Genomic DNA, 144,179 nt, shown 5'->3' on the forward strand with positions numbered 1-144,179 from the left:
CCTCATCTCGTTAGCCTCTTTCAGCTGTCATGGAGTTGGACTGAATGCATCCCTTTAAATTCCGCCCCATAATGCATTACTGGGCGGCTTATACTTCTTCCTGGAGTGTGTGTGCATGCTGATCTTGTTTTCCAGTCTGCTACAAAGTTAAGTGCTGAACATTTATCTGTTATTTTCTGTTTGCTGGATCCCAGGTGACCCTGACTCCCTCCGTGTCTGGTGTAGGGAGCCGGTGGTCGTGTCCCCTCACTATTGTAGGGTGTTCAGGGGTTATATAGTCGAGGTACGTGGATATGCAACCTTCCACCTTTCGGATCTTTGCATAGGCTGAGCAGCCAGGGAAAGTCTCAGGTCTTGTGCAGGGGTCTCCCTTTTGGTTCCTTAGCTTTGGATCCACTCAGTCATATATGCATGTTGCTTTGTCTTGTTTCCTGTACACCGTCCGTGACAGGTTGCCCGTTGTCCCCCACTCTTTTCATTATCACTATGGAAACCCTATTACAAGCAGTAAGAGATAGTCCACTGATAAAGGGCCTGAAAACCAACCAAACAGAACATAAGTGTGCCGCCTTTGCGGATGACCTCCTACTCCTGATCACCAATCCCACCCAGGCATTTCCTCCACTAATGGAATTGTTTGAGTAATTCGGAACACTATCAAACTTTAAAATTAACTACTCTAAATCAGAAGCACCTAATATCACTGTCCCATCACCTCAAATCCAAAAACTGCGCACTTCCTATCCTTTTACATGGCAGCAGGAAAAAATCAAATATCTAGGAATTTTCCTAACCAACTCACCGTCAAATTTATATTCCATAAACTATTTACCTCTATTGAAAAAAATCAGAGACCAGTTAAACTCCTTAGCTCTTCCCTTTGTCTCATGGCTGGGCAGAAAAAACCTCCTACAAACCTATATTATGCCTAAACTCCTCTACCTCCTCCAAATAGTTCCTATCCACTTACCACATTCCTTTTCCGCTTCCACTTGCTCACTATTTACATCCTTCCTATGGAAAGGCAAAAAGTCACGTCTAGCATACGATAAACTGATCCAAGACCGCTCACAAGGAGGTATGGGCCATCAAGACTTACTACAGGGCGATCCAACAAAAAAGATGGTTGCAGTTATGCATCCCCCACTTCAGGATTTTAGGCTCAGATATAGAATTATTTATTCTAACCAACTGTCAATTAGCAGGCCTATGGGGCGTCAAAAAGCTTCACCCCCCAATAGAAGGATTGTCCAAAGGGATTTATTCTGTCTTCAATACCCTATCCAGCCACTCACACTTATTTTCTAAACCCCCAAGACTCATGCCTTCTACACTAAGTCCATTCCTAATTTAACCTAGTGTCACCAACCCTCCAGACTTCTGGAATCTATTCAATTATTTAAATATTGAGGAACTACTAGCTCATACAAAAACAACAACAGATATAAATACAATCTGTTCCCATCGCCTAAAACAGGCTAATTTTTTAGACCTGAAAGTCTTCAAAGATACATGTTCTAAACTACATGTCAAATATGCAACAGGGAAAGAGGCTACCTGGTTTGAGAAAATGGCACAAGGACAAATGACACTTAAACATGCAATCTCTACTATTTATAAGAATTTGCAATGCTCACTAAAAAAGAACAAACCTGCCTACATCACCCAATGGGAGGAGGATCTGGGAGTATCCTTTAGTGCAGCGGATATTGACCAAATACATCTGACATCTCATGGATTCTCTAGATGCGTAAAAATACAGGAGCATTCGTATAAAACAATGGTCAGATGGTATAATGATCCTAGCAAACTCCACAAAATGGGTTTATCAAAATCAAACGTATGCAGGCGTTGCTCTCAGGGAAAAAGCAAACTTGGCCCCATATTCTGGTCTTGCCCGTTAATTACCAATTTTTGGTCTCATATTGAAACAGAAATAAACCAAATATGTGACACCTCCCTCCAGCTTTCATCTGTCTCAGTGCTATTGTGGCTACCCTCTAAGGGATGGTCCCTTAAACCGTTTGATCTCGCTACATGGCTTATTCAAGCAGCCAGGTCTCTTATTCCGCTGCACTGGCTTGACCCAAATCCTCCTACCCTTACTCAATGGAAGATGAAAGTCGATCAACTATACCTTATGGAAGAACTTAGCAGCTGGGCCAGCCGATCTCATTCTAAGTTTTTGCGACTATGGAGCCCATGGAGGGACTATAGAAAGGCCTGTACATAATGTATGTTTCTAGGTCCTACGCGTATACCCATTTACACATATATATGTATGCATTTCACTAATAATTGAACCATAAGGGTAATCAATTACTCCGCTGCCACATATCTATTATTGCCCTATAGAAAGGCAAATATTCAGAAGCAATAGCCGTGATTTGAATGTGTATGTATTGTTATGTATTTCTAGACTAGATTTGACCATCGGTATTTTTGTATTGAAGTATACGTTACCCTTCATTAACCATACATTATACTTTACTGGTTTTTAAGAGCTGTCCTGGGAACAACCTGTGATATCTGTATCGTTAGGAGGATATTCAACCCCTCCAAAACATTATGTATGTCTATGTTATGACTGTTTTATCTCATCACAGAAGTCTAAGTTGATTGTAAAACTGGGCTCACTGATGAAGCTGTTCCCAGATCATACTGGGACATGTGAAAAAGTAGATGTTAACTTTGTCTATTTGCACGCCCCGAATATGTATACTTTGATGGGCCTTGGTTATCTATAACTGTTTTCAATATCTGTATCTATGTGAAAACGTACATATTACGTGACATTTTCAATTTTGAAAAATCAATAAAACAGATATTTGTTAAAAAAAATTAGACATTGGAAATCAAGGAGCACATAAACAATTTATGTACTGTATGTGATATCCTTAGTTATTGGGGTCTGTCCCAGGGTTAGCTTCTGTGACATCAGTGTTTGTCAAGTTTGCAACTGCGTCGCTGTCAGATAATCTGAATCCATAATTAATGGAAACATAAAAAAGGTTACAGTTGCAGGTACTACCCATTTTTAGGCTATGATGGAAATATTACTCAAATAACAGAAAATACAAAACATGCAGATTGATATATCCATTATTGTTGTAGAAATCACTATCTCTATTTGTCTACAAGCCACATGATATTTCAGCAAAATAAACAAATTGCAGAATGAGTAACTCAAACAAACATGTGAATATGACATGAAAGATAGACCTTGATTCATCCCGCTGTGTCAATATTGACCTGATGGGGCCTTAGTGAGACACAGCACATTGCCAAAAAATCCATTGTGAAAATATGAATATCCTGGTGGTCTAGTGGCAAAGAGATAAGGCTCCTCAGTGGTCCTGAGTAGAGTTGAGCGAACACCTGGATGTTCGGGTTCGAGAAGTTCGGCCGAACATCCCGGAAATGTTCGGGTTCGGGATCCGAACCCGATCCGAACTTCGTCCCGAACCCGAACCCCATTGAAGTCAATGGGGACCCGAACTTTTCGGCACTAAAAAGGCTGTAAAACAGCCCAGGAAAGAGCTAGAGGGCTGCAAAAGGCAGCAACATGTAGGTAAATCCCCTGCAAACAAATGTGGATAGGGAAATGAATTAAAATAAAAATTAAATAAATAAAAATTAACCAAAATCAATTGGAGAGAGGTTCCATAGCAGAGAATCTGGCTTCCCGTCACCCACCACTGGAACAGTCCATTCTCAGATATTTAGGCCCCGGCACCCAGGCAGAGGAGAGAGGTCCCGTAACAGAGAATCTGTCTTCATGTCAGCAGAGAATTAGTCTGCATGTCATAGCAGAGAATGAGGCTTCACGTCAGCCACCACTGCAACAGTCCATTGGCATATATTTAGGCCCAGCACCCAGGCAGAGGAGGGAGGTCCCGTAACAGAGAATCTGTCTTCATGTCAGCAGAGAATTAGTCTGCATGTCATAGCAGAGAATGAGGCTTCACGTCAGCCACCACTGCAACAGTCCATTGGCATATATTTAGGCCCAGCACACACACAGGCAGAGGAGAGAGGTCCCGTAACAGAGAATCTGGCTTCATGTCAGCAGAGAATCAGTCTGCATGTCATAGCAGAGAATGAGGCTTCACGTCAGCCACCACTGCAACAGTCCATTGGCATATATTTAGGCCCAGCACACACACAGGCAGAGGAGAGAGGTCCCGTAACAGAGAATCTGGCTTCATGTCAGCAGAGAATCAGTCTGCATGTCATAGCAGAGAATGAGGCTTCACGTCAGCCACCACTGCAACAGTCCATTGGCATATATTTAGGCCCAGCACACACACAGGCAGAGGAGAGAGGTCCCGTAACAGAGAATCTGGCTTCATGTCAGCAGAGAATCAGTCTGCATGTCATAGCAGAGAATGAGGCTTCACGTCAGCCACCACTGCAACAGTCCATTGGCATATATTTAGGCCCAGCACACACACAGGCAGAGGAGAGAGGTCCCGTAACAGATGATCTGGCTTCATGTCAGCAGAGAATCAGTCTGCATGTCATAGCAGAGAATGAGGCTTCACGTCACCCACCACTGCAACAGTCCATTGGCATATATTTAGGCCTAGCACACAGGCAGAGCAGAGAGGTCCCGTAACAGACAATCTGGCTTCATGACAGCAGAGAATCAGTCTGCATGTCATAGCAGAGAATGAGGCTTCACGTCACCCACCACTGCAACAGTCCATTGGCATATATTTAGGCCTAGCACACAGGCAGAGCAGAGAGGTCCCGTAACAGACGATCTGGCTTCATGTCAGCAGAGAATCAGTCTGCATGTCATAGCAGAGAATGAGGCTTCACGTCAGCCACCACTGCAACAGTCCATTGGCATATATTTAGGCCTAGCACACAGGCAGAGGAGAGAGGTCCCGTAACAGACAATCTGGCTTCATGTCAGCAGAGAATCAGTCTGCATGTCATAGCAGAGAATGAGGCTTCACGTCACCCACCACTGCAACAGTCCATTGGCATATATTTAGGCCTAGCACACAGGCAGAGCAGAGAGGTCCCGTAACAGACAATCTGGCTTCATGACAGCAGAGAATCAGTCTGCATGTCATAGCAGAGAATGAGGCTTCACGTCACCCACCACTGCAACAGTCCATTGGCATATATTTAGGCCTAGCACACAGGCAGAGCAGAGAGGTCCCGTAACAGACAATCTGGCTTCATGTCAGCAGAGAATCAGTCTGCATGTCATAGCAGAGAATGAGGCTTCACGTCACCCACCACTGCAACAGTCCATTGGCATATATTTAGGCCTAGCACACAGGCAGAGCAGAGAGGTCCCGTAACAGACGATCTGGCTTCATGTCAGCAGAGAATCAGTCTGCATGTCATAGCAGAGAATGAGGCTTCACGTCACCCACCACTGCAACAGTCCATTGGCATATATTTAGGCCTAGCACACAGGCAGAGCAGAGAGGTCCCGTAACAGACGATCTGGCTTCATGTCAGCAGAGAATCAGTCTGCATGTCATAGCAGAGAATGAGGCTTCACGTCACCCACCACTGCAACAGTCCATTGGCATATATTTAGGCCTAGCACACAGGCAGAGCAGAGAGGTCCCGTAACAGACGATCTGGCTTCATGTCAGCAGAGAATCAGTCTGCATGTCATAGCAGAGAATGAGGCTTCACGTCACCCACCACTGCAACAGTCCATTGGCATATATTTAGGCCTAGCACACAGGCAGAGCAGAGAGGTCCCGTAACAGACGATCTGGCTTCATGTCAGCAGAGAATCAGTCTGCATGTCATAGCAGAGAATGAGGCTTCACGTCACCCACCACTGCAACAGTCCATTGGCATATATTTAGGCCTAGCACACAGGCAGAGCAGAGAGGTCCCGTAACAGACGATCTGGCTTCATGTCAGCAGAGAATCAGTCTGCATGTCATAGCAGAGAATGAGGCTTCACGTCACCCACCACTGCAACAGTCCATTGGCATATATTTAGGCCTAGCACACAGGCAGAGCAGAGAGGTCCCGTAACAGACAATCTGGCTTCATGTCAGCAGAGAATCAGTCTGCATGTCATAGCAGAGAATCAGGCTTCACGTCAGCCACCACTGCAACAGTCCATTGTCATAAATTTAGGCCCAGCACCCAGGCAGAGGAGAGAGGTCCCGTAACAGACAATCTGGCTTCATGTCAGCAGAGAATTAGTCTGCATGTCATAGCAGAGAATCAGGCTTCATGTCAGCCACCACTGCAACAGTCCATTGGCATATATTTAGGCCTAGCACACAGGCAGAGGAGAGGTTCATTCAACTTTGGGTAGCCTCGCAATATAATGGTAAAATGAAAATAAAAATAGGATTGAATGAGGAAGTGCCCTGGAGTCCAATAATATATGGTTATGGGGAGGTAGTTAATGTCTAATCTGGACAAGGGACGGACAGGTCCTGTGGGATCCATGCCTGGTTCATTTTTATGAACGTCAGCTTGTCCACATTGGCTGTAGACAGGCGGCTGCGTTTGTCTGTAATGACGCCCCCTGCCGTGCTGAATACACGTTCAGACAAAACGCTGGCTGCCGGGCAGGCCAGCACCTCCAAGGCATAAAAGGCTAGCTCTGGCCACGTGGACAATTTAGAGACCCAGAAGTTGAATGGGGCCGAACCATCAGTCAGTACGTGGAGGGGTGTGCACACGTACTGTTCCACCATGTTAGTGAAATGTTGCCTCCTGCTAACACGTTGCGTATCAGGTGGTGGTGCAGTTAGCTGTGGCGTGTTGACAAAAGTTTTCCACATCTCTGCCATGCTAACCCTGCCCTCAGAGGAGCTGGCCGTGACACAGCTGCCTTGGCGACCTCTTGCTCCTCCTCTGCCTTGGCCTTGGGCTTCCACTTGTTCCCCTGTGACATTTGGGAATGCTCTCAGTAGCGCGTCTACCAACGTGCGCTTGTACTCGCGCATCTTCCTATCACGCTCCAGTGCAGGAAGTAAGGTGGGCACATTGTCTTTGTAGCGTGGATCCAGCAGGGTGGCAACCCAGTAGTCCGCACAGGTTAAAATGTGGGCAACTCTGCTGTCGTTGCGCAGGCACTGCAGCATGTAGTCGCTCATGTGTGCCAGGCTGCCCAGGGGTAAGGACAAGCTGTCCTCTGTGGGAGGCGTATCGTCATCGTCCTGCCTTTCCCCCCAGCCACGCACCAGTGATGGACCCGAGCTGCGTTGGGTGCCACCCCGCTGTGACCATGCTTCATCCTCATCCTCCTCCACCTCCTCCTCATCCTCGTCCTCCTCGTCCTCCAGTAGTGGGCCCTGGCTGGCCACATTTGTACCTGGCCTCTGCTGTTGCCAAAAACCTCCCTCTGAGTCACTTCGAAGAGACTGGCCTGAAAGTGCTAAAAATGACCCCTCTTCCTCCTCCTCCTCCTCCTCCTCCTGGGCCACCTCCTCTTCCATCATCGCCCTAAGTGTTTTCTCAAGGAGACATAGAAGTGGTATTGTAACGCTGATAACGGTGTCATCGCCACTGGCCATGTTGGTGGAGTACTCGAAACAGCGCAACAGGGCACACAGGTCTCGCATGGAGGCCCAGTCATTGGTGGTGAAGTGGTGCTGTTCTGTAGTGCGACTGACCCGTGCGTGCTGCAGCTGAAACTCCACTATGGCCTGCTGCTGCTCGCACAGTCTGTCCAGCATGTGCAAGGTGGAGTTCCACCTGGTGGGCACGTCGCATATGAGGCGGTGAGCGGGAAGGCCGAAGTTACGCTGTAGCGCAGACAGGCGAGCAGCAGCAGGATGTGAACGCCGGAAGCGCGAACAGACGGCCCGCACTTTATGCAGCAGCTCTGACATGTCGGGGTAGTTGTGAATGAACTTCTGCACCACCAAATTCAGCACATGCGCCAAGCAAGGGATGTGCGTCAAATTGGCTAGTCCCAGAGCTGCAACGAGATTTCGCCCATTATCACACACCACCAGGCCGGGCTTGAGGCTCACCGGCAGCAACCACTCGTCGGTCTGTTGTTCAATACCCCGCCACAACTCCTGTGCGGTGTGGGGCCTGTCCCCCAAACATATGAGTTTCAGAATGGCCTGCTGACGTTTACCCCGGGCTGTGCTGAAGTTGGTGGTGAAGGTGTGTGGCTGACTGGATGAGCAGGTGGAAGAAGAGGAGGAGGAAGCCGAGAAGGAGGAGGTGGCAACAGGAGGCAAAGAATGTTGCCCTGCGATCCTTGGCGGCGGAAGGACGTGCGCCAAACAGCTCTCCGCCTGGGGCCCAGCTGCCACTACATTTACCCAGTGTGCAGTTAGGGAGATATAGCGTCCCTGGCCGTGCTTACTGGTCCACGTATCTGTGGTTAGGTGGACCTTGCTACAGATGGCGTTGCGCAGTGCACACTTGATTTTATCGGATACTTGGTTGTGCAGGGAAGGCACGGCTCTCTTGGAGAAGTAGTGCCGGCTGGGAACAACATACTGTGGGACAGCAAGCGACATGAGCTGTTTGAAGCTGTCTGTGTCCACCAGCCTAAATGACAGCATTTCATAGGCCAGTAGTTTAGAAATGCTGGCATTCAGGGCCAGGGATCGAGGGTGGCTAGGTGGGAATTTACGCTTTCTATCAAATGTTTGTGAGATGGAGAGCTGAACGCTGGCGTGTGACATGGTTGAGACGCTTGGTGACGGAGGTGGTGGTGGTGGTGTTGGTGGTACATCCCCTGTTTGCTGGGCGGCAGGTGCCAACGTTCCTCCAGAGGCGGAGGAAGAGGCCGAGGCGGCAGCAGCAGAATAGGCCGAGGCGGCAGCAGCAGAAGAGGTAGCAGGGGGAGCCTGAGTGACTTCCTTGGTTTTAAGGTGTTTACTCCACTGCAGTTCATGCTTTGCATGCAGGTGCCTGGTCATGCAGGTTGTGCTCAGGTTCAGAACGTTAATGCCTCGCTTCAGGCTCTGATGGCACAGCGTGCAAACCACTCGGGTCTTGTCGTCAGCACATTGTTTGAAGAAGTGCCATGCCAGGGAACTCCTTGAAGCTGCCTTTGGGGTGCTCGGTCCCAGATGGCGGCGGTCAGTAGCAGGCGGAGTCTCTTGGCGGCGGGTGTTCTGCTTTTGCCCACTGCTCCCTCTTTTGCTACGCTGTTGGCTCGGTCTCACCACTGCCTCTTCCTCCGAACTGTGAAAGTCAGTGGCACGACCTTCATTCCATGTGGGGTCTAGGACCTCATCGTCCCCTGCATCGTCTTCCACCCAGTCTTGATCCCTGACCTCCTGTTCAGTCTGCACACTGCAGAAAGACGCAGCAGTTGGCACCTGTGTTTCGTCATCATCAGAGACATGCTGAGGTGGTATTCCCATGTCCTCATCATCAGGAAACATAAGTGGTTGTGCGTCAGTGCATTCTATGTCTTTCACCGCTGGGGAAGGGCTAGGTGGATGCCCTTGGGAAACCCTGCCAGCGGAGTCTTCAAACAGCATAAGAGACTGCTGCATAACTTGAGGCTGAGACAGTTTCCCTGGTATGCATGGGGGTGATGTGACAGACTGATGGGGTTGGTTTTCAGGCGCCATCTGTGCGCTTTCTGCAGAAGACTGGGTGGGAGATAATGTGAACGTGCTGGATCCACTGTCGGCCACCCAATTGACTAATGCCTGTACCTGCTCAGGCCTTACCATCCTTAGAACGGCATTGGGCCCCACCATATATCGCTGTAAATTCTGGCGGCTACTGGGACCTGAGGTAGTTGGTACACTAGGACGTGTGGATGTGGCAGAACGGCCACGTCCTCTCCCAGCACCAGAGGGTCCACTAACACCACCACGACCATGTCCACGTCCGCGTCCCTTACTAGATGTTTTTCTCATTGTTATGGTTCACCACAACAACAAATATATTATTTGGCCCAATGTATTGTATTCAAATTCAGCGGGATATAAATTTGAGGCCTAGTATTTAGGCGCTGGGTGACCGGTATGGATTTAGTGACAGAATTAGACTTGGAAATGCACAGAAGCGGGTGTGTGTGAAGTTATTCTGAATGACCCAATGTGCACCTTGAATATTATATACCCTTTTAGGGATAGATTTCAAATAGCTCTGATATAGCAGAAACCACTAAATTATGAAATTGTTAAATTGGGAATTGTATTTAAACCCAGAACAAAAAATGTGCTTTGACGGACACTAAATAACTTTCCCAGCCACAACAGGACAGCGTTAACGAGAGATTTAGCAGGATATAAATTTGAGGCCTAGTATTTAGGCGCTGGGTGACAGGTATGGGTTTAGTGACAGAATTAGACTTAGAAATACACAGTAGCGGGTGTGTGTGAAGTTATTCTGAATGACCCAATGTGCACCTTGAATATTATATACCCTTTTAGGGATAGATTTCAAATAGCTCTGATATAGCAGAAACCACTAAATTATGAAATTGCTAAATTGGGAATTGTATTTCAACCCAGAACAAAAAATGTGCTTTGACGGACACTAAATAACTTTCCCAGCCACAACAGGACAGCGTTAACGAGAGATTTAGCAGGATATAAATTTGAGGCCTAGTATTTAGGCGCTGGGTGACAGGTATGGGTTTAGTGACAGAATTAGACTTGGAAATACACAGTAGCGGGTGTGTGTGAAGTTATTCTGAATGACCCAATGTGCACCTTGAATATTATATACCCTTTTAGGGATAGATTTCAAATAGCTCTGATATAGCAGAAACCACTAAATTATGAAATTGCTAAATTGGGAATTGTATTTCAACCCAGAACAAAAAATGTGCTTTGACGGACACTAAATAACTTTCCCAGCCACAACAGGACAGCGTTAACGAGAGATTTAGCAGGATATAAATTTGAGGCCTAGTATTTAGGCGCTGGGTGACAGGTATGGGTTTAGTGACAGAATTAGACTTGGAAATACACAGTAGCGGGTGTGTGTGAAGTTATTCTGAATGACCCAATGTGCACCTTGAATATTATATACCCTTTTAGGGATAGATTTCAAATAGCTCTGATATAGCAGAAACCACTAAATTATGAAATTGTTAAATTGGGAATTGTATTTAAACCCAGAACAAAAAATGTGCTTTGACGGACACTAAATAACTTTCCCAGCCACAACAGGACAGCGTTAACGAGAGATTTAGCAGGATATAAATTTGAGGCCTAGTATTTAGGCGCTGGGTGACAGGTATGGGTTTAGTGACAGAATTAGACTTAGAAATACACAGTAGCGGGTGTGTGTGAAGTTATTCTGAATGACCCAATGTGCACCTTGAATATTATATACCCTTTTAGGGATAGATTTCAAATAGCTCTGATATAGCAGAAACCACTAAATTATGAAATTGCTAAATTGGGAATTGTATTTCAACCCAGAACAAGAAATGTGCTTGAACGGACACTAAATAACTCGCCCAGCTACAGCACTAAGGACAGATTTAGCTGGATATAAATTTGAGGCCTAGTATTTAGGCGCTGGGTGACAGGTATGGGTTTAGTGACAGAATTAGACTTGGAAATGCACAGTAGCGGGTGTGTGTGAAGTTATTCTGATTGTCCCTATGTGCACCTTCAATATGATCTACCCTTTTAGGGATAGATTTCAAATAGCTCTGATATAGCAGAAACCACTAAATTATGAAATTGCTAAATTGGGAATTGTATTTCAACCCAGAACAAGAAATGTGCTTGAACGGACACTAAATAACTCGCCCAGCTACAGCACTAAGGACAGATTTAGCTGGATATAAATTTGAGGCCTAGTATTTAGGCGCTGGGTGACAGGTATGGGTTTAGTGACAGAATTAGACTTGGAAATACACAGTAGCGGGTGTGTGTGAAGTTATTCTGAATGACCCAATGTGCACCTTGAATATTATATACCCTTTTAGGGATAGATTTCAAATAGCTCTGATATAGCAGAAACCACTAAATTATGAAATTGCTAAATTGGGAATTGTATTTCAACCCAGAACAAGAAATGTGCTTGAACGGACACTAAATAACTCGCCCAGCTACAGCACTAACGACAGATTTAGCTGGATATGAATTTGAGGCCTAGTATTTAGGCGCTGGGTGACAGGTATGGGTTTAGTGACAGAATTAGACTTGGAAATGCACAGTAGCGGGTGTGTGAAGTTATTCTGAATGTCCCTATGTGCACCTTCAATATGATCTACCCTTTTAGGGATAGATTTCAAATAGCTCTGATATAGCAGAAACCACTAAATTATGAAATTGCTAAATTGGGAATTGTATTTCAACCCAGAACAAGAAATGTGCTTGAACGGACACTAAATAACTCGCCCAGCTACAGCACTAACGACAGATTTAGCTGGATATGAATTTGAGGCCTAGTATTTAGGCGCTGGGTGACAGGTATGGGTTTAGTGACAGAATTAGACTTGGAAATGCACAGTAGCGGGTGTGTGAAGTTATTCTGAATGTCCCTATGTGCACCTTGAATATTATATACCCTTTTAGGGATAGATTTCAAATAGCTCTGATACAGCAGAAACCACTAAATTTTTAAATTGCTAAATTGGGAATTGTATTTCAACCCAGAACAAAAAATGTGCTTTGACGGACACTAAATAACTTTCCCAGCCACAACAGGACAGCGGTAACGAGAGATTTAGCGGGATATAAATTTGAGGCCTAGTATTTAGGCGCTGGGTGACCGGTATGGATTTAGTGACAGAATTAGACTGGGATATGGCCAAAAAATAACCACACTATTGCTGGTTAAATGCACTTGGTGATGGGCGCAGCTTGCCCCTGATGTAGTATATGGCCAAAAAATGAACAGACTATTGCTGGTTAAATGCACTTGGTGTCACAGCTTGACCAACCACACTACTGAGGGTTAAATGCACTTGGTGACGGGCGCAGCTTGCCCCTGATGTAGTATATGGCCAAAAAATGAACAGACTATTGCTGGTTAAATGCACTTGGTGACGGGCGCAGCTTGCCCCTGATTTAGTATATGGCCAAAAAATGAACAGACTATTGCTGGTTAAATGCACTTGGTGTGATAGCTTGACCAACCACACTACTGAGGGTTAAATGCACTTGGTGACGGGCGCAGCTTGCCCCTGATGTAGTATATGGCCAAAAAATAAACAGACTATTGCTGGTTAAATGCACTTGGTGTGACAGCTTCACCCTGATGTAGGCTTTAGCCAAAAAACAAACGCACCATTGAGGGTTAAATGCACTTGGTGACAGGCGCAGCTTGCCCCTGATGTAGTATATGGCCAAAAAATAAACAGACTATTGCTGGTTAAATGCACTTGGTGTGACAGCTTCACCCTGATGTAGGCTTTAGCCAAAAAACAACCACACCATTGAGGGTTAAATGCACTTGGTCGCAGCTTGTGCTGGCGCACCACAAGACACAAAATGGCCGCCGATCACCCCAGAAAAATGTGACTGACAAACGGTCTGGGCAGCCTAAAAACAGTGAGCAATTGAGGATCAGCAGCTCAATGATCCACAGCTGCAGATCGATCAGTTAATCAAGTCCTTTGGAGGAGTTAATCTGCCTAATCTCGCCCTACTGTCGCAGCCGCAACCTCTCCCTACGCTAATCAGAGCAGAGTGACGGGCGGCGCTATGTGACTCCAGCTTAAATAGAGGCTGGGTCACATGGTGCTCTGGCCAATCACAGCCATGCCAATAGTAGGCATGGCTGTGATGGCCTCTTGGGGCAAGTAGTATGACGCTTGTTGATTGGCTGCTTTGCAGCCTTTCAAAAAGCGCCAAGAAAGCGTCACAAAAGCGCGAAGAAAGCGACGAACACCGAACCCGAACCCGGACTTTTACGAAAATGTCCGGGTTCGGGTCCGTGTCACGGACACCCCAAAATTCGGTACGAACCCGAACTATACAGTTCGAGTTCGCTCATCCCTAGTCCTGAGGGCTTGATTTTTGCAGAAGGACAAGCTGCACTTTTAATGGCACCATTTATTATTGCATATGGTGTAGTGGGCATCTGGTAAAAAAAAAAATCCAAATTGGGGGGGGGATTGGAAAAAAATGCAATTCTGCCATAGTTTCATAGGGTTTCATTTTTTGGCATTCCGTGTGGTAAAACTGACCAGTTCCCTTCATTCTCAGGGTCAGTACAATTACAGTGATACCACATTTGTGTAGTTTTCTTTGCATTGCCATATTCTGACCCCCATATCTTTTTTATATTTACATCTACGGAGCTCTGTGAGGTCTTAATTTTTGTGGGGTGATCTGTAGTTTATATTGATACCATTCGGGTGTGTATGACTTTTTGATCACTTTTTATTTAATGTATTTTTTTGGTAAGTGAAGTGAGGTAAAAATGGTAAATCAGACATTTTTAATTTTTTTCAATATAAAAGCTAGTGTTGAGCGAATCGAAACATCCAAAGTGGAATTTGATCCGATGTTTAGGAAAAATTTGATTTACCACGAATCCGAATTTCCTTGTGCTTTATGGTAATAAATCATTTGTTTTCTAAGGCTCCTTTCACACCTGCGTTCAGGCCCTAATGCATTCTCAGTGGAGGCGTTCGGGTGTCCGCCTGGCCGTGCGGAGGCGAGCGGATCCGTTCCGACTTACAATGTAAGTCAATGGGGACGGATCCGCTTGAAGATGACACCATATGGCTCAATCTTCAAGCGGATCCGTCCCCCATTGACTTTCAATGTAAAGTCTGAACGGATCCGCTCAGGCTACCTTCAGACTTAGAAAATTTTTCTAAGTAATAATGCAGACGGATCCGTTCTGAACGGAGCCACCGTCTGCATTAATATGAGCGGATCTGTTCAGAACAGATCCGATCGAACGCAGGTGTGAAAGTAGCCTAAAATGGTAGCTCCACGTGTTATACAGTGAAAGTAAGAATCCTGGGAATGCAAGATCACCCATAAAGCTGGGCGGTCAACCAGTCCTCTGTTAGCCATCCCCCTGTGATGTCACAGTACTACAAAACCCTCATCCCGCGCAGTCTCTGCCATTTCTGTGAGCTGAGCATAGGGAGAGACATGGCAAGCTCTCAAGTGCTAAAGACAGTGTTGTGGAAAATTGTTTAAAAAAGAATATTGGAGAGGGAGATCGTAGGGAGAGTTTTTTTGAAACTGTAGGGAGACTGCAGGTTGAGTGTAATGGCCACGTGCATCTTTCATAGTTAATCTGTTATTTTACAGGTAGACTTACTGTGCCTCAGTATTAAAGGGCGGCATAATATATCGCTGCATGCATCTTGTTCAACTGCTGCCACATTTATAGTTAATCTATTACTTTATAGATAGACTTACTGTGCCTTAGTATTAAAGAGTAGTATTATATATCACTGCGTGCATCTTGTTCAGCTGCTACCGGGGAGGGGGGTATTAGCAGCCGCAGCAACAGGCTATACTGTAGCTGCCACTGTCATCCAGCGGTCGTATTGATGAGCGAACCTCATGGTAATAGAATCCATAAAGGAAAACCCAAACTCGAACTTCAAAACATAAAGTTCGCTCACCACTAGTTTTGACCAACAATCCAGCTGTACTGGAATGGTTGACTTGCTGTTCAACATCATCTCAAGTGACAACAGATACACACAGCCAGGAATCGGTGGATTTCTCTTACACCACGCTTAGTTGACATGGCCAATGAACTGCATCTATGCCCTCACCTGTCCTGAACCTGCCGCTTGCTTTTACTGCTCTTTCTGCTAGCCAAGTAATTATAGCCGCCGGCTATGCTCCGCTTTTCAGCGAGGAGGAGTTTTGTGAGGACAGTCAGCAGTTACAGGCCAGCACAAACTTGGATCAGAGGTCCACTGCGGACACTTCTAAGCATGCAACTACCGATGATGACAGTAAAGAGACAGGTGAGGGTGACATAAGCAACGACCAAACAGATGAAGATAATTATGTAGTCAATCGCACATGGGAGTCGGGAGAAGAGGGGGCAGGCATCATCATCATAAGTGGGTGAGGGTGGCAGCTTGGCCATGAGACAGCAGGGTGGAAGCATGTCCATGACTAGGTGGAAGCAGTGGGAGATCTGCAGCCAAACACAGGAGGGGTACACCGTCTGCTACTCAGGAGACTATCTGTAAAGAACAAACTTGCAGTGTACGGGTTCATAAAAGCAGCCGGCAGGCATCATGCAGTTGTGGAGGGAAAATGCCACACCAAGTCACTGGGGGAAATTATAATGGCGGTATGCAGGATGTGTGGGCAGAGGGTGAGGCGCGGCCAAGGTGCTAATGTTGGCACGACAGCCCTGCATCAACACATGGAGCGTCACTATAAAGTGGCATGGGAAAACCGTGCCACTCATTTAGTGTTACAGTCTAATGCAGCAACCGCTGCATCTCCCACCAGCCCGCACCCCCTCTCAAGCAGTCAGGACTCGACAACGTCAGCAGAAGGAAGCTGTCGTTCCTTCACATTGACTTAAATGTCGTCTATTGCTCCAGATGCTCCCCTCCTCCTACTCTTTGTCACTTGTTTTGACATCAAACGATCACCAAGGCAATTGCACAAAGACAACAGTATGCGAGCACTCATTCAATGGTGCAAAAGGTGAACGTGCACCTGATGGAGAGTCCCAAGCCGACATTACTTTTTTTAAAAAGCTGTACCAGCCATGCACATGCATGTTGAGCGGAAGGTGGGCCAGTCCTTGGACCACTTGGTGTCTGAGTTCATGCCAGTGCTAACGTATGGAGTTCTAACTATCATCAAGGACAATATACTGTATGTCATTCACAGCCCACTGGGTAAATGTCATTCCAGGCCAGGCACACCAGCAACTTGGCCAGGTGATGGGAATGCCGCCTCCATGTTGTAATCGTGGGATTTGTACACAAATGTCCTCCTCTGCCTCTTAATCCACCACCTTGTCCTTACCCTCCCCTCTAGGCACAATTCACAGTGGTCCTCCATCATATCACCCATTCAAAGCTAGGCACTGTCACTCGGTTCTACATCTTTTCAGCCTTGACAAACTGAGCTATACCAGGGAGGAACTGCTGGGTAGTGATGTCCCGAACTATTCGCCGGCGAATATTTCCCGGCGAACATAGCTTGTTCGCGTTCGCCGCTGTGGGCGAACATATGCGATGTCCAGCCCCTAATATATCATCATTGAGTAAACTTTGACCCTGTACCTCACAGTCAGCAGACACATTCCAGCCAATCAGCAGCAGACCCTTCCTCCCAGACCCTCCCACCTCCTGGACAGCATCCATTTTAGATTAATTCGGAAACTGCATTCACAGTGAGAGGAGGGAGAGTGTAGCTGCTGCTGATTCAATAGGGAAAGCGTTAGCTAGGGCATTGTTCTGTGTCCACAGACTCATCTGCTGTAAGGACAGCATCCAGACAGCACCCCAAAAAGCGCTTTTCAGGGCTGGTACATCAGTGTGCTTTATTTTTATTTATATATATATATATATATATATATATATATTGCAGTTGCCTGGCTGCCCGTGTGTTAGAGGCTGCAGGCTCAGCCATAGACAGCACTGTGTGCACAGTGCACACCATTCATACAGGGTGTGACAGAAAATACCTCGCAGATAAAAAAAAATTATATTATATTTTTTTGGACATAATGACATTTGCAAGCCCGTGTGTGTCAGGCCCACACATACTGTATACTGGCCACTGGCTAGTGGCTAGGCCTACACTCATACCGTTACAGGGTGTCATTCACTCAAATACCTTGCAGATAAAAAATAATCTATTTAAATTTTGTCTGTGATATAATCACATTTGCAAGCCCGTGTGTGTCAGGGCCACACATACTGTATACTGGCCACTGGCTAGTGGCTAGGGCTGCACTCATACCGTTACAGGGTGTCATTCACTCAAATACCTTGCAGATAAAAAAAATCTATTTGAAATTTTTCTGTGATATAACCACATTTGCAAGCCCGTGTGTGTCAGTGCCACACATACTGTATACTGGCCACTGGCTAGTGGCTAGGCCTGCACTCATACCGTTACAGGGTGTCATTCACTCAAATACCTTGCAGATAAAAAAAATCTATTTAAATTTTTTCTGTGATATAATCACATTTGCAAGCCCGTGTGTGTCAGGGCCACACATACTGTACTGTGCCCAGTGCCCAGTGCCCACCACTTATATAGGTTGGCTCAGTACCTTGCACGCATAGTACCACTTCACATAAAAAAATATAATTACCTGCTCTCAAGTTACCACTCTCCCACCCGCCGCCACCACCACCACTACCACCACAGCCACCACCACTACCACCACAGCCGCTTCACTTGATCCCTCAGAGGAGTTATTTACACATCAGTTGGATGAAATTAGTGTTGCGCAACCATTATTGCCAAGGGATGTAGATAACAGGGATATGTCTCAGTCAGGCAGCATTACACACATGGACATACAGTGTGATGATAATGATGTTGTACCCACTGCTGCTTCCATTGCTGAGGTGTCAGATACAAGTGAAGTGGTTGATGATGACGATGTGTCCGTGGATGCCACATGGGTGCCTGCTCGAAGAGAAGAAGAAGAGGGGAAAGTTCAGAAGGGAGACAGAGAGAAGGAGGAGACGAGTTAGAAGCAGGGGGTGTCATGGAACCATGAACCAGACGTACAACAAGAGATAAGTGGAAAATAAGAAGGTTTTATTGAAGAGCAAGCCGTAAGCAAAGTCCGAACGGATGGCTAAACCAAAGCCGGGTCTTGCGGAGACAGAGGTCAGGAACCAGAAGGGTAGTCAGACGAAGCCAGGAACAGGAACCAACGGGGTAGTCAGACGAAGCCGGAATCAGGAACCAACGGGGTAGTCAGACGAAGCCGGAATCAGGAACCAACGGGGTAGTCAGACGAGGCCAGGATCAGGAACCAGAAGCAGCAGCAGTCTTGGAAGCATGTGAACACAGGAGGACCAAGCAAGGAACTGAAGCCACAGACCTCCTATATATATGAGCTGGGCATCCAGCTCCTCCCAGTGGGAAGGAGGAGCCGCAGGGTGGGAGGCTACAAGAAAACCCAGAAACCAAGATGGCCGCCAGCACATGTCAAACGAAGGGAACAGCAAGGAGGTAAGACCATGACAGTACCTCCCCCTCAAGGGCCCCTCCTCCGCGGAGTAAGGAACGGTTTCTGAGGGAAGCGTGCGTGGAAGGCTCGGAGCAAGACAGGAGCATGGACATCTGCGGAGGGAACCCAGGAACGCTCCTCTGGACCATAACCACGCCAATGGACCAAAAACTGCACCCGGCCGCGGACCAGGCGTGAGTCCAGGATATTGCTCACCTCATACTCCTCACGATTGCCCACTTGGACCGGACGAGGCCGAGGAATCGAGGAAGTGAAACGATTACACACCAGTGGCTTCAACAGGGAGACATGAAACACGTTGGAGATCCGCATGCCAGGAGGAAGCGCAAGGGCATAGGCTACCGGGTTTACCCTGCGAAGCACTCGGAAGGGACCAACAAAGCGAGGTGCCAGCTTGGGAGTGGGCACTCGAAGGTTGAGGTTGCGGGTGGACAACCATACGCGGTCTCCGACCTGGTAGGAAGGAGCGGGCGCTCGTCTGCGATCAGCCTGGAGTTTCTGGCGCTGCGCAGAGACCTCAAGGGACCTCTGGATCTGTACCCAAGAAGCACGTAGGACGGAAAGGTGATCCTCCACAGCCGGAATATCCTGGGAAGAGAATACCTCCGGTAACACGGCAGGTTGGAACCCATAATTGGCCATGAAGGGAGACGTCCCAGAGGAAGAGTTCACCGCCGTGTTCCTGGCAAACTCAGCCCAGGGCAGGAGGTCAACCCAATTGTCTTGGTGATCGGAGACATAGCAACGAAGGAATTGCTCCAAGGCCTGATTGGATCGTTCTGCGGCCCCATTGGACTGAGGGTGGTAGGCCGAGGAGAAAGAGAGATGAATCCCCAACTGGGAGCAAAAGGCGCGCCAGAACCTGGACACAAACTGACTCCCCCGATCCGACACAATCTCCTTGGGCAAACCGTGCAACCGGAAGACCTCCCTGGCAAAAATCGAGGCCAACTCTTGTGCAGAGGGTAACTTCTTGAGAGGAACACAGTGGCACATTTTGGAAAACCGATCCACAATCATGAGAATGACCGTATGGCCTCGGGATGCAGGGAGGTCCACAATGAAATCCATCCCCAGGTGTGACCATGGACGCTCCCCGGTGGCTATGGGTTGCAAAAGGCCCAACGGAAGGTGCCGAGGGGACTTACTCTGGGCACAAACGGAGCATGCCGCTACATATGCGGCGATGTCGGAACGTAGAGAAGGCCACCAGAACAGACGTGAAACCGCCCAGGACAGCTGATTCTTTCCAGGGTGCCCCGCGGCCTTGGAGTTATGGTAGGTTCGCAACAACCGAGTGCGCAACTCCTCAGGCACAAAACATCTGCCGTTGGGTCTCCCAGAGGGAGCACCAGATTGAGCCGCCAAAATCTGCTCACCCAGAGGAGAAGTCAGGCTGGTGCGAATAGCGGCCAGGATCTGATTCGGGGGTATGACCGTAGTCGGAATCGACTCCTCCCCGGACAGCTCGGAGTACTGCCGTGATAAGGCATCCGCTCTGATGTTCTTGGAGCCGGGTAGGTAGGAGACCACGTAATTAAAACGTGACAAGAACAGAGCCCATCTGGCCTGACGTGGTGTCAATCTCTTGGCCTCAGAGAGGTAGGTCAGATTCTTGTGGTCCGTCAGGATGAGAACCGGAACCACCGAGCCCTCGAGCAAGTGCCTCCATTCTTTAAGGGCCTGCACGATGGCCAATAACTCCCTGTCACCAATCTGATAGTTGCACTCCGCGGAAGACAGTTTCCGGGAGTAAAACCCACAAGGAAGCAGAGGACCCTCTGGTGTTCTACGCTGAGACAGGAGGGCGCCTACTCCCGTCTCAGACGCGTCCACCTCGAGGACAAAAGGCAACCCAGGGTTGGGATGCGACAGAATCGGAGCCGACACAAAGGCGGACTTTAGAGCCTCAAAAGCTCGGATGGCCTCGAGCGGCCAGACCTGAGGATTACTGCCCTTCCTGGTCAGATCCGTGAGAGGCTTGGCTAGCATGGAAAAGTCCCTGATGAACTTCCGATAATAATTGGCGAAGCCCAAAAAGCGCTGCAGGGCACGAAGCCCACTGGGCTGGGGCCACTGTAAGACAGCCGAAACCTTCTCAGGATCCATGGAGAACCCCTCAGCGGAAATGATGTAACCTAAGAAGGTTACCTGGGATCGGTGAAATTCGCATTTCTCAAGCTTACCGAACAGCTTGTTCTCTCGTAAGCGTTGCAACACTCGTCTGACATCCAGAATGTGGGCCTCCATGGATGCAGAATATACCAAGATGTCATCCAAATAGACCACCACACACTGCTGCAACAGGTCACGGAAAACATCGTTGATGAATTCCTGGAAGACTGCGGGCGCATTGCACAACCCAAAGGGCATAACCAAGGATTCATAATGACCGGTCCTGGTGTTAAACGCGGTCTTCCACTCATCGCCCGCCTTGATCCTTACCAGGTTATATGCCGCCCTCAGGTCGAGTTTGGTAAAGACCGTGGCCCCTTTGAGGCGATCGAACAGCTCGGAAATCAAGGGTATCGGGTAAGCGTTCTTGATCGTGATGCGATTGAGACCCCTGTAATCGATGCAAGGCCTCAACTCGCCGCCCTTCTTTTTCACAAAGAAAAATCCAGCCCCTGCCGGGGACGAGGATTTGCGAATGTGTCCGCGTGAAAGCGCCTCCCTCACGTACTCCTCCATGGCCTCATTCTCCGCTACCGACAGTGGATAGACTTTGCCACGAGGAGGAACGGCACCGGATTGTAACTCTATGGCACAATCGTATGGGCGGTGCGGAGGTAGGGCAACCGCGCGCACCTTATCGAATACATCCCGGTACTCTTCGTATTCAGGAGGCAACAGAGAGTCCGAGGAAGTACACAGCAACTTGACAGGCCCATGGATGCAACTAGCCCCACACTGCGGTGACCACGAGAGGATCTCGACCGATCTCCAATCGAAAACCGTAAGCAAAGTCCGAACGGATGGCTAAACCAAAGCCGGGTCTTGCTGAGACAGAGGTCAGGAACCAGAAGGGTAGTCAGACGAAGCCAGGAACAGGAACCAACGGGGTAGTCAGACGAAGCCGGAATCAGGAACCAACGGGGTAGTCAGACGAAGCCGGAATCAGGAACCAACGGGGTAGTCAGACGAGGCCAGGATCAGGAACCAGAAGCAGCAGCAGTCTTGGAAGCATGTGAACACAGGAGGACCAAGCAAGGAACTGAAGCCACAGACCTCCTATATATATGAGCTGGGCATCCAGCTCCTCCCAGTGGGAAGGAGGAGCCGCAGGGTGGGAGGCTACAAGAAAACCCAGAAACCAAGATGGCCGCCAGCACATGTCAAACGAAGGGAACAGCAAGGAGGTAAGACCATGACAGGGGGAGGTCGTCGCAAGGAGCTAGTGGCACAGTCAGACAGCACGTATCAGCACCCGGGGTCAGCCAGACAGCACGCCAATCAACGCATGCTGTTGCCACTACCAGAATGCCGTCATTGCAAAGCTCAGCAGTGTGGCATTTTTTTTGTGTGTCTGCCTCTGATGCCATTTTCAACCTGTGCCAAAAGAAACTGAGTCGTGGGAAATCCAACACCCACCTAGGAACAACTGCTTTGCGAAGGCACATGATCTCACATCACAAACGCCAATGGGATCAACACATGAGTACAAGCAGCACACAAACTCAAAGCCACCATCCTCCTTCTGGTCTAGCATCTTCAGCCACGTCAACCACTGCTGTCCTCCTTGCCCCCTCTCAACCACTCGCCACTCCGCCTCTCACCTTCAGCAGTTCCATCTCAACTGCCCACAGTCAGGTGTCTGTAAAGGAAATGTTTGAGCGTAAGAAGCCAATGTCACAGAGTCACCCCCTTGCCCGGCGTCTGACAGCTGTCTTGACGGAACTCTTAGCCCGCCAGCTTTTACCATACCAGCTGGTGGAGTCTGAGGCCTTCAAAAAATTTGGGACACCACAGTGGAAGGTACCCGGACAATTTTTTTTTTTCAAAAAAGGCAATCCCAAACCTTTACTCAGTGATTGAAAAGGAAGTCATGGCATCTCTGGCATACAGTGTTGGGGCAAGGGTCCATCTGACCACTGATACCTGGTCTGCAAAGCACGGTCAGGGCAGGTATATCACCTACACTGCGCATTGGGTCAACCTGCTGATGGCTGCCAAGCATGGAATGCGTGGCTCTGCAGCGGAGTTGGTGACACCGCCACGACTTGCAGGCAGGCCTACTGCCACCTCCTCTACTCCTCCTACTCCATCCTCTTCCATAACCTCCTGGGCTGAGTCCTCTTCTGCTGCGGCGTCTGGCTGCACATCAACTGAATCCCCCCAGCTCCCCAGGGGGCTATTCCACATCCCGGATACGACAGTGTCAGACTGTCTTGGGGTTGACTTGCCTGAAAGCAGAGAGCCACACCGGACCAGCACTCCTGTCCGCCCTGAACGCACAGGTGGATTAGTGGCTGACCCCGCACCAACTGGAGATCAGCAAAGTGGTGTGTGACAATGGAAGCAATTTGTTGGCGGCATTGAATTTGGGCAGGTCGTCACATGTGCCGTGCATGGCACATGTGTTGAATCTCATCGTACAACGCTTTGTGTCTAAGTACCCAGGCTTACAGGATGTCCTCAAGCAGGCCAGGAAGGTGTGTGGCCATTTCAGGCGTTCCTACACGGCCATGGCGCACTTTTCAGACATTCAGCGCGGAAACAACATGCCAGTGAGGCGCTTGATTTGCGACAGCCTGACACTTTGGATTTCAACACTCCTAATGTTCGAACCGCCTGCCCCAACAAGAAAAAGCCGTCAACGAGTATTTGTATGACCGGGGTGCTAGGACAGCCTCTGCGGAGCTGGGAATTTTTTTGCCACGTTACTGGACACTCATGCGCAATACCTGTAGGCTCATGCGTCCTTTTGAGGAGGTGACAAACCTAGTCAGTCGCACCGAAGGCACCATCAGCGACCTCATCCCATTTGTTTTCTTCCTGGAGCGTGCCCTGCGAAGAGTGCTGGATCAGTCTATAGATGAGCGTGAAGAGGAAGAGGAAGAGTTGTGGTCACCATCACCACCAGAAACAGCCTTGTCATCATCGCTCGCCGGACCTGCGGCAACGCTGCAAGAGGAGTATGAGGAAGAGGAGTCAGAGGAGGAATGTGGCTTTGAGGAGGAGGAAGACCAACCACAGCAGACATCCCAGGGTGCTCGTTGTTGTCACCTATCTGGGACTCGTGGTGTTGTACATGGCTGGGGGGAAGAACAGACCGTCAATGACATCAGTGAGGAGGAGGAACAGGAAATGAGTAGCTCGGCATCCAACCTTGTGCAAATGGGGTCTTTCATGCTGTCATGTCTGTTGAGGGACCCTCGTATAAAAAGGATGAAGGAGAACGACCTGTACTGGGTGGCCACGCTACTAGACCCCTGGTATAAGCAGAAAGTGGCGGAAATATTACCAAATTACCGGAAGTCAGAAAGGATGCAGCAGTTCAAAACCAAACTAAAAAATATGCTTTACACAGCTTATAAGGGGGATGTCACAGCACAACGGGAATCTAACAGGGGAAGAGGGGAAAGTAATCCTCCTCCTACCACGACCACGGCGGCAAGGACAGGACGCTTTACAGATGTGTTGTTGATGGAGGACATGCAGAGCTTTTTCAGTCCTACACATCGCCACAGCCCTTTGGGATCCAGCCTTAGAGAACGACTCGACCAACAGGTAGCAGACTACCTCGCCTTAACTGCAGATATCGACACTCTGAGGAGCGATGAACCTCTTAACTACTGGGTGTGCAGGCTTGACCTGTGGCCTGAACTATCCCAGTTTGCGATAGAACTTCTGGCCTGCCCCGCTTCAAGTGTCCTGTCAGGAAGGACCTTCAGTGCAGCAGGAGGCATTGTCACTGACAAAAGAAGTCGCCTCGGTCAAAAAAGTGTTGATTACCTCACCTTCATTAAGATGAATGAGGCATGGATCCCGAAGAGACTGACAGTAGGGGATACGTTTCACTAACAAAAGGCCTGATGACATGCCTTGGCCTAAAAATGGTCCCCACGCTGCTGTATTTAATGTCTGCATACCGGATGACTTTCGTGAATTCTCCGCCACCAACTAGGGTTCAAGCCGCAATGTTTTAGTCACCTTTCTGCCTTGAAAACATCAATTTTTCCGGCCGCTGCTACAACAGCGGCTGCAACAATATCGTTATTTTTCAGGCATGTGTACATGCCTAATTTTTCTGGCCTCTGGTGCTGCACTGTGGCTGCAAAAACAAAACAAAAAAAAAGGCACATACATGTGTCAATTCCCCTTTTGTGATCGTTAGCTTGTTGTGGTGAAGGGGCTTGCGTATCACAATGAAGCGATCATCACCTCTATGAGTGTGTTGGCAATGTTGCCACATCCCAGATGATAAGGCCGTTGCTTCATTATGATCAGACCAAAAGCGATCGACTGGATGTTTTTTCATAGAAAAAAACTTAAATTTTAGTTTTATTTTTTTTAAGTTGTATGGGTGGGTTTTTAATACATAAAATAAAAAAATCATAATAAAGTCTCATAATAGTTTACTAGAAATAATGCAGACAATTTAAAAAACCCCCATCAATTCCAATACAAAGCAAGTACAAAGCTCAGAACTAAATTATTCCCGGATGTCGTAATGTTTCGTTAATTCGACAATGGTTAATCAATTCGACACACGTCCCTGGATAGGGGACATAACAGGGATTAAACTGATAGGAATAGTACTAGTTAAGACATCACTCATATAGGGTGTCACAGCACATTGCTCCGTGCATGCGCAGTGCCCCAACTTGGGAGTAAGAGGACCGACCAAGCTGCTTTTTCCATCTCCCGGTTCCTAAAATCAATTCAGTTTGGTGTATCAGAGTTTGGTCTGTCACTGTGAAGGCAGTCGAAGGTACCCGGCCTAAAAATTTTTTCACAAAAGGCAATCCCACGCTGATATGGGACGTAACAGGGATTAAACTGATGAGAATAGTACTACAGAAAATAGCAATTATATCGGGTGTGACAGTAAATTGCACGGTGCAGACGCAGTGACCATGGCGTGGATTCAAACAAAGAGGAGGGAGCCCTTTTTTTTTTTAAACATCTCCCCGTTCGAAAAATCTATTTAATAAATGGACCCCAGATTGTGGATGTCACGTAACAGGGATTAAACTGATGAGAATAGTACTACAGAAAATACCACTCATATCGGGTGTGACAATAAAATGGCACGGCGCAGACGTAGTGACCGTGGCGTGGATTCAAACAAAGCGGAGGAAGCCAGCGTTTTTTTAACCATCTCCCCATTCGAAAAATCTATTTACTAAATGGACCCCAGATTGGGCATGTCACGTAACAGGGAGTAAACTGATGAGAATAGTACTACAGAAAATACCACTCATATCGGGTGTGACAATAAAATGGCACGGCGTAGACGCAGTGACCGTGGCGTGGATTCAAACAAAGGGGAGGGAGCCAGCGTTTTTTTTAACCATCTCCCCGTTCGAAAAATCTATTCAATTCACCTTTCCGGGACCCTTGGTGTTGTACGTGGCTGGGTGGAAGAAGAAACCTTCAATGACATCAACGGTACATGGCTAGCTTGGTATCCAACCTTGTACAAATGGGGAGTTTGCGGTTCGGCAAATAGACTGTTTGCGGTTGTTTGCGGTGCATTAAAAGGGGAGTTTGGTCTGTCAATGTCTGTGAAGCGGGCGTAACCCTTACACTACCTGATCGATACAACATCATACCTGATCGTATACACACACTGGATGTTTTAAACCACGTTGTTCAAAAAAAAAAATTGGACTGTTAGGTGATTTATGCCCTTTATGGATTAAAATCCAACTCTGCGTCAACTATGTAATTTTCCATGGGAGTTTTGCCATGGATCCCCTTCTGGCTGTGTCTTCGCCAACTGGATATAGGAACAATGGTTAGCAATAAAAGGAAGAACATTTAGTCTGTGCTGCACCAGAGAGAGCTGACCTTCAATCTCATTGTCACCTGGTTCCTCAAGTCTTCCACTGAACTGCAAGAGCTGTTAAAAATGGCCAGGAAACTGTGCATGCACTTCAGTCGATCTTACCATGTAAAACATGCCCTCCTTGAGTTGCAAAGGCTAAACACTCCTCCCCAACATCGTCTGATATGCAACATTTCCACCCATTGGAACGCCACACTTAAGGCAGCAGATGGACAAGTCTATCCCCTGGTGCAACTTCCGTTAGCCAGTGGCAGCTGATGCGTGACATATGCAGTTATCCATAAGGCCTCTTTCACAAGATCAGTATTTGTTCAGTATTTGATCAGTATTTGTAAGCCAAAAGAAAAATACTGATCAAATACTGATGCAAAATGCTGACCAAATACTGACTGTGTGAAAAAGGCTATTATAGTCCTGATTTTAGACGTAAATGGCCAAAATGTTTTGGACTCACTCCTGGTTATGGCTTACAATTACTGATCAAATAGTGATGCAAAACACTGACCAAATACTGACCATGTGAAAGGGGCTTTATGGATGCTCAAAATAGAGTATTCATTTTTTTGGGGGGGTTTCTGTTTTTCTGATGGATCAGAAGGACGGAAAAATAAACAGTGATGTGAACACAACCTTACTGCCACTGCTGCTTTACCCCAATCCCCACTCTGTCATGGGGCCACTATTGTCACTGTCAGTGCTGCTGCCACCTCCCCACTCTGACATGGGGCCAGTACTTGAATCTTGGGGTACTGCGTGGTTAAGTCCACAGCGATAAATTAGACCTGATACTAATATTGACCTGTAATATTGACACACAGTAAATCTACAGCTAACAGAAGAGATTAAAAGCATGTGTTTGGACAGCCACATGTATTAAAAGAACATTTTTTTCTCCACTACTTTACAGGCGCTGACTCCATTCTTTATTTGTTCCACTAAGGAGCCATTCAGACACAGCTCCTGCAGGGGCGCGGACAGTTTTTTTGCTTTACTAAAGGGTGCTGTATGCTTTTCTTTTTGTTTAAAAGAAGGGATTAGCTATGAATTTTGGTGAACTGCACAATGATGTAGATGGTGATAAATTACACTTGTAATATTGACAGCACATTACCTACAGAATGGATTACGTATGAACGCGGGTGCACTAGAACGTAATGCACACGGCGATACACTCCCCCTGCAATCTCCCTGCACTCTCCCAGTCTCTCCAGCCTGCCGGATCCGTCCTGCCGCAAGTGTGAAGGAGCCCTTAGTTCCAAACCTTCACACTGAGATTGGGCCACCAAATGGGATGAATATGATTAGGCAGAGTGGTCTTTGGTATCTGATTTATTTTAAATTGGTGACTGGTGACTGAAATTAATTTAGAACTAATTTAGAATGAATCAAATTTTTGGGTTGAAATTCGGCCTTGCAATTCGGCCACAAAACCTTGCACATCTCTAGTTACAGCATTCTTAAACTTTTAACAACTTTTTAAACTTTTAAAAAATTTTTAAGTGCCCCTAAGTTCGCTTCCTCCATAGACAGCAATAGTTTAAAATTGCAGCCTATGGGAGAATCACAGTGTTTCTATGGAGCCCTTCCACGGGCAGGGCTTCATAGGAATATAGCTTTGGATCTTTTAGAGGGCCTGAGGCTGCCATAGCAACTGAACGGCACCCTCAATCATTGTGTGGGGCATCCATTCAGGCCCTGGGGCACAGTGATACTAGGAAATGTCTCTCAGATGCCATGGTTTCAAATGACCATGCCATCTGAGGGGTTAAATGTCCATGATTGGTATGATCACTAATCACAGACATTGCCTCCAGGTGTCTGCTGTGTAAAACAGCCGGCACCCGTTTGCTACGGCAATTGCTCCAGAGCAGGCTCCATCTTTGAAGACCTGACATGTGTGGAACATGTACAGGGCGTGTTTGGAAATGGTTAAATCTTATATACCATTCTCTGGCATAGAAAAGTCACCAATTTTGGTACAAGGCTTCTTTTGCACAGAAATTTCCCACTTTTCTACCTTTAAGGTCATTCTACATTTAAGGTTTCTAAAATGTGAATGGGGCATGGGTGCAGTGTGAGTGGAACCTACCTGGCCTGAAATTTAACAAAACCTGTGCCAGAAATTGGCATACATTACAACAGAAGTCTACAACAGATATTTTGCAGTATAGATATTATTTTCTTGTGCACCAGGCTCTTAATAATTTTGGGGGATCCTATCTGATTTTTTTTTGTTGCTTTTAATAGGTAAGAAATGTAATCCCTAATCCCCTCTCCCCCACCCCAGTATGTAAGAGATTACAGTAGAGTCCTGGAGGTTCTTGAATTGTTGCAATTTCTCTGTCCTACATGAAAAACATTTAACGATTGATGAACATACCAATAAGGTAAATTACTTCAAAAATGTTCCTCGAGTTCAAAGGCTTTAATATTTATGGGGAAAAAAACTACTTGTCCTAATAAAATCTAGTATTTGTACAAACTCATATTCTTCTGTTGCTACTGTTCTCATTGAAGAGAATTTATTCACCATGTGATTCAACAAATAACATGGAAGGTGTCCAGGACAACAATAGCATGAATTGGACTAATTATTCCCTAGTGGTGCATGAAAAATAAAATGTGATTGCATGTCATGCGTCATCTCTGCTATAAACGTGCACTATACCTTGCTGGTTGACCCCAATGCATGGCCTTGTGGATTCTAGACCTTTAAATTCCTTCTCTCTGGAGCTCTTTGATGGTGAAGTTGCTTCCTTGTCTGTAGGAGTCTCAGAGATAGAGGTTCTCTGAGCTTGGGCCTAGCTCTGAGGAGTTGCACATGTAGGTCTACACTGTAGCAGAGCTACAAAGTCTAGACTTCTTGGACTCTAACTAACCAGGAGGCGGACCCAGGTCCATCTCCTGGCCACCTAATACAGTGGGCAAAGTTGTTATGTCAGAACATTTAACTTAGCAATATAACATTGGAGTAGTTACCCCTTTATAGTAACTCTTACTGGGATACTGCACATCCACCCTTCAGTAATGTAATTCAAAAGTCACGGCCTCCTGTGCAAGCCGAAATGTCGCTGTGTGTTTTTCCAGCCTGAAATAAAAAATTACTATCAGAAGCAGACGTCCATTTTGACCTATACAGTAGTGACATTACATATGATATTTGTCATCCTACATGTCTGCTTATTGTGTTGTCAGGATTGATACAAAGAAACACAAGAAGGCAGATCACCTGAACACAAAATAAATCAGTTAGGGCTCTTTCACACTTGCGTTCTTTTCTTCCGGCATAGAGTTCCGTCGTCGGGGCTCTATGCCGGAAGAATCCTGATCAGTTTTATCCTAATGCATTCTGAATGGAGAGAAATCCGTTCAGGATGCATCAGGATGTCTTCAGTTCAGGACCGGAATGTTTTTTGGCCGGAGAAAATACCGCAGCATGCTGCTCTTTTTGCTCTGGACAAAAATCCTGAACACTTGCCGCAAGGCCAGATCCGGAATTAATGCCCATTGAAAGGCATTGATCCGGATCCGGTCTTAAGCTAAACGTCGTTTCGGCGCATTGCCGGATCCGACGTTTAGCTTTTTCTGAATGGTTACCATGGCTGCCGGGACGCTAAAGTCCTGGCAGCCATGGTAAAGTGTAGTGGGGAGCGGGGGAGCAGCATACTTACCGTCCGTGCGGCTCCCGGGGCGCTCCAGAGTGACGTCAGGGCGCCCCAAGCGCATGGATGACGTGATCGCATGGCACGTCATCCATGCGCATGGGGCGCTCTGACGTCACTCTGGAGCGCCCCGGGAGCCGCACGGACTGTAAGTATACTGCTCCCCCGCTCCCCACTACTACTATGGCAACCAGGACTTTAATAGCGTCCTGGCTGCCATAGTAACACTGATGCTTTCAGTTCACTTGCAGTTTTCCAGATCCGGCGTGTAATTCCGGCAAGTGGAGTACACGCCGGATCCGGACAACGCAAGTGTGAAAGAGGCCTAATCTTTTAAAGTCAGCCCCTGCACATATGTCTTATTGGGGAAAACCCTGGGTCTGGTAGTCTCTTCCATCTGTGGTTCCCCCCACCATAACAGTTGAGCATGGGGGGGTTTAGATAATTAGAGAAATTGGATTATTAACCAAATGAACCAAATATAGCTTTAGGGCTCATCCACACAAACATATTTTTCTTTCCGTGTCTGTTCTGTTTTTGTTTTTTTGTGGCCGTATGTAGAACCATTCACTTCAATGGGTCTGCAAAGAAAACGGAAATTACTCTGTGTGCATTCCATTCCTGTATATCCACATGGCCGTTCTGTAAAAAAGAACATCTCTTATTCTTGTTCATTTTGTGGATAAGGATAGGCATTGCTACAATGAATTAGAGAAAATAAACGGATGCAATACGGATGTCACACAGACGTCATCCGTATTTTTTCGGACTGCAAAATACAGACGGTCGTGTGCATGAGCCCTTAGGTTAGGTTTTAACTTTTTAGTCTATATCACTGTTGTAAACAGATCCTTTTTCAACAAGTAGATCAATCTAAAAAAGTCTAAGGACAGGTATGACGTGATGAGCACGTATGCATTAGTGCACAACTTCTGTTTGTTTGGAATGTCTATAATTCTTGTGCAACTGGTTCTCATTTCATAAACATGTGCAGACAGGAGGTAAAATATTTGTTACAAAGAGACCTATGGACATATGAAAACATGTTATGCCCATTTGCTTTGAAGTTAAGAAGCACATTTGGTCTGTAAAAAAAAAAAAAAGTTAACCTACAAAAAGACATAGTTTAGTTTAGCAGCAAGCTAAAAAGCACTTTAACAGAAACATGGAACGAATCTTAGGAAGTCAGTTTTGATGTATAGTGTGCATGTAGCCCCTTGATTATTGACTATTGTTTAAAGGGAGCCTGTCATCAACTATATGCTGACCTCACTGAGGGCAGCATAAAATAGTGACAGAAATGCTGATTTCAGCGATGTGTCACTCATGAGCTAAACGTAAGTGGTTGTTGAGAACCAGCATCATAATCATTGCAGCACAGGCCTTGAAAAGAGTCAAATCTACCTGAGAAGAGTCCTGGTTATTCATAATCTCCTGCACTCCCGCCAATCTGCTGATGATTGGCAGTTCTTTCCTAGAGAGAAAGGGAGAAAACTAGGTAGAAGACTGTCAGTCATCAGCAGGTGGGCAGGGGAGCAGGAAGTCATGAATAACCATGACTCTTCTCAGGTGGCCGTGACTCTTTTCCAGGCCTAGTCTGCTATGATTGTGATGTTGGTTCTCGGCAACCACTTACTTTTAACTTTTAAATGACAGACCGCTGAAATCAACTCGCCTGTCTCTACTTTATTCTGCCGTTAGTATGGGCACCATAAAGTTGACGACAGGTTCCCTTTAAATCTTATATTTTTTTATGTTAAAGTGGAACTAACCTTTCAACAAACCTTTTAATAATCCATATTACAATAAAAAATAATCAATGGTACAATATTAGAACATGATGAATAACACTATTTCTGGCCATTATATGACTAGTATTTGACATTTCTTTTAGCAGTTTTCTTATCTAATCTTTAATTTGCCATTCTCCTAGATCTGGTGGGTGGAGACTAACTCCCATCCACTGCACACAGAAAGTAGAGGAGAATCAGCCTCCTAACTTAGTTACTCATTAGCAGCCCCCGGGATCATGGAGAACATTGAAGAGTATTGACCTGCATGGATATGAATTTAGCTTGTATAGAAGCATCCGGCTCTCAGGTGGAAGGTCATATAACCCACTCAGCACAGATCTAGAATGTGTTCACACCCTTCAAACGGCCAAGGAAAAAGAGTTTGATCCAGCGGGTAAAATCTGCAAAGTCTTTATTTCTTCATATCAAAACAATAAAAACATCCCTCCTTTGAAGCAAATCTGACGCATTTCGATTAGTCATAGAATAAATTGTTACATGACATGATTGAAATATAAATAGAGAGTTGTTGCTAGGCATATAACTAATCTCAGCTGTGGAGTACTATAATTAACTCTAAATGGCCTCTGGTGTGCTGGCTACCTCCACAAAAACTCCCAAAATCACAAGACTCAAAATACACTGAAATCCATTCAAAAATGTGTCAAATAATATAGGATAATAAACAAATAGTTAAACAAAAAAACGAATAATGCAAAAATATATCACAACGATAATTCATTCTATTAGCACTTGGTCTGAGAGAGAAACTGCCGTTTCTCTTGCTGTGCCTGTCTGAGATTTTTATTGCTATCTTTCTGTGTGGTAGAGAAGGTCTCCCACCTCTCCTCCATACCAATGTCTTAATGTCCTGTGTGTAAATGCTACCAGTGCACTCATATACCACTGCACTCCTATACCTATGTCTCTGTATATTGAAATTCCCTTATTTCCCGTATTATAACCTTTAGTCCATAGATGAGTATTTCCCAACTATCCAAACATGACCATTTGAATATTTGAGAATGTGTACATTAAGTCACTTCAACTGACCTAGAGATGGATTTCACGGTGGAAAGGTCACAAGTCTTTTTAGGTCAACGTACCAACAGCTCCAGGTATGCTAAGGGTAAACACGTCCCCTTGCTGCAGTTTTAACATTGAGTGACCCAAATTTCACAATTGGTTACCAATAACTGATTAAAGGTTTTCTTAATTGATATGGTTGTACTGGGTATTGGCTCAACAATCGTGTTCACCTGGAGGGAATGAGGCCTCACCTTAGAGTCCCAGGCAAGCAGCACTCTCCTCATATAATGTAGACTAAACCTAGGCCTTCTCCTGCTTCTCCATGCAGCTATGCCTATTCACCCAAGCATACAATGTCTGTTCCATGGGACATACATGGTTTCAAAGGTAAGTGATGGCAGACCTTTGTGTGCTGGCATGTACAGACATAGCCACACAGAGGAGCAGGGAGAGCCTAGATCCAGGCCACATAGTGCATGAGGAGAGTGCTGCCTATGTATGTGACACTCACCCGGAAATCCAAGGTAGGACCCTTTACCCTTCCCTAAAGATAATCCAAGCCAGAAGCAAAGATAGTTAAAGGGGTATTCCCATCTGAGACAATGGGGGAATATCTCTAGGATATGTCCCCATTCCCTGATAGGTGCGGTTCCCACCTCTTGGACCTGCACCTATATTGAAAATGGTGCGAGAAGGTGGTGGCTGGAGGAACCTAGGTTTCCCTGGGTCCAGGCCACCACTAAGCACTCTCCCCAAAGTAGTAAATGGGAGTGCACCACACTTGTGCGACCATCGATCCCAATAATTTCTATGGGGCTGACGGAAATAGAAATAAATGTGCAGTGCGCCCTCCGCCACTTTCAGGGTTCCATTCTTGGTGTAGGTGCAGGTTCCAGAGGTGGGACCTGCACCTATCAGACAATGGGGCTTATACTAGTGATATGCCCTGTGAGGATTCGCTCTGGTAGACAGGACAAGCAGACGCAGTATAGAGGCAAAGACCAATTTGTTACTCGAAAACTTCAGTGTTTTAATCACACTTATGGCAACAAAACAGTCCATTTGCAGTTTTGGTGTTCGTTCACACCTAGACAGGTCATACAGCAAAAGAGTCACCTGTTATCCTAGGTGTTAGTTCACTCCCAATCGGCATTGCTCAGGACAGAGCAGACCTCCCAAACTCAGGCCTCCAGCCTAGCACATGGCTCAGATTGCCAGAGCTCCTCTGTCAGAGAGAGAGGTAATTACCACCAGCTGACACTGCTGGCTGGGTTTTATATACAGGCCAGTCAAGATCCGGCCTGGAACGTGGGGAGTAGTCACCCACCCAGCACTTTGACTCCTCCCAGTGAGAGCCGTCATGGATCAGCTATTACAGCTGCTGCTGACAAATGAACACTGTCATCTTACTCCACCGAGGCCAGGAACCTCGGTGACACATACCTTCCATTAACAACAAGTTGCCTGGCAGGTCGGGCAAGACTTACAGAATTCGCCCACCTCCCTAAACACACTGGGCCAGTAAAACCGTTGTAGTATCCGGTCCTTTGTTTTCTGCATTCCCAGATGACCCCCGAGAACATGTTGGTGGGCTAACTCTAACACGAGTTTGCGATACGCCTGGGGCACTACCAACTGTTCAACGAGTTCAACCCGCAGCTGGTTTACCCGATACAACATATCCTGATGAACCACAAAATGGGGGAACACTGACTCTGCCTCAGCTTGTTGTGGTTCACCATGTACTATTAATACATTTTCCCAGGCTCGGGATAGAGTTGGGTGACAATGTTGTGCAGTACCAAAATTATCCCCAGAGACATTGAGGTCTGCCAGCACAGGCCCCAGCGGCAAGTCCTCCACATCTCCCACCATTACACTCAGTGGGGTTGTCTCCCCTTCTTCCACCAAAGTGGCGGTCACCCCTACCGCTGGCCCTTCGGCCTCAGGTTCCCAGGGTTCTGGCCTCCCCCCGGAGCAAGGCCACTTTGCTGGGGTTACCTCTGTCTCATGGGTATCAGTCACTTTCGTAGCAGGCCACAGTGACGGGAAACCCGGGAAGTCTCTCCTGATTATAAGCTTGCAGTGTAAGTTTGTGGCAACTGCCACTTCGTGAGTCCACCTAACAGCCCCCGTGGTTAGAGACACCAGGGAAGTGGAATAGTCTTTTAAGTCCCCATGAATGCACATGACCCCGACTTTCCGGCCAGTATACTCAGCGGACCGTACCAGGGGAGCCCTTACTAGTGATACCAGACATATACTGTATAACAACTGACAGAAGCCATAGTTCATGTCCATGGGTTCCACCCGATGTGGACAGTCAGCTTGTACATGGCCAGGCTCCCGACACCGCCAGCAGACTATTGGAGCCGGGTCCACAGGGGGTACATCCAGGGTGGTTTGGTTGGCACAAGTCGCCGGGTCTGGGCTGGAGATTTACAGGATTTGACTGCCCCACTCTAAAAAGAACCCCCTGTAGATTCCGGTAGCCTCATAGCGTTCCACCAGGTCGACCATCTCAAGGGCATTACCTGGAGAGACCTGGCCGATCCATTGCGGGAGAGGGGGTGGCAAAGCCCTCCAGAACATATCAGCCAATATTCTGTCCAGCATAGCCACGGGACTCAGCATATCAGGCTGTAGCCACTTTTGCAAAAGGTGGAGTAAGTCATAATACCGGGGTCTCCGGGCTTAAACCTCCACTGATGTACCCACTGGGCCCGGAGCAACACATTCACCCCCAGTCTTGCCAAAATTTCACCCTTTGTGGTAGTCGGCCACTTGATTGTCCGGCAAGTCGCAATACACCCACTGGGAATCGGATGCCTGAAACGGAGCGACGACCTCAGCCCACTGGTCTCGGGGTAGCTTCTCCCTTGTGGCCATTTTCTCATACATCGCCATGTAGTTTCGATGTCTTCTGCGGGTGTCATCTTAGGAATCGCCGCACGGACTGCCTTCCGGGAATAGTGGATGCTCGGGGTTGTTCCTGCTGTCTGCGAAGCCATCACGTGTTGGCCATTCACGCCAGCCTCACTGCTCTTGCACGCATCCTCCACCAATTGTGGGGATTCACTCTGGTAGACAGGACAAGCGGACGCAGTATAGAGACCAGACCAGTTTGTTACTTCATAAACTTCAGTGTTTTATTCACACTTATGGCAACAAAACAGTACGACAGTCCATTTGCAGTTTTGGTGTTCGTTCACACCTAGACAGTTCATACAGCAAAAGAGTCACCTGTTATCCTAGGTGTTAGTTCACACCCGATCGTCATTGCTCATGACAGAGCAGACCTCCCAAACTCAGGTCTCTAGCTTAGCACACGGCTCTGATCCTAATCCAGCGATTGCCAGAGCTTCTCTGTCAGAGAGAGAGGTAATTACCACCTGCTGACACTGGGTTTTTAATATAGGCTAGTCAAGACCTGGCCTGGAACCTGAGGAGTAGTCATTACAGCTATACTAAATAGCAAGGTGTTAAACAGCAACTGCTGATGACACATGAAAACTGGCTCTTACTCCACCGAGGCCAGGAACCTCAGTGACACATACCTTCCATCAACGACGGTCCCTTGCGCCTTCCTACAGCCACCATTGTCTGAAATAGGAAAATCCCTTTAAGTAGATGTCTGTTGTGTGTGTGTTTTTTTGGTAAATGTCTGATCTGGGGGACTCTGGAAAGGAAGGGGAGCAGGATTGAAAATGAAGTTAGGAAGTCATTTAAAATTATTGCATGGGGGATCCATTTAAAAGAATTTAAAAATGTGGCATGAGGGTCCCTTTAAAATACGCGGCATGGAGCCCAGCATGCTCTAGTGATGCCCCTTGTATTGAGGTCACTATACTGACACAGAAAGACAACTCTGAATTTACACCTAAAACATATTTGATGTTTCGGTGAGAAAGAATTAATCATTTGCGCAGTAACATTAAGCAGAGGACTTCATTAGTACAGATCTTTCTCAAACTCACAAACAGAATTTCAAATTTAGTAATCGGTGTGGAAAGGGTTTGGTAGGGTAATGAACCCCTCCATGCACATTCCAAACTCGTGCAGGCATTAGTAATGTTCCCATTGCCATCACACCATTAGGGCCAAGCAGTTTTGCTGAACATCATTTAGTTTTTGTGCCCTGTTTAGAAGGAAGAAGGCTGGACCTACACCCTCTGAGGGAGACATGAGAGTGTAGCTCAGGCACCCAGAGAGTGAGGAGCTGCATGTTGCCTGTGCAATGTGAGGCCTACTCAAAAAGCCTCCATCCCTGAGGAAAAGTTACCATCCTCTGAGAGAGAAATAAGTACAGAATATAAAGACTGTGTGGAATCAAAGTGAAAGTTTGGTGACAGACAGTAAGTACAATTGCATGTTTATGGCAATAGACCTTACTGCTAGGTAAAAGGGAACATTGCTTTGGGCGCCCACCATGCTTTTATACCATGGATTAGCTAACCGTTGGAAGATCTACATCCTGCTGTGGGAATTGATGTACATATTGTGAATGTGCACCCCTTTGATCTACTTGGAAAGTTGTTTGGGGTTGATAGAAAAACTCAGGGGGAAATCTGCGTTGGAGTAATTTATGAAAGATTTATCAAATGTCTCATGTTACTTGATCAATCTGGCTAATCCTTAGACCTAACACTGTCTAGAGAAGTTACTCCAGTTTTCCTACTCCACCCTACTCCTGGAGTGAGATTGTAACTTTTTTTTTTACAATATATATATTTTTTTAAGTTTTAGTGATGGAGTAAAACTCAATAACATAGCTAACCATACCCACTTCTCCACCCACATTACAAAACTGGAATGCGTGATGTAAAAATTCACAAACTTTTTTTACTTAAATTTTGCGCAAGCGGGTGCAAAAGGTTGTAAAAGCCCTATTTTTGTTACTTTTTGATGTCAGAATTCTGGAGTGAGGGTATGATAAATCAGGGCCTCAGAGTCAGCCATCTCAAAGCCAGTTATCCCATGTTCAGACTTGGAAGTACTGTGTTTGTATCTTGGGGAGACTGAACTGAAACAATCATTGCCTTGTTATGAGCTGCCTAAACTACCTCAGTAAAAGCAGTGTTTGCTTTTAAAAAAAATAGGCACTGTCTCACCATTGTACAGTTTGTGAAAATAAAAATAGGGAGAATAGGGCGCCACATGTGCCGTTTCAGTTGGCGAATATCAGGTTAAAAAGGTAAGGAGGTGCTTACCGGATGGTGTTGTGAGAAGTCACAACAGCTGTAGATTACTCGGCCGGCTGGTTATTTTGTGTCCCAACCAGCAGGCGGTTGTCCTAGGCTGCAGCTATGGTCCTCTGTGTTTACTCCAAGGAAATCAGCAGGCTGAGTAGAAAATAGTTCAGGATCTTTGAAGGCGCTGCTGGGACAGATGAATGAAACATCAGGATCGATGTCAGTAATAAAGAATTATCTTTATTTGATAGTAGTCTGCGCATTTCAAGGGCTAAATTACAATGACAGGGGCGGCACTATCGCAGCTCCCTGTTATTGCACCCACTACTTACAAAAAAATGCACTTCGTGACGAAATAATTTTTTACGAATCGAATTTTTTTGTGAAATTCGGCGAATCAGCCGAATCGAACTTTTAAGAAATTTGCTCATCTCTAGCCGCAACATAACGTGTAAAAAGTGAAAAGGTCTGGAGACTTTTAGAAAGCACTTTACATAATGACCTCCTTTTCATCTTTTCAGCTGCAGATCCACCAATTCCCAGGCTTCTCTTCTGCCATCTAAGATGACCGCATCAGTTCTCAAACTACCTGGTGCATACTATGCATTTGCTAGCCCAAAACACTTCCTGCTTTCCTCCAATCCTCATCACTTGAGCAGTGATGACCAATCTAATAGCAGGACTGGACAACCAGGAAGTTTCTTGGACTACCGATGTACAGTGTGCATCAAGTAGTCTGAGAAGTGATGTGGCCATCTTGGGTGACAGAAGTGAAGCCCAGGAATCAATAGATATGTAGCAGAAAATTTGGAAAGGAGCTCACCACTTAAGTATTCTGTTTGTTTTCCCCAGTTAATGTGAATTAGCTTTTTTGAACTGAAGAGTCGTTTCAACTCTAAGAATTATTCTGTGTCTTCTAACCAGCATTACATGACATCATTTGTTCATTCAATACACAGGCCAGGTCTGCAGGAGTTGGAGCATTCTGGCAGATTGGTACTGTATTCTGGTTCATAGAGAAACATCTAATAGGGCACAGGTGAAAACTCAGACACTAGTGTGAATATTGTGTGAAATATTGTACCGTTAGATACACTGCCATATATAAAATAAATGGTATTTGCATATAGATTTACCCCAATATATATTTTTGTTAACATTATCTACGGACACAGAACACATGAACACAGGCATAATAGAAACTACTAGATAATACTATAATGGAAAACACAAATCCTCTCCATCGTAGTAAATGTAACAGCTCTTTATTTAATCTAATTATTGAATGTTGAGTTACAGTGCCTTGCAAAAGTATTCACCCCCCTTGACTTTTTATTTTATTTTGTTTCATTACAGCCTTAAGTTCAATGTTTTGTTAAAATGAATTCTATGTGATGGATCAGAACACAATAGTCTAAGTTGGTGAAGTGAAATGAGAAAAATATACAAATAAAACTATTGTTTAGAAATAGAAAACAGAAAATTGGCATGTGCGTTTGTATTCACCCCCTTTGTTAGGAAGCCCATAAAAAGCTCTGGTGCAACCTATTACCTTCAGAAGTCACATAATTAGTGAAATGATGTCCACCTGTGTGCAATCTACAGTAAGTGTCACACACTCTGTCATTAGATATACACACCTTTTTTTAAAAGCCCCAGAGGCTGTAACACCTAAGCAAGAGGCATCACTAACCAAACACTGCCATGAAGGCCAAGGAACTCTCCAAACAAGTAAGGGACAATGTTGTTGAGAAGTATAAGTCAGGGTTAGGTTATAAAAAAATATCCAAATCTTTGATGATCCCCAGGAGCACCATCAAATCTATCATAACCAAATGGAAAGAATATGGCACAACAGCAAACCTGCCAAGAGACGGCCACCCACCAAAACTCACGGACCGAGCAAGGAGGGATTAATCAGAGACCTAAGGTAACCCTGGAGGAGCTGCAGAGTTCCAAAGCAGAGACTGGAGTATCTGTACATAGGATGACACTAAGCCGTACGCTCAATAGAGTTGGGCTTTATGGTAGAGTGGCCAGAAGAAAGCCATTACTTTAAGCTAAAAACAAAAAGGCACATTGTGAGGTTGTGAAAAGGCATGTGGGAGACTCCCAAAATGTATGGAGGAAGGTGCTTTGGTCTGACGAGACTAAAATTTAACTTTTCAGCCATCAAAGAAAATGCTATGTCTGGCGCAAACCCAACACATCACATTACCCAAAGAACACCATCTCCATAGTGAAACATGGTGGTGGCAGCATCATGCTGTGGGGTTGTTTTTCAGCAGCCGGGACTGGGAAACTGGTCAGAGATGAGGGAAAGATGGATGGTGCTAAATACAGGGATATTCTTGATCAAAACCTGTACCACTCTGTGGGTGATCTGAGGCTAGGACGGAGGTTCACCTTCAACCAGGACAATGACCAATACAATTTGGTCATATGATCAGGTTCAGAGGAAATAAACAATTGTGTAATTCCTATATGTGCAAATATGCCATTATAACAATACCCACCTGAAACCACACCACTCCCCCATATAATTAGATTGCATACACAGATAACAACGGGATAACAAGATCGCATAAGGAGGGAGATAACACATATATACGCATAAATGCACAAAACCCAAATTACCTCCCTATGTTCTCTCCCCTATCATTCACCTACCCCACTGTGTGAGCACTCAAAAGACACAGAGCAAGTGTAATACAAGGTCTTAAACAGTCATCCCTCTCACTTGTGTCTAGTAGGCAATAAGGCAAGGTCCCTGCAATGCAGAGCTCCACAGTGAGGCGAGTCAATGATCAATGTAAACAAATCATATGCTAGTCATCATGGAGGAGCAACAAAGATCCAACAAATGAAGATACAGACCGCAGCACTGATGTGTCTCCGCCACTTCCCCAGCGCGCGTTTCGCCGCTCAGCTTCTTCTAGGGGGAGCCCCCGTTGTATCTGTGTATGCAGTCTAATTATATGGGGGAGTGGTGTGGTTTTAGGTGGATATTGTATTATGGCATATTTGCACACATAGGAATTACACAATTGTTTATTTCCTCTGTACCTACTCATATGACCGAATTGTATTTGTCCCACCACTTACTGTCACATTGGTATCCATTTTTACTTATCAATTGTATTATGTATTGTGTTTTTTAACATAAGTAATTAAAATAAAGATGTCTAATAATGAATAGTGGTGTGGTATTGTGGTGGTGTATTGGACTTGGGCCACACACTGATCGTGTTACTTTAATAGTTGGTGTACTACCAGGACAATGACCCCAAACACACTGCTAAAGCTACACTTGAGTGGTTTAACGGGAAACATGTAAATGTATTGGATTGGACTAGTCAAAGCCCAGATCTCAATCCAATATAAAATTTATGGTCCGACTTAAAGATTGCTGTTCACAAGTGCAAACCATCCAACTTGAAGGAGCTGGAGCAGTTTTGCAAGGAGGAATGGGCAAAAATCCCAGTGGTTAGATGTGGCATGCTCATAGAGACTTATCCAAAGCGACTTGGAGCTGTGATTGCTGTAAAAGGTGGCTCTACAAAGTATTTACTTTAGGGGGGGTGGTAGTTATGCACATTGACTTTTTCTGTTATTTTGTCCTATTTGCTGTTTGCTTCACAATAATAAAAAATAACCATCTTCAAAGTGTGGGCATGTTCTGTAAATTAAATGATGCAAATCCTCAAACAATCCATGCTAATTCTAGGTTGTGAATTACCAAAATATGAAAAAAGTCAAGGGGGTGAATACTTTTGCAAGTCACTGTATACTCTTTTATATTTATGACTATTAAAACGAACATCATTTTTTGCATAACATGGAGAGCCCAAAGTTTCCCAACAAGTTAATACATCACAAACAAACTTAGTGACTCTTATTTCTGAGCAAATTATTACATTGGTTGCTTCCCGGCTAATTGCATTTTATGTCCTTTATACTACATGAATTTTTCAATTGTGATTGTTGGCTGCTGCCAGTATGCCCCAGGACATTGTACTGAACATGAATGTAACATACTGTCAGATGTAATATATCATAAACAGAACCCAGCTCTCCTCCGTCATTGGCACAACTCGAACCACCTAGATACACGGTTGAGTGGAAACATAATGCCTACACCTCCCTTTTAAGCCAAAATTTTTCATTTTCCTTCAGTTAGAATGGCCATTGGGATCATAATAAAGGTCACATCAATCATGGCATGGGCTGCCTCATTCATTCATGCATCATGCAAGTGACACACAATTTTCCCAGCCACAACAAAGTCTATGAATAATGGTATAACACTGAATCTCTGTCTGAAAATGCTAATGAATAGTGATGAGCGGCATAGGCAATATTCAAATTCACAATATTTCGTGAATTTTTGACTGAATATTCGCCATAAATTCGCAAATTCGAGAATTCGTGATTTACAGCCATTGTTTACTTAATTGCGAAAATCGGCAATGTAATATATTTGCAATAAATTTGGGATAAATTTGCGATTAGAATATGCAACACTATTCGCCAATACGAATATATAGCACTATATTCGAAATAATAGCAAATTCTCAAAGTGGCAATTTTCGCGATAAAAATTTGCGTTTCGAATATTCTCGCTCAATACTACTAATGAATCACATTGCTATCTTCTCCGCTGCCATCCAGGCAGTCAGTCAGAAATTCAGGGGCATCGGTAGGATCTTAAAATATTTGGGGCCTAAGCGTATGTGTTAAATTGTTAATCCACCCCAGCCTCCAAGCCATATTTGGATGGACATTACATTCAGTGCTATCACACATACAGGAGAATGCAGCACTATATATCCATTAAAACCAATGTAGATGTTCTCTTTCCTCATTTTCTCAGGGCTTAGAAAACATATAACCACTTCCAGGGCCGGTGCAAGGATTTTTGCCAACACAAGCAAAGCTATATTTTGGTGCCCCCCCCCTTGCAGCTCACCTGGCCCTGGTCCCATATGCAGCAGCTGGCTTCTCCTCTGTGTGGTCCTGGTATCTTCTCTCTGCTTCAGACAATCGCTGGTTTGAGGACTCTATTTTTCGCCCTCTAAGACGCACTGGCCCATAATACGCACCTAGGTTTTAGAGGAGGATAATAAGAAAAAATATTTTTCATTACACCTCAGGTCAGACCAGCAATCAGACCCTCAATGTTATGTAGACCTCAGCTCACAGCCCCAATTAGACTCCCAATGTTAATCAGACCTCAGATCAGACCCCCAATGCCTCAGATCATTCCCCCATGTCAGTCATCAGCCCCCCATGTCAGCCATCATGCCCCCATGTCAGCCATTAGCCCCCATGTCAGCCATTAGCCCCCCATGTCAGCCATCATGCCCCTCATGTCAGCCATTAGCCAGCCCCCCATGTCAGCCATTAGCCCCCCATGTCAGCCATTAGCCCCCATCCATCAGCCCCCCATGTCATCCATCATGCTCTCATGTCAGTCATCAGCCCCCCATGTCACATTTCTCCCCCTCCATGTCAAAACACCCCCCTATGTCCCATCAGTCCTCCATGTCACATTTCTCCCCCTCTATGTTACATTTCTCCCCCCCATGTCACATTTCTCCCCCTCCATGGCACATCACTCCCTCTTTTTTACATCACCCCCATGACCCCTATTGTGTCACATTTCCCCCCCCCCTTCCATGGCACCCCCCCATGGCACACTTCTCCCCCTCCATGGTACTGCCACTGGCGCTCACCTACCACTCTAGTCAGCAGTCTGGCTGTGTGACTCACAGCATGAGTCACTACCAGCTCCCTCAAGTCCCTGCTGCTGCCCGCCGCCGCGAGCTACGCCAGTCACACCCCGTGACTGGCCGTGCTCACTCGCGTGCTGCTCTGTGAGTGAGCTGCTGCCGGGGCTGCACACGCACGCAGGGCAACTGCGTAGGTTGGGACGGGCGCCCAGTGGCGCTGCGGTGAAGTGAATTGATTTATTTAAAAACAAAAAAAGGTTAAATTTTTTCTGCCCACCCCTACTTTGCGCCGGGTGCACCCTAAGGCAGCCTCTTGGTCTGCCTTATGGTAGCGCCGGGCGTGACCACTTCTTTTAACTGTATCTAATCTCTGCAGAATATGTCATGCAGACATCTTTTACTCCTCTCTTTTCTATACTCCTGTTCCTGGTGCCCCAACAGTGTTATTCTGCTGCTACCTCCAATATTGTGCCTGCTGCCTTACCCAATGCTCCTAAATACTAAAATGCAGAAATAACAGTACCTTACAGATAGGCCTCAAAGTGCTCCCAAAAGTCTCTCTCAGAGTTCTCTCATGAGTAATAATGCCCCCTACACGTATAATGCTCCCCAAGAGTGTCCCTGTTAGTATTAGTGAGCTCCATATTGTGCCCAATAATAAAAATGTCCCCCAAAGAACCCCCAGTAGAAAGAACCCCCAGTAGTAATAATGCCACCCAGTGGTGATAAAGCTCCCCAAAGTTCCCCCAGTACTAATAAGGCCCCTTAAAATGCCCCAGCAGTAACAAGACCCCTTCATAAGTCCACTCTGCACTCCCTCTGTAGTGAGACCTGTAGGTATATTACCCTTCTGGAGTGCCTCCAATAGGTATAATGCCCCTCTGTAGTCCCCCAGTAGGTATAATGCCCCTCAGTAGTGCCTCCAGTAAATATAATGGCCCTCTGTAGTGCCATAAGTAGGTATAATATCCTCCTGTAGTTATAATTTCCCTTACATTGTGCCCCAGTACGATCTTCCCCCAAATTAAAAAAATATATACTCGCCTGACTCCCCACAACTGTTTACGATACAGGCCATAGGCCTCTTCTAGCCTGTGGCCTGAGTTGCTGGCTTCTCGATTCAGATGGTCAGGATGAAATCAATGTACCGTCGCAATGGGGACGAGACTCTTTAACATCTCGGGTAACATTAGGGAGGCTTGTCACCGTCACGCCTGCTATTGTCTTTTCTCCCTATCGCCAGATGTTTTGATCTGTGTGACAGGGAGATGCAGCGGCAGCCGTGATCAGGAGCAATGCAGGTGCTGGGGAGCGGGATAAGTATAATCTATATGAGGGGCTGTAAAGCTGTAATTTCACTGCTGACTCTGTTGACAAACTAATGCAGTCTGGAAGTAGTATTCTTGATTCTGCTGGGTCTTTCTGGAGTATTGGTTTCACGTGACAATTGGATTTGGCTCCCAGGCGTAGGAGCTCTGGCATGTGCTTCCTCTCCCTTCTCTGACTGGACTGGAACTACCTCTTCTGACAGGAAGCAGGACTAGCCCACTCCTACAAAGAGGGAAGGAACAGAATGGTTAGCGTTCCTGCCAACCATTATCTCCTCTTGCTGGAACAAATGGCCAAAACATGCACTATGAGACAACTAGCAATAATCACACCTTGGTGAGCCAGTAAGTCTTAAAGTTGCTTGATTTAAGTTGGGTGGCTTGGGGGGACCTGCGCATCTAGATCATTATCATTAGGGTGACAAAAATTGTAATTAAAGTGAATTTGTCGGCACCCAAGCCGCAAAAACTGCGGCTCAGATGCGGACCCGAAAAACAGTCGTGTGCATAAGGCCTAATGTTGTACGGAGATTGGTCTCCATGTAGCATTAAAATGTACGGGCTCCGATGAGCCGAAGTAAGTTATTTGCAAAGTCGAGCAAGACTTCGTTGAATGACTTCGGTTAATTGATTTTTAAAATAGAAAACCACTTTCAAACTTGGAACCAAACTCGGTTTAGGTTCTGAGGTACCAGTCGGAACCAGAGTCGGTTCCAAGTTTTATAGTGGTTTTCCACTTAAAAAATCAACTACGGAAGTTATTTAACGAAGTCTTGCTCGACTTTGCAAATAACTTACTTTGGCTCATTGGAGCCAGTACATTTTAATGCTGTACGAAAATGGTTCTCTGAACAGCATTAATCCGAAGTTTTGAGCGAAGCGACTTCAGATGAAGCCCGCTTCGCTCATCATTAGTTCTGATGTACCTCTTTGGTTTGGAGTTGACAAATCAATTCTGTAAAATCATTTTGCTCATCTCTCAGTTTAGACTCTGGCCTGATTTTGACTTTGCTTTTGGATTCTGATGAAGTCCTGGTTTTGACTGTCTGTCAGTATGCTTATTATTTTCTCCATTTGTATTTGCCCCCTAAGGTCACTTTGACATTACTGAGGCTGCTTTCATATCTGCATGTTTGCTGTCTGGTTTTGAGATCTCGCAGGGGATCTCAAAATCACAGCAAAATGCTTCCGTTATAATAATACAACCGGCTGCATCTGTTCAGAATGGATGCAAAACTTTTCAGGGCAATAGGGGTACTTTCGATTAAGGCTGAATTTATTCAGATCCAAAACGAAACTGACAGCTGAAACATTCTAATCAGACCCAAAAAAACATTTGGGGCAATTTGCTGACTTCTAATCATCTAATATATGCAAAGTAAATGCTTTTGCTGCATTAGAGCTGTTTTTCTATAAAAATGTTAAGGAGTAATTCCACCCGAATTAAAAAATAGAAGAGATTGATAAAATGACAGATGACTGCCTGCTGTTGTCTGAGAAACTGAGAAAAAAAGCTGTCATACACAAGAAAGGACTGCCAAAATGAATCTAATAACTACAGTTTGTTTAATTTGATTCAAAGAGCTCCAAAAACTGTGGAAGGGAAATTTTGTTTAAAAACCACTTGAGATAGACCAAGAAATACTAAACCTAGTTTTCAACTTGAAAAAACGCACTGCTACTATACAGTATGCCAATTGCATTAAACATGGGCATTTACAGTACAATTTGTAAGAAGGTGACTATCAACCACTGCTTCATTCTAAATTATTATACTGTAGGGCTCCATCTAGTGTCTCCATTAAGAGATGCAGGTTAGGCATGTTGCAGTAGTCATTATGTACAACCACTTGCCTACACCAAAGAAATAAGTACTAAAATCAAACACATTGCTTTAGCACAGAGGCACGTATATAACTCATTCATAGTTAAAAGAAAAATTTCACTGCCACCTAATCTAGAAAAAGTGTGGTTTGGGTATAGTAGAATAGGAAAGAATAATCCTTGATATTGTTAAAGGGGTTTTCTGAGATTTTGATACTGATGATCTATCTTTAGGATAAGTCATTAGCAGTGGCGCACCTACAGGGGTGGTCCAGTGGGTCTGGACCCCCCCCTAGAACAACCAGACAATACTTTTTTTTTTAATCCTTCAGGGCCTCACCACCGATTAACACAGGCGGCGCGGCCCTGGATGTAATTCCGGAAGCGGTGGGGGGTGCCGGGGGGGCAGTAGGAGATGACCGCTTCCATTGTGGAAGCGCTCATCTCCATATCCATCTGTATCCATCTTTATGGCACATGGGGGGCATTATGGCATCTGGTGGCACTAAGGGGCATTTTTTACTGGCACATTATGGGAGGCACTATAGGGGAGAGCGGCATTATGGAGGAGTGGAGCACTATTGGGGCATATGGTGGCACTCCGAAGGGGCATTTTTTACTGGCACATTATGGGGGGGCACCATGGGGGAGAGGAGCACTATGGAGGCATCTGGGGGGTCTAAAGGGGCTTTTTTTTTATTGACACATTATGGGGGCACTATAGGGGAGAATGGCACTATGGGGCATCTGGTGGCACTATAGGGGCATTATTTGGGAGCACTATGGGGAAGTGGGGGCTCTAAAGGGGCCTTTATTCTTATTGGCACATTATGGGGGGCACTATGGCATTTGGTGGCACTAAGGGGGCATATTTTACTGGCACATTATGGGAGGCATTATAGGGGAGAGTGGCACTATGGGGCATTATTTGGGGACACTATAGGGGAGAGGAGCACTATTGGGGCATATGGTGGCACTTAGAAGGGGCATTTTTTACTGGCATATTATGGGGGACACTATGAGGAAGGGGGAGAGGAGCACTATGAGGGCATTTACTGGGGCACTATATAGGGGTATTTTATACTGGCATACATTATGGGGACATTAGCTCAACAGCGGGCACTAAGCGGGGGTATTTCATGTACTGTCATATTGTAGGGAGAATTATTAGTACTAGGAGGTATTATGCAGAGCTTTGCTACTACTGGGGGGGGGGGGGGGCTATGAGGAACATGATTACTAGTATGGGCACTATAGGGGCATTATTACTACTAAGTGTGCTCTGGCAGCGAATTATTTCTATTTTGGGGAGCCCTGTTACTTTGGGGGGCACCCTGCCACAGTATCAGCTTAGCACAATACTTTTTGGGGGACATTATCTTTATACTATTAGTGTCTGGGCGCAGTTATTTTTTAGAGCACTGTGTGCCAATAATTGTTGAAGGGGGCACTATCTGTGTGGTAGTAGTATTTCCAGGAGGGCTGTTTCTGCAGTATAGTATTGGGGGCACAGTATTGGGGCACTATCTGTGTGGTAGTAGTATTTCCAGAGGGACTGTTTCTGCAGTATAGTATTGGGGGTGGCAGGAAAGGGTGTTCAGAAGATGTGAAGATGATGGAAATGTGGGAAACTAATGTCTGTTTGTCAATCTCTGCAGAGATGGGAGATGGCTGAAAAATCATCATGGCGGTCTGGTCTGAATGGAGAAGATGAGGAAAGAGAACGTCTACAACAAAGGTGACATCACTGGATGTTAATGGTATGGGGCGCTATGTAGGAGAGGAGATGCTCCGGCTCCTCCCCCTGCCATTTGACGAAGGAGGATTCAGAGCTGGGTGAGAACGTTCAAGGGGGGCAGCAGACCACAGGCGGGTGGCAGATGGTAGGGGGAAACCACAGGCCTTGAGCAGGATCTGGGGAGGGAGGAGAGCGGAGGAGCTGTAGCCTGCTGTTTATTGTATGATGTGAAGCAGGCAGTGCAGCCAGGACAGACCCTCCCCTCTCCATATGATGTGTAGAGACAGGCCGCAACTATAGAATGTCCACTGTACAATGTTTGTTGGGAGTGGCCTATTATATGGAGGAGGGGCTTTTAATAATGGGCGGGGCCCAAAAATGTGCGGCATTGTTCTATTCCTACAGAGCTTTTAGAATCGCCAAGTAAAAGATTCAGCGCAACACACTACACCCCTTCCCCGCATTTTTAAATATAAAGGGGGCTTTGAAAAATTGAATTAGCACAGCGCACTACACATGCCATATTTTTTTGCCTTTCGGACCCCCCCTAGACAAAATTCCTGGGTGCTCCCCTGGTCATTAGTATCTGATTGGTGGGGGTCTGACACCTGGGACTGCCACTAATCAGCTGTTTGAGAAGGCATCGGCGCTCCTGTGAGCACCGCGGCCTTCTTGCAGCTTACAAAGCACAGCGCCGTACATTGTATAGTGTCTGTGCTTGGTATCACTCGCAGACTGCCCGATCCCCTGAAGACGCCAAGTTAATTTGGCGAAACATGTCGGGGGGCAGAGTGCTGTAAAGCATGCGTTTTAAACAGTGAAAGCCTGCAGCATATTAGTAAACACGAGCAAGTTAAATAGCAGTCAGACAGTAGATCGGGGGAAACTGTGCACAGTTGTTGATACCAATAGATAAGAGTGTGAACGCACCAGCTACTGTGAGGAACCACATTACAGTGGCATAACAGAGCTGGTAACAGCTAGCATCTATGGCGGCTGCTATATACTAAGCAGCCAAACAGATCTAGGATATCCAATTAAATCTGATAGACAGCAGCACTTCCACCAGGATCCCTAGACGCTATCAACACTATTTTAAAAAATTATCACATAGATAGCAGGCTTAGCTGATAATTTTAAATGTGAGTCTAGTGTGCAGAATCTTTTATAACCGAAGAGAATAAATGTTATGTTTTAATTTAGAAAATTATCACACGTGTCAACCTAGAGACAGCCATTGGTCTCACGGGCCATTTGTAAAAATAAAAAAATTAAAAAAATCATACACACCCCAAAATAGTATTATTAAAAACTACAGATCGTCTTCGATCAGCCCTCACTCATTTCCGTAGACATAACTATAAAAAAGTTATAGGGGTCAGAATATGGCAATAAAAATTAAAAAAATCATTTTTTCAAAAGTTAATTTTTTTTTTTCAGTATTGAAACTCAAGAAAAACTATAGATATGTGGTATGGCCACAAGTGAGTGAAAATCACAAGTGAGTTTTACCGCATAGTGAATGCCATAAAAACAAAACTCGCAAAACTGTGGCAGAATTGCGTTTTTACTCCAATTCCACCCTATTTGGAATATTTTTCCTGCTTTCCACTACATCCTATGCAATATTAAATGGTGGCTTAAGAAATTTGTCCCACAAAAATAAACAAGCTCTGGCTCTGGGAATGCAGGGAGAGAAAAATGAAACGCTGGGTCAGGAAAGGATTACATTCACTTACTGTAGAGTTCCAAACTTCAACCACTCTTGCAGTAAAATATATTTTCCTGACATTGCTCTCGATCCTGTGTTTAACTTCTTATTAAGCACACTTTAATGAAACTTATTTAAATCTTTAACATATTTAAAGGTTTCAGTTATGTCCCCCCTTTCCCTTCTTTCCTTAAAGGGGTATTCCGGTTAAAAATAAAAAATCACTGCCTTAAAGGCTATAGACACCTTTGTGCACTAAAAATCAATAAACCCATATCTTACCGTAATTCAGCACATAATAAAATTGCACTTGTTTGTTTACTGCTACTAGCTTTGCTTCACATGCTCTCAGAAATGCTCTTCTATGATTTTTGCTCAATAATGTCATCTCCTGTGAGGCTTTGTGGGCGTTCCCATTGATTTCACATGCACCAGCACAAGCTCTGCTGCCCCGCCCCCACATCCTGTTGCACAGCACAGCTAGCAGCCACTTACATATAGGCTGCTGGAACTACCAAGTAACTTGGTAGTTAGATTTCATTCCAATCAACAACATGGTGAGTCTTACAGTATGCTACAGTCTCTAATCAGCAGATTTATTTCTCACATTCCATTCTGTAGAAAGTCCATTATTTGTAGACACAATAGATATCTCTGCTGGTAACGTTAGTGCAGCGATCTACAGTCAGAACCATGGCATTATAAGCCTTATATACAGCCAGGTCCATAAATATTGGGACATAGACACAATTCTAACATGTTTGCCTCTATGCACCACCACAATGGACTTAAAATGAAACGAACAAGATATTCTTTAACTGCAGACTGTCAGCTTTAATTTGAGAGTATTTACATCCAAATCAGGTGAACGGTGTAGGAATTACAACAGTTTTCATATGTGCCGCCCACTTGTTACAGGCCAAAAGTAATGGGACAGAATAATAATCATTAATCAAACTTTCACTTTTTAATACTTGGATGAAAATCCTTTGCAGTCAATTACAGCCTGAAGTCTAGAACACAAAGACATCACCAGACGCTGGGTTTCCTCCCTGGTGATGCTCTGCCAGGCCTCTACTGTAACTGTCTTCAGTTCCTGCTTGTTCTTGGGGCATTTTTCCTTCAGTTTTGTCTTCAGCAAGTGAAATGCATGCTCAATCGGATTCAGGTCAGGTGATTGATTTGGCCATTGCATAACATTCCACTTCGTTCCTATAAAAAACTCTTTGGTTGCTTTTGCAGTATGCTTCGGGTCATTGTCCATCTGCACTGTGAAGCGCCGTCCAATGTGTTCTGAAGCATTTGGCTGAATATGAGCAGATAATATTGCCCGCAACACTTGAGAATGCATCCTGCTGCTTTTGTCAGCAGTCACATCATCAATAAATACAAGAGAACCGGTTCCATTGGCAGCCATACATGCCCACGCCATGACACTACCACCACCATGCTTCACTGATGAGGTGGTATGCTTAGGATCATGAGCAGTTCCTTTCCTTCTCCATACTCTTCTCTTCCCATCACTCTGGTACAAGTTGATCTTGGTCTCATCTGTCCATAGGATGTTGTTCCAGAACTGTGAATGCTTTTTTAGATGTCGTTTGGCAAACTCTAATCTGGCCTTCCTGTTTTTGAGGCTCACCAATGGTTTACATCTTGTGGTGAACCCTCTGTATTTACTCTGGTGAAGTCTTCTCTTGATTGTTGACTTTGACACACATACACCCACCTCCTGGAGAGTGTTCTTGATCTGGCCAACTGTTGTGAAGGGTGTTTTTTTCACCAGGGAAATAATTCTTCGGTCATCCACCACAGTTGTTTTCTGTGGTCTTCCGAGTCTTTTGGTGTTGCTGAGCTCACCGGTGCATTCCTTCTTTTTAAGAATGTTCCAAACAGTTGTTTTGGCCACGCCTAATGTTTTTGCTATCTCTCTGATAGGTTTGTTGTGTTTTTTCAGCCTAATGATGGCTTGCTTCACTGATAGTGACAGCTCTTTGGATCTCATCTTGAGAGTTGACAGCAACAGATTCCAAATGCAAATACAACACTTGAAATGAACTCTGGACCTTTTATCTGCTCATTGTAATTGGGATAATGAGGGAATAACACACCTGGCCATGGAACAGCTGAGAAGCCAATGGTCTCATTACTTTTTGTCCCTTAACAAGTGTGAGGCACAAATGCAAACTGTTGTAATTCCTACACCGTTCACCTGATTTGGATGTAAATACCCTCAAATTAAAGCTGACAGTCTGCAGTTAAAGCACATCTAATTTGTTTCATTTCAAATCAATTGTGGTTGTGTATAGAACCAAAAATTTTAGAATTGTGTCAATGTCCCAATATTTATGGACCTGACTGTAGATCTCATTACTGACAGCTTTTACTACATGCACTCTCTTCTGAATACAGTATTGTGTGCAGTCCGTACATTGAGCGATCACTTTTCCCACACAGATTAGTACAGTGTGACGACACACAATGCTATGTACACGTGTAAGGCCGATTTATTGGCCTGTATTTGTGGGAGGGGCTTGGCTGCCTACTTCAACGGCCTGCGCCCCTCCCACATCGTACAACGTCGCAGAGATTCGCAGGAAGCGTGCTCTCGTACCTGGATTCCACTCAACAGGTGAGGGTAAGAGGCTCCTTCAGTCCGGTCGGCCCCTAGGTGAGTGGCGGCCCCACGCTCCGGACGGTTACACCAGGGGGTTCTCGAGCCGGCGGGGGGGGGCCCACGATACAGGAAGGGCTCCCCTCCTCCCCTGTTCGGAATGCCCGAGCGATGCGGGCTCCACGCGGCGGCAGTCACTTACCGGCGGGGCCGCGGCACTCCGCGCGGCAGTAATTGTCTACCGACAGGGGGCGGGGCCCGCCATGGAAAGGGCTCCCCCCGCCCCCGATTTTTTGCCAGGGGGCTGCGCTGTTTCCCCACGTGGTGGGCGTGCCCAGCCGGCAGTGGGTTGGCCCTTAGGCAACGGGGGCACCCCCGCACTGGGCGCCCTGCCAGGGAGCAGTGCGGCCCCCACGTGGCAACATTCACTGACCGGTGGGGGTGGGGCCCATGTTGAGTTAGGGGCTCCCCCTACACCGGTTTATGCCAGGGAGCTGCGCTACTCCCCACGCAGTAGAAGTGCCCAGCCGGCAGGCGGGTCGGCCCCTTAGGCGGAGGAGGGCACCCGCGCACTGGGCACTCTACCAGGGAGCCGCGTAAGCTCCCCACGTAGCTCCCGAGCTGTGTTGGTGTGGGGTGGGGGCCATTGCGCAGCAACGGTCCCCCTGCTCTGGTCCACGGTGCCAGGGAGCTTCGCGCTCCCCACGCGGTTATCGTGGAGGGGTGCGGGGGACGCATTGGCCCCGCTCCTCACCTTCATTAAAGTCTGGCACGGGCCGCCATGCCGCATAGATAGGCAGGGATCCGTGACTACACTAGGATCGTTCAGGGGGAACAAGTGTTAGCCAACGGCTAGCTTCCTTCTGCCGGTCGTACTTCAGGTTGCTAGCTCATGTTCAATCATTTCATGTCTTACTTTGTATGGTTCCTTACGACACGTGCACGATCCAGGGTTGATGCTTTAATTGTTTTGCTTCCAGGTCCAAATTTTGTCTTGATTCATTCCGAGATTGTGGCTTGTCGGCAAGGTAGTAGGGGTACACGTTGGGGGAGGGGGAAGAGAGTACTCACAAGCGGGGTTGTGTCTCATGCACTATCTCACGTCCAGGTTGTGCTGTTTCAAAGCTTTCCGCGGTGGTCAGTCTGTAGATTTCTGAGCGGGTAAGTACGTCATATTTTCCTCTGTGTGTTCCTTCCAGGTGTCGGTTCCTGGCCACTTCCTCACGGTCCTTCTGGTGTTAGTGTGCGTAGCTACACGGGGGCGGGCACTCTTCCATACATTGCGGTGCAGGTTCACTAATGCTGGTGGTCGTCCAGTTTAGCCGGTCATTTACGTTACTGTTTCCACAGCTGTGATGTCACACGCATCGGACATCGTCGAGGCGTCTGTGGATGAGAACGTGGCAGGAATCTCCGAAGGGGGCAGTATACCGTCCCTGCGAGCATGGACTATCCCTAGGCTTATGTCGGAATTAACGAAGAGGGGCGTCCCTTTCCCGGCTTCCGCCAGGAAGGCGGAATAATATTGGCTGTGGAAAGACTCTGTGGCGCCCAGTCGTGATGATCTCCCCATGACCACGGTGCAAACTTCGCTTGCTCAGTTACATGTCATGCTGAACAGTCTAACATCAGCTGTCACTTCGATACAAGCGAGGTTGGAGTTAATCGAGTCTCGCGGCTCGGTCATTCCTGTTTCTTCCTCTGAGGTTCCGGTCGCTACAACCTCTGCTGTAGGGGAAATCCGTACTAACCTGGCCGTCCCCAATGTGGCTCCTTCTCATTTTGTTCCGACCAACATCAGGAAAGACATCTCAGGTAGGGATGTTAACCTTGCTTCATTGTTGATAGCCTCCAGGGATCTGTCCGACAATAAAATCATAGCTTGCGGGGAAGTCTTGGTGGTGCTGAGAGGCCGTGACCACAGGCTTAACCGCAAGTTAACCATCCCGGAGTTTGTCATGGCATTTAGCCTTTTTAGGGATGTCATATGTTCTGCTAGGCCGGACAGGAGGGAGGAACTCGATCTGTACCTTTTTCGAGTTACAGAGTTGGGTTATAAGTACGGAGGATGTTCATTTTATGATTATCATTGTTCTTTTGCAGCCAAGGCAGCAGCAGCTTTCACTCAGTTTCAGTATGTTACAGATTGGTCCAATTTAGATACAGAATTGTTTTGCAGGCATTTTGCGGGTCTGAAAGCTCCCTCCTGTTCCGCATGTCAATCCATCTTCCACTCTGCAGAGTGGTGCTATAAATCAGCCGCCAATACATTGCCATACCCTTCCGGCTCGTCAGCCGGGCCACTCGATGTCTTCAGACCTTTTAGTTCAGTTGACAAGTAAGGCCGGCCCATTGTTCAGCTGGGTAGGGCCCAGATTTGTAATAACTATAATTACGCGTCTTGTAATTTTGGTCAATGCCGTCTATTACACATCTGTCCCAATTGCTTCAGGGCCCATCCCAGAGTCGCGTGCTCATTAAAATCAGTCAAAACCTACATGAGTGTGGTCAATACCAGTTGTTTACAGGAGTACTTGCGAGGTCACCATAATCCAGGGTTTGTGCAGTTTCTGGTTTCAGGGTTCCGCGAGGGCTTTCATACAGGGTTAATCAAGACTCCAGAACATACGTACGAGTGCAAGAACCTTCAGTCTGCCGAGAGGAATCCTAATTCAGTAGACATACTAATAGAGTCCGGAACAAGACAGCCCAGTGCGCCTGGATAGTCAGGCCTTAGCTGACCTACACATGTGGGACCACTTTCTTTGCCAGTGGAATGGGGTGTCCTTGTTCATACCCGAGTTATCATGCCAATCTCCTGTAGTCTTTTCAGATGCAGCTGCGAGCTCAGGTTTTGCCGCCATTTTTGGCACCCACTGGGTCGCAGACGAATGGCCTGCCGAGGTGAGACAGATCCCAGGTTTCCTACAAACCTCGGCACTGTTCGAACTGTACCCCATTGTGGTAGCTTCCCATGTGTGGGGCAGTCACTGGGTAAATCGCTCTGTTTTGTTTGTGACTGATAATGCTGCGGTGGTAGATATTTTAAATAGTGGGTTATCCAAGTCATCTCATGTCATGTGCCTCTTGAGACGGTTAGTTCAACTCTCCCTACATAACCATTTCTGTGTTCATAGTACGCATGTGCCAGGTTCGCAAAATGTGGCTGCTGATGCCTTATCAAGGGCTAATTTCTCCCTTTTCTTGCAGGTCATGCCAGAGGCAGATGTAGCGGGCGCTACCGTCCCTCCCCACGAGTCATTAATACTAGCGTGACCAGTCACCTAGAGACAGCCCACGCTTTAATAGCCAAGTTCTTTTCCCCAAACACGACCAGGGCATACAACACCAGGTGAAGGGCGTTTTGTCAGGTTTCAGGGGGAATGTCCTCAGGGAGAGTCCAGTTTTGTGGAGTATATCCTGGCTTTCATTGGCTACTGCCACTTGGAACTCAAGCTCTCCCATAACACGGTGAAGTCATACCTGTCGGGAGTGCAGCATTTCCTCTCTGTCAGTCATCCCAAACAGGCATCGGTGTTCTCCATGCATGCTGTCAAAGCCACGTTGAGGGGTTTGAGCAAATGTGGGCCCAAAAGCCAAGTGCGTAGACAAGCTGTCACCGGGCTCCTTTTCTGAAAACTACCCGACATCCTGGATAGGAACCCTTTCGGGGTTCTACCTAGCCTGGTGCTTAAATCCGCTGTTTATTTAGCTTTCTATGGCTTCTTGAGACCTGGGGAGTTTACTTGTTCTCCTGGTAGTAGCAGGTTTCTCACAGTCGGCCAGTTGGTCCAAAACGCAGAGGGTTACGTGCTATTATTGAGGACATCCAAGACCTCGCAGATGGCCCCCTCAGTCCCGGTATCCTATTTCCCCACGTCTCATCAATGGTGCCCCATCACAGTTTTCCGTCAGTTACAGTTAGCCTTAGCTGGGTTCGGGCCAGATAGTCCACTATTGCCCTTTGGGGTGGTACCACTCACTACCCATCAGTTCGTGTCCCACATACGCTCTTTAGTAGCCAGTTTGGGCGGCGACCTAGCCACGATCTCAGGACATTCATTCCGCATAGGTGCTGCATCCACAGCCTCCAAAAATCAGGTACCAGCGCATGTCATCCAGAGGTTAGGGCGTTGGCGCTCCACGTGTTTTAGCCGTTACATACCTTACCCCAAAACTGAGATGTCAATGGCTTTCCAAAGTCTGGTTTTGTGATTATGTTGTAATAAATTACTCCTGCTAATCAGTATGTCTTTTGCCCTCTTTCAGGCGTTCCTATTACGGCGCGGTTGCGGCACAACTCTAACTGCTTAGGGGTAGGGTATCTTAGGTAGGACTGGGTACGTTCTTGGTTGCCACGACCACAAGTGTAAGGCCAATTTATTGGCCTGTATTTGTGGAAGGGGCTTGGTTGCCTACTTCAACGGCCAGCGGCCCCTCCCACATCGTACGATGTCGCAGAGTTCCCCCACCCACCCACCCTTACCACCTATTACTCTCAAAGGGGATGCCCTCTTTCAGGCGTCCCTATTACGGCGTGGTTGCGGCACAACTCTAACCGCTTAGGGGTAGGGTATCTTAGGTAGGACTGGGTACGTTCTTGGTTGCCACGACCACAAATATAAGTACACAGTGGGGGAGATTCATAAAAACTAGTGCAAAGGAAAACTGGCTTAGTTGCCCATAGCAACCAATAAGATTCCTCCATTTATTTTCAAATAAAGCTGTGAAAAATGAAAGGTGGAATCTGATTGGTTGGTATGGGCAACTAAGCCAGTTCTACTTTACACTAGTTTGATAAATGACATATATACATATATATATATATATATATATATATATAGAGAGAGAGAGAGAGAGAGAGGGGAACAAAAAAATGTCCGCTTTCTCAGACACTTTATTCACTCCTGTGGTCGCAATGTTTTCAGCTCATTCACAGAATCTTTTTTCAAGCTATGAGCTAAAACGTTGCGACTAGTGTTGAGTGAACTTGTGTTTCAAGTTCGGCGTATAAGGTTCAGGTTTTCTAAGAATTCCGTTATGGATTTACTACCACGGACCATAAGGGTCCATTCACATGTCCGTAACTGTTTTGTGGTCCGCAAATTGTGGATCCGCCAAACACAGACACCGGCCATGTGCGTTCTGTATTTTGCGGACCCCACATGACCAGCACTATGACAGAAATACCTATTCTTGTTCGTGGCTGCGAACAAGAATTGGACATGCTCTATTTTTTTTGCAGGGCCGCGGAACTGAAGTTCGGATGCGGACAGCACATGGTGTGCTGTCCGCATCTTTTGCTCCCTATTGAAAATGAATAGGCCTGCACCCCTTCAGCAAAATTGCGGAACAGATGCGGACCCATTATGCGGACGTGTGAATGGACCCTTAGTTATGGCCTGTGGTAGCAGAATACATAACGGAATTCTTACATAACCCGAACCTGAATCTTGTACACCAAACGTGAAACACAAGTTCGCTCATCCCTAGTTGTGACCACAGGGGTGAATAAAGTGTTTTTCTTTTCACTCATTTTTTGTGAGAGTGCTGCCATTTTCTAAAATTCTTATATTGTCCTGGATTTGTTGCCGGATCCACTGGCCTGCACCTCCATATTTATATTTGGCCTGGTGTGCTGCCATTGTTATATAGTAGGGTTATTTCTGCAGTATATAAATCTTTTGCTAGAGGTAGTTGTGCATTGTGTGTGTGTGTGTGTGTGTGTGTGCAGTGGCATAGCGTGGGTTACCAGCACCTGGGTCAAGCAAAGTATTGCACCCCTAATCTGTGGACACACCCCTTTTTATAGAACCACACACCAAATTATACAAAGACCAACATTACCAATAACACTATATAAAGGCCAAATAATACTAATACCACATAGTCACATATGATCAGAATATTACCACCATACTGATACTGAATAATAATAATACAACACTATACCAAAACCAGCATTACCAACACTAAACACTATAGGCTACATACCGCTTGTTTTTTGTGCGCCTGTCCTCCACCTCGGCATGATGGCATACAGGCGGAATCCTAGCCTACGTGATAGACTGGTTAAAACGGATATAGGTGGCCATTGACACAAAAACTGCTTGCCCCACGTAAAAATGGTACTTATCCATGTTTATCCTGTTGTAACTGTGGCAATGTTCTCAAGGGTGATCATTTCTTCCATCCGTATAGCGGTACAAAAAATATAAAATCAATGGCTATTACACCTGCAGGTCACGGGATGTGATATATGTCATCCAGTGTCCTTGTAGCCTCACCTATGTGGGTGAGATCACTATGGAAGTCAGGGAACGCATCAATAAGCACAAAAGCACTATACGCAAAATGAACATGGATAAACCAGTTGCGAAGCATTTTGTCGAAGCAGGACACTCAGTGAACCAACTTCGCTTTAGGGTTATAGATAGTGTGGGTCCCTTACGGAGAGGGGGAGATAAAGATGCTATATTAAGAAAGAAGGAGCTCAAATGGATCTATACATTGAAATCTTTACAACCTTTTGGATTGAATCTTGAATTCAATGTGGCTGGTATCAGCTAAACTCTCATCTGTTACATTGTTTTGTTTTTTTATATATTTGTAAATGTCTTAATTATACCACTATGTAATGCTCCTTAATTATCAATATACACCAACCCGGTCACCATCTTTTATTGACAAGGTATTGGACATGATGATCTCTGTGTTGATGAGGCCTCATGTCAATTATACTTGTTCTTTATCTCCAACATTGGTACTCCGTACCACACTGTATATGTAAACCTGTGTGGGGATCGCGTTTTTTTACATCGACACGTTGATTCTCCCCTTTTTTAAATTGTGCCAGGTTGCGCAGTGTATCTATAGCGCATGTTGGGGCTTTGATCTATAAACGTCCTGCATGCTGTTTATTAACAGTAGCGGTGCGAGCGTTTCCTATTGGTGGCCCTGTTGCCTTCCCAGGCATACGTCAGCCTGGTGCGTCGCAAGGAGGTGCGGCTTCGTGACGTAAGCCGGCCGCCCCTTGATGACGCCCATGGACCTGCGCTGACTCTGCATCAGGACGCCGACTGCCATACATGCCATATAAACGTGCAGTGATGCTTCTCATGTGCCGCTTTGTGATGACGTCTACGGACATGCGCATGTTCGATTGTGAGACGCCAATTCCATCGTGGATGTTCACACGCCGTAACCCCACACAGGTGAACTTGTACAATTGTTATAACTTGTACCAGCTGATTAATGTGATTTAATGTGATGGTGACCCCACGCTAGGTAGGTGTGACCTATGATATCACGGTCCATTGGTTGTTTAGCATTGTGGGTGGGCCCAGTATATTGGATTTATATGCTGTGATTTTAGTTGTAAAATATGCTTGATAAAGGCTATTCGTAGCCGAAACGTTGCTGCAATTTCTATGCCCTGTTGTGAGGTGTCTATTTGAATAAAGAAGATTTTGTGGATATGCTGCTGTGGCTCCCTACTTCCTCCATATGTCTTTGGATCGCGTTGGATCTGTGATCCCCTGCCCAGCTACTGCATGACCACCATTTTTGCTCTCTACAAGCCGCTTGCTGTGCTGCTCTTGAACTAACCTATTCTCCTACTGAGGTACTGAGGTCACTGCTGGATGGAAGCCTCCGACTAGCTTTACCCATGGAGAGCCACGTACGTCACTGGTTCTTCTAAAAATGCCTTTGCACCTCGCAATTCAGCCCAGGGCAAAGGAGAGCATCAGAGCATGAAATGCTCTGATACTCATGTCAGGGGGGAGGAGGGGTAAAGATGGTGATATGTCTGGGTTTAGCTCTGAACCCGAACAACTCCTTTAAGGCCCCATGGTAACTATACCATGCCATATGTTGCTGAAATATTATAATAGCCACACTAAGATGGATGTGTGTGTGTATATATATATATATATATATATATATGTATATACTAGCAGAAGGACCCGGCTTCGCACGGGTATATTTAATCTATTTCATTTCATGTTTCTGTGTGTTGTAAAAAGATATCAACAGTATCCCCATAACAGTGGCCTCTACAGTACCTACCCATTTAACAATGACCTCCACAGGGCCCGCCCCTTTAACAGTGATCTCTACAGTGCTCACCCCTTTAAGATTGACCTCCACAGTGGCCGCCCCTTTAACATTCACCTCCACAGTGGCCGCCCCTTTAACATTCACCTCCACAGTGCCCACCCCTTTAACAGTGATTTCCAAAGTGCCCGCCCCTTTAACAGTGACTTCCATAGTGGCCCCCCTTTAACATTGACCCACAGTGCCCGCCCCTTTAACAGTAATCTCCACAGTGCCCACCCCTTTAACAATGATTGCCTCTTTAACAGTGACCTGCATAGTGCCTGCCCATTTAACAGTGACTGCCACAGTGACCGCCAGTTTAACAGTGTCCGCCCCTTTAACAGTGACCTCCACAGTGTCTGCCCCTTTAACAGTGACCTCCACAGTGCCCGCCCCTTTCAAAGTGATCTCCACAGTGCCCACCCCTTTAACAGTGACCCCCATAATGCCCGCCCCTTTAACATTGACCACCCCTTTAACAGTGACCTTCATAGTAGTCGCCCCTTTAACAGTGACCTCCACAGTACCCGCCCCTTTAGCAGTGACCCCCCCTTTAACAGTGACCCCCATAGTGCCCGCCCCTTTATAGTTGACCATCCCTTTAACAGTGACCTTCATAGTGGCCGCCCCTTTAAGTGACATTCACAGTGCCTGCCCCTTTAACATTTACCACCCCTTTAACAGTGACCTTCATAGTGGTTGCCCCTTTAACAGTGACCTCCACAGTACCCGCCCCTTTAACAGTGACCTCCCCCTTAAAATTAACCACCCCATTAACAGTGACCCTCATAGTGGCCGCCCCTTTAACAGTGAGGTCCAGCAGTGTCGCGGCCTTCTCGCTGTTTACCGCTGGCCCAGAAATGTCACGACTAGTATCAATTGGCCTGGGCGGGGCTAAGCTCCATTCAAGTGAACAGAGCTTAGCCCCGCCCAGGCCAGTTGATATTAGTCGTGACGTCACTGCGCCAGCGGTAAACAGTGAGAAGGTTGCGGTGATGCTGGAGCGCCGCTGCCTTCTCAAACAGCTGATCGGCAGGGGTCCCGGGTGTCGGATCCCCTCCAATCAGATGCTGATGATCTATCCAGAGGATAGATCATCAGTTAAAACAAACTGCAGAACCCCTTTAAGGACCTGCGAACTGCTAAAACCTGTGATCAGTTGTTATGGCAACCTGGAGTAGGACCTTTGAGCTTCTATTGGCTAATAAAGGACATGTGACCGTGTAAATGGCAGTTCGGATTTAGGTGAAAGACTTGCGGGCTTCTATTGGCTAATGCGAAGTCCTAGAGAGCTAAGACCCGGTCTAAAACCTTCCCGGACACCTGATGTACCTGTGTGCCAAATTTGCTAAAGATCAGTCCAGTCGTTTGGTCATGCATAAAGAACGTCCAGACAGACAGACAGAAGTCTAGACAGACAGACAGACAGAAATTCATTTTTATATATATATAAGAGACTAGCAGAAGGACCCGGCTTCACATGGGTATATTTCATCTATTTAATTTTATGTTTTTGTGTGTCATAAAAAGATATCAACAGTATCCCCCATAACAGTGACCTCTACAGTACCTGCCCCTTTAACAAAGACCTCCACAGTGCCTGCCCCTTCAACATTGACCTCCACAGTGGCTGCCCCTTTAACATTGACCTCCACAGTGGCTGCCCCATTTAACAGTGACCTCCACAGCACCCGCCCCTTTAACAGTGACCGGCCCTTTAGCATTGATCACCCCTTTAACAGTGACCTTTTTAGTGGCCGCCCCTTTAACAGTGACCTTCACAGTGCCCGCCCCTTTTATAGTGACTTTCACAGTGCCCACCCCTTTAACAGTGACTTTTACAGTGACATGCCCTTTAACAGTGACCCCCTTTTAACAGTGACCTTCACAGTGACCGCCCCTTTAACAGTGACTTTCACAGTAACCACCCTTTTAACAGTGACTTTCACAGTGGCCGCCCTTTTAACAGTGACTGCCCCTTTAACAGTGACTTTCACAGTCGCCTCCCCTTTAACAGTGACCGCCCCTTTAACCGCCTCCGGACCGCCTAACGCAGGATCGCAGTCCGGAGGCGGCAGTCTGAGGCACAGTCACGCATATATGCGTCATCTCGCGAGACGCGAGATGACGCGCTCAGCCGGCCCGCGCATGCGCATCGCGGGCCGGCAAAAGTTAGAGGGGGGTCACGTCATCAGCTTGCCAGCCAATGATCGTGGCTGGCAAGCTGATCATTTAAAAAAAAAAAAAGAATCAGAAGCCAGTTAACACATTATATTTATAAATATAATGTGTTAAATGGCTGCTGTTCTCCTCTGCTGGTCCTTTTCGTCGGTTGGTCCAGGCAGAGGAGCACAGTTCACAGTGAGTACACACCAACAGCACACTTACCCCCGGATCACCCCCCATCACCCCAATTAACCCCTTGATCACCCCTTGATCGCCCCTGTCAATCACCTAGTGAAAGGAAAAAAGTGATCAGTGTAAACTGTCCCTTTTTTTTTTCACTGGTATTGACTGTTAGGTTTTAGGATAGTTTAGGCCCCTTGGTTAGGTAGTTAGCAATCGGTTAGCGCCAAGCCCACCGCACCACAGTCACTGATTCGCTGATTAGCGTATCGCTAATCAGCATTTGTACTTTTAGAGTATCTGTAAGTGATCAAAACTGATCACAGTCAGATCTATAATAGTATTAGTGTCACCTTAGCTCGCCCTCCTCCCAAAACGCATTGTTTGCCCGATCAGGCCTGATCGGTCGCCCACACGTGCATTCACCCACGCCCGCCCCGCCGCAGTGACAAATTTATTATTATTTTTTTTATCACTGCACAATCACTTTCCAAGCGCTGCGGCGATAAAAAAAAAATCTGTTTTGATATTTTTTATCAATCGCAGCGGCCTCCGGTACTTCGCTAGCCTCCCATTTGTAAGACAGGCTTGCTTTTTTTCTTGGGTAGTCTCAGGGAATACCCCCTAAATTTAGTAGTCCAAATGTCAAACAAGGGGTATTCTTCTGAAGAGGCCTACAGGATTCTGACCCTGATCTGCGTAGATGAGTCCCTTATACATTTTACCGGGCGCCTTGGCTTCAAACAATACATCCCAAGCAAGCGCGCCCGGTATGGGGTCAAATTGTAAAAGCTCTGTGAAAGGGCCACAGGCTATACCCACAAATTTCGGATCTATGAGGGTAAAGATCAGACCCTGGAGCCGGTTGGTTGCCCTGACTACCTGGGGAGCAGTGGGAAGACAGTCTGGGACTTGGTGTCACCCTTATTTGGCAAGGGGTACCATCTTTATGTGGACAATTTCTACACAAGTGTGCCCCTCTTCAGGCATTTGTTCCTAGAACAGATTGGCTGCTGTGGCACTGTGCGAACTAGTCGCGCGGGCTTCCCCCAACGGCTCGTTACCACCCGTCTTGCAAGGGGGGAGAGGGCTGCCTTGTGTAATGAAGAACTGCTCGCGGTGAAATGGAGAGACAAGCGTGACGTTTACATGCTCTCCTCCATTCACGCAGACACGACAATACAAATTGAACGAGCAACCAGTGTCATTGAAAAGCCCCTCTGTGTCCACGACTATAATTTGCTCATGGGAGGGGTGGACTTCAATGACCAGATGTTGGCTCCGTATTTAGTTTCCCGACGCACCAGACGCTGGTATAAAAGGTGTCTGTATATTTAATTCAATTGGCTGCATATAATAGTTTTGTTCTCTACAGTAAGGCTGGGAGAACAGGATCCTTTCTCAAATTTCAGAAAGAGATCATCGAGAACCTCCTGTATCCAGGAGGTTCCGTGGCCCCATCCCCATCGCCGTACTCAGGAGAAGTTGGGGAATGTGTTTTGGGGTGTCATTTTACATATACCCATGCTGGGTGAGATAAATATCTTGGTTATCTTGGTCAAATGCCAACTTTGTATAAAAAAATGGGAAAAGTTGTCTTTTGCCGAGATATTTATCTCACCCAGCATGGGTATATGTAAAATGACATCCCAAAAGACATTCCTCAACTTCTCCTGAGTACGGCAATACCACATGTGTGACACTTTTTTGCAGCCTAGGTGGGCAAAGGGGCCCACATTCCAAAGAGCACCTTTCGGATTTCACAGGCCATTTTTACAGATTATGATTTCAAACTAGTTCGCACGCATTTGGGCCCCTAAAATGCCAGGGCAGTATAACTACCCCACAAGTGACCCCATTTTGGAAAAAAGACACCCCAAGGTATTTCATGATGGGCATAGTGAGTTCATGGAAGTTTTTATTTTTTGTCACAAGTTAGTGGAATATGAGACTTTGTAAGGAAAAAAAATAATTCATCATTTTCCGCTAACTTGTGACAAAAAATAAAAAGTTCTATGAACTCACTATGCCCATCAGTGAATACCTTAGGTAGTCTACTTTCCAAAATGGGGTCATTTGTGGGGTTTTCTACTTTCTGGGCATTGTAGAACCTCAGGAAACATGACAGGTGCTCAGAAAATCAGAGCTGCTTCAAAAAGCGGAAATTCACATTTTTGTACCATAGTTTGTAAACGCTATAACTTTTACCCAAATCATTTTTTTTACCCAAACATTTTTTTTTATCAAAGACATGTTGAACAATAAATTTAACAAAAAATGTATATATGGATGTCGTTTTTAAAAAAGAATTTACAACTGAAAGTGAAAAATGTCATTTTTTTGCAAAAATTTCGTAAAATTTCGATTCATAACAAAAAAAGTAAAAATGACAGCAGCAATGAAATACCACCAAATGAAAGCTCTATTATTGAGAAGAAAAGGAGGTAAAATTCATTTGGGTGGTAAGTTGCATGACCGAGCCATACACGGTGAAAGTAGTGTAGTGCAGAATTGTAAAAAGTGGTCTGGTCATTAAGGGTGTTTAAGCTAGGGGGGCTGAGGTGGTTAACAGTGACCGACCCTTTAAAAGTTACTTTTACAGTGGCCGCCCCTTTAGCAGTGACTTTCACAGTGACCGCCCCTTTAACAGTGACTTTCACAGTGACTGCCTATTTAACAGTGACCTTCACAGCGCCCGCCCCTTTAATAACAGTGATCTTTACAGTGCCCGCCCATTTAATAACAGTGACCTCCACACTGCGCGCCCATTTATTAACAGTGACCTCCAAAGTGCCCGCCCCTCTAATAACAGTGACCTCCACTGTGCCCACTCCTTTAAAAACATTGACCTCCACATTGCCCTCCCCTTTATAGCAGTTGGAATTTGAAGAGAAAGACTTGCAGGCTTGTATTGGGGGGGGCTAATATTTTAGGAATATCTCAGGAACGCTATGTCCTAGAGAGCTGAGACCCAGTCTAAAACCTTCCCGGACACCTGATGTACCTGTGTGCCAAATTTGGTGAAGATCAGTCCAGTCCTTTGGTCGCGCATAAAGAACGTCTAGGCAGACAGACAGACAGAAACTCATTTATATATATATATTGTGAGACAGTGACAGGTAGAGTGATTGATGGCAGGTATTTTTCCCCCAGAATCCTGTCATATGCAGCTTAAGCTCCAGGGAGTGCCTAGTATGTAGCGGAAAGCCCAAGCTTTCCTGAGGTGGCTTTGTAAAAAGACAACATAGGGCCTGGAGTTTTGGATGGGGGAAGAGTTGGGCGGGTTCCCCAATCTGCAGTTCACTTCTGACAAGAGCTCTAGCTTGCTGCCTGATTAGCTGCACCTGTTGCACTTTCATAAAGACGCTAGGTCAGAGAGTGAGCTTAGAGAGACTTGAATCTGATATGCTGGTGCGTGTGAGTAGCTCGCTGTGATTAACTAAGGCTGAGAGTATCATGTTTAGGACAGTTAGTGAAACACTGTTTAGATAGTGCTCAGACGAGCAGGTTTTGTTTTGTGTTTTTGCCTAAAACGTAAAGGACTTTTGTTTTTACTATATAAAACTACAATAAAGTGGGACTTTCTATCAACTTAATCCCGAGTGTCACTGTCTCTGCCTCTACCAGAGCTGATTTCCACAATAAAAACATATATATATATATATATATATATATATACACATACACACATATACATATACACACACGTGTATATAGACAGATAGATATAAGAAAATAACTTATATAGAGTCAGCAAATTACAGTACATGCTGGATAACACTGGGGCCAGGATGGTGGGGGTTAACCTGCAGTCTGGAGAAAGCGGATGGCAAGGGGGGTAGGGGAAGATCTGTGCTGTTCATGGCTGTCCGCTGCTGTCAGAAGGTCGGTGGGCACAGTGAGGTCATTAGGAAAAGGAACTTTGGTACAGCTGTCCGCTGCTGTCAGAAGGTCGGTGGGCACAGTGAGGTCATTAGGAAAAGGAACTTTGGTGGTGGTAAGCATAAAAGGTGTGCCCTAGCTCCACAGTCCCTCACACCTATGAACTGCAGTGCTAGAACGTGCTGTGTGCCTGTGAGGTCAAATAGGGACTGAGTCAGGAACAACATACAGCCAGCAGAGCACTATCAGCGCTTCTGCTCTCTGCCAAAATTCCCACTCTGCCTGCCTCTGCCTCAGAAGATCTGCAGCCACCATTTCAGACTCCTTAATACAGGGACAGGGGCATATATATATAATACTCTTTTTAAAAGGCAAGGTAACCAAAAAATGGCTGTTCTGACACAGTTTTTATTTTTAGTAGATAATGTGACATTTTTCTAGAGCAGGTCACAACGACCTAATATGTCTATTTTTTTAATTTTATTTTTGATTTACACAAATAAAAACTTTTTTGAAAAAAATCATGTTTTTGTGTTTCCATTTTCTGAAAGCCTTATTTTTTTTTGGGGGGGGGGGGCAATTGTCTTATGTAAGGGCTCATTTATTGCGGGAAGAGGTGACGGTTTGATTGATACAATTTTGGGGAACATATGAATTTTTGATCGCTTGGTATTGCAATTTCTGTGTTGTAAGGTGATAAAAAATTGATTTTTTTACACTTTGTTTATTTATTTTTTTACGGCGTTCACCAGACGGGTTGGATCCCATGCTATTTTTATAGAGCAGGTTGTTACAGACGCAGCAATGCCTAATATGTGCATTTTTAACATTTTATTTTACACAATAAATTTTTGAAAAAAAATCATGTTTTTGTGTTTCCATTTCTGAAAGCTATATGTTTTTAAATTTTTTTGGGCAATTGTCTTATGTAGGGGCTCATTTATTGTGCGATAAGATGACGGTTTGATTAGTACCATTTTGGGACACATGACTTTTTGATCATTTGGTATTAGGCCCCTTTCACATGGGCGAGTATTCCGCGCGGGTGCAATGCGTGATGTTTGCGATTTGCACACGGCTCCATTCACTTCTATGGTGCCTGCGTTGCGTGAAAAACGCAGAATATAGAGCATGCTGCGATTATCATGCAACGCACAAGTGATGCTTGAAAATCACAGCTCATGTGCACAGCACCATAGAAATGAATGGGTCCGGATTCAGTGCGGGTGCAATGCGCACCCGCACTGAATCCGGACCCATTCATTTCTATGGTGCTGTGCACATGAGCTGTGATTTTCAAGCATCACTTGTGCGTTGCATGAAAATCGCAGCATGCTCTATATTCTGCGTTTTTCACGCAACGCAGGCACCATAGAAGTGAATGGAGTCGTGTGCAAATCGCAAGCTTCCGCAAGCAAGTAAGGATGCAGTGCGATTTTCACTCATGGTTGCTAGGTGACGATCGGGCTGGGGACCCGATTTGTATTATTTTCCCTTATAACATGGTTATAAGGGAAAATAATAGCATTCTGAATACAGAATGCAAAGTAAAATAGTGATGGAGGGGTTAAAAATAAAAAAAAATTAACTCACCGAGTCCACTTGAACACGCAGTTGCGGATCTCTGTCTTCTTCTGTAATGTTGAGCTGCCGGCTAAGGACCTGTGGTGACGTCACATCACATGGTCTAATCACATGGTCCCTCACCATGGTGATGAACCATGTGATTAGACCATGTGATGAGCACAGTGACATCACCACAGGTCTTTTGCCAGGTCCTGAAGATAGAACAGAGACCGGCAGCTATGGAGCAGGTAAGTTAACTTATTTTTTTATTTTTTAACCCCTCCATCCCTAATTTACTTTGCATTATGTATTAAGAATGTAATTATTTTCCCTTATAACCATGTTATAAGGGAAAATAATAAAATCTACACAACACCTAACCCAAACCTGAACTTCAGTGATGAAGTCCGGGTTTGGGTCTGGGTACCAAACATGGCGATTTTTCTCACGCGCGTGCAAAACGCATTAAAACACTTTGCACTCGTGCGGAAAAATCACGCATTTTACCGCAACGCACCTGCATCTTATCAGGCCCTCACACGCCACGCTCGTGTGAAAGAGGCCTTAAACTTTTTGTGTTGTAAGGTGATGAAAAAAAATATTTTTTGGCCCAGATGGGTCAGCTCATGGGATATTGTTACCCAAATATGTACCAAATATGTCTGTATTTTTTAAAATATATTTTGGTTTTACACAGTAAGAGCATTTTTGAAACAAAAAAAATCATGTTTAAGTGTCTAAATTTTCTGAAAGCTATATTTTTTTGGGACACATATGACTTTTTGATTGCTTGGTATTACACTTTTTGTGTTGTAAGGTGATAAAAAATGGATTTTTGGGCACGGTTTATATATTATTTTTACAGCGTTTATTAGACGGGTTAGGTCATGTGGCATTTTTATAGAGCAGGTCATTATGGCCTTGGGGGTCCCAAAAATATTTAGTGTTTTTTATTTTTAATTTTTTTTTAACCAATTATATGTGTGGATAGGAAGAAGTTAGATTTTTTTTACTTTTGTTTTTAACTTTTTTTTAACTTTTTTTACACTTTGTTGACCTAGACCCACTTGGTTCTTGAAGATACAGTGGGTCTGATGCATCTACAATACACTGCAGTATGCTGTATAGTGTACTGCAGTGTATTGTCATTCACAGTAAGCCTGATGCCTGTAAAGGCATCTGGTTGCCATGGTAACCATTGGGACGCTTCCACAGCAGCACAGCGGCTCGATGGGGAGGAAGGGAGCTCCCTCCCTCAGTTTATCCTTCAAACATCGGGCCGCTGCCACAGCAGAGCAGCGGCCCGATGCTTAGCCCTTCCATATAGAAGTCCCTAAGGACTGCAGCATGGAAGGGGTTAAACGGCCGACATTGGTGCCAGCACCGATGTCAGCCATTTCAAGCAGAGTGTCAGCTGTAATTACAGCTAACAGTCTGCTCCGCTGCCACTCTGCCATCTTGAAGGGGATGGGGGTAAGGGGGAGCTTGTGTCGCTCTGCCATCCTGAAGGCGGTGGGGAGAGGGGGAGCTTGTGCCGCTCTGCCATCCTGAACAGGGGGTGAGATTTGTGCCACAGCGCTCGGCCATCCTGAGGGGGATGCAGAGCAGCAGCCCAATGTTTAGCCCTTAGGGCTGGGGGGTGATGTGTTTGTGCTGGGTGGGGAGGGGGCATGAGATAGAATTGTGACGGCCATCCTAAAGAGGGGAAAGGGGGGTTAATGCCAGACCTGATGGTTAGCCCCTTGCATACAGAGGTCCCTAAGGACCAGCATGAACGGGGTTATGTCTGCAGTTTGAAGCAGACTGTCAGCGGTATGTTACAGTCTGCACCGCTCTGCCATCCGGAAGGGGAGGGAGAGGGGGAGGGAGAAGGAGACAATGCGCTCCCATGTGGAGCAAGGAGTGGTTACAGAGAATCTGTCAGATGGATTCTCTGTAAACTAACTGAGAGCAGCCTGCTGTGCATAGGAAGCATAGCAGGCTGTAGATCAAAAACGAAAAAAGATAACTAAACAGAACCAATTGGAGAAATAATTTTCTCCACAAAATAAATAAATTAGTGTAAAAAACTGTCTTCAGAGTAAGTAATCCAATCTGATTGGCTGTCAAGGAGCTGCTGGCTATAGCAAGTGTGTATGGGAAGTGAGGGAAAGCAATTTTGGCCTCAGAGAACTGGCAGAGGAGCCATCTTGAGAAGGTCCTCATATTTTAAATGTTTAAACAGCCGTAAGGGAAAAACTCATGGAAAACTGTGGTATGTGAAGAAACTAAAGATTGCTTTATGCATAATGCTGCTGCAGCAGTAACATATGCCAAAATTGATTTGTTTGATGAAAACATGACATTTACCCTTAAAGGAACGTTTAAAAACAGAACAAAAAATATTTATTTCTTACTGATAAAACATGGACAAGTAACTGAAGAGAAATCAACCAGGAAAACCAGAGGTGTAAAGGTAGGAGTATAATTGAGGGTTGAGATGGGATATCAATATACTCAAAAATGTTCAACTAATTAAACTATATTCCTGGAAATATCTTCATCATTTAGCAAAGGCAATGAACCCCCAGATTGAAAAAACTCGTTATATAGTGTTGTCAATAAGACAAGAACACAGTGTTAGGCCTCATGCACACGACCGTTGTGTGCATCAGTTTTTTTTCGCGGACCCATTGACTTTCAATGGGTCCGTGGAAAAATCGGAAAATGCACCGTTTTGCAGCCGAGACCGTGATCCGTGTATCCTGTCCGTCAAAAAAATAGGACCTGTCCTATTTTTTGGACGGACAACGGTTCACGGACCCATTCAAGTCAATGGGTCCGTGAAAGAACACGGATGCACACAAGATTGGCATCCGGGTCCGTGATCCGTGGCCGTAGGTTACTTTCATACAGACGGATCCAAAGATCCGTCTGCATAAAAGCTTTTTCAGAGCTGAGTTTTTACTTCGTGAAAACTCAGATACGACAGTATATTCTAACACAGAGGCGTTCCCATGGTGATGGGGACGCTTCTAGTTAGAATATACAACGATCTGTGTACATGACTGCCCCCTGCTGCCTGGCAGCCCTGGATCTCTTACAGGGGGCCGTGATCCGTACAATTAACCCCTCAGGTGCTGCACCTGAAGGGGTTAATTGTGCGTATCATAGCCCCCTGTAAGAGATCCGGGGCTGCCAGGCAGCAGGGGGCAGACCCCCCTCCCTCCCCAGTCTAATTTCATTGGTGGCCAGTGTGCGGCCGCACAGACCTGTCACTTACCAGCAATGCGCCGCACAGACCTGTCACTTACCAGTAGGAGGAGCTCCCGGCCGGACACAGACATCGCAGCAGCCAGCAGGTAAGTATGATGCTTCTACTCCGCTGCCACCAATGATGGGGGGGGGGGAGGGGAGGCCGCACACTGCCACTAATGTATTAAAACAATAGAGGGAGGAAGGGGGGGCGGGGGGGCGCACACTGCCACCAATGTATTAAAACAATAGAGGGAGGAAGGGGGGGGGCGGCGCACACTGCCACCAATGTATTAAAACAATAGAGGGAGGAAGGGGGGGGCGGAGGGGCGCACACTGCCACCAATGTTAATGCAATAGAGGGAGGGGGGGCGTACACTGGCCACCAATGCTATTATTACAATAGAGGGAGGGAGGGGGGGGGCGCACTGGCCACCAATGATATTCAAACTGGGGAGGGGGGTCTGCCCCCTGCTGCCTGGCAGCCCTGATCTCTTACAGGGGGCTATGATACGCACAATTAACCCCTTCAGGAGCGGCACCTGAGGGGTTAATTGTGCTGATTACGGCCCCCTGTAAGAGATTGGGTGCTGCCAGGCAGCAGGGGGCAGTCATGTACACAGTTTGTAGTATATTCTAACTAGAAGCGTCCCCATCACCATGGGAACGCCTCTGTGTTAGAATATACTGTCGGATATGAGTTTTCACAATGTCACTCATATCCGACAGTATATTTTAACATAGAGGCGTTCCCATGGTGATGGGGACGCTTCAAGTTAAAATATACCATCGGATTGGAGAAAACTCAGATCAGATGGTATAAAGGGACTCCAGACTTTACATTGAAAGTCAATGGGAGACGGATCCGTTTGCAATTGCACCATATTGTGTCAACATCAAACGGATCCGTCCCCATTGACTTGCATTGTAATACAGGACGGATCCGTTTGGCTCCGCACGGCCAGGCGGACACCAAAACGACTTTTTTTTCATGTCCGTGGATCCTCCAAAAATCAAGGAAGACCCACGGACGAAAAAACGGTCACGGACCATCGGAACCCCGTTTTGCGGACAGCGAAAAAATACTGTTGTGTGCATGAGGCCTAACAGTCTGTAACAGTTATTGAATCAATCAATTGCTGTAACGCTTGAGAGCGTCTGACTGGCAGAAGTACACTGTGTGCTTATATGTTTCCTCTGCTACCCACTGTGTTTCCTCATAAATTACCATCGACCTGTAGTTCCGAGCCTTTGTTAGGTCGAGCATGCTCAGTGTGTTGCTATCAATTCTCTAGCTAAATGTCTTGTGAAAGAAGGGGCGTAGAAGTGTGCTGGTGATTGCTGAGTAGAGGGAGCATGACTGGACTGTATATCAGGCAGCCAATCAATAGACATCAGCACTCACTACAGGAAAGCTAGGGATCGTGGGTACCGTAGTCTTTGAAGTTTTGTGAGGGAAGATCAGGCGCCATGATACTCTCAGCGTGTTGAAGGCTCACACAGGAGCTAGACAAATGGATTGCAAGGTAAATTGAAACTCTGGTTATAGGTATACTGTAGGTATGGGTTCTGGTTGAGTCACAGCTTGCAGCTTTCATGCAGTTTTTCTAAATTTAAGTTGCTAATACCGGAATACGCCTTTAAGGCTATACAGATTAAGGGGGTCATTTATTAAGATCGGCATCGGCCAGCCTCTACATAACTTCGGCAAATCCACCTCCAGTCAAAATGTAAGCCTGATTCCTTGCTGGGTTAAATTTAGACCATTTTCTATGCCTTAAACAAGAGTAGAAAATGATGAATGAGATAGGCCGATCCCCTTCCCTGCCTACTCTACGCCCCATTTTTTAGACCTCACATGAGCAGGGAAAATGTGAAGATTGCGGAGCAAATAACCTTTGTGCCGCAATCTGCGACAGATATATACCAGAAAACTGGCATATATATTTTAATAAATGACCCCCTAAGTTCTTTAAGTTGGTCTTTGTATATTTTATGCTTATATGGGTCCGCCACCCAGCACCCCCGACAATCATCTGGTTGAAGAGAAGACCATGCTTCAATGTGAGCGCAGCCTTCCCTGCTCGCCATCAACATGGCAACGTTGAGCAGGTTTCATTACAAGCCATCCCATTCACTTCAATGGGATGGCTCCTTCCTATTCAAGTGTATACGATCAAGCTGTTACATAGAAGTGAATGGGGCGGTTTGTAATTACACCTGCTCACTGACGCAATGTCGTGCAGATTGCAGAAGCCTCATGGACTGGAGTGACCACAAATGGTTTACAGGGGGCCCTTCTCTTATGAAGAGGGCCTGCGATAGACCCAACCTAGTGCAAATATTTTGCGTGGCACACTGCACAATTTTGATGCACGGTTGTAGAAATTCACGTTCCTCAGGCTTCAGGGGAAAAAAAGAAAAGAAAACCAGCATGTTTCATTGAGAGACGTGTAAGCTTTGTAGGATGTTGTAATTTTCTTGTCTCACTTTCAATAAAAGGTTACTTTGGAGGTGCCTGTGTCTGAAGTTGATCCAAAATAGTGAAATAAAGTTGCTGAAAGTGTTGTCTGTCTTTGCTACACTGATGATGTATCCTCAGGTAAATAGGAAGATGCTGTCCCATCGAAGTGAGACAGCAGGAATTATAATTAGACTTAATTAGTACTGCACATCACATAGGTTAAGGGTCCATTCACACGTCCGTTGTTTCTTTCCTGATCTGTTCCGTTTTTTGCGGAACAGATCTGGACCAGATCTGTACCCATTCATTTTCAATGGGTCCTGAAAAAAAATCAGACATTGTGCTGTCCGATTTTTTTCAGGACCCATTGAAAGTGAATGGGTACAGATCTGGTCCAGATCTGTTCCGCAAAAAACTGAACAGATCAGGAAAGAAACAACGGACGTGTGAATGGACCCTAACAGTAACGAAAACACAGGAGCAATGAGCACTGCATTATTGTCACACAGTGGATTGGGAGAGATGCTTTCCTGCCTTTTAAACAGACTTATGTACCCTAGCAAAACTAGAAAAATAGCTAAGCCAGACTCACATCCGCAACTAGCTTTCAGGACAAATGCCCTTAATCAGACAACAGCGGATTAGAATATTTCTAACGAATCTTAACTTTTTGAGAAGAATCCAGAACTGGTAGAACCAGTTTACTCATCAGATAGATAGATAGATATGAGATAGATGATTGATAGATAGATAGATAGATAGATAGATAGATAGATAGATAGATAGCTAGATAGTCGGCTCAAAAGTCGGCTCTTTGTTTTAATGCTGTACGGAGATTTATTTTCCATGCAGCATTAAAATGTATGGGCTCCGGTGATTCGTTATCACCAAAGTCTCGCAGGACTTCAGTGAATAACTTCAGGATTTGATTTTTCAACTTGAAAAGCACTTTAAAACTTTATTCTGAAGTCGCTTCAGTACCGAGGTACCAGTCAGCACCGAAGCTGACTTTGGATACCTGTTTTGAAATGGTTTTCAAGCTTAATAATCAAATGCCGAAGTTAGTCTCACGAGACTTTGGTGAATCATTTAGCCTCACCAGAGCCTATACATTTTAATGCTGTATGGAGATTAATCTCCGTACAGCATTAAAACGAAGTTTTGAGCAAAGCGACTTCGGATCTAGGATCCAAAGCTCGCTTCGATCATCCCTAACTATTACTATGGGGGACTATCTGTATGGCACTGTTATTACTGACAGTATAGTGTTTGTGGGCATGGGGGAGCACAGTGGATGCAGTATTTGGGGTAGCAGCAGGGTGATTTGGGGGCTGATTTGCAAATTGGAACAGAAACGGAAACACAACGGAAACAAAAAACGGAACAACGGATCAGTGAAAAGCGGACCACAAAACACTGAAAAAGCCATACGGTCGTGTGCAGGAGGCCTAAATGTGTTTTAATCTCTTTATTAGGAAGTAATGTCACTTTTAATTGATTTGGGGGAAGGGGATAAAATTTTCCTGCTCTGCCTAGGGTGCCAAAATACATTGTCCCGGCCCTGGTGTAAAGAGCTTAAAATTAAAAACAACAAAGTAACATTTTTGCAGGGGTCTCCCACTTATACAAATCCATAATTTGTGTGGGAAGAAATATAAAAAGCACCATTAAAGTCTTTGCATTTTATAACAGCTTGTAAAATACCTCTAACGTTTGTGTCTAGACTAACGCTGGGTTCACACCTGAGCGTTCTGAAAGGAGCGCTCTGTATGCGCGATTGTACCGTTTGCAATCGCGCATACAGAGACAAGCGAACGCCCATTGTCGCGCGTTCCCGAAAGTCTATGTACGGGAACGCGCGACAAGACGCCCCAAAGAAGCTCATGTACTTCTTGGGGCGTCGGGCGTTTTACAGCGCGATCGTACGCTCTGTAAAACGCCCAGGTGAGAACCATTCCCATAGGGAATCATTGGTTTCTCCTTGTTAAGCGTTTTACAGCGCGTAGGAACACGCTGTAAAACGCGCTGTAAAACGCTCAGGTGTGAACCCAGCCTAAAGGATCCAGGACATTGATCATGCAACTGTTCAGTAGGTGTCAGTATTATAAAGCAGGTTTGGGTTTGATCACAAAGTTGTATATAAATATACCCGAATGCTACTTTTATACTCACTTTTGTGTTGCTTTTTTTCTGGCTTGTAAAATTTGGCAGTAATTTAATTTGTTTTTACCAGCGAATCAGCACCTCTCCAGATATTGTGCTTTGAAACATAAAGATGAGCTGGATTGCATTCTGTTACCCCCATTGATCACATACTTTATGACACATATAATCGCTTTGAAATCCTCTGATGAAGAGAAATATACTGGATGTACAAGTTGGAATCCATCAGCCTGTTTGTACTCATTTTGGATAATTTTTAAGACAAATCCTGCAAATGTTTTTTTTTTTAGATTTTAGATTTTTTTTTTTTACTATTATAGACCTTGCATGTATCATTTATTTTCCCCCCTCTAACAGGACTTCCCTGACCCCTTGTGGCCATTTTCTAGCATAACAGGGCTCTTTGTGAGTTTCATATAGAATAGACAGCAAATTAGTTAGCTAGTTATGTACTTTATAAATGTATTAATTTTATATATTATTATTAAACTGCATTAATGCAATTTTTTTTTATATTTTAGTGACATTCTTTTCTATATGTAACTACTTATATATTCAATTGCATTTGATCAATTATTTATTTGTTTGTCCCCCATTTGCAGTACTGTTTCTTTAGTGTTAGACTTTCAGGAGACCATTTGGCACCATATAATGCTAATTATGTGGGTTCATGCTATTATGTATAGTGACTGTTGAGCTGTATTATTGCACCTTTATTCCTAGAGTTGGAGGGACCTTTCTCCATATTCTTGCTCTCCTACAATATATGTAATTTTACTTGTTTGTCATATATATATGTCCTATTTTGGATCATGTAATAAAGATGATGTTTATTATTTTGTGTGGCATAAGATTTATATAGGAGTTTATGTTATGTTTCCACGCATATTGATGTGGTGATGTGTATATTGGAGTTAACTGTATGTGACAATGTTGTCTTTGTTCTGACGAAGGGGCCGCTCCAGCCATGAAAAGCGTAACAACAACTCCAAATAAATAAATGACTTAAAATATTACCAGTACATCTGAACTTACCTTGGTTGCACCGCAGCTGTATCCCATACTTTTATCTTCTTCTGAACTTTTTATTATGAATGTGGTTAGTATATATAAACTGTATAATAATGATAAACTGCAAATAGTTGCTATCTAGAGCTGGCAAATCTGGGCTTTGGCTAAGGCCTCATGCACACGACCATTGTTTTATTCTGTGTCCGTTGTTCCGTTTTTCGTGATTTTCTGCGGACCCATTGACTTTCAATGGGTCCGTTGAAAACTCGGCTAATGCACCGTTTGTCATCCGCGTCTGTGATCCGTGGTTCCAGTCCGTCCGGGGAGGGACTGGGAGGAGGAGCTGGGGGCCGGTGCGTTCACTGTGCTCCGGCCCCGCCGCTCCAGTACAGTTATAAAATGTGTAATTCAATTAATCATTATTCATGCTGCCCCCTCTGTAGTATAACATTCAATATATCCTACTCGCAGGGCTACTGTTATATCGTAATGCAGGCCAGCCGGGCAGACGAGCGGCAGTGTGACTGACTGACGTCACGTGCCTGCCCGGCCTACTTTATGAATGAAGCAGGCAGCGCAGGCACGTGGCGTCAGTCAGTCACGCTGCCGCTCGTCTGCCCGGCTGGCCTGCATTACGATATAACAGTAGCCCTGCGAGTAGGATATATTGAATGTTATACTACAGAGGGGGCAGCATGAATCATTATTAATTGAATTACACATTTTATAACTGTACTGGAGCGGCAATGGGGGGTCTGTGGATGACACTGTTAAGGGGTGGGGGGGTCTGTGGGTGGCACTGTTATGGGGTGGGGGGGGTCTGTGGATGGCACTGTTATGGGGTGGGCGGTCTGTGAATGGCACTGTTAAGGGGGGGGTGTCTGTGGATGGCACTGTTATGGGGTGGGGGGGGGTCTGTGGATGGCACTGTTATAGGATGGGGGAGTCTGTGGGTGGCACTGTTATAGGATGGGGGATCTGTGGATGCCATCCACAGATCCCCCAAAACAGTGCCATCCCCAGATCCTCCACCCCATAACAGTGCCATCCCCAGATCCCCCATTAACAGTGCCATTCCCAGATCCCCCATTAACAGTGCCATCCCCATCTGGGCTGGACTTTTATAGCCCCCCCAAATTTTACTTGCATCCCTGTTCTCTAAAGGGGCGGTTTTAGGGGGAGGTCCTAGGGGTGGGTAGGGGCGTGGCCAGGGGGGGTGAGTTCCACCACCTTTTCTCTGAGAAAAAAAGCCCTGAGGAAGACACACGGAAACAAAAACGGATCACGGAACAACGGAACCCCATTTTGCCAAACGGAACACAACAACGGTCGTGTGCATGAGGCCTTACACTTTTATTGACACAGTATTTTACTACTAGTTTTCTGCATGAAGCTTTGGAAGCCAAAATCAGAACTGGATCATAAAAGGTGAGAAAGTATAAAGGGCAGAAATGACATCTTCTCTTTTTTTAATTCACTCCAGGTTTTGGCTCCTAAAAAAGCATGTGGTAACCTGACCGTGCGGCCGTACCTTAAGAGAACTTCAGATAGGACATATAATTTAATGTATATTCACACACAACAGATTAGTTGCAAAAAGTTCTGCATCTTTCCCATTCAGCTGAATGGAGCTTAGAGAAAACCACGTACTGAAAAACCATGTGCTGAAACAACCACATTTAGATGTATGGAATGTATTTTTCAGTTATTTACAAAAAAGGGTGCACTACACTGGTAAATGCAATTGACAATATATGGCTAAATCCCCCAAAGGACCACTTTTAATTGTGATGAAGCTAAAAAGTTTGTATTGAAGTGTCTATTCAAGTACCATCTGCCGCGCGAGAAGTTGCAATAAAGACCGCAAACAAAATCTAAGGTCCACGTGCACACAAGCCGCTGGCGTGGTAGTTCAGACAGGAACAGCTCGCAAGATACTAGTCCGTTGTATTACATGACCAGGGTCCAGAGCGACATTTGGGCACAGACTACAATACATGGTAAGAATGTCCTAAAACATATGTCGTCAAGAAAAGAAATATTGTGAAAGCACGCGGTGAACTGTGCTTCAGCGGGACGCCGCTGATACTTCACCATAGCGGTACGCCGCTAGTATTGGTAGTATTGGTGTTTACGGTGGAGAAACGATAAGCACAATTATTCCATAGTACCTTTGTTTGGAACGAGGGTATCTAACAACTAGCCCATATTCGTATTATTGTTTACTTGAATTACTGCACTTTAACCCCCTACGGACACATGACGTATCGGTACGGCATGTTTCCTGAGTCCCTAAGGACACATGACGTACTGGTACGTCATGGGTTTAAATCGCGATTGCGGCGCGGCAGGGGTTAATAGGAACAGGATGCCCGCTGAAATCATTCAGCGGGCATCCTGTCACAACGCCGGGGGGGTCATGTGACCCCCCCCCCCCCGTATCGGCCATCCGATCGCAGAAAAAAAGCAGGTCAATTCAGACCTGCGGTTTGCTGCGTTTCCGATCCATTCGGGTCTCCAGTGACCCGATGAACCGGAAAAGGACTGTGATCGGTGGTGTGATTACACACCACCAATCACAGTCCGTGCATTTGGGAGAGGCGGTGCTGGCCGTGGTGCTGATGCCTGCTGTCCAGGGTACTGATTGGTGCAGGGAGAGAGGCGCGAGATTCAAACTTCCTGCGCTCCTCTCTCCCCTCCTCTTCCTGTTCAGCACCTGCACACTGCAGCACCGTCCTCACCAGGCTCCTGCGATCCCCCCCATCGGCACCCATCATCCTCCAGGTAGGTTAGGGTCAGTGAGGGAGAGGCACCGTTAGGCAGGGATAGAAGGGAAAAGTTAGTTAGGGGGAAAAAAAACTAAATTTTTTTATCTAAACTTTTTTTTTTCAGATTTGAGACCCTAGACCCCCCCCCCTGCCACTTGCACCACCAGCCCCCCCACCACCACCAGCTCCCTCCAGGGCGGCTCGTACTAGTTTCCCGGCCCACCAAATAAGCCCACCGGAGCCCCCTGCCGGTGAACTTAGCTGGTGTCCCCCAGTGGATTTTGAGCCCGAGATTCCGGATTTTGTTGGCAATCCAGGAATCCAGATTTCCACAGTGGGGTTTACTGAAATGGACTTTTTTATTAATTTTTTCAGTGACCCATTTGTGAATCTGATGGTGGAGCAGATGAACCTGTATGCTCAACAGTTCGTTGCTCAGCACCCGGGCTCCTTTTTGGCTAGACCCGGTGGCTGGACGCCGGTCAGTGCAGCCGAGATGAGGACATTTTGGGGCCTCGTGCTGCACATGGGTCTAGTGCAAAAACCCAGTGTCAGGCAATACTGGAGTGGGGACGTCTTCTACCAGACCCCACTCTACAGTATGGCCATGACACGCTCCCAGTTTGAGGCCATCCGGAAATGTCTGCATTATTCAGATAATGCAGCATGTCCCCCCTGAGGTGATCCTGCCTATGACGTCTGTATAAGATATGGCCGGTCATCGATCACTTCAGGGCCAAATTTGCGCAGGCCTACATACCTGGAAGGGAGGTCGCGGTTGATGAGTCTCTCGTTGCGTTCAAGGGGAGACTCAGTTTATGCCAATACATTCCCACTAAGCGGGCAAGGTATGGCGTGAAGCTGTACAAAATTTGTGAGAGTAACTCAGGGTACACTTACAAATTTCATGTGTATGAGGGGCGAGATTCCCGTATTCAACCCCCAGAATGTCCCCCCACTCTGGCTGTTAGCGGGAAACTCGTGTGGGACCTTATGTACCCACTGCTAGATAAGGGTTACCACTTGTACGTGGATAACTTTTATACTAGTATCCCCTTGTTCCAGCCCCTCGCCGCCAGATCCACGTTCGCTTGTGGGACTGTGCGGAAAAATCAGCGCGGCCTCCCTGCCTACCCCCTCCAGGTACCTATTCCCAGGTGTGAGACCCGTGCCCTTACCAGTGGAAACCTGTTGCTGGTCAGGTATAAGGACAAGAGGGATGTCTTTGTACTGTCCACAATCCACGGTAATGGCATCACCCCTGTCCCTGTGCGAGGTACCGCGGCAACGGTCCTCAAGCCAGATTGTATCGTCGACTACAATCGGTATATGGGAGGAGTTGATCTCTCTGATCAAGTCCTTAAGCCATATAACGCCATGCGCAAAACCCTGGCATGGTACAAAAAAGTTGCGGTCTACTTGGTACAGGTTGCCTTGTACAACGCTTTTGTACTATTCCGAAGCGCTGGCAGCACAGGGACATTCTTCCAATTCTAAGAGGCAGTCCTCAAGGACCTGATTTTTTCAGACCGGGAAAGAGCAGGCCGGAGTACCTCAGGAATTGGAGGCGCCCGGATCGTCCCTGGCCAACATTTTCCAGATGTGGTCCCCCATACTGGAAAGAAGGGACGAACCCAAAAAAGATGCAGAGTGTGTCACAAGAGGGGGGATACTGAAGAACACCACCACTCAATGTGACACTTGCCCCGATCATCCGGGCCTCTGCGTTATCGATTGCTTCAGGGTGTATCACACTTCCATGGAGTACTACATTTTTATAATCCCCAACAGTCCCCTAGAGAACAAAAAAAACTATGTGTCACCGCCAGACATCCTGAGAAGCTCTGACAGACGTTCTTTAAAACCTCCTGCTTGAGGTTCTTTTGTTTTGCTTTCGTTTTGTCATCTCGTTTCCCTCTCTCAGCTGTCATCTAGTTGCACTGATTGCATCCCTTTAAATCCCCTCCCATACTGCATCACTTTGCGGTTTATACAACTTCCTGGAGTGTGTACATGCTGGTTGCTACAACTGATGCTTCTACAGATAAGTCTGTTCATTTATTTGTGTTTTCCTGTTTGCTTGATCCTAGGTGACCCTGACTCCCTCCGCATTAAGTGTAGGGAGCCGGTGGTCGGGTCCCCTCACTATTATAGGGTGTTCAGGTGTCATACAGTCGAGGCACGAGGGCATGCAATTTTCTATCATAGAGATCTTTGCATGGGCTGAGAAGACAGGGAGAGTTTCAGGGCTTAAATAGGGGTCACCCTTTTGTTCCTTAGTTTCGGATCAAGCCAGTCAGATCCTTATTTGTAACTTCTTGTTTTCTGGTACACCATCCGTGACACTATGGCTCTCAGACTTTGGAGACACGGAAACAATTTTTTTTTTCCCAAAAAATATTAGTTTTAGTGCAGGCATCCTCAAACTGCGGCCCTACAGATGTTGTAAAACTATAACTCCCAGCATGCCCAGACAACCTACAGCCATCAGCAGGGCATGGTGGAAATTGTAGTTTTACAACATCTGGAGGGCCGCAGTTTGAGGATGCCTGCTTAGTGTCTCCAAAGTCTGAGAGCCATACATATTGGGTTAAAATAACATTTAACCCAAGCCCCCCGGATGAACAGCGTTAAAAAAAAAAAAAGTGTAAAAAAAAAAAGCAATTTTTTGTCACCAAACATCACAAAAAGTGTAATAGTGAGCGATCAAAATTTCATATGCACCCCCAATTAGTGCCAATAAAACCGCCATCTCATACCGCAAAAAATGAGCCCCTACATTAGTCGCCCAACAAAAAAAAGTCTATGGAGATACTAAAATAATTTTTGGGGGTTCCTAAATTGATAATATAGTGTAAAATCTAAATAAATTTTAAAATGTAGACATATTAGGTATCACCACGTCCGTAAGAATATGCCCTATAAAAATAACATTTGACCAAACCCCTCGGATGAACAGCGTTAAAAATAAAAAAAAAAGAACGGTGCCAAAACACCCATTTTTTAGCAAAATTTCCATTTGAATCCTTTTTTTTCAGGTAATAAAGCAAGGGTTAACAGCCAAACAAAACTAAATTGTTATTGTCCTGATTCTGTAGTTTGCAGAAACACCCCATATGTGGTCGTAAATGGCTATATAGCCACACGGCAGGGCATAGAACGAAGGGAACGCCATATGGTTTCTGAAGGCCGATTTTGATGGACTGGTTTGTTTTCACCATGTCCCATTAGAAGCCCCCCCTGATGTAGCCTAGACTAGAAACTCCAAAAAAGTTACCCCATTTAAGAAACTACACCCCTCAAGGTATTCAAAAGTTACTTTACAAACTTTGTTAACCCTTTAGGTGTACCACAAAACTAAATAGCGAATGTAGAAACAATTTTCGAATTTACATTTTTTGTTACCTTGCCTCAAAAAAGTGCAATATAGAGCAACCAAAAATCATATTTACCCTAAAATAGTCCCAAAACAACAACCACCTTATCCCGTAGTTTCCTAGATGGGGTCTCTTTTATGGAGTTTCTACTCTAGGGGTGCATCAGGAGGCTTGAAAGGGTACATGGTGTAAATAAACCAGTCCAGCAAAATCTGCCTGCCAAAAACCATATGGCGTTCCCCTTCTTCTATGTCCTGCCGTTTAGCCAAATAGTAGTTTACGACCACATATGGGGTGTTTCTGCAAACTACAGAATCAGGGCAACCCATTTTGAGTTTTGTTTGGCTGTTAACCCATTTTTTCCATTAATAAAGTAAGGGTTAAAATGGAAAATTTTCCAAAAAATAGAAATTCCAAAATTGTTTCTCCATCTGCCATTAACTCTTGTGGAACACATAAAGGGTTAACAAAGTTTACAAAACCAGTTTTGAATACCTTGAGGGGTGTACTTTCTTAGATGGAGTCACTTTTTTGGAATTTCTATTCTAAGTGTGCAACAGGGGGCTTGAAATGGGACATGGTATAAACAAAACTAGTCCTGTTAAATCTGCCTTCCAAAACCCATATGGCGTTCCCCTCCTTCTATGTCCTCCCGTTTGGCCAAACAGTAGTTTAGGACCACATATGGGGTGTTTTTCCAAACTACTGAATCAGGGCAACCCATTTTGAGTTTTGTTTGGCTGTTAACCCATTTTTTCCATTAATAAAGTAAGGGTTAAAATGGAAAATTTTCCAAAAAATAGAAATTCCAAAATTGTTTCTCCATCTGCCATTAACTCTTGTGGAACACATAAAGGGTTAACAAAGTTTGTAAACCCAGTTTTGAATACCTTGAGGGGTGTACTTTCTTAGATGGAGTCACTTTTTTGAAATTTATATTCTAGGGGTGCAACGGGGGGCTTAAAATGGGACATGGTATAAACAAAACCAGTCCTGCAAAATCTGCCTTGCAAAAACCATATGGCGTTCCCCTCCTTCTATGTTATGTTATGTTATGTTACTAAGTCCTTGTATAGCGCTCTAGAGGAACTCAATCCGATCGAAGCGCTTGTCGACGGCTATATTGGTGGGCCCCTCGTCATCCTACACAAAAAGCCAGGTCTTAACCAACTTCCTAAATTCCAGGTAATTTGATGTTGTTCTAATGTGTTCTGGGAGGGAGTTCCAGATCTTGGGGGCCAATACTGAGAAACGTCTGTCCCCCCTTGTCTTGAGGCGGGTTCTTGGCACCGACAGAAGGGAGGCTGAGGTGGATCTCAGTTCTCTAGGAGGATGGTGACGTGTTATCTTTTTTTGCAGGTAGATGGGACCTGTTTTGTAGAGAGCTTTGTGTGTTAAGCAGCACAGCTTAAACTGCACTCTCTATTTCACTGGAAGCCAGTGGAGTTCCCTGCGTGCTTTTGTGACAGAATCTGTCCAGTCTAGTTTCTTGATGAGCCGGATGGCTCTGTTTTGACAGTGTTGTAGAGATCCCAGATCTTTCTCTGGCAGCCCCGCATACATTGCATTACCATAGTCCAGGTGGGAGTTGACTAGAGCTCCCACCACGACCTGTCTGCATGTGTTGGGGAGAAACGGTAGGGCTTTTTTTAGAAGGAATAGGGCGAAGTTTGCTTTCCGTATTACTTCTTTAATCTGGGGACGGAGGCTCATTTCTTGATCCAAGATTATCCCCAGACTCTTTCCTTGTGTGGCGATGGCAACGTTTTCCCCAAAGATAGACGGGGCGGCAGCCTCAGGTGTTTTATGTAGTGCAATAAGCTCAGTCTTGGTCGGGTTGAGTTTGAGGTGGTTATGTGCTAGCCAGTTCCTGGCCTTATTTAGTCCTTCTTGCGTGAGCTTGTAGTCATCAGCGGATTTCGATACTCTCAAAAGGATCTGTGTATCGTCCGCATAAGACTCATAGCTGATGTTATACTCCTTCATAATAGCGAGCAGAGGTCGGACATATATGTTAAAGAGTAATGGCGAGAGGGGAGATCCCTGAGGGACTCCCCACTCCACCTTCTCGACTGGGGAAAAGAATGAGCCCAGTTTGACTCTCTGAGTTCTGTTTTTCAGAAAGGAGTCAAACCAGGCAAGTCTGTGGCTATCTACTCCGATGTCAGCTTTTAATCTATTTAGGAGGATGGGATGACTGATAGTGTCAAAAGCTGCCGACATGTCTATGAGGACCAACCAGGTCCACCCTCCCTCGTCTGCGACCCCTAGGGCTTCATCCCATAGGCTGACCAGGGCTGATTCCGTGCTGTGTGTTGGCCTAAAGCCTGACTGGTGTTCATCTAGAAGTCGATGCTTTTCTACGTGCAGCTGGAGTTGGCTTGCCACTGATTTCTCCATGATTTTAGCTATTAGGTGGATGTTGGTAATCGGTCTGAAGTTGGCCATTATATTTATGTCTGCTCCTGGTTTCTTGAGGAGGGGAGTTATGATTCCTAACTTGAGAGTCTCAGGGACGTTGCCACTGAGAAAGGAGTCATTTATAATTGTTAGAATTAACGGGGCAATGGTGGTCGTGCATTCAATAAGAGATTTAGTTTGGATATTGGAGAGGGGATAAGTTGCTTTGGACATGTTTTTCATGCTTTTTGTTAGGTCTTCAAGTTTTAATGGGCATAGGGTGAAGGTGTGAGTAGGGTTTGTCACGTTGTTCTCTATGGGGGGGACAGTTGCCTGTTGAGCTAGCAGGATGTCGTTTTGGATATCATCGACTTTTTGTTTAAAAAATTTCGAGATGTCGTTGCAGAGGTCTTGGGATTCGGGGATGGTGGTTTTGAGGCCATCGGGGTTAGCCAGATCGAAAATGATCTGAAAGATCTTTTTAGGCTTTTGAGCAGCGTTTTCGATCTCGCTAGCAAAATGATCTTGTTTGGCCTTAAAGATTGCTTTGTGGTAAATCGTCAGTTGGGTCTTATATTTTAGCTGTGATTCTTCTTTCGGATTTTTTCTCCATGCCCTCTCTAGTCTATTGCATTCTATTTTCACTATTTTTAGTTCTCTCGTATACCACGGTGCTTTTTTCCCTGATTTCTTTACCAGTCTCAAGGGGGCATGTTGGTCCGCCGTTTTTTTGACGATGTCGTCAAATTGTAATGTGAGTTTCTCACAGGGCAGTTTGAAGTCGATTTTACTGATGTGTTCTTCTAGGGTAGGTAGGATTTTGTCATATGTCAGGTTGTTGTTATTTCTTCGCCAATTTTTTTTTTTCTCCTGTGGTTAGCTGCTTCGTGTTAATTGGGATGTGGAGTTCGAAGGCTATGAGTCTATGGTCGGTCCAGAGCAATTCTTCTGGATCTTCTACCGTTAAGTTTCGATTTTTTTTTAAAAATCGGATCGAGCAGGTGACCCGCTTTATGTGTGGGTTTTTCGACCCTTAAGGTGAGTTGGGCTAAGTCGAGCTGTGTGGTAACTTTTTGGGCTGGGGTATCTTGCTTATCGTTGAACCAAAGGTTAAGGTCCCCTAGAATAAGGAGTCTATGATGTTTTATTGTGAGATCCGTGGCCCATTCTATGAAGTTGTCTGTGAAATGAGTGCGGGGTCCTGGGGGTCCTGGGGGTCTGTAACATAACGCTATTATTATTGTGTATTTATTTTCGATCGTCAAACGTGCTGTGAGTGTTTCCCATGATGGGTTTTCCGTAGGAAGGTTAATTTCTGTTATTTTTATTGTGTTTTTATGTACAATCGCTATCCCTCCCCCCTGTTTGTTAGGTCTGTTCTTTATGATGATCTTGTAGTCTGGTGGGAGCATTTCCCCGATGTCTACCCTGGACTTTTCTGTAAACCATGATTCCGTAATGAACAGGCATTCATAATTTCTATCTATGCATAAATCGCGAATTTCATATTTATTCTTAACTGCCGATCTGGCGTTTATTAAGGCACATCTTAAGTCAGTGTGGAGGGATTTTCTTTTCGGGGGCCGTTTATTTTGTTCTGGATATTTTGGGTCTGTGCTATCTATGGTTTGTGGCGAATGGTTAAAAGTAGGTGTTTTTAAAATCTTAAGTTTAAAAGCTTTGGTTAAAATAGTACCAGGGATATCTGTACCCCTGTTTTGTAGTGCCAACAGTTGTTGTGAATCGTACTTGATTCGCAGATCTGAGGTATGAGACCCAGGTTGACCGCTCTGGTTTCTCTGGTCCCTCCTGGCCCATACGGGACCCGTCCGTGGTACGTGTACATTTTTTATGTGTGAGGCGGCACCTTACCCTTTTTGGATGTTGTCATCATGAGAGGGAGAGAAGGGGAGATTCATACTAAAACCTATAGAAAACCCACTTCCACTAATGCCCTCCTCAATTGGAACAGTCACCATCCCCTCCCGCTTAAAAGGGGTATCCCTACGGGACAGTATTTAAGAATGAGGAGGAACTGCTCCAGTATGAGAGATTTCAAACTACAAGCCGATGACTTACGGACAAGATTCAAGGAAAAGGGTTATCCAGATTCGACCCTTAGGGCAGCATATCAGAAGGCTTGCTCTAGAAGTCGATCTGAATTGCTGCACCCCAATAAGACAGACAAAGGGGATAAACAAATTCGCCTGATCAGAACTTTTGATGGGGCAGCTAAAGAGGTACGGGAGGTAATTTCCAAACATTGGAACATCCTGTTACTTGATCCAGATGTCAAGGATGTGGTTGCACCCTCTGTTAACATTACTTACCGCAGGGGTCGGTCGATACGTGACAGACTTATACGCAGCCACTTCAGCGAGACCAACGACCGAACAGATGGCTGGTTAAAACCGCCGGTGGGTTGCTTTCGCTGCAGTGGTTGCGTGGCCTGCCCGTTCATTAAAAAAGGATGTACTTTCAAAAGCAACATTACCAGTAAGATCTACAATATCAAGAATTTCTTGAATTGTAGATCTAAGGGAGTCATCTACATGGCCACTTGCCATTGTGGATTAGAGTACGTGGGTAAAACCACAAGGGAGTTTCGTAGGAGGGTGGGGAAGCATCTCGGAGACATCAGGAACAAAAGGGATACCCCCCTCGCCAAACACGTCGAAATTAGCCATAATGGTTGCTTTAAAGGCATCACCTTTATGGGTATTGAATCAATCCCCCCTTTGAAGAGGGGGGGTAACTGGGACAGGAGGATATTACAGCGGGAGACGTGGTGGATCTTTGAGCTTAAAACTTTCCATCCTACAGGCCTCAATGAACAGCTTTCATTCAGCTCGTTCATTGAGGAATCTAGATCCACACACTAGCTCGAACCATCACCTGTTTCCCCAGAGACATACCCTATGGTTTTTTTCTAGATCTTCCATGTCTATATAAGATTATGATACCTATACCTTGTGGGTAGGTCCATTCCTGTGACACCCCTTTATACTGTATCTTATATTGTATCTCATACACATACACTACGCCTTCGGAGATTTCTCCATCTGGGCGTCATTTTGTATGTATACATGTATACATTTTTGTATGTATACATGAATCTTATACTGTAACTCATACACATACACTACGCCATCTGAGATCTCTCCATCCGGGCGTCATTTTGTATGTATACATGGAAACACTAATTATGACACCCGACTACAGCTGCAGAGCTGTTTTATACATACATGCATTTATTTGTTCATGTCCACACTGCATATGTTTTTTAATGTTTTTTGGTCATTCATCTCTACACCACCTACATATGGCCATCCAAACCGCAACATGTTTAACTTGCCTAAAATACCTTGGGTAGCGCCTCCCATGACATTAAGGAGTGACGCACCTTCACCTGATTCGTCAGGAATAGGGTTTATGGTGGGGAGTGGGAGAGGCTCACCTCCGCATTGCCACCAATAGACTCAACCTGTAGACTCTTCCCCCTTCTGCTATGCGACCAATCACCTTCGAGTGATGCGGCCGCATTAGCATGGACGGCTTGATACCGCCCTCGATCACGTGACGACAACGAGTGACGCGACCGGATACGTCACACGTCACGTGACCAATCACATGGCACGGGGGGGAGGAGCGTAGAGGACGCGCGCGCTTTTAAAAAGGACGCCAGCGCGAATTATCCGCTCCCACTGCCACACGCAGGATAGGTGCGGACCCTGGACCCGAGTAGAACACCGAGCAAGCTAAGTACTGCCTGTCACATATTATATAGGATTGTGTCCTTTGCTGCCTCAGCTTAACATTGAAAGCTGAGATAGGCACATACTGTCTGTCACTATCTACCCGTGGTCCTGGTTATATCTGAGTCCCCTGATGATCTAGCGCAAGCCAGTGAAACGCGTAGGGACAGGGACAAGTTTCTTTGTCTTTATTTTTTCTACTGCATCTGATCTTCTAGAGGTGACTGGTCCTTTTACTTCCGACGAAGCTGGGCAGTCAAACATTAGGTCTGAGGGCCATCTAGGGTCAGACGGAAGGAGTGCATATGACAGAACACAGGGATATATGTAGGGGTTGAGACCCAGCATCTGTCTCCCTCTCTTTATTTCTATCACCTTTGTTTTTCCCTAACTCACTCCTCCGAGTGGGCCAGTGTTCACACCTCCTGGCTCCACATTTTTTCTAACCCGACCATGTTCACTGTAGTTGGCAGGGATAAATTTCTTCATTTTGTCCTCCAGGAGAGGTTTGTGTTATTACACAATTAATTGTTGAGCCTATCATTTTAAAATTATATCATTAAAGACTTATCTTTTAAGACCATCCATAATTCAATATAACGTTTATATACTTTGGGCGTCATTATATATAAGTGTGACCAGCTTCCTATTTAGGTTGTGTTCATATACTGAGGCGGCGTAAAGACACCGAACGCCGTCCCTCTGTCGGCTCCGCCCCTCCCCTTGGCGTGCCACAGCGCTGGAGCCGGGCTTGGGGGTGTTCTTAGGCAGATTCCGCAAAGTGCAGGTGCGTTCAGAGAAAATTGCAGTTAACCCTATGTCCTCCCGTTTGGCCAAACAGTAGTTTACGACCACATATGGGGTGTTTCTGCAAACTACAGAATCAGGGCAACCCATATTGAGTTTTGTTTGGCAGTTAACCCTTGCTTTGTTCCTGGGGAAAAAAAATTATATTGGAAAATTTTCCAAAAAATCGAAATTCTTAAATTTTATGTCCATTTGCCATGAAGTCTTGTGGAAGACCTAAAGGGTTAACAAAGTTTGTAAAATCAGTTTTGAATACTTTGAGGGGTGTAGTTTCTAAAATGGGGTCATTTTTGGATGGTTTCTATTACGTAAGCCTCACAAAGTGACTTCAGACCTGAACTGGTCCATAAAAAGTGGTATTTGGAAAATTTCTGAAAAATTTAAAAATTTGCTTCTATACTTCTAAGCTATGTAACATCCCCCAAAAATTAAATATCATTCCCAAAATGATACAAACATGAAGTAGACATATGGGGAATGTAAAGTCATCACAATTTTTGGGGATATTACTATGTATTACAGAAGTAGAGAAACTGAATGTCATGGCTGAGGATGGGGAAAACCCTCAGCCGTGCAATGCCAGAAGATGTTAATGGCTACTCGGCCAGGACGACAGAATTAGGGAGCAGGTCACCTCCTAACGCATCCCTAATCCGTTCCTAACTCCTAGCTGCATGGGCCGACCTTGAAGGTAGGAGGGCCCATGCTCAGGAACCTTGGATCCCTACTCACCCTCCGCCGCTCCCTGAACTAGGAGTGAAGGGTAAGACGACCTGTTCCTTCTGGACACGGAGGAACAGGAGTCTCACTGGCCAAGCTGCAGGAAAAAGGGGAACAGAAACAGGCCTATGGATTTGGCAGGTGAACTGCACTAGTTCCAGCCACCTGCCACAGCCTTGCTGACTGGATCCGTGTGCAGGCAAGCTGAAGTCCACAACAATACAAATAGAAGTCAGCACACACACATCCACACACAGGAACCCAGATCCATAGCTGCAATGAATAATAAGGTAAACATAAACTGAACATCACATAAACTTATGACCACAAGGGTGGCCCCCACTGGCAGGTGATACACAGGAGGTTGCTCCAGCTAACCATGGCTGAAGTACCCCTCAGACAAATGCTATGCACAGAGGCTTTATAGGCCCAAGTAGCCACACCCAACAAACACACCCAGTGTTCACACACACACAGAAGGGAATTAACCCTTCAAACACAAGGCAAGGGAAGACGGCAACTTAAAGGGGAATACACACATAAACCATACACTTCACCTGTTGCCGCGGGCAACGGCATGTGTGGCAATCATGTTCTGGGGATCAGCCATAGGGCTGAGACACTGCAACCACACGCACTCAACACCACACGTTGCCACGGACAACCAAATTAAGGAAAGTTTCACACAACATACCATAAGCCGTGACACTGAAACTTTGAAATGAGCAAATTTTTCCAAATTTTTAGGTAAATTTGGTATTTTTTTATGCAAAAAAAGTAAATTTTTTGACCCAATTTTAGCAGTGTCATGAAGTACAATATGTGACGAAACAACTATTTCAGAACGGCCTGGGTAAGTAAAAGCGTTTTAAAGTTATCAGCACTTAAAGTGATACTGGTTAGATTTGCAAAAAATGGCCTGGTCCTTAAGGTGAAATAGGGCTGTGTCCTTAAGGGTATAAGGACTACGTATTAGAGCAAGAGTAATTTATTTATTTATTCATTTATTGGAGAAAGAGACATTGGGCCAGATTATTGATCGGCCCTTTAAGACTGTAATAAATGTGGTTTGACGGTAGTAGTTTATCCATCAATAAGCAGCTTTACAAAAGTCGCACATCTTTACGAAAAAGTCGCCCGTCTTTACGAAAAAGTCGCATGTTTTATTAAAAAGTCTCATAAGATAAGCATGGTCCTCACTGGAGTGAAATTGCGGATTTTCTAGCGACTTTTTTGCAACTTTTTAAATAGTCCCAATAGTAAATTTGTCTAGAGATTCATTTACATAAGAAAACACACCTACTTTCAGAAAACTGGCGAGCATAGTGCAGAGCAGAAAAAGTTGCACATTTTTGCACAGTTTTAGTGATTGCGCAAAAATTTGCGACTTTTTCACTCCATTATTCTGACTTGAGCTAATGATAAATCTGGCCCATTGTTTCTATTTGTTGATTATACCAAGACCACACAGGCAATACACACTAGATGCACTTCATCTCCATTTGCTAGGACTTCAATTGTGCCTGATATTGCTGGCGTTAGTAGCTATCTTTTATTTTCCAATTGCTCACTGTGTTTTACTTTATGCACGGGGCAGGAATAGGCCCTATTTATTATTTTTCTACTATTTATTGGTTTTATAATAAATTATTGATGGTTTCAGTATCTGAGAGTGCCCAGTTTTTTCTGTTTTTATTGCATTCCTCTTGAGTAGACAGGGTGAGCCTACTCTACTGAGAGCACCTCGCTCTCTCTTGTTGCTCCAGTGCGCCACATAACTATTATTTCCAATATATGGGTAAACCCTCACACTGATATTAAAATAAAACTTTCACCAATATATTCTTATATCAAGAACATACCGGAGCCCACATTTCCCCGTCAAGGTATCTCAAAGTGGCAGAAGTAGAGAAACTGAAACTTTGAAATGAGCAAATTTTTCCAAATTTTTGGTAAATTTGGTATTTTTTTTGCAAAATTTTTTTACTTTTTTGACCCAATTTTAGCAGTGTCATGAAGTACAATATGTGACGAAACAACTATTTCAGAACGGCCTGGGTAAGTAAAAGCGTTTTAAAGTTATCAGCACTTAAAGTGACACTGGTCAGATTTGCAAAAAATGGCCTGGTCCTTAAGGTGAAAAGGGCTGTGTCCTTAAGGGGTTAAGGACTACGTATTGGAGCAAGAGTAATTTATTTATTTATTCATTTATTGGAGAAAGAGACATTGGGCCAGATTTATCATTACTCTGACAGCTCACTCCACTTTCACATATGACTAGTCAGTTTTAGCCAAGTCAGATTTATGATCGGCCCTTTAAGACTGTAATAAATGTGGTTTGATGGTAGTAGTTTATCCATCAATAAGCAGCTTTACAAAAGTCGCACATCTTTACGAAAAAGTCGCCCGTCTTTACGAAAAAGTTGCATGTTCTATTAAAAAGTCTCATAAGATAAGCATGGTCCTCACTGGAGTGAAATTGCGGATTTTTTTGCGACTTTTTTGCAACTTTTTAAATAGTCCCAATAGTAAATTTGTCTAGAGATTCGTTTACATAAGAAAACACACCTACTTTCAGAAAACTGGCGAGCATAGTGCAGAGCAGAAAAAAGTTGCAAATTTTTGCACAGTTTTAGTGATTGCGCAAAAATTTGCGACTTTTTCACTTCATTATTCTGACTTGAGCTTATGATTAGGGATGAGCGAACCCGAACTGTATAGTTTGGGTTCGTACCGAATTTTGGGGTGTCCGTGACACGGACCCGAACCCGGACATTTTCGTAAAAGTCCGGGTTCGGGTTCAGTGTTCGTCGCTTTCTTGGCGCTTTTGTGACGCTTTCTTGCCGCTTTTTGAAAGGCTGCAAAGAAGCCAATCAACAAGCGTCATACTACTTGCCCCAAGAGGCCGTCACAGCCATGCCTACTATTGGCATGGCTGTGATTGGCCAGAGCACCATGTGACCCAGCCTCTATTTAAGCTGGAGTCACGTAGCGCCGCACGTCACTCTGCTCTGATCAGCATAGGGAGAGGTTGCAGCCGCGACGTTAGTGCGAGATTAGACAGTGAATAACTCCTCCAAAGGACTTCATTCAGAGATCGATCTGCAGCTGTGGATGATTGAACTGCTGCTATTGAATTGCTCACTATTTTTAGGCTGCCCAGAGCGTTTTTTAGTCACTTTTTTCTGGGGTGATCGGCGGCCATTTTGTGTCTTGTGGTGTGCCAGCACAAGCTGCCACCAAGTGCATTTAACCCTCAATGGTGTGGTTGTTTTTTGGCTAAATCCTACATCAGGGTGAAGCTGTCACACCAAGTGCATTTAACCAGCAATAGTCTGTTTTTTTTTTGGCCATATACTACATCAGGGGCAAGCTGAGCCTGTCACCAAGTGCATTTAACTCTCAATGGTGTGGTTGTTTTTTGGCTAAATCCTACATCAGGGTGAAGCTGTCACACCAAGTGCATTTAACCAGCAATAGTCTGTTTTTTTTTTGGCCATATACTACATCAGGGGCAAGCTGAGCCTGTCACCAAGTGCATTTAACTCTCAATGGTGTGGTTGTTTTTTGGCTAAATCCTACATCAGGGTGAAGCTGTCACACCAAGTGCATTTAACCAGCAATAGTCTGTTTATTTTTTGGCCATAATACTACATCAGGGGCAAGCTGCGCCTCTCACCAAGTGAATTTAACCCTCAATAGTGTGGTTGGTCAAGCTGTCACACCAAGTGCATTTAACCATCAATAGTGTGGTTATTTTTTGGCCATATCCCAGTCTAATTCTGTCAGTAAACGTATATCTGTCACCCAGCGCCTAAATACTAGGCCTCAAATTTATATCCAGCTAAATCTGTCGTTACTGCTGTGGCTGGTCAAGTTATTTAGTGTCCGTCAAAGCACATTTTTTGTTCTGGGTTGAAATACAATTCCCAATTTAGCAATTTCCTAATTTAGTGGTTTCTGCTGTATCAGGCCTACTTTAAATTTATCCCTAAAAGGGTATATCAGATTCAAGGTGCACATAGGGTCATTCTGAATAACTTCACACACACGCTACTGTGCATTTCCAAGTCTAATTCTGTCAGTAAACCTATACCTGTCACCCAGCGCCTAAATACTAGGCCTCAAATTTATATCCAGCTAAATCTGTCGTTACTGCTGTGGCTGGTCAAGTTATTTAGTGTCCGTCAAAGCACATTTTTTGTTCTGGGTTGAAATACAATTCCCAATTTAGCAATTTCCTAATTTAGTGGTTTCTGCTGTATCAGGCCTACTTTACATTTATCCCTAAAAGGGTATATCAGATTCAAGGTGCACATAGGGTCATTCTGAATAACTTCACACACACGCTACTGTGCATTTCCAAGCCTAATTCTGTCAGTAAACCTATACCTGTCACCCAGCGCCTAAATAATAGGCCTCAAATTTAGAGTCAGCTAAATCTGTGGTTACTGCTGTGCCTGTATTAGTGTAATACGGTACCTAAATAGATAGCCAGATAGTGTTAGTTGTCTTTAAAAAAAGGCCTGAATTTGAATTCAATACATTGGGTCAAATAATATTTTTGTTGTTGTGGTGAACGATAACAATGAGGAAAACATCTAGTAAAGGACGCGGACATGGTCGTGGTAGTGTTAGTGGACCCTCTGGTGCTGGGAGAGGACGTGGCCGTTCTGCCACAGCCACACGTCCTAGTGTACCAACTACCTTAGGTCCCAGTAGCCACCATAATTTACAGCGATATTTGGTGGGGCCCAATGCCGTTCTAAGGATGGTAAGGCCTGAGCAGGTACAGGCATTAGTCAATTGGGTGGCCGACAGTGGATCCAGCACGTTCACATTATCTCCCACCCAGTCTTCTGGAGAAAGCGCACAGATGGCGCCTGAAAACCAAGCCCATCAGTCTGTCACATCACCCCCATGCATACCAGGGAAACTGTCTGAGCCTCAAGTTATGCAGCAGTCTCTTATGCTGTTTGAAGACTCCGCTGGCGGGGTTTCCCAAGGGCATCCACCTGTCACAACCAGACAGCTGAGAAGCTCTGACAGAGGCCTTTCAGAACCTCCTCCTTGAGTTCTCTTGTTGTGCTGTTCAGTTGCTCATCTCGTTAGCCTCTCTCAGCTGTCATGTGTTGGACTAATTGCTTCCCTTTAAATTCCTCCCCAGAATGCTTTTCTGGGCGGCTTATACTTCTTCCTGGAGTGTGTGTGCATGCTGGTCTTGTTCTCCTGTCTGCTACAAAGCTAAGTGTTTGAACATTTATCTGTTATTTTCTGTTTGCTGGATCCCAGGTGACCCTGACTCCCTCCGTATCTTGTGTAGGGAGCCGGTGGTCGTGTCCCCTCACTATTGTAGGGTGCTCAGGGATTATATAGTCAAGGTACGTGGATATGCAAACTTCCACCATTCGGATCTTTGCATAGGCTGAGCAGCCAGGGAAAGTGCCAGGTCTTCTGCAGGGGTCTCCCTTTTGTTCCTTAGCTTTTGGATCCAGCGAGTCATTTATGCTTGTTGCTTTGCCTTGTTCCCTGTACACCGTCCGTGACATTATAAGCCGCCAAAACCGTCTCAAGCATGGATCCGGTTTCACTTTTGGCTGAACGCTTCCAGGGTCTTTCATTGGAGGTAGCTGATCTCCGTAAGACTTTTCCTCAGCTTCAAGTGACCGGTTCTGCTTGCGTTCATGGAGTTTGTTCTGAGCCTAAGATCTCGCTCCCGGATACGTTCTCCGGGGGTAGTGAGAATTTTGTGCATTTTAGAGAGGCTTGCAAACTCAATTTTCGCCTTCTTCCCCATTCCTCTGGTGATGAGGAACGGAAGGTGGGGATCATTATATCGCTGCTCAGAGGTAACGCTCAGTCCTGGGCCTTTTCGCTGCCGGAGGGGGCACGGCCTCTCCGTTCAGTGGATAAATTCTTTTTAGCCCTGGGTCAGATATATGATGATCCGGATCGTATTGCTCTGGCTGAGTCTAGACTACGTCTATTACGCCAGGGTAAACAATCCGCAGAAATATACTGCTCAGAATTTCGGAGATGGGCAAGTGATACTGGTTGGAATGATGCTGCACTCCGAAGTCAATTTTGCCATGGTCTTTCAGAGGGATTGAAAGATGCATTTGCCTTTCATGAGAGGCCTATTTCTTTGGACTCTGCTATGTCTCAGGCCGTTCGTATTGACAGGCGTCTTAGAGAGAGAGGAGAGATGTCCCCTTCCTGTCATACTCAGTCCCAGGACAGTGCAGCGGTCCCATTCTGTGCGCAGGGGTCTCAGTCGCTGTCAGCCCCTTCTGAGCAGGAGCCCATGCAGCTGGGGTTGATTGCTTCTGACAATAGAAGATTCAGCTCGCATGGGAGGGTTTGTTTTTGTTGTGGAGGTATAAATCATCTGGCAAATATTTGTCCCTCTAGGAGATTCAGGCAGTTTTCTGGGAGTAATAAAGAAACAAACAGGAAAAAATCTTTTAAAAATGTTCCGTCTGTTACTATTGGCAGGGTTGAGGCGGAAATTGAAGGTTTTCCGTTTGCTTGTAGTTCCCGTTTTGTCCTGCCGACTAGGGTGGCGCTAGAGAGCAATAACATTTTTTGTGAGATTTTTGTAGATGTAGTAGTAGTGGAGCAGCGGTCAATCTCATTGATAATCAATTTGCGATAACTCATGGTTTCCAGGTGCGCACTTTGGGAAAGGATATTCCGGTTTTTGCTATCGATTCCGCTCCACTTTCTCAGAAATCATTAAAGGGCATAGTTCACAATATCCGTTTAATTGTGAGTGATGCTCATGTTGAGGATGTGTCATGTTTCGTCCTTAGCGGTTTGCCTACCCCTCTGGTGTTGGGGCTGCCCTGGCTCACTAAGCATAACCCCACCATTGATTGGCAAGCGAGGCAAATAAATGGTTGGAGTGACTTTTGCAGAGAGAATTGCCTCATGACATCTGTTTCTGAGGTTGCTACTAAGACTGTACCATCTTTTCTCTCTGAATTTTCGGATGTCTTCTCTGAGAGTGGAGTTCAGGATTTGCCCCCGCACAGGGAGTACGATTGCCCTTTTAATCTCATCCCAGACGCCAAGCTGCCTAAATCTCGTTTATACAATCTTTCCCAACCTGAGAGGATCGCTATGCGTGCTTATATCTCTGAGAGTCTGATAGAAGGACACATACGACCCTCGAAGTCACCTGTTGCCGCTGGTTTTTTCTTTGTTAAGAAAAAAGATGGTTCTTTAAGACCGTGTCTGGATTTCAGGGAGCTGAACAGTATCACAATTCGTGACCCTTATCCGCTTCCTCTGATTCCGGACCTGTTTAACCAGGTTGTTGGGGCTAAAGTCTTTTCCAAATTAGATCTAAGAGGGGCATACAACCTGGTCAGGGTCAGAGAAGGGGACGAATGGAAGACGGCCTTCAATACCCCTGAGGGCCATTTTGAAAATGTGGTTATGCCTTTTGGTTTGATGAATGCCCCAGCCGTTTTTCAGCATTTTGTGAACAGCATTTTTTATCATTTGATGGGAAAATTTGTATTGGTGTATTTGGATGACATTTTGATTTTTTCTCCCGATTTCAAAACTCATAAGGAACATTTACGTCAGATCTTGCTCATCCTGCGGGAGAATAAATTATATGCGAAACTGGAAAAATGTGTGTTTGCGGTTCCAGAAATTCAATTTCTGGGGTTTCTTCTCTCCGCTTCTGGTTTTCGCATGGACCCCGAGAAGGTCCGCGCTGTGCTTGAGTGGGAGCTTCCTGAGAATCAGAAGGCGCTGATGCGTTTTTTGGGCTTTGCCAATTATTACAGGAAATTCATTTTGAATTACTCTTCTATTGTTAAACCACTCACTGATATGACCAGAAAGGGGGTAGATTTTTCTTCTTGGTCAGTAGAGGCGCGTAAGGCTTTTTCTGATATCAAGGAGAGTTTTGCTTCCCCTCCCATCTTGGTGCAACCTGATGTTTCTTTACCCTTCATAGTTGAGGTTGATGCTTCTGAGGTGGGTGTGGGGGCGGTCTTGTCTCAGGGTTCCTCTCCTGCCAATTGGCGACCGTGTGCCTTTTTCTCAAGAAAACTCTCCTCCGCAGAGAGAAATTACGATGTGGGAGATAGGGAATTGTTGGCCATCAAGTTGGCTTTTGAGGAATGGCGCCATTGGCTAGAGGGAGCCAGACACCCTATTACCGTATTTACTGACCATAAAAATCTGGCCTACTTGGAGTCAGCCAAGCGTCTGAACCCGAGACAGGCCAGATGGTCTTTGTTCTTTTCTAGGTTTAATTTTGTTGTCACGTTCCGCCCTGGAGTTAAGAATGTGAAGGCAGATGCCCTGTCACGTTGTGTTCCGGGAGGCGGGAATTTTGAAGACCCGGGTCCCATTTTGGCTGAAGGTGTGGTGGTCTCTGCTCTTTTTCCTGAATTGGAGGCAGAGGTGCAGGCAGCCCAGTCAGAGGCTCCTGATCTTTGTCCTCCTGGGAGGTTGTTTGTGCCTCTCGCTTTAAGACACAAGATTTTTAAAGAACACCACGATACGGTCCTTGCTGGGCACCCGGGGGTAAGAGCCACACTGGATCTCATCGCTCGGAGATTCTGGTGGCCTGCGCTTCGTAAGTCGGTTGAGGGTTTTGTGGCAGCCTGCGAGACTTGCGCTCATGCCAAAGTCCCTCATTCACGGCCATCAGGTCCTCTCCTTCCCTTACCCATTCCTTCCCGTCCTTGGACACATCTGTCCATGGACTTCATAACGGACCTGCCTCGTTCCTCGGGGAAGACTGTGAATCTGGTGGTGGTGGACCGTTTTAGCAAAATGGTGCATTTCATCCCTTTTCCTGGTTTGCCCAATGCTAAGACGCTGGCGCAGGCATTTATTGATCACATTGTCAAATTGCACGGTATTCCTTCAGACATAGTCTCTGATAGGGGCACGCAGTTTGTTTCCAGATTCTGGAAGGCTTTCTGTTCTCGCTTGGGGGTTCAGTTGTCATTCTCTTCTGCTTTCCACCCGCAGTCGAATGGCCAGACAGAGCGCGTCAATCAGAATCTGGAGACATATCTGCGCTGTTTTGTGGCGGAGAATCAAGAGAATTGGTGTTCTTTTTTGTCCCTTGCTGAGTTTGCTTTAAATAACCGTCGTGAGGAGTCCTCTGATAAGTCACCATTTTTTGGTGCATATGGGTTTCATCCGCAGTTTGGGACTTTCTCGGGAGAGGGGTCTTCTGGTTTACCTGATGAGGACAGATTCTCCTCGTCTTTGTCATCTATTTGGCAAAATATTCAGGATAATCTAAAGAGCATGAGTGAGAGATATAAGCGTGTGGCAGATAAGAGACGTGTGCTTGGTCCGGACCTGAATGTTGGTGATCTGGTGTGTTTGTCTACCAAGAATATCAAATTGAAGGTTCCCTCCTGGAAGTTGGGTCCTAGGTTTATTGGGCCTTACAAAATCCTGTCTGTCATCAATCCTGTTGCATACCGTCTTGATCTTCCTCAGACTTGGAAGATCCATAATGTTTTTCATAAGTCCTTATTGAAACCTTATGTTCAACCCATTGTACTCTCGCCTTTGCCTCCTCCTCCGATTATGGTTGATGGGAATCTTGAATTTCAGGTCTCTAGGATTGTGGATTCTCGTCTTGTCCGCGGTTCTCTTCAGTACCTTGTTCATTGGGAGGGGTATGGTCCTGAGGAGAGGATGTGGGTCCCAGTGACGGACATTAAGGCCTCTCGTCTCGACAGGGCTTTCCATAGGTCCCATCCTGAGAAGGTATGTTCTGAGTGTCCGGAGTCCACTCGTAGAGGGAGGTGTACTGTCACAACCAGACAGCTGAGAAGCTCTGACAGAGGCCTTTCAGAACCTCCTCCTTGAGTTCTCTTGTTGTGCTGTTCAGTTGCTCATCTCGTTAGCCTCTCTCAGCTGTCATGTGTTGGACTAATTGCTTCCCTTTAAATTCCTCCCCAGAATGCTTTTCTGGGCGGCTTATACTTCTTCCTGGAGTGTGTGTGCATGCTGGTCTTGTTCTCCTGTCTGCTACAAAGCTAAGTGTTTGAACATTTATCTGTTATTTTCTGTTTGCTGGATCCCAGGTGACCCTGATTCCCTCCGTATCTTGTGTAGGGAGCCGGTGGTCGTGTCCCCTCACTATTGTAGGGTGCTCAGGGATTATATAGTCAAGGTACGTGGATATGCAAACTTCCACCATTCGGATCTTTGCATAGGCTGAGCAGCCAGGGAAAGTGCCAGGTCTTCTGCAGGGGTCTCCCTTTTGTTCCTTAGCTTTTGGATCCAGCGAGTCATTTATGCTTGTTGCTTTGCCTTTTTCCCTGTACACCGTCCGTGACACCACCCAGCCCTTCCCCAGCGGTGGAAGACATAGAATGCACTGACGCACAACCACTTATGTTTCCTGATGATGAGGACATGGGAATACCACCTCAGCATGTCTCTGATGATGACGAAACACAGGTGCCAACTGCTGCGTCTTTCTGCAGTGTGCAGACTGAACAGGAGGTCAGCGATCAAGACTGGGTGGAATTCGATGCAGGGGACGATGAGGTCCTAGACCCCACATGGAATGAAGGTCGTGCCACTGACTTTCACAGTTCGGAGGAAGAGGCAGTGGTGAGACCGAGCCAACAGCGTAGCAAAAGAGGGAGCAGTGGGCAAAAGCAGAACACCCGCCGCCAAGGGACTCCGCCTGCTACTGACCGCCGCCATCTGGGACCGAGCACCCCAAAGGCAGCTTCAAGGAGTTCCCTGGCATGGCACTTCTTCAAACAATGTGCTGACGACAAGACCCGAGTGGTTTGCACGCTATGCCATCAGAGCCTGAAGCAAGGCATTAACGTTCTGAACCTTAGCACAACCTGCATGACCAGGCACCTGCATGCAAAGCATGAACTGCAGTGGAGTAAACACCTTAAAACCAAGGAAGTCACTCAGGCTCCCCCTGCTACCTCTTCTGCTGCTGCCGCCTCGGCCTCTTCTGCTGCTGCCGCCTCGGCCTCTTCCTCCGCCTCTGGAGGAATGTTGGCACCTGCCGCCCAGCAAACAGGGGATGTACCACCAACACCACCACCACCTCCGTCACCAAGCATCTCAACCATGTCACACGGCAGCGTTCAGCTCTCCATCTCACAAACATTTGAGAGAAAGCGTAAATTCCCACCTAGCCACCCTCGATCCCTGGCCCTGAATGCCAGCATTTCTAAACTACTGGCCTATGAAATGCTGTCATTTAGGCTGGTGGACACAGACAGCTTCAAACAGCTCATGTCGCTTGCTGTCCCACAGTATGTTGTTCCTAGCCGGCACTACTTCTCCAAGAGAGCCGTGCCTTCCCTGCACAACCAAGTATCCGATAAAATCAAGTGTGCACTGCGCAACGCCATCTGTGGCAAGGTCCACCTAACCACAGATACGTGGACCAGTAAGCACGGCCAGGGACGCTATATCTCCCTAACTGCACACTGGGTAAATGTAGTGGCAGCTGGGCCCCAGGCGGAGAGCTGTTTGGCGCACGTCCTTCCGCCGCCAAGGATCGCAGGGCAACATTCTTTGCCTCCTGTTGCCACCTCCTCCTTCTCGGCTTCCTCCTCCTCTTCTTCCACCTGCTCATCCAGTCAGCCACACACCATCACCACCAACTTCAGCACAGCCCGGGGTAAACGTCAGCAGGCCATTTTGAAACTCATATGTTTGGGGGACAGGCCCCACACCGCACAGGAGTTGTGGCGGGGTATAGAACAACAGACCGACGAGTGGTTGCTGCCGGTGAGCCTCAAGCCCGGCCTAGTGGTGTGTAATAATGGGCGAAATCTCGTTGCAGCTCTGGGACTAGCCGGTTTGACGCACATCCCTTGCTTGGTGCATGTGCTGAATTTGGTGGTGCAGAAGTTCATTCACAACTACCCCGACATGTCAGAGCTGCTGCATAAAGTGCGGGCCGTCTGTTCGCGCTTCCGGCGTTCACATCCTGCCGCTGCTCGCCTATCTGCGCTACAGCATAACTTCGGCCTTCCCGCTCACCGCCTCATATGCGACGTGCCCACCAGGTGGAACTCCACCTTGCACATGCTGGACAGACTGTGCGAGCAGCAGCAGGCCATAGTGGAGTTTCAGCTGCAGCACGCACGGGTCAGTCGCACTACGGAACAGCACCACTTCACCACCAATGACTGGGCCTCCATGCGAGACCTGTGTGCCCTGTTGCGCTGTTTCGAGTACTCCACCAACATGGCCAGTGGCGATGACGCCGTTATCAGCGTTACAATACCACTTCTATGTCTCCTTGAGAAAACACTTAGGGCGATGATGGAAGAGGAGGTGGCCCAGGAGGAGGAGGAGGAGGAGGAAGAGGGGTCATTTTTAGCACTTTCAGGCCAGTCTCTTCGAAGTGACTCAGAGGGAGGTTTTTTGCAACAGCAGAGGCCAGGTACAAATGTGGCCAGCCAGGTCCCATTACTGGAGGACGAGGAGGACGAGGATGAGGAGGAGGTGGAGGAGGATGAGGATGAAGCATGGTCACAGCGGGGTGGCACCCAACGCAGCTCGGGCCCATCACTGGTGCGTGGCTGGGGGGAAAGGCAGGACGATGACGATACGCCTCCCACAGAGGACAGATTGTCCTTACCTCTGGGCAGCCTGGCACACATGAGCGACTACATGCTGCAGTGCCTGCGCAACGACAGCAGAGTTGCCCACATTTTAACGTGTGCGGACTACTGGGTTGCCACCCTGCTGGATCCACGCTACAAAGACAATGTGCCCACCTTACTTCCTTCACTGGAGCGTGATGCGCGAGTACAAGCGCTCGTTGGTAGACGCGCTACTGAGAGCATTCCCAAATGTCACAGGGGAACAAGTGGAAGCCCAAGGCCAAGGCAGAGGAGGAGCAAGAGGTCGCCAAGGCAGCTGTGTCACGGCCAGCTCCTCTGAGGGCAGGGTTAGCATGGCAGAGATGTGGAAAAGTTTTGTCAACACGCCACAGCTAACTGCACCACCACCTGATACGCAACGTGTTAGCAGGAGGCAACATTTCACTAACATGGTGGAACAGTACGTGTGCACACCCCCCCACGTACTGACTGATGGTTCGGCCCAATTCAACTTCTGGGTCTCCAAATTGTCCACGTGGCCAGAGCTAGCCTTTTATGCCTTGGCGGTGCTGGCCTGCCCGGAGGCCAGCGTTTTTTCTGAACGTGTATTCAGCACGGCAGGGGGCGTCATTACAGACAAACGCAGCCGCCTGTCTACAGCCAATGTGGACAAGCTGACGTTCATAAAAATGAACCAGGCATGGATCCCACAGGACCTGTCCATCCCTTGTGCAGATTAGACACTAACTACCTCCCCTTAACCATATATTATTGTACTCCAGGGCACTTCTTTATTCAATCCTCTTTTTATTTTCATTTTACCATTATATTGCGGGGCAACCCAAAGTTGAATGAACATCTCTTCTGTCTGGGTGCCGGGGCCTAAATATATGCCAATGGACTGTTCCAATGTTGGCTGACGTGAAGCCTGATTCTCTGCTATGACATGCAGACTAATTCTCTGCTGACATGAAGCCAGATTCTCTGTTACGGGACCTCTCTCCTCTGCCTGGGTGCCTGGGCCTAAATATATGCCAATGGACTGTTCCAATGTTGGCTGACGTGAAGCCTGATTCCCTGCTATGACATGCAAACTAATTCTCTGCTGACATGAAGCCAGATTGTCTGTTACGGGACCTCTCTCCTCTGCCTGGGTGCCTGGGCCTAAATATATGACAATGGACTGTTACAGTGGTGGCTGACGTGACGCCTGATTCTCTGCTATGACATGCAGACTGATTCTCTGCTGACATGGAGCCAGATTCTCTGTTACGGGACCTCTCTCCTCTGCCTGGGTGCCTGGGCCTAAATATATGACAATGGACTGTTGCAGTGGTGGCTGACGTGAAGCCTGATTCTCTGCTATGACATGCAGACTGATTATCTGCTGACATGAAGCCAGATTCTCTGTTACAGGACCTCTCTCCTCTGGCTGGGTACCTGGGCCTAAATATATGCCAATGGACTGTTGCAGTGGTGGCTGACGTGAAGCCTGATTCTCTGCTATGACATGCAGACTGATTCTCTGCTGACATGAAGCCAGATTCTCTGTTACGGGACCTCTCTCCTCTGCCTGGGTGCTGGGCCTAAATATATGACAATGGACTGTTACAGTGGTGGCTGACGTGAAGCCTGATTCTCTGCTATGACATGCAGACTGATTCTCTGCTGACATAAAGCCAGATTCTCTGTTACGGGACCTCTCTCCTCTGGCTGGGTACCTGGGCCTAAATATATGCCAATGGACTGTTGCAGTGGTGGCTGACGTGAAGCCTGATTCTCTTCTATGACATGCAGACTGATTCTCTGCTGACATGAAGCCAGATTCTCTGTTACGGGACCTCTCTCCTCTGCCTGGGTGCTGGGCCTAAATATATGACAATGGACTGTTACAGTGGTGGCTGACGTGAAGCCTGATTCTCTGCTATGACATGCAGACTGATTCTCTGCTGACATGAAGCCAGATTCTCTGTTACGGGACCTCTCTCCTCTGCCTGGGTGCTGGGCCTAAATATATAACAATGGACTGTTACAGTGGTGGCTGACGTGAAGCCTGATTCTCTGCTATGACATGCAGACTGATTCTCTGCTGACATGAAGCCAGATTCTCTGTTACGGGACCTCTCTCCTCTGCCTGGGTACCTGGGCCTAAATATATGCCAATGGACTGTTGCAGTGGTGGCTGACGTGAAGCCTGATTCACTTCTATGACATGCAGACTGATTCTCTGCTGGCATGAAGCCAGATTCTCTGTTACGGGACCTCTCTCCTCTGCCTGGGTGCTGGGCCTAAATATATGACAATGGACTGTTACAGTGGTGGCTGACGTGAAGCCTGATTCTCTGCTATGACATGCAGACTGATTCTCTGCTGACATGAAGCCAGATTCTCTGTTACGGGACCTCTCTCCTCTGCCTGGGTGCTGGGCCTAAATATATAACAATGGACTGTTGCAGTGGTGGCTGACGTGAAGCCTGATTCTCTGCTATGACATGCAGACTGATTCTCTGCTGACATGAAGCCAGATTCTCTGTTACGGGACCTCTCTCCTCTGCCTGGGTGCCTGGGCCTAAATATATGCCAATGGACTGTTGCAGTGGTGGCTGACGTGAAGCCTGATTCTCTGCTATGGGACCTCTCTCCAATTGATATTGGTTAATTTTTATTTATTTTATTTTTATTTTTGTTCATGTTGCTGCCTTTTGCAGCCCTCTAGCCCTTTCCTGGGCTGTTTTACAGCTTTTTTAGTGCCGAAAAGTTCGGGTCCCCATTGACTTCAATGGGTTCGGGTTCGGGACGAAGTTCGGATCACGTTCGGATGCCGAACCCGAACATTTCCGGGAAGTTCGACCGAACTTCTCGAACCCGAACATCCAGGTGTCCGCTCAACTCTACTTATGATAAATCTGGCCCATTGTTTCTATTTGTTGACTATACCAAGACCACACAGGCAATACACACTAGATGCACTTGGGACTTCAATTGCGCCTGATATTGCTGGCGTTAGTAGCTATCTTTTATTTTCCAATTGCTCACTGTGTTTTACTTTATGCACGGGGCAGGAATAGGCCCTATTTATTATTTTTCTACTATTTATTGGTTTTATAATAAATTATACACTGATATTAAAATGAGACTTTCACTAATATATTCTTATATCAAGAACATACCGGAGCCCACGTTCCCCCGTCAAAGTATATCAAAGTGGCACAGGACCTAACGCTAACCTACCTGTGCCGTATGGGCAATTACAGGGGCCGTATGGGCAATTACAGGGGCATAAGGTCCGACACACAGCCAACAACTCCCAGTAACCTCCAGCGTGAAATCACACATACCATGGGAGGAGGGAGGAGGCTGTGAGTCCCACCTACCACTGACTTATGTGACGCAGGCTGCATAGGTGCACCTAAATGTTACCCATAGATCTAAATCAAAGCACATTGAAACCTGGAGTTGCCACACCTCCAGGCATGCATATACAGACAAAATAACAAAATAACCTGGTCATAAAAGGTAGAAAGATGCTCAAAACCCCATATGCTATTGCGCATTTTTAAATAGGGAAGAAAATCCCGCACATGTGGTCCATTGCTAACAGCAATCCCCAGCAAAATTGCATACAATGGAGGATGCCCGGAGCGAACCACATGTACCACACAGACATCCTACACTGGATAGTCAGATGTGTGGATGTGATTGGCTATATAAAACAGAAATTTATTTTAAATGGTGCACTACACTGGTAAATGCAATTGACAATATATGGCTAAACCCTCACACTGTATTGAAGAGAGAACTTCGTGGCACTCTTTTGTAGATACGCTACTGGAAGTCGGGTTCCATTACCACTAATAGCAGAACACAATCTGCATTTACTGAACGTCGCCCGCGATCTGAATAGTTTCATAAGCGGTACCAGTCTGATGAAGGCCGGATTGTAGCCGAAATGTCACGCAAATGTAACGTAAATGATTTACCGCATTTCTTATTAAATGCAACTCATCAAATCGCATAAACTGGAGTTTATATTCTTCTTAAACCCTCACACTGATATTAGAATGAGACTTTCTCCAATATATTCTTATATCAAGAACATACCGGAGCCCACGCACCCTGTCAAGGTATCTCAAAGTGGCACGGGACCTGACGCTAAGCGTTAGCGTTAAGTCCCACAGCTGAATTTTCTACATCTGGTCCTTGCAAATTGCATGTATCTCGACCCTCCCCCCTACATTTCAGCTGTGACTGCCGAGCAGGAGGCTGTTCTGGCACAATTTGTCCACCTGCCTATTTAGAACATGTTACATGTTTACTAGTGTGACAGCGACCATTTCTAAGGCTGCCACAGATACAACTTCCCTGTTCGCCGTGGTGTGAGGCATTCAGGTCTCGGAAGCGCAGCACTGCAAGAAAAAAATGATCATGGCATCTGAGGGGTTAAATGTCTGCAATCAGTGTTATCACCAGTCACAGACATTATCGTTGGGTGTCTGCTGTGTGAGACAGCAAAAACCTGGCACCTATGGTGCCCATTCTGCTTCGGGGCTTATGCCATCTTCAAACACCTGACATACAGTGGGATGCGAAAGTTTGGGCAACCTTGTTAATCGTCATGATTTTCCTGTATAAATCGTTGGTTGTTACGATAAAAGATGTCAGTTAAATATATCATATAGGAGACACACACTGTGATATTTGAGAAGTGAAATTAAGTTTATTGGATTTACAAAAAGTGTGCTATAATTGTTTAAACAAAATTAGGCAGGTGCATAAATTTGGGCACCGCAAAAAAGAAATGAAATCAATATTTTGTAGATCCTCCTTTTGCAGAAATTACAGCCCCTAAACGTAGGTTCCAATGAGGGTCTGGATTCTGGTTGAAGGTATTTTGGACCATTCCTCTTTACAAAACATCTTTAGTTCATTCAGATTTGATGGCTTCCGAGCATGGACAGCTCTCTTTAAGTCACACCACAGATTTTCAATTATATTCAGGTTTGGGGACTGAGATGGCCATTCCAGAACGTTGTACTTGTTCCTCTGCATAAATGCCTTAGTGGATTTTGAGCAGTGTTTAGGGTTGTCTTGTTGAAAGATCCAGCACCGGCGCAGCTTCAGCTTTGTCACTGATTCCTGGACATTGGTCTCCAGAATCTGCTGATACTGAGTGGAATCCATGCGTCCCTCAACTTTGACAAGATTCCCAGTCCCTGCACTGGCCACACAGCCCCACAGCATGATGGAACCACCACCATATTTTACTGTAGGTGGCAGGTGTTTTTCTTGGAATGCTGTGTTCTTTTTCCTCCATGCATAACGCCCCTTGTTATGGCCAAATAATTCAATTTTAGTTTCATTAGTCCACAGCACCTTATTCCAAAATGAATCTGGCTTGTCCAAATGTGCTTTTGCCCACCTCAAGCAGCACTTTTTGTGCTGTGGGCGGAGAAAAGGCTTCCTCTGCATAACTCTCGCATACAGCATCTCCTTGTGTAAAGTGCACCAAATGGTTGAACGATGCACAGTGACTCCATCTGCAGCAATATGATGTTGTAGGTCTTTGGTGCTAGTCTGTGGGTGGACTCTGACTGTTCTCACCATTCATCGCTTCTGTCTATCCGAGATTTTTCTTGGTCTGCCACTTCGAGCTTTAACTTGAACTGAGCCTGTGGTCTTCTATTTCCTCAATATGTTCCTAACTGTGGAAACAGACAGCTGAAATCTCTGAGACAGCTTTCTGTATCCTTCCCCTAAACCATGATGGTGAACAATCTTTGTCTTCGGGTCATTTGAGAGTTGTTTTTAGACCCCCATGTTGCTACTCTTCAGAGAAAATTAAAAGAGGAGGGAAACTTACAATTGACCCCCTTAAATACTCTTTCTCATAATTGGATTCACCTGTGTATGTAAGTCAGGGTTCACTGAGCTTACCAAGCCAATTTGAGTTCCAATAATTAGTTCTAAAGGTTTTGGAACCAATAAAATGACAACAGTGCCCAAATGTATGCACCTGCCTAATTTTGTTTAAACAATTATAGCACACTTTCTGCAAATCCAATAAACTTCATTTCACTTCTCAAATATCACTGTGTGTGTCTCCTATATGATATATTTAACTGACATTTTTTATCGTAACAACCAACAATTTATACAGGAAAATCATAACGATTAAGAAGGTTGCCCAAAATTTTTGCATCCCACTGTATGTATGGTGCATGTCGGGAAGGAGTTAAACCATATTTTTTATAGGAGTTAAAGAAATTATTGCTGCTCTTCTGCCATCTAGAGTCAAAAGTATGTAATTACTTTTACACACAGAGTTGAAAAGGACCGTGGATACTTCCTTTTGGCCAGGCAGGTCCATAAGGTCAGTGTGAGAGCAGAGTGTATGGCACAGCTCTGCAAGCGAAGGGAACTTTTAGCTGCGGTTCTGACACTGAGAGGGGGTGGAATTCGGCAGTTGAGCACAGACTGAACACACAGAGATAGAGCTTGGTTCCTAAGTAGGCCGTACCTGGCCCTGAGTGAGCCTGCATACTGAAGAAGCATTGCTGCAGGAGAGACCCCCTCTGTAAAGAGAGCACTCCCTTTACCAGTGTAAAGAGACTGTACTAAGACATCGAATCTAGTTGCTGCAAAAAGTTCTCCAGTAAAGTCTTCAGTTCTGCTATACCCCGGGGTGGCATTCATCTCTCTCTCAATGTACCTTTGCGGCATCCCTTGTGTGGACTGTAGGTGGCACTACCACTGCAGACTACTACAAGAAGGACTGCCTAGGTAGAGTGCCATAACTATGTGTCCTTCAACATTTAATACATTTTCTTAGAATACCCTGGCTATGTCAAAGTGGTCTTATCTCTATTTTAATGGGTTGTGAGACCCCTTTAGAGGGATGTGGTTTGCACAATTGCTACAATGTTATCAAACAAGGAAGTGGAAAATGTACTTGAGTTATGTAAATAGGATATTTTTATGTTTGCTATATGAGCCCTCTTTGCTCTATGTACACTGAGGAACAGAAGTATTTGAACACCGTGCAATATTGCAAGTTCTCCCACTTAGAAATCATGGAGGGGTCTGAAATTTACATTGTAGGTGCATTCCCACTTCAGGAAATCACAGTGTATGATTTTTAAAGAATTTATTTGTCTTGCACTACTAAACATACTGTAAGTATTTGAACACCTGAGAAACAGCAAGAATCCTGGCTCTCAAAGACCTGTTACTGTGCCTTTATAAAATCCACCTCTACTCCACTCATTAATCTAACTTAGTAGCACCTGTCTGAGCTCTTTAAAGACCCCTGTCCACTCCACAGTCAGTCAGTCTCCAACTACTACCATGGGCAAGACTAAAGAGCTGTCAAAAGACACCAGAGACACATTTGTGGACCTGCACAAGGCTGGAAAGGGTTACAGGGCAATTGCCAAGCAGCTTGGTGAAAATAGATCAACTGTTGGAGCAATTGTTAGAAAATGCAAGAGGCTAAAGACGACTGTCAGTCTCCCTCAGACTGGGGCTCAATTCCATATCTCACCTCGTGGGGTATCACTGATTACAAGAAAGGTGAGGAATCAGCCCAGAATTACAAGGGAGGAGCTGGTCAATGACATGAAGAGAGCTGGGACAACAGTTTCAAAGGTAACTGTTGGTAGAACACTACGCCTTCATGGTTTAAAATCATGCATTGCACAGAAGGTTCCCCTGCTCAAGTCATCACATGTCCAGGCCCTTCTGAAGTTTGCCAATGACCATCTGGATGATCCAGAGGAGGCATGGGAGAAAGTCATGTGGTCAGATGAGACCAAAGTAGAACTTTTTGGTCTAAACTTCACTCGTCATGTTTGGAGGAAAAAGAAGGATGAGTTGCATCCCAAGAACACCATCCTTACTGTGAAGAATAAGGGTGGTAACATCATGCTTTGGGGGTGCTTTTCTGCGAATGGGACAGACTACTGCACTGTATTAAGGAGAGGATGAATGGGACCATTTATTGTGAGATTTTAAGCAACAACCTCCTTCCTTCAGTCAGAGCATTGAAGATGGGTCGTGGCTGGGTCTTCCAACATGACAAAGACCCGAAGCACACAGCCAGGATAACCAAGGAGTGGCTCCGTAAGAAGCATATCAAAGTTCTGGGGTGGCCTAGCCAGTCTCCAGACCTAAATCCAATATAACATCTTTGGAGGGAGCTTAAACTCCATGTTGCTCAGCGACAGCCCCGAAACCTGACAGATCTAGAGGAGATCTGTATGGAGGAGTGGGCAAAAATCCCTGTTGCAGTGTGTGCAAACCTGGTCAAGAACTACAGGAAACGTTTGACCTCTGTAATTGCAAACAAAGGCCTCTGTACCAAATATTAACACTGATTTTCTCAGGTGGTCAAATACTTATGTTCAGCAGTGCAAGACAAATGAATTCTTAAAAAATCATACAATGTGATTTCCTGAATTATTTTTTAAATTCAGTCTCTCAGAGTGGTAATGCACCTACAATGTGAATTTCAGATCCCTCCATGATTTCTAAGTGGGAGAACTTGCAAAATCGCAGGGTCCTGAAATACTACAGTGTTCCTCACTGTATATCTTTGGAAGGAAGAGAATCACAAAGGAAATACTTTTCCATTTTCACATATCTTTCCATATTTCGGTGCAGATCTGTGACCCTGGAAGGTTTAAAAATATCTTCAGGTACAGTTTAACAAGGCAAATCAAGATCTGGACAGACATAAAAAATGTCTAATCTCCTTTAGCTTATTTAACAAATGGTTCTTTCTCAAGGTAGATAAGGAACTGAATAACTTCTATAAACAAATGATTAACTTGAAATGTTGAGATAAACCTAACAGTTACTTGGTGCTGTATGAATTAACTCAATTCTTCACCATTGAAGAGAAAAGAACTTTAAAGAGACACTGTCACCTGGAATTCACTTACTGAGCTTTTAACATCACCACATCCGTCTCCACGATTTATATAAAAAATATACTAGTATTACTGCCCTGTGTCTTGTAATTTGTCTATAAAATAGCTTTTATTAATATGCTAATTACCTCAATAAGGAGCCCAAGGGGCTGTCCCTCCGGCCGTTGGAGCCCAGCCGCACCCATTATCTTGGAGCCCAGCACCGCACCACTGTTAATTTATTCACTGCTCATCACCAACGTAATGTGTTTGTTGCACCCGAAATCTTGCACATTTCCGGGTCGAGCGAAGCTGGCGCATGCGCACTTCATTCTGTACAGCCGATGCCAGGACACTGACATGAGTATCCACAGCACATGTGCGAGATTTCGGGCGCAACAAACACATTACGTCGGCGATGAACAGTGGATAAATTAGCAGTGGGGCGGTGCGGGCTCAAGATAATGGGCGCGGCTGGGCTCCAACGGCCGGAGGGACATTATTATATATGACTGGTACTAAAAGGGGGTCATGATCTACTGGGAGCACCAAGGAGGAGGTGCATTATATCTAACTGGGGCTAAAACTGGGTCATCATATACTGGGGTCACCAAGGAAGAGGAGCATTATATATAACTGGAACCAAAATGGGGGTTATCATCTACTGGGGACACCAAGGGGGAGGGATATATAAAACTGGCAATATAAGGGGGTCATCATCTACTGGGGGCACCAAGGGGGGAGCATTATATATAACTGCCACTACAGGGAGCATGAAGGGGCATTACTGGCGCTGCTGGGAGATAATTATCTACTGCCATTTCAGGGGGGGCAATATATATATATTTTTTCTTTTTGGATGGCGCTGCCAGTGGTTTTTATATATATATATATATATATATATATATATATGTAGAGTAAGGGATCGTCTTTTTATTCGGGAGTCATTCTCACAGACTTCTTCCAGACAAAGGCTTTAGTGTCCAAACAGTGCATTTATTTGGCAGTCTTCATGCACAAACAGCAACCAAAACATAAAGCAAAACAAATCCTCAGCCGTCTGGCCACTGACTAAACAGTATAGTCCTTCTCTAGCAGGATCCGGGTCTACCACCCAGCTCCCCAAAACACCGCAATGCTTACCACACACAGGGTCAGAGGGTCCCGGCTCCCACAGGCCTGGACACAGCCTGCTCCTTCCTCAGACTGAGAGCGCCACCCAAGTCCAGCAACAGGATTAAATAGCATCCCTGGACATGGGCATATTCTTAAATCCCTAAGTGGAGCATGGGGAACAGGCACCCACCCAGCACTTTGCCTGTTCCCAGTAAAAGCCCGCCCTGGACTAGCTAGAGCCAGCTAAGCTAAGTAGCTTGGTGTCCACAACTAGCTTAGTGGCTACCTATATTTAGGGCCTTTACTCCACCAAGGCCGGGCCCCTTGGTGACACACTCCTGGTGCAAACAACACCCCCTTTCCATGCTTTGCTGGGACTTTTCTGTTCTCACCCAGGCTCCTCCGGGTGAGATACACCCCTTTCAATGGCCATCATGTGGCCCTCTGGCAGCTCCACTGCCACAATATGTATATATATAGTAATCACAAAAACTTAACCTAAAATGCCTAATAAAACCCTAAAATGCACTCTAACCTTTACAGGTGAAGTTAATGTAACCTTCTCTAAACTTTTGAATGCACATATCCAGCTGTTCAATGTTTCAGTACTTGCTGTAACAAGAAGCTTCACGGCAAAATTAACAACAGATGTTGAATCCATAAATCGCCCAATAAATTTCCTGGTTCAATTAGAATTGGTATTTAAACAGTCCTCCTCATTATGGTGTTCACATTTTGACATCATGAGACCAAGATAACACCTAACAATTGATCAACAGTACCTCACCATTGAGAGGCTTCAAGCAGGATGTTCACAGATGGAAGTGACCACTGAACTTAGAGTGTCATAAGCAGGTTGCAACAGAGATACAGAGAGACTGGAAGACTCACAGAAATGCATAGAAATGGATGTACTTTGGCCAAATCCCACACTGATGACCGCTTCATTGTGAACAATGCCCTGCGGAACCAGATGATTAATGCCACAGAACTCCAGGCACATTTAAGGGAGGTAAGAGGCACCAAGTGTCATGTCAGACCATTCAAAACCGTTTCCATCAGTGTTTTCTGCATTCTAGACGACCTGCAAGGGTACCTGACCACAAGCATCACCATCTTGCATGAGTTCACTGATGAAAGTCGATTCAATCTGCAATGATGGCCGTCAATGATGTTAGAGACGTCAAGGAGAGCGCTATGCATCAGCCACTGTTGTCACCAGAAGAGCCATTAGTGGTGGTGGTGTTACAGTGTGGGCAGATGTGTCTAGTCAATATAGAATTGCCCTACACTTTGTGAATGGTACAGTGACTAGCCCATAATACTTGAATAACATCAATAATCCAGTCATTGTGCCTTTGCATAAACAACACATGCCTAATGTCATCTTCATGGACGACAACAGCTGCTGGAGACTGGGGTACCTCAAATGGAGTGGCCAGCACTTTCTCCAGACCTGAATCTCATTGAAAACCTTTGGGTTCACCATGTAGAGGCTCTTAACTTTGTACCGCATAACCTCAATGACCCGAGGGCCGCGCTTCAAAAAGAGTGGGATGCCATAGCTCAGCAGACAATACGTCGACTTGTGAAGAGCATGAGAAGTCGTTGTCAAGCTTTAATTGATGCTCAAGGCCACATGACAGGTTATTGAGACACTAACATTTTTTGTAGGGGTTGTTTTAATAAATTGCTTGAGATGAGGAAATCACTATTGCATGCTTATACTTAAATGTCCTAATTGCATGATATAATATCACTGTAACATGAACTTTTTACATTTTCCATAAATTTCACCCGAACATTTAAACTAGAGATGAGCAAATTTCCTGAAAGTCCCTGATATTCCTTTTGTGTCCGATTTGGTAAATTTTTCAAGAAATTTGATTAGTGCCCGAATCAATTCTACACAGATCAAATATGCTGCAGTTTGTCTGATAATTGTTATACAGTATGATATTCTGAGGTCTCCTAGAATGTTTGTTTTATTTTTATCTATTCAAGTTTTTGACCTTTCTCTCCTTCCCCTTCCTTTTAAAGAGGACCTTTCACCACTCCTGACATGTCTGTTTTTAAAGCTACATACATTCCCCATGTAATATCAATTCTGGAACATCTTTTCTTATGTCCCTATGTAGTGCCATTCCTTTATTATTTCTACTAGAAGTTATGAGTGAATTGCTATTAGCTTTCAGTAAGGGGCAGTAACCAGTTGGGGGGGGTGTACCTGCACAGACTCACTCTAGCCAATCAGTTCTGCCATTTTCAGTCTGTGCAGGTAAACACCCCCAACTTGTTACCTCCCCTCTGTACCCTTACTGCAGACAGCTAGCAATTATTCATAACTTCTAGTAGAAATAATTGGGGAACATACAGACATAAGAATAGATGCTCCAGAATTGTTAGTACGCGGGGAATGCATGAAGCTATTAAAACAGACATGTCAGGAGTAGAGTTGATCAGACACCTGGATGTTCGGGCTCGACGGGTTCAGCCAAACTTCGGAAAAAAGTTCGAGTTCGGGACCAGAACTCGAACCGAACTTGACCCAGAACCCAAACCCCATTGAAGTCAATAGGGACCCGAACTTCTGAGCACTAAAATGGCTGTAAAAATGTCATGGAAAGGGCTAGAGGGCTGCAAATGCCAGCAAAATGTGGTTAAGAGCATGGCAAGTGCTCTGCAAACAAATGTGGATAGGGAAATGACTTAAAATAACATAAAATACATAAACATAAAAAATAATAATCTTGATCTAGGAGGACCAGGTCTATATGGAGAAGGAGGTTGAGGAGGCGGTGGATGTGGTGGTGTAGGTGGAAGTGGCGGTGGAGGAGGAGGAGGTAGCCTACACTGCTTTTTTGTTTTAAATTTATTTATATATTTTTTTTAAATTAGAGTACACCCCAATATATATAAGAAATATAACCCTCTAGTCGTTCAGACAATACACACGTTCAGACAATACACCGGCTGCAGGGCAGGCTAGCACCTCCAAGGCGTAAAGAACAAGCTCAGGCCATGTGCCCAATTTGGAGACCCAGAATTTGCAGGGGCTGACCCCTGTCATTTAGTTTGTGTAGGCATGTGCATACTTACTGCCCCACCCACCATGTCGCAGGTCCACGTGATGTTCACGATCCAATTTGATATCTGCTCTATCAACTTTCGATGTTCTTTTATGCGCCTACCATGGTGATTATGAGTGGCGGGGAATCAGGGTTCCAGGCCGGAGAGGGAGCGTGAGAGAAGAGACCAAATTTAAGGGAGATACATTTATTTAAAAAAATTGGGATCAAGAAGAAATGTGGGAAAAATTATTGAGGCACAAATGTGGGACAAATTACAGAAGCCCAAATTTTGGCCAAAAGAGTCAAGCGGAATTGTGGGAAAAGCTATTGAGGCGCAAATGTTGGCCAAAAAAGTATAGCGGAAATGTGGGACAAAGTATTGAAGCTTAAATGTGGTACAACTTGCTTAAGTTTAGGCATTGAATCAAAGGAGGTGTGCGCATCAATTAAAGAAGCATTTCAGAAATTTTATTCCCTGTCACCTATGCAGAGCAAGGGTTTATTCACGTCTAAAATTGTATGATGTCAACCCAAGAATGTAACAGAAAAATTACAGAAATTAATTAACCTGTCTACTTGGTAGAGCAGGGGTCTATGACAGAAAACAATTTTTTATTGTCACCCTAAAATGTAAAATAAAATTATTGAAATTTATTAAGCTGTCAACTAGGTAGAGGAGGACTATATTACACCAAAAAATTGGTGAATTTGACCATAAAATGTAACTGATAAATATATATATTTTTTTACCGGTCTAATAGGTATAGCAGTGTACCATCACACCAAAAAATTGCTGAATTTCACTATAAAATGTAACTACCAATTTTTTTATTTTTTGCGGTCTACTAGGTATAGCAGTGGTACTTCATACCAAAAAACTGCTGAATTTCACCAGAAAATGTAACTGACACATTTATTTTTTTTGTTAACCGGCCTACTAGGTATAGCAGTGGTACTATACACCCAAAAATTTGTGAATTTCACCATAAAATGTAAGAGACTAATTTTGTTATTGTTTAACCCGTCTACTAGGTATAGCAGTGGTACTTCAAACCCAAAAATTGTTGAATTTCAACTGAAAATGTAACTGACAAATATATTTTATTTGTTAACCGGCCTACTAGGTATAGCAGTGGTACTATACACCCAAAAATTGGTGAATTTCACCCGAAAATGTTAATGACAATTTTTTATTTTTTTTTAACCATCATACTTGTGTAGGTGGAATAGCAGTGGTACTATACACCCACAAATTGGTGAATTTCACCCGAAAATGTTAATGACAATTTATTTTATTTTTTTAACCGACCTACTAGGTATAGCAGTGGTTCTATACAACCAGAAATTGGTGAATTTCACCTGAAAATGTTAATGACAATTTATTTTATTGTTTAACCTGTCTACTAGGTATAGCAGTGGTACTATGCACCCAAAAATTGGTTAATTTCACCAGAAAATGTTAATGACAATTTTTTTTATTTTTTTTAACCATCATACTAGGTAGAGCATGGTACTATACACCCAAAAATTGGTGAATTTCACCAGAAAATGTAAATGACAAAGTAGTGAAATGATATAAAATAAAACATGTACAAAAAAAAAGATAATGGATTTATGAGGTGGAGTTCCACATGGAGTAGGAGTTTGAGGAAGCGGTGGACGTAGCGGAGTAGGTGGAAGCGGCAGTGGAGGAGGACGAGATAGCCAACACAGGTTTTTGGTTTCAATTTAATTTTGTAAAATGAAGGTACACTCATAAAAGAGTGCCACCAGCAGCGCGTCTACCAGCGTGCACTTGTACTAGCGCATCTTACGATCACACTCCAGTGAGCGAATTAAGGACGGTACGTTGTCCTTGTAACGGGGATCCAGCAGCGTAGCCACCCAGTAATCAGCACAAGTTAGAATGTGGGCAACTCGGCGGTCGTTGCGGAGACACTGCAGCATGTAATCGCTCATGTGTGCCAGGCTGCCCAGAGGCAACGAAAAGCTGTCCTCTGTGGGAGATGTATCGTCTGTGTCCTCTGTATCCCCCCATCCACGCACCAGTGATGGCCATGAACTGGTATGGGTGCCACCCTGCTGTGAACAAGGTTCCTCCTCCTCCATCTCCTCCTTCTCATCCTCCACCTCCTCATCCTCCAGAACTGTGCCCTGGCTGGACAATTGTGTACCTTGGGTTTGTGGGTGCAGGAACCCACCCTCGGAGCCACTTGGGAATGACTGTCCGGAAACCCTACGAAATGATCCCTCTTCCTCCTCCTCCTCCTGTGCCACATCCTCTTCCATCATCGCCAGAAGTGTTTTTTCAAGGAGGCATAGAAGTGGGATAGTAACGCTGAGAACGGCGTTATCGGCACTGGCCATGTTGGTGGAGTACTCAAAACAGCGCAACAAGGAACACAGGTCTCGCATGGAGGCCCAGTCATTGGTGGTGAAGTGGTGCTGTTCCGCCGAGCGACTCACCCGTGCGTGCTGCAGCTGAAACTATCGCCTGCTGCTGCTCACACAGTCTGGCCAGCATGTGCAAGGTGGAGTTCCAACTTGTGGGCACGTCGCATATGAGGCGGTGAGCGGGAAGGCCGAAGTTATGCTGCAGCACTGACAGGCGAGCAGCAGCAGGGTGAGAACGCCTTAAGCGCGCATAGACAGCCCGCACTTTATGCAGCAGCTCTGACATATCAGGGTTTAAGGAATCTCTGCAACACCAAATTCAGCACATGCGCCTGGCAAGGGATGAGCGTCAAACCGGCTAGTCCCAGAGCTGCTATGAGATTTCGCCCATTATCGCACACCACCAGGCCGGGCTTGAGGCTGGCTGGCACAAACCACTCATCGGTCTGTTGTTCAAGGCCCGTCCACAGCTCCTGCGTGGTGTGTGGTTTGTCCCCCAAACAGATAAGTTTTAAAACTGCCTGCTGTCGTTTACCCCTGGCTGTGCTGAAGTTGGTAGTGAAGGTGTTACGCTGACCGGATGAGGAGCTGGTAGAGGATGAGGAAGCAGAGTAGGAGGAGGAAGCAACAGGAGGCAAACTGAAGTGCCCTGCAATCCTCGGTGGTGGAAGGACATGCGCCAAACTGCTATCCGCCTCAGGCCCAGCCGCCACTGCATTTACCCAGTGTGCTGTTATGGAGATATAACGGCCCTGATCGTGCTTACTGGTCCACGTATCCGTAGTCAGGTACACCTTGCCACAGATGGCGTTGCGCAGTGCACACCTGATTTTGTCCACTACTTGGTTGTGCAGGGAAGGGATGGCTCGCCTTGAAAAGTAGTGGCGGCTGGGCACGACGTACTGTGGGACAGCTACCGCCATAAGGCCTTTAAAACTATCCGTCTCCACCAGACAAAAGGACAGCATTTCAAATGCTAGTAATTTAGAAATGCTGGCATTCAGGGCTAGGGATCTCAGATGGGTAGGGGGGTACTTCCTCTTCCTCTCCAGCGTTTGGGATATGGAGAGCTGAACGCTTGCATGGGACATTGTGGAGATGCTTGGTGACGCAGGTGTTGGTGTTGCTGGCAGATCCTCTGTTTGCGGGGTGCCAGGTGGCACTGTCACTCCAGAGGTGGATGAAGAGGCCGCGACTGCAGCAGAAGAGGAAGCAGGAGGAGCCAGAGACGTTTCTTGGTTTTTGAGGTGTCTACTCCACTGCAGCTCATGCTTTGCACTTAAATGCTTGGTCATGCAGGTTGTGCTCAGGTTGAGAACGTTTATGCCTCGCTTCAGGCTCTGATTGCACAGCGTGCAAACCACTCGTGTCTTGTCATCAGCACATTGTCTGAAGAACTGCCACGCCAGGTAACTCCTTGGAGCTGGCTTTGGTGTGCTCGGTCCCTTGCTGCGGTGGGCAGTAGGAGGCGTACTGTCTAGAGGACAGCCGCTCCGCTTTTGCACCCTGCTCCCTCTTCTGCTGTGCTGGTGGCTCTGTGAGACCACCGCCTCTTCCTCCGAACTACATCGGTCACTCGCATGACCTTGATTCCATGTGGGGTCGAGGACCTCATCATCCTCCACATCATCTTCCACCCGGGTCTTCACCCCTGACTTCCTTGTTGGTCTGCACACTTTTGAAAGCCCCAGCAGTTGGCACCTGTGTTTCGTCATCATCAGAGACGTGCTGCGATGGTCCTCCCATGTACTCATCTTTAAAAATTAGTGGTTGGGCATCGGTGCACTCAATCTCTTCCACTTCTGGGGCAGGGCTAGGTGGATGGCCCTGGGAAACCCTGCTAACAGAGTCATCAAAAAGCAGAAGAGACTGCTGCATGACTTGGGGCTCAGACTGCTTGGCTGATTTGCAAGGGGGTGAGGTGAAAGACTGATGGACATCGGCTGCAGGTGCTAACTGTGGTCTTTCAGCAGGAGACTGGGTGGGAGACAATGTGAAGGAACTGGATCCACTGTCAGCAACCCAATCTACTATCGCCTTTACTTATTCAGGCCTCACCATTCTTAGAGCAGCATTAGGCCTGACTAAATACCGCTGCAGGTTTTGTCGACTACTCGCACCTGAGGAAGGGGTTTCACTTGTGCGTGTAGCTAGCATAGATCGACAACGTCCTCTCCCTGCAACAGGAGCTACACCAGCAGCACCACGACCTGGGCCACATCCCTTATTTGACGCTCTCCTCATATTTTTCGAATTTAGGATCTTGCCCTTAATGGGTGTTTAGTTAATAGTAGAAAAGAATGACAGTATGTAAAGGGTGTATCTCACACGGCCTGAACCAGACTATGCCTCAATTAAAGATTTCTTTGCACAAAATGGCTGTATTTCAAATAGCTGTATTTCAAATGCCTTATTCAAACCCCTGTATGTAGAGGTAGTATCTCACAGGCCCTGAACTAGTGTAGGCCTACAGTAAATATATCTTTGCACAAAATGGCTGTATTTCAAATGCCTAATTCAAACCCCTGTATGTAGAGGTGGTATCTCAGAGGGCCTGAACCTTTGTAGGCCTGAAGTAAATATATCTTTGCACAAAATGGCTGTATTTCAAATGCCTAATTCAAACCCCTGTATGTAGAGGTAGTATCTCAGATGGCCTGAACCTCTGTAGGCCTGAAGTAAATATATCTTTGCACAAAATGGCTGTATTTCAAATGGCTGTATTTCAAATGCCTAATTCTAACCCCTGTATGTAGAGGTAGTATCTCAGAGGGCCTGAACCTCTGTAGGCCTAAAGTAAATATATTTTTGCACAAAATGGCTGTATTTCAAATGGCTGTATTTCAAATGCCTAATTCAAACCCCTGTATGTAGAGGTGGTATCTCACAGGGCCTGAAACTCTTTAGGCCTGAAGTAAATATATCTTTGCACAAAATGGCTGTATTTCAAATGGCTGTATTTCAAATGCCTAATTCAAACTCCTGTATTTAGAGGTGGTATCTCACAGGGCCTGAACCTCTCTAGGCCTGAAGTAAATATATATTTGCACAAAATGGCTGTATTTCAAATGGCTGTATTTAAAATGCCTAATTCAAACCCCTGTATGTAGAGGTAGTATCTCAGAGGGCCTGAACCCCTGTAGGCCTGAAGTAAATATATCGTTGCACAAAATGGCTGTATTTCAACTGGCTGTATTTCAAATGCCTAATTCAAACCCCTGTATGTAGAGGTAGTATCTCAGAGGGCCTGAACCTCTGTAGGCTTGAAGTAAATATATCTTTGCACAAAATGGCTGTATTTCAAATGCCTAATTAAAACCCCTGTATGTAGAGGTGGTATCTCAGAGGGCCTGGACCTCTCTAGGCCTGAAGTAAATATATCTTTGCACAAAAAGGCTGTATTTCAAATGGCTGTATTTTAAATGCCTAATTCAAACCCCTGTATGTAGAGGTAGTATCTCAGAGGGCCTGAACCCCTGTAAGCCTGAAGTAAATATATCGTTGCACAAAATGGCTGCATTTCAAATGCCTAATTCAAACCCCTGTATGTAGAGGTAGTATCTCAGAGGGCCTGAACCTCTGTAGGCTTGAAGTAAATATATATTTGCACAAAATGGCTGTATTTCAAATGCCTAATTCAAAACCCTGTATGTAGAGGTGGTATCTCAAAGGGCCTGGACCTCTCTAGGCCTGAAGTAAATATATATTTGCACAAAATGGCTGTATTTCAAATGGCTGTATTTCAAATGCCTAATTCAAACTCCTGTATTTAGAGGTGGTATCTCACAGGGCCTGAACCTCTCTAGGCCTGAAGTAAATATATATTTGCACAAAATGGCTGTATTTCAAATGGCTGTATTTAAAATGCCTAATTCAAACCCCTGTATGTAGAGGTAGTATCTCAGAGGGCCTGAACCCCTGTAGGCCTGAAGTAAATATATCGTTGCACAAAATGGCTGTATTTCAACTGGCTGTATTTCAAATGCCTAATTCAAACCCCTGTATGTAGAGGTAGTATCTCAGAGGGCCTGAACCTCTGTAGGCTTGAAGTAAATATATCTTTGCACAAAATGGCTGTATTTCAAATGCCTAATTAAAACCCCTGTATGTAGAGGTGGTATCTCAGAGGGCCTGGACCTCTCTAGGCCTGAAGTAAATATATCTTTGCACAAAAAGGCTGTATTTCAAATGGCTGTATTTTAAATGCCTAATTCAAACCCCTGTATGTAGAGGTAGTATCTCAGAGGGCCTGAACCTCTGTAGGCTTGAAGTAAATATATATTTGCACAAAATGGCTGTATTTCAAATGCCTAATTCAAAACCCTGTATGTAGAGGTGGTATCTCAAAGGGCCTGGACCTCTCTAGGCCTGAAGTAAATATATATTTGCACAAAATGGCTGTATTTCAAATGGCTGTATTTCAAATGCCTAATTCAAACTCCTGTATTTAGAGGTGGTATCTCACAGGGCCTGAACCTCTCTAGGCCTGAAGTAAATATATATTTGCACAAAATGGCTGTATTTCAAATGGCTGTATTTAAAATGCCTAATTCAAACCCCTGTATGTAGAGGTAGTATCTCAGAGGGCCTGAACCCCTGTAGGCCTGAAGTAAATATATCGTTGCACAAAATGGCTGTATTTCAACTGGCTGTATTTCAAATGCCTAATTCAAACCCCTGTATGTAGAGGTAGTATCTCAGAGGGCCTGAACCTCTGTAGGCTTGAAGTAAATATATCTTTGCACAAAATGGCTGTATTTCAAATGCCTAATTAAAACCCCTGTATGTAGAGGTGGTATCTCAGAGGGCCTGGACCTCTCTAGGCCTGAAGTAAATATATCTTTGCACAAAAAGGCTGTATTTCAAATGGCTGTATTTTAAATGCCTAATTCAAACCCCTGTATGTAGAGGTAGTATCTCAGAGGGCCTGAACCCCTGTAAGCCTGAAGTAAATATATCGTTGCACAAAATGGCTGCATTTCAAATGCCTAATTCAAACCCCTGTATGTAGAGGTAGTATCTCAGAGGGCCTGAACCTCTGTAGGCTTGAAGTAAATATATATTTGCACAAAATGGCTGTATTTCAAATGCCTAATTCAAAACCCTGTATGTAGAGGTGGTATCTCAAAGGGCCTGGACCTCTCTAGGCCTGAAGTAAATATATATTTGCACAAAAAGGCTGTATTTCAAATGGCTATATTTTAAATGCCTAATTCAAATCCCTGTATGTAGAAGTAGTATCTCAGAGGGCCTGAACCTTTGTAGACCTGAAGTAAATATATCTTTGCACAAAATGGCTGTATTTTAAATGGCTATATTTCAAATGCCTAATTCAAACTGCTGTATGTAGAGGTAGTATCTCAGAGGGCCTGAACCTCTGTATGCCTGAAGTAAATATATATTTGCACAAAAGGGCTGTATTTCAAATGCCTAATTCAAACCCCTGTATGTAGAAGTAGTATCTCAGAGGGCCTGAACCTCTGTAGGCCTGAAGTAAATATATCTTTGCACATGATGGCTGTATTTTAATGCCTAATTCAAACCCCTGTATGTAGAGGTAGTATCTCAGCGGGCGTGAACCTCTGTAAGCCTGAAGTAAATATATCTTTGCACAAAATGGCTGTATTTCAAATTGCTGAATTTCAAATGCCTAATTCAAACCCCTGTATCAAGAGGTAGTATCTCAAAGGCCCTGAACCTCTGTAGGCCTGAAGTAAATATATCTTTGCACAAAATGGCTGCATTTCAAATGGCTGTATTTCAAATGCCTAATTCAAACCCCTGTATGTAGAGGTGGTATCTCAGAGGGCCTGAAACTCTGTAGGCCTGAAGTAAATATATCTTTGCACAAAAAGGCTGCATTTCAAATGCCAAATTCAAACCCCTGTATGTAGAGATAGTATCTCAGAGGGCCTGAACCTCTGTAGGCCTGAAGTAAATATATCTTTGCACAAAATGGCTGTATTTCAAATGGCTGTATTTTAAATGCCTAGATCAAACCCCTGTATGTAGAGGTAGTATCTCAGAGGGCCTGAACCTCTGTAGGCCTAAAGTAAATATATTTTGCACAAAATGGCTGTATTTCAAATGCCTAATTCAAACCCCTGTATGTAGAGGTGGTATCTCACAGGGCCTGAACCTCTGTAGGCCTGAAGTAAATATATCTTTGCACAAAATTGCTGTATTTCAAATGGCTGTATTTCAAATGCCTAATTCAAACCCCTGTATGTAGAGGTGGTATCTCACAGGGCCTGAACCTCTCTAGGCCTGAAGTAAATATATATTTGCACAAAATGGCTGTATTTCAAATGGCTGTATTTTAAATTCCTAATTCAAACCCCTGTATGTAGAGGTAGTATCTCAGAGGGCCTGAACCCCTGTAGGCCTGAAGTAAATATATCGTTGCACAAAATGGCTGTATTTCAAATGGCTGTATTTCAAATGCCTAATTCAAACCCCTGTATGTAGAGGTAGTATCTCAGAGGGCCTGAACCTCTGTAGGCTTGAAGTAAATATATCTTTGCACAAAATGGCTGTATTTCAAATGGCTGTATTTCAAATGCCTAATTCAAACTCCTGTATTTAGAGGTGGTATCTCACAGGGCCTGAACCTCTCTAGGCCTGAAGTAAATATATATTTGCACAAAATGGCTGTATTTCAAATGGCTGTATTTAAAATGCCTAATTCAAACCCCTGTATGTAGAGGTAGTATCTCAGAGGGCCTGAACCCCTGTAGGCCTGAAGTAAATATATCGTTGCACAAAATGGCTGTATTTCAACTGGCTGTATTTCAAATGCCTAATTCAAACCCCTGTATGTAGAGGTAGTATCTCAGAGGGCCTGAACCTCTGTAGGCTTGAAGTAAATATATCTTTGCACAAAATGGCTGTATTTCAAATGCCTAATTAAAACCCCTGTATGTAGAGGTGGTATCTCAGAGGGCCTGGACCTCTCTAGGCCTGAAGTAAATATATCTTTGCACAAAAAGGCTGTATTTCAAATGGCTGTATTTTAAATGCCTAATTCAAACCCCTGTATGTAGAGGTAGTATCTCAGAGGGCCTGAACCCCTGTAAGCCTGAAGTAAATATATCGTTGCACAAAATGGCTGCATTTCAAATGCCTAATTCAAACCCCTGTATGTAGAGGTAGTATCTCAGAGGGCCTGAACCTCTGTAGGCTTGAAGTAAATATATATTTGCACAAAATGGCTGTATTTCAAATGCCTTATTCAAAACCCTGTATGTAGAGGTGGTATCTCAAAGGGCCTGGACCTCTCTAGGCCTGAAGTAAATATATATTTGCACAAAAAGGCTGTATTTCAAATGGCTATATTTTAAATGCCTAATTCAAATCCCTGTATGTAGAAGTAGTATCTCAGAGGGCCTGAACCTTTGTAGACCTGAAGTAAATATATCTTTGCACAAAATGGCTGTATTTTAAATGGCTATATTTCAAATGCCTAATTCAAACTGCTGTATGTAGAGGTAGTATCTCAGAGGGCCTGAACCTCTGTATGCCTGAAGTAAATATATATTTGCACAAAAGGGCTGTATTTCAAATGCCTAATTCAAACCCCTGTATGTAGAAGTAGTATCTCAGAGGGCCTGAACCTCTGTAGGCCTAAAGTAAATATATCTTTGCACATGATGGCTGTATTTTAATGCCTAATTCAAACCCCTGTATGTAGAGGTAGTATCTCAGCGGGCGTCAGGGCCGGCCTTAGGTGTTCAGGCGCCCTGTGCGAGATAACCTTGTGGCGCCCCCCCCCCCCCCCAAAAAAAAAAAAACACTGCTTGTTGCTGGCATCATGGCATAGGCTGGCTGACTATCCAACCAAGTAGTTACCAGCCCTCACACCCCAAAGGCCGGTGTAATGTTATACTTCCCTAGTTCGTGAGATTTCCCTACCCTCGTCACTTCCGGTCGCACCGGACATGACGTGAGGAGGTGTGCCGCGCAGGCGCACAACGACAGGTTAGGGAAATTTCACAGCAGAGTGCGCATGCGCCAGGAGCCTCGCCGGCGGTTAGGGTAGGGAAAAACTATGGGCCAATGCGCAGGCGCAGTGATCGGATGGATGTTCTCAGCTGAACACCGGCCGACACTGCGCATGCATCGGGAGCCTCGCCGGCGGTTAGGGTAGGGAAAAACTATGGGCCAATGCGCAGGCGCAGTGATCGGATGGATGTTCTCAGCTGAACACCGGCCGACACTGCGCATGCATCGGGAGCCTCACCAGCGGTTAGGGAAGGGAAAAATTACGTACGGGCCAGTGCTTTTTCCCTACCCTAACCGCTGGTGAGGCTCCCAGCGCATGCGCAGTGTCGGCCGGTGTCCAGCTGAGAAAATTTGTTTCCAATGTAGTATTAATAACTAAACAATTAAATAATAAACATATTGCATTGTCTACTTACCGCCAGGACAATTAGATGATCTGGACTCTGGCTGCAGTCTGGCTCTGGGGACTCCATTGTCACTCTTTCCCCCCCCCCTTCCCTTGTCACTCTCATTATCCCCGCCCTCCCTTGTCACGCTCATTATTTCCCCCCCCCCCATCACTCTCATTATTTCCCCCCCCATCACTCTCATTATTCCCCCCCCATCACTCTCATTATTTCCCCCCCCCCCCATCACTCTCATTATTTCCCCCCCCCATCACTCTCATTATTTCCCCCCCCCCCATCACTCTCATTATTCCCCCCCCCCATCACTCTCATTATTTCCCCCCCCCCCCATGTCACTCTCTTTCTTTCCCCCCCCCCATGTCACTCTCTTTCTTTCCCCCCCCCCCCCATGTCACTCTCTTTCTTTCCTCCCCCCTCCCCATGTCACTCTCTTTCTTTCCTCCCCCCTCCCCCCTTGTCACTCTCTTTCTTTCCTCCCCCCTTGTCACTCTCTTTCTTTCCTCCCCCCTCCCCCCTTGTCACTCTCTTTCTACTCCCACCTCCACCTCTAGTGTAGCGTGGCCGAGCTCTGTTAGGTCCGCGGTACAGGAGCATTTGTTTCCTGTACCCGGCCGGACTGACAGGAAGTGCACACTAAGTGAGCACTTCCTGTCAGTCCGGCCGGGTACAGGAAACAAAAGCTCCTGTACCGCGGACCTAACAGAGCTCGGCCACGCTACATTAACAGGCGCAGGATTCTTTAGACTAGAGCGGCAAGCGCTCAGCCTCAGCCACTCAGGCGGCGCAGAATGAGGGGCGCCGCCAGCCGCCCCCAACTTATATAAGCAACTTTTTTTTTTTTTAAACCGCAACGGGCGCCGGGCGCCCCCTGCTGAATATAGGAGGAGGGGGGGGGGGGGGGAGAAAACATAAGTGCCGCCTCGCCTGCCCATATTACATTGCGGGCTGTCGGCCGCCCGGCGCCCCTGTTGCTATGGCGCCCTGTGCGGCCGCACAGCCCGCACACCCCAAAGGCCGGCCCTGGCGGGCGTGAACCTCTGTAAGCCTGAAGTAAATATATCTTTGCACAAAATGGCTGTATTTCAAATTGCTGTATTTCAAATGCCTAATTCAAACCCCTGTATTAAGAGGTAGTATCTCAAAGGCCCTGAACCTCTGTAGGCCTGAAGTAAATATATCTTTGCACAAAATGGCTGCATTTCAAATGGCCGTATTTCAAATGCCTAATTCAAACCCCTGTATGTAGAGGTGGTATCTCAGAGGGCCTGAAACTCTGTAGGCCTGAAGTAAATATATCTTTGCACAAAAAGGCTGCATTTCAAATGCCAAATTCAAACCCCTGTATGTAGAGATAGTATCTCAGAGGGCCTGAACCTCTGTAGGCCTGAAGTAAATATATCTTTGCACAAAATGGCTGTATTTCAAATGGCTGTATTTTAAATGCCTAGATCAAACCCCTGTATGTAGAGGTAGTATCTCAGAGGGCCTGAACCTCTGTAGGCCTAAAGTAAATATATTTTTGCACAAAATGGCTGTATTTCAAATGCCTAATTCAAACCCCTGTATGTAGAGGTGGTATCTCACAGGGCCTGAACCTCTGTAGGCCTGAAGTAAATATATCTTTGCACAAAATTGCTGTATTTCAAATGGCTGTATTTCAAATGCCTAATTCAAACCCCTGTATGTAGAGGTGGTATCTCACAGGGCCTGAACCTCTCTAGGCCTGAAGTAAATATATATTTGCACAAAATGGCTGTATTTCAAATGGCTGTATTTCAAATGCCTAATTCAAACCCCTGTATGTAGAGTTGGTATCTCAGAGGGCCTGGACCTCTCTAGGCCTGAAGTAAATATATCTTTGCACAAAAAGGCTGTATTTCAAATGGCTGTATTTCAAATGCCTAATTCAAACCCCTGTATGTAGAGTTGGTATCTCAGAGGGCCTGGACCTCTCTAGGCCTGAAGTAAATATATCTTTGCACAAAAAGGCTGTATTTCAAATGGCTGTATTTTAAATGCCTAATTCAAACCCCTGTATGTAGAGGTAGTATCTCAGAGGGCCTGAACCCCTGTAGGCCTGAAGTAAATATATCGTTGCACAAAATGGCTGTATTTCAAATGGCTGTATTTCAAATGCCTAATTCAAACCCCTGTATGTAGAGGTAGTATCTCAGAGGGCCTGAACCTCTGTAGGCTTGAAGTAAATATATCTTTGCACAAAATGGCTGTATTTCAAATGGCTGTATTTCAAATGCCTAATTCAAACCCCTGTATGTAGAGTTGGTATCTCAGAGGGCCTGGACCTCTCTAGGCCTGAAGTAAATATATCTTTGCACAAAAAGGCTGTATTTCAAATGGCTGTATTTTAAATGCCTAATTCAAACCCCTGTATGTAGAGGTAGTATCTCAGAGGGCCTGAACCTTTGTAGGCCTGAAGTAAATATATCTTTGCACAAAATGGCAGTTTTTTAAATGGCTGCATTTCAAATGCCTAATTCAAACCGCTGTATGTAGAGGTAGTATCTCAGAGGGCCTGAACCTCTGTATGCCTGAAGTAAATATATATTTGCACAAAATGGCTGTATTTCAAATGGCTGTATTTCAAATGCCTAATTCAAACCCCTGTATGTAGAGGTAGTATCTCACAGGGCCTGAGCCTCTGTAGGCCTGAAGTAAATATATCTTTGCACAAAATTGCTGTATTTCAAATGGCTGTATTTTAAATGCCTAATTCAAACCGCTGTATGTAGAGGTAGTATCTCAGAGGGCCTGAACCTCTGTAGGCCTGAAGTAAATGTATCTTTGCACCAAATGGCTGTATTTCAAATGGCTGTAATTCAAATGCCTAATTCAAACCCCTGTATGTAGAGGTGGTATCTCACAGGGCCTGAACCTCTGTAGGCCTGAAGTAAATATATCTTTGCACAAAATGGCTGTATTTCAAATGGCTGTATTTCAAATGCCTAATTCAAACCGCTGTATGTAGAGGTAGTATCTCAGAGGGCCTGAACCTCTGTATGCCTGAAGTAAATATATATTTGCACAAAATGGCTGTATTTCAAATGGCTGTATTTCAAATGGCTGTATTTCAAATGCCTAATTCAAACCCCTGTATGTAGAGGTGGTATCTTAAAGGGCCTGAACCTCTGTAGGCCTGAAGTAAATATATCTTTGCACAAAATGTCTGTATTTCAAATAGCTGTATTTCAAATGCCTAATTCAAACCCCTGTATGTAGAGGTAGTATCTCACAGGGCCTGAGCCTCTGTAGGCCTGAAGTAAATATATCTTTGCACAAAATTGCTGTATTTCAAATGGCTGTATTTTAAATGCCTAATTCAAACCCTTGTATGTAGAGGTAGTATCTCAGAGGGCCTGAACCTCTGTAGGCCTGAAGTAAATGTATCTTTGCACCAAATGGCTGTATTTCAAATGGCTGTAATTCAAATGCCTAATTCAAACCCCTGTATGTAGAGGTAGTATCTCACAGGCCCTGAACTAGTGTAGGCCTGCAGTAAATATATATTTGCACAAAATGGCTGTATTTCAAATGCCTAATTCAAACCCCTGTATGGAGAGGTAGTATCTCAGAGGGCCTGAACCTCTGTAGGCCTGAAGTAAATGTCTCTTTGCACAAAATGGCTGTATTTCAAATGGCTGTATTTCAAATGCCTAATTCAAACCCCTGTATGTAGAGGGGGTATCTCACAGGGCTTGAACCAGTGTAGGCCGGAATTCAATATTGGTGGACCAAATGGCGGTATTTAAAATCTCAGAATGTAACCCTAATGTATTAAGGATGTATCTTACACTGACATCTGCATCAAAGTCTGCCAACTAAATTTTTTGTGCCCAAATTAGTATTTGTTTTAAAACTGAATTTGACAGCAGTATATAAGCCTGTAATTTCAGACGTGCTGATGCTGCAAGGCCTGAAAATAGTGTTTTTTTGTCAAAAGAGTGTGTTTTTCAAACCCCAGAAAATGATGGGTGTTTTTCTACTTTAAATTGCACACTGACTAATACAGATGTTGTAGATTGCCCAAAAAGTATTTTTGTTGCTAACAGAACATAAAAGCTGTATATATTAAACTTGAATTGAACACTTGCAGATCTGGAAAATACAGTTTTTTTGAAGAAAAAAAAAGTGTGTTCTTCAAACCTTAGAAAATGATGGGTGTATTTCTACCTTAAATTGCACACTGACTAATACAGATGCTGTAGATTTCCCAAAAAGTCTTTTTTTGATAACAGAATATGAAAACTGTATATATTAAACATGAATTTTGCACTTGCAGATCTAGAAAATACTGTTTTTGGAAAAAAATGGTGTGTTTTTAAAACCCTAGAAAATGACGGGTGTATTTCTACCTTAGATTGCACACTAATACAGATGTTGTAGATTGCCAAAAAAGTCTTTTTTTGCTAACATAATATAAAAGCTGTATATATTAAACTTGAATTTAACACTTGCAGATCTGGAAAATACTGTTTTTTGAAAAAAAAAAAGTGTTTTTAAAACCCCAGAAAATGATGGGTGTATTTCTACCTTAAATTGCACACTGACTAATCCAGATGTTGTAGTTTGCCCCCCAAAAATGGTGATTTGCAATGTCCCAAAAACTCAGATGCAGTGCTGGTGCACTGAGCATGCATAAAATGGCCGCCGCCACCCACCCACCTAACTAACAGAATTCTAAAAGTTAGTATTTTTTGGTCAATGAGCTCAGGGCAGGGTAAAACGATAGTGCCCTGCACCCACAGAACTATTTGTCTGTAGATCGCTGAGTTAGATTCTCTCCTATGCTCTCCCTGAAATCACAAGTCCAGCAGCATCCTCTCCCTACACTTGTAACAGCAGAGTGACGTGCAGCACTACTTGACTCAAGCTAATATAGAGCCTGGGTCACATGCTGCTCTGGCCAATCATAGCCATGCCATTAGTAGGAATGGCTGTGATAACGCTTAGGGCAAGTAGTATGCCGCTTGTTGATTGGCTGCTGTGCAGACTTTCCAAAAGCGCCAAGAAAGCCCCGAACACTGAACCCGAACTTTTACGGAAATGTTCGGGTTCGTGTCCGGGGTCCAAAAATCCTAAAGTTCGGTACGAACCCGAACTTTACAGTTCGGGTTTGCTCAACCCTAGTCAGGAATGGTGGAAGGTCCTCTTTAAGCTCTTGAATGCAATGACAGCAATAGCAATGTCAGAATGACACTGACATATATACTGTAGCTATGGGTAAATGCATGATGACTGTGTTAATGTTATAGGGAATATTAATTATTAATATTTGCATTTAAAATTAATAATTGATATTAATAAATAGGCAGTGATTACTACTTCCTAGCTCTACCTCTCTGTTTCTTTACCTTCCTGTTGTGCATGTGTGTGGTGGACAATTGTGGCAATTGAAAACGCTTTATACCGTATTTAAATAAAAAATATATTTATTAAAAACAATGCAAAGTTCAAATAAATTTTATATATATATATATATATATATATATATTTATATATATATGCACACTACAACATACTACAATAAAACAAGCTATATACACATAGACAAACAATAATAGCAGCACCCTCCCCACCTACACTAAACTGTTCCTGAGGGGTTACAAAGGTTTAACAGAGGCAGCAGAGGGGTATTGCAGGGAGAGTGACAGGGAAAGGCAATATATTGCATGGAGAATCAGGGGAAATGTGGCAGGGAGAATAAAACGCAATATGTCAGAGGGACAGGAGTGCAAGGGTAATAATCTGGTAGTGGGAATATGGATTAAAGGGTTAATACAATGCTTGGGGAAATATGAATATGGCAGGGGTTCAAGGCTTAACATGGCCATGCAGGGCTCCAGGGATACTTAGCCAGAGTTTCCAGTGGTTAATGGTTCCTTGCTTGTGGGGCCGCTACCAGGTATGAAGTCCCATGTGTGAAGACTTCCAGTGAGCTCTACTGTGTCATTCTTCTGTTTGTGGTGATGAGCTCCCCTCCTCATCCCAAATGCTGGACTATTTATCTATCATATAAGTAGGGGGGAAGATGTTTGGCTATGGGGCAGAGGTGTGGATATCCAATGCTATAAAAAAAAAACTGGTTTAGCACATCACCACCAACAGCTTGTTTGGGGTCTGCACAAAAAAGACTAGGTGCTGTTATAAACCTTAACAATGCAAGCCATTGCCTGCAGGCTACCAATACCAGTATTTCTGGAAACATGTGCCTGTATGAATCAGTGGGATGAAGAGTTGATAAGAGTTGATAGGGAATTGAATAATAGGGAATATTTAATACACTTTCCATTACGTTAACAAACAGGATGTTTAAAAACACACTGCACCGCCACAATTTATGCTTTTTTATATTAGAAATGTTCCAAAAAGTGTCCCTTTTCGGGGGCATTGTGTTTTAAAGAGGACCTTTCACCTGGATATCCTTAATCTAATTATTATCCTACCTTATAGTGCGGCCCCCACTGATGTCTTGGCACTTTTTTTTCTAAAGAACCCCCCGTTCGTCCGCTGTGGTCCCTGTATGTTTTGGCGCCTCATATGCTAATGAGGCAACTCGGTTATACTAGGCGTGGGCTTGTATTTCTCCTGGGCGCGGTTATCTTCTCCCTGGCTGCGAGCGCATCCAATCAGAGCGTCCCGCTCTTAGCCAGGGAGAAGGAGCTCAAGTTCTCGCAAGAATCGTAGCGACTTCTCCCGCGAGAACTTGAGCTCCTTCTCCATGGCTAAGAGCGGGGTGCTTATGGCTTGTTGGGACCAAGTGTCCAAAAATGATGCTTTAATGGGTATTGAAAGCCTGCCCATATTTATACACGTGTTAATTGTCAGAAGGAACAGTGGCTTGTTCTGAAGGTGAACAGACTTGGAAACATTTTCCTTTTTAATTGGGAGCAACATGAATGTAGAAAGGGTAAGGTGTGTCATGATAATAGTGGCAGCAATAGAAGTGCCAGCAGTGGCAAGACATGGAAGAGAAAGGGCATTAGATGTGTGTGTGGCAGGTGTTTTGTGCACTGGCTGAGGACAACTTTGTCCGCTTGCATGTGTGATGACGCAACCAGTTGCGTTGAAAAACCCCTCGGAGATGACACGGAAAGGCTTTATAAGACATTGCAGAGACAGCATACTGGGCCAGTTCTGGCCACTGTTCCAACCTGGGTGTTCAGGCAGTACGTCTCAGTTTACTTATTTGCGTCAGCCTGGCTCGGCACAAGAAAAAATTGCTCCATTATGTTAATCATACTGAACTAGCTTCTGCTGCAGTTTCTGCTTCTTGTGGCGTCAGAGAAGGCTGGAGGTGGGTGACTCAGCGGGGGTTGGAGAGGAGCCTCCCAGTCAAATGCGGCTGGCAGGCATCTACCCGCCGAAAGCTGCGGCAAGCTGCATGCACAGTATATTCTGGTAATAAAGCAATTTGGTCTCCCAAATTTGATAACGAGGGTCTAAAAACATGGCTATCCAGTAATCTTACTTATAGAAAGGGGCATGTTCAAAATAATAGCAGTGTGGAGTTCAATGAGTGCAGTCATTCATTCTTTGAAAAACAGGTGGCATTTATTGCCCTTATTTAACTTCCTTAAATGAATGAATGACTGCAATCATTGAACTCCACACTGCTATTATTTTGAACATGCTCCTTTCAATAAGTGATTGAATTACAGAGAATCAGCAGCATGCATGTCATGACTGCTGGGTCTGTTCGGTTTCCACTTACTCTACTACACCTGTTAGTAAATTATTTGGCATGTAGAAATATAATTTATGACTGCTATTATTTTGAACACAACTGTATAATAGGAGTAAGGCGTAGTGACACTGCACTGCTTCTATTTGGGATGGGAGGATGTTCATGGAGAAGTACATGGAGGAGGTGGATAATTGCCTGGTGTGGGATACAAATGTGGAGATGTCAATAGGACCTTGTTGCTGCAAAAACATTGACCTAGTGGGTCATGAAAAGAATGTACTGTCTCTGTCTAGGTGTGCACAGTAGCATGCACTTTGCTGCACAACTGCAAGGAGTGGCCCACATTCTCTGCCACGTAACGGTACATTTAGTTGAAATAATGCCAGCTAGGTATCTTCCAGCAAGGCTAAGCACACGCTATAAGCTCCCTAAATGTAGCAAAATCTATTAAGTGGTACAGCAGCAACTGCACTGTGAGCAAATTGACCATGTGGGAGTTAAGCTAGCTCACCAGTAGATAGCAGGGTGCATAGAATTGTCTCATGGCCACACATTCCATTATTGATTGCTGATGACTGAGCGGAGTAGGAGGAGGAGTCTGAGCAGGAGAAGCAGTAAGTGATAATGACAAGGACACTGCACTGCACGTGGATGTGGCCTCGCTACTGCAAAGGAGATTGAGAGAAGAAGGACACTCTTGTTGGGCTAGCTGGCAGCTACTTCTATTTTTCCAAAATTACTGGTGATGCCCAGCTGTGTTCCTAGGGTGTTTGGTACCCGGGGCGGGTCCTTTCTCTGGCATCCCCTACCCCCAATACTTGACCACATGCCTCTTTCATCCAGGGACATCTCCTGTCATGTAGACCTTCTCTTTCCTCTTCTCCTCCATTAGACCACCATGACAAATTCTTTAAGCCACATCTCGTCTCTACAAGGTTTGTAACACAGACACGTTAGATTTCTCAGTTTTTCCATCAACCGCCCATCCTGGTGTCCCGACAATATCATCCTGCTGCCATCCCCAATCTTGTGCCCATTGTTCCCCCCAATGCCCCAGGTACGATACTGCTGACAAAATAGTGACCCCTGTAGACATAATTGGGGTCATTTATCAAACTGGTTTGAAGTAGAACTGGATTTCCAAAAGAGCTGTCAAAAATGAAAGGTGGAATCTGATTGGCTGCTATGGGCAACTAAGCCAGTTCTACTTTACACCAGTTTGATAAATGACCCCAAATGTCCATATAGTGTCCACAGCAGCTTTAATGTCCCATAGAGTGCCCCCAGTAATAATAACACCCTATATTGTGCACCAGGTAATAATCCCTGTATAGCGTCCCTAAAAATAATAAAATTTCCCCTACAGTGCCTCCCCAATAGCAACGCCCCCACGCTGCCCCATATGGTAATTTCCCCCACACTTCCCCATAGTAATTTCCCCCACACTGCCCCCACACAGTAATTTCCCCCACACTTCCCCTTACAGTGATTTCCCCCACACTTCCCCTATACCAGGGGTACTTAACTAGTTTTATTAAAGGTCCACATTTTATTAAAGGTCTGCAGTCAGGTGAAGGTCCGAGCTGAATGCCAACAGTAAAGATGAACGCCCCCATTAGTGCCCCAAGTAAGAATAACACCCCCATTAGTGCCCACAGTAATAAAAATGCCCCCTTTAATGCCCCCGGTAAGAATAATGCCCCCAATAGTGCCCACAGTAAGAATAATTCCCCCATTTGTGCCCCCGGTAAGAATAATGCCTCCATTAGTGCCCCTGGTAAGAATAATGCCCCCATTAGTTCCTTCAGTAAGAATAATGCCCCCATTAGTGCCCCCAGCAAGAATAATGCCCCCATTAGTGCCCCCAATAAGAATAATGCCCCCATTAGTACCCCCCAGTAAGAATAACGGCCCGATTAGTGCCCCCAGTAAGAATAATGCCCCCATTAGTGCCCCCCAGTAAGAATAATGCCCCCATTAGTGCCCCCGGTAAGAATAATTCCCCCATTAGTGCCCCCAGTAAAAATAATGCCTCCATTAGTGCCCCTAAAACTTACCGCCTCCATTTGATGGCGCTGCGGTGAACACTCTCTGTTGACTGGAAGCTGAGAATGGGACCTGCGCTCCAGTGTGATGATGTCTCGGAGCTCCTGTCCTGAGCTTCCAGTCGGCGAGTTCCCTACTACGCGAACAGATGGAGGAGGTAGGTAAGTTCTTTTTTTTCATTGTTTTTTATTAACACAAGTGGCGGTGGAGGTAAAGGCTGTACTAATGAGTGCTCTGCAATGGAAGCGCTCATTAGTAACAGTCTATACAGAAAAATTGTGGGTATAAAAAAATTACCTGCACTGGCAGGGCCACTAAAATATCGGCCTTGTCGGTGAGATACTGGCCGGATGGCAACCCTAGCCGCAGAACAGACATATGTATTTTTGTTCCACATCCAACTTCCATTATTGGTGGATTAGATGCAGACCCCTTCATTTCAATGGGGCCACAATATATGCAGACAGTACACAGTGTGCTCTCTACATCTTTTGCGGCCCCACTGAAATGAAGGGGTCCGCAGCCAATCCACCAATAATGGGGATTGGATGTGGAACAAAAATACCATGGTGTGAATGGAGCCTTATCTTTATTTAACCATTACAGAGAGAGGCACAGGACAACATGGGAACAGGCCACTGACACTGGAGTCCTTTCCTGCAGTCAGTGACGTGTTCCTGCTTGTCTGTACACCTCAGTCCCCTCCCTTCCCCCCAAAATGTGGACTTTATTCCATTGGTGGCAGTGGTGATGTCCAGCCTCTTCTCCAGCAGCAGGTAAGTGTCCTTTGGAGCTTGAAGCTCCCTTACGTGCCAATGCTGCAGGAGAGAAGGGACTGAGCCGGTGAGAGAGACTGCTTCCTCCATGTGCAGGCGCCGATGTGAAAGCGCTGAGAGAGACAAGTTACCTGCATGTGGTGGAACCTGTCTCTTTCAGCACGCTCATCCCCTTCCATCCGGCGCCTGCATGGGGAGGAGCTTGTGCCCCAGCTCTTTCCGGTGCACTGTCAGATTAGGAAGCAGCCTAAAGTGCTGCTTCCAATGGAAGGGATGGCAGGGGTCCGGACAGCTGGTGTCCACGGTCCGTATTTGGACCGTGGTCCGCCAGTTGAGTATCCCTGCCCTATATAGTAGTTTCCCCCACATTGCCCCATAGTAATTTCCCACACACTGCCCCACACAGTAATTTTCCCCACACTAGCCCATACAGTAATTTCCCCCACACTGCCCCCACACAGTAGTTTCCCACACAATGACCCATACAGTAATTTCCCCCAAACTGCCCCTATAGTAATTTCCCACACACTGCCCCACACAGTAATTTCCCCACACTACCCCCATACAGTAGTTTCCCCACACTGCCCCATACAGTGGTTTCCCCACACTGCCCCATACAGTAGTTTCCCCTCCACTGTCCCCCCACAGTAATTTCCCCCACACTGCCCCCATGCAGTAGTTTCCCCCACACTGCCCCCATACAGTAGTTTACCCCACACTGCTCCACACAGTAATTTTCCCCACACTGCCCCCATACAGTAGTTTCCCCCACACTCCCCCCTACAGTAATTTTCCCCACACTCCCTCCCCACACAGTAATTTCCCCACATAGTAATTTGCCGCACACAGCCCCCACACAGTAGTTTCCCCCACAATGCCCCCCACAGTAATTTCCCCCACAATGCCCCCCACAGTAATTTCCCCCACAATGCCCCCCACAGTAATTTCCCCCACACTGCCCTCACACAGTAGTTTTCCCCACATTGCCCCATATAGTAATTTGCCCCACATAGTAATCTCTCCCATAATAATTTCCCCCCACATAGTAATCCCTCCCATAATAATTTGCCCCCACACAGTATATCACCATAATATTTTTAACCACATAGTTATTTACCCCCATACTGAAATTTTGCCACGTTAGGTAGGTAAGCGGAGAAATTACCAAACACGGTTTGCAAACAGAACAAACGACTAGGCCCAAAAGGTAGGGAGAAAAGGGTCACCTCCTCACCTCCTAGCGATCCCTAAAAGCTTTCCTGAAAATGCTGTGCCCATGTGCATACCCTAATGGTGGATATGCACATGCCATCGTGCCTAAACCTAAACACCCTGGGCAAACCCTAAGCAGCAGGGAAAAGGGAAGAGGCAACCTGCTTCTTCAAACCAGGAGGAAGCAAGCGTCTCCCTAGAGGCCTAGATAAAACACACAAAGGGAAATAAAGGAAAGGACTTATCTTGAGCAGAGCTGGAGCAGAAGATCCACCACAAATCAAGAGCTCCCAGGAAAGAACTATAACCCGCACAGGCCACTGGGGAAGGAGGGATAAATAGCCTCACTAACAATGAAACCCAGTACACCTGAGGGAAGGGGGATCCAGCTCAAACCCAAATTAAAACAAACAGAGAAGTCAGACATGTGCAGCTAGTCTGACAGACCTCCGCACATTCACAGGGCAAGGTGTGACAAATTTCCCCCCAATGTACTCTCTCCACATGTCCTTCTGTGTGTCCCCCTCATGTTCCCCAAAGTTGGCACATAAAATAAAAAATTAAAAAATAAAAAATTAACAAATAAAAGCTAAATACTCACCTATGCCCAGGCGCGCGATGGCAGGCACGCACACTTTTGCTGCGTTCCGGTGCACACGATGACGATTTACCTACCACATAGGCCTCTAGCCTACTAGGCCTGAAGCATATTGCGGTGATCGGCGACGGGGCAGGGAATTATGCTCTCCTGTTCCCCGCTGCAGTATGTGGGCGTCAGCGCGCCAGCCATGAGCGCTTCTATCATTGCTTCTGGCACAGCTTATTTTATTTCTGCAGATCTTACATGCAGAAATGCTTTTGAATTTTGGCACTGTGAAGAAAAGCTGCTGTCACCACCAGACATCTGAGAAGCTCTGACAGACGTTCTTCAGAACCTCCTCCTTGAGGTTCTTTTTGTTTTGTTTTCATTTTCTCATCTCGTTAGCCTCTCTCAGCTGTCATGTAGTTGCACTGATTGCATCCCTTTAAATCCCTTCCCATACTGCATCACTTTGCGGTTTATACAACTTCCTGGAGTGTGTGCATGCTGGATGCTACTACTGAGTCTTCTACAGATAAGTTTTGTTCATTCATTTGTGTTTTCCTGTTTGCTGGATCCCAGGTGACCCTGACTCCCTTCGTATTAAGTGTAGGGAGCCGGTGGTCGTGTCCCCTCACTATTATAGGGTGTTCAGGTGTTATACAGTCGAGGAACAAGGATATGCGATTATCTACTGTAACGGACCGTTTCAGCAGACAAGGGGTTAAAATCTGTTTAGGCTATATGCCCCTTTCTGAGAGACAGGCACAGCTACTGCAGAACACCAAACTCCCGAACTGGATACAAAATAGCACTCCAAACTGGAACCTCGCAAATAGCTGCCGAGCAGACGAACAGGAAAAGCTTACAGTCAGCTTACACTCCTGGCAATCAGTCTCTAACAGCATACAGGGAATCCCCCAATGACGAGACAAGGCTCCGTGTTGAGGGTCAGCAGTGGTCTGACTGTACTTCAAGTACAGCCTCTTTTATTCATAAGAAACATACATAGTACTGCCCACAGGGTTTTGAAATCCAACCAATCAATACCTTACAACACACACAATGCAAGTACAGCAACCAATCGTTCCCGCCCCCTAGAGGACCAGAAGGGAGACTGCGACACAGAACAGATACAACACATCCCCACAATGCATCATGGTTTCCTCCTCTCTGTCCCAGAGACAACCGAAGGCAATCCAATTATCTCTCAGGACAAAGGGAGATCACCAATACACATGTGGAGACAACAGGACAGACATCACCATTTAAACACACAATGGGACAATGGGACAATAGAACCACACCCAGCATATTCCTCCCAATCTGACCAGTTACACTTATTATAAATTGTTACAACTTTGTGAGGTTACATTGTCCCTACATATAACTTACATCAATTTAAACAGTATAACTTGGGGGACAAACCTATCCAAAATTCACTTGAATAGGTTCAGGGGTTCAAAAGTTAGCATGGGCCATAATCCTGACGCAAGAGGCTTTTAAACAGCCCCCTCCAAAACACCGTGGCGAGGTTGGTTTCGCCACACATCTCCCCCCCCCCCAGGGAAGACTAACCAGATACCTGACCTCACGCCGGTCGGTACCTGAGTTAGTCTGGCAGCCCACCCACAACCCAATACTGGACCTGTTGAATTTAGTAGGCTGTCTCTGTCCAGTGAATCCACCAAGGTTATATTGGTAGCTGGTACTCCCGGTCTCTGAGTTGCTCCCTGGCTTGGAGTGGAGGTTGCTTTGTGGGTAGGGATCAGCGGGACTCTGCCCTGGTGCCAGCACTACCACGGAAGAAGCCTGGTTGGAGTCTGGTTGTTGGAGGGAGAAACCGACTGTCTCCCCTTTGGCTAAACAGCCCTGTTGCTGGGGGGCAGGACCGACTGTCCCTACCCCCTGTGCTGTAAGTGCAGAGACCACGGTCCCATCTGCACAGTTGTGGGGCTTACTGTCTCCCCCTGGTGCCTTAAGCTGCCGCTGGGGAGAGGGGGTAACGAGCTCCTCTCCCATACATACTTCCAGCCGCTGGGTAGGGCGACCGACCGCCTCCGCTCCCAATACAGTGTCCTGCTGCTGGAGAAAGGAGACTGGGCTCTCTATTCCCTATAGGACACTCTGCCGCTGGGGGACAGGACCGACTGTCTCTGGCCCCTGTAACTCCGCCTGCCGCTGGGGGATGGAGACTGGGCTCCCAATTCCCAAAAAATCATGCTGCTGCTGGGGGGCAGGAACAACTACCTCTGCCCCCTGTAACTCAGCCTGCCGCTGGGGAGGGAGGACGTTGCTCTCCTCTCCCTGCATTTCACACGGCCTTCCCGGCATATCACTCTGCTGCTGGGGGGCAGGAACAACTACCTCTGCCCCCTGTAACTCAGCCTGCCGCTGGGGAGGGAGGCCGCTGCTCTCCCCTCCCTGCACTTCACACTGCCGCTGGGGAATGGAGACTGGGCTCCCTCAGTCCCGCAACTGTAACTTCCGATGGAGGTCCACCCAACGTGGCAGCTGACCGTCACCTTCTGCCCGGTATAGTAGGGTCTTGAACACTAGACTCCTCACGAACTTCACGTATTTCTCATCTGGATTGGGTCCGAAGAAGTTCAGCCGCAACCACATCATACGGTCAAATTCCTCCACAGAGTATCTGTACTCCACTGCTGGTTCCATCCTGGTGCTTTACTGAGGGTCGCTGTACTGAGACATGCATTGCCCTTAAGTTGTAAAATCCAAAGAAATGGTGTCTCCTGTAGCTGTCCTTCTGGCTGTAGGAACGATCCCGCTGCTTGCCACCAATGTAACGGACCGTTTCAGCAGACAAGGGGTTAAAATCCATTTAGGCGATATGCCCCTTTCTGAGAGACAGGCACAGCTACTGCAGAACACCAAACTCCCGAACTGGATACAAAATAGCACTCCAAACTGGAACCTCGCAAATAGCTGCCAGCAGACGAACAGGAAAAGCATACAGTCAGCTTACTCTCCTGGCAATCAGTCTCTAACAGCATACAGGGAATCCCCCCAATGACGAGACAAGGCTCCGTGTTGAGGGTCAGCAGTGGTCTGACTGTACTTCAAGTACA

Source organism: Bufo gargarizans, chromosome 6 (assembly GCF_014858855.1).
Source record: "Bufo gargarizans isolate SCDJY-AF-19 chromosome 6, ASM1485885v1, whole genome shotgun sequence".
NCBI lineage: Eukaryota > Metazoa > Chordata > Amphibia > Anura > Bufonidae > Bufo > Bufo gargarizans.